Genomic DNA, 143,302 nt, shown 5'->3' on the forward strand with positions numbered 1-143,302 from the left:
AATGAGACTTTTCTTACACTGAATGTGCCCAGAAAATGCATGGGATCTTCTTGAAATGAGGAGTCCGAGAAGGGAGACCCAGCAGAGTGGGGGTGAAGGGAAGAGGTGGGAGAAAACGATGCCCCTGCTTGCTGGCACCCTACTGCCTCTGGCTCCTTCCATAAAGTGCAGGCAACTTCAAGTGAAGTCAAAATGCGAATGCAGTGTCACCCGACCCCCCACCTGCCAGAGGTCCACATCCCATGACCTTCCTTTATAGAACATTCAGGACCACAGTGTTCTTTCCTCAACACCTGCAGGGCCTGGGCGAGAACACAAACAGAGGTCCACGCGTCATATCCAAATATTTAAACAGAGAAGTCAAGCTGACAAGGTGTTAAATAAAACCGCATTCTATCCTCCTATCTCGACAAGCATAGAGACCTGGGAAGCCAGATCCCAGATCCCAGATGGATCCTCAGATTCCTTGGGGTTCCGGTGGGGCGGAGCCAGTCTGCTAGCTGGTGGCCATCCCAGCCCCTCCTCGTCCCACCCCTGGCTTGTCAGGCACACGCAGGGTCTTGCGTGTGAACACCCAGTTCACGTGGCTAAGCTCTGTCCCTCCCCCACCAGCAGCCACCCCTGGCTGTCGCTCAGCGTAGGCAGAGGGAGGCCGGCAGCAACCCGTCCTCAGAAAGGACCACCTGGGAACGTCCATGCAGATGCTGGGAACAGGCTTGAAGCTGACTGGGCAGGGAATGGAGGGGTCACAGGTACCCCGCCCATGCACTGTGCATAGGGGCACAGGCTCCTGGAGAGCACAGCCCCTTGTCTCCCTAGCTTCCATGGCCCACGGGGAGCCCTTTGGAGCATGGAGCATCAGCGCTGATGATTCTTCCCATCTTTCCAGGGGTAATTCTCAGGATTGGATTGTGCTTCCTTTTCCCCAACATGCGGTGCAGTCAGCACAGCCTCGGCTGGCCTCCCTACCCCACACGGGATGGAGAGAGGACGTCCTTGTCACTTCCTCCTCCAGCCTTCCCACAGGAACTCGCCATTGATTAACCACCATCATCGGATTATCCAAAACAACAGCTCAGATAATCACTGGGATTCATAATGAGCGAATCTCCTCCTCCTTCCCCCCTCCCCTCTTCCCCCCTTCCCTCTCTCCTCCTCCTTCCTTTTCCATTTGAAGAATAGAAGAAAAGCAAAGGGGAAAAGGCAAGGAGACATAAATAAGCACCACTATTTTAAATGTTATTGATGGGCCACAGAAGAAAGAAGACCGACACTGACCGAGAAGGTGCTAAGTGGTAAGCATCCCGTGTTCCCGATGCCCCCTCTAACTCCAAGCAGATGTTACCACCTCCTCCTTTCTATGAACAGAGAACCAGGCTGAGCAAGGATGCTGAGTGACACAGGGACGCCACTGGACAGGGGCCCTGGGTCAGCCTGCCAGCGTCCCCAGGCAGAGGGCTGGGTCTGAATGCAGACTGGAGAGAGGCTCTGAGTCCTCTCCAACCACCCGAAATCTGCCTGGAGGAGGAAATAAAGTAGCCCCCGTATCGACAGGCACCCACATTGGCACATTTTGCTGTGTCCTTTCTTGCTATGCGACCCCCTCTGCCCCTGCCTGCAGCTCCCTCTCCCATAAAGGTCCACCTATGTGGGATGTCCCAGCCATTAGGAAATGACAATGCACTTTTGCCTTTGAGAGTGTGGCTCCTACAGGAATGATGTTGAAATGGCAAAATAAGAAAACCATTTTTTGCCCTGGCCTGTTTGGCTCAGCAGTTACAGCGTCGGCCCGTGGACCAGAGAGTCCCGGGTTCGGTTCCCGCTAAGGGCACGTACCTCAGTTGCAGTTTGTCCCCAGCCCTTGTTGGGTCGTGCGGGAGGCAGCCACTTGATGTGTCCCTTTCACATCGAGTTTCTCTCTTTCTCTCCCTCCCAATCTATCTGAAGAAAAAATGAAAAAAAAAAAAATGTCCTAGGGTGAGGATAAAAAATAAAAAAAAGGTGACCTAGGCTGACCAAGCTGTGAGCTTGGTCAGTTTGAATGTTTCATAGGCTCAGGGAGGGTGAAACTGAATGAAGGTTTACCAGGGCTGTTGAGGGTGGGGGTGTCACTCCCAGGAGGAGCTTGATCTAGACTTCTGCTCCTTGCCTCGTTCTAGGCCTCAGCTTCTAAGGGGACAGTGCAGGGCAGTGGCCAGGAGTCAGCAGATCCAGGTTCTAGCCCCCACTCTGCTCGCTCCACAGACTTGTCCTCACTGTTTCGTCACTTTGAGCTCTGGGCCCTCATCTGCAAATCCTGCATGGCTATGTGACACGTTTTGAGGTCTCCCTCCATGACTGGGAGTCTTCTTCTGTTTGGAGAATTTGCATCATGAATCCTTCCTTTTCAAGGTAGAAGAAGCCAGAAGCTTACTTCCCCAGTCAACCTGCAATCAAGCCGAAGCATGGGGCTCGGCTTTTCCAATCAGATGCACCAGCTAGAACAATGCAAATCCAGACGTGTGGAATCTGTTTTCTGGGCAGAGGGTGGGCCCCTGAGCAGAGTCCCAGTGTCGCGGGCCTCGTGTGAGTGGGGTGAGCTGTGGGGTCTGTGCCTGGCAGCGGCAGTAGCAACAGTACCTCTCTGCAGGAGCTATCTGGTGCTGCAGTGTGGGGCTCCCCCTGAGCCCCTGCCTTCCAGGCCATGGACTCTGCAAAATTAGACAAGGGCACCCCTTGTAGACACACTACTGCCACCTGCTGGGAGGTTGCTATGATATACACATCTAATGTGTATTGTAACAATACAAATCTGTGCAGAGTGCGAATGACCCCTTCAGAAGTGATGTGCAGGAGGCAACCTGCAAACTGATCTTGAGGCCATGGGAGCCTGACTCTTTGGCCCCTGTGAAAATTCTGTGAGAGACTTAATTTTTAAAAAAATTGTTTTATTTTTTATCCTCACCCGAGGACATTTTTGCATTTATCTTCAGATAGAGCAGGAGGGAGAGAGGGAGGAGGAGAGAGAGAGAGACATCGACTGGCCGCCACCCACATGACCCCAACTGGGGCCGGGGACGAATTGCAACCGAGGTACGTGTCCTTAGCGGGAACCGAACCCGGGACTCTCTGGTCCACGGGCCGACGCTCTAACCACTGAGCAACTGGCCAGGGTGAGAGACTTAGTTTTTTAAAATAAATGCCTTTTCTACCTAAGTTGCCTAGAGTGGGTTCTGTGTTTGACTAAGAACTCCGAATGATAAAATAGGGATGTGCATTTATGATACGTGCCTCCCAGGGCTAAAACCCAGCTGACCAACGGATGTGCAAGTCCTCGGAGAAGGCGAAAGCACTTACGTTACCCAGAGGGTTTGTGCTTAATTTATTAATTTTTAGAGGAACACTGGAAAAAGGGCCTGATTCACTCTATCTTCCTTCCTTATTCCAGAAAAACTATTTGTTTATTCCTTTGCTTCTGTTGTCAGGGCCAGAGTTCATGGTTAAATAGAGGAACCACAGGGATGAAAATGAGAGTGTGTTATACATATTCCAGCAGGGAGACGTGGGGAAAGTGACTTTGCTGGGTCTTGTCCATGCACTGTGCGCCTCCTGTTGTTCCAGGGCTGATGCTATCAGGCTGTGTATCATTTGTCTTATGACTGCATGCGTGTGCATGTGTGCATGCGTGTGTGCATGCATGTGTGTATGTGTGTGTGCATGAGTGTGCGCGTGCATGTGTGCGCATGCATGTGTGCGTGTGTGTGCACGTGTGTATGTGTATGCACGTGCATGTGTGTATGTGTGTGTGCATGTCTGGCTGCAGGTAAAGCGATCAGTTTTCAGGTTTTCCAGAGTTGTCCAGATTTGAGATGTCTCGTCCTTATTTGTGAAGTCATTTCTGGGCCCATATTTGTTCGGTTTAGGCCATGTGGGTGCTACGGCTCAAGGTCACAGCAGCCCCTGCCCAGGATGTGGCACAGAGGGAAAACAAGTGGGGCCTCCCCAGGGAATCCTCTCCCCACCAATCGCTGGAAATGCATGTTTGACTGAGTCCTCAGCACTTTGCTTCCTGCACCAGGGAAGCAGGGTGGGGAGAGGTGTGGGGGCTGGGAGGCCCAGGCTGGCTGTGACCACCCCCTGGTCTGATTTCAGGGCTGGCTGTCCAAATCAGCCACCCCTGTTTGCTGCTGGAGGCCTGATGTCGCCCGGCTCCTGGCCTTTCTTTCCAGCCTGAACGAGGAACAGGGGCTGCCAAGGCCGGGAGAGGGAGCCCGTGAGTCACGTTCCCCCTCTGTGGCTCCTGTCAGGGTTTGGACAGAGGGGAGGGCAAAGAGAGGAGGGGGCACCACATCCTGAAGGGCAGTTGTAGGAAGGGGCACCGGGAGAAGACGAGATAAGGGCACTGGGGGGCTGGGAGGTGGGACCACTGGATATTAACATGCTTGACTTCAGAATTCGTCCCTGGTCCCTGGAGGCCTCTGCATGCAGGCTGCTCCCCCTCCTGCAGGGCCTCCTCCTGGGCTGCGCCCACAAAGGACAGGCTCTTCAGAGGAGAGGACTTGTGGCAGATGAGGCCTCCCTGCCCCACCCTCTCTCTTTCCCTCAGAAGCCCTACCGCCCGGGCTTTCAGAAGGGAAAGTGCACACCAGGGGACACCCAGTGGTGCTGTTCAGTGAGCTCAGAGGACCCTCTGGGACGAAGAGCTAGCACGGTCCCAGGAGAGAAGGAAGGAGTGGGGAAGGGGTTTGTCAGGATGTGGCGGGGACCTCTGTGGCCCTGCAGGCGGACACCTTCTGGAGGCCCCGCACCCCCTCTGAAAGGGCAGGCCCTGCGGTCGGACGTGGGCTGAGGATGAGAGACAGTCTTCTTGCCTGTTTGTCCCCTGCCGGTCTCCTGTCACATATTTGGGGCCTCAGAACAAGAGCCAGGGACTTTTCTACAGAGTCCTGTTTCTCCGGCCCCAGGTTACTGGAGGTTACCAGGTGGCTGGGGCGTGCAGCTGGGGGCCACCCAGGTGAGTTTTGTGAACTTGTTCCAACTCATCTTTTCCACCTGTCAGCCACTCTCCCTGGCACAGCCCATGGTCACAGATAACATACATATTCTCCTTTCTCCAAATCAGATGGAAGGGACCAGGGAAGGGACCACCCAGAAAGCGCCCCTTCCATGCAGGATCTCGTTCTTGAGAGGCGATGTTGAACCCTGCGCCTCTGCTTGCTCGTTCCCTCGAGAAGGACCTCCTTCCTCCTGAGGACAACTCCAGATGTTAGGAAATTATCTCCCTGCGTTTGGGCACTCAGCTGCCTCCTGGAATCTCTCTCCTTTTGGTTTGAATTGACCAAATTTTGATACAATCCTTTCTCCACCTTCAGACGTTCCAAGGCCGGCACGAATGCACCCGTCTCCTCCAGGTCAGGATGCGCAGGTTGCTTTGGCCTGTCTCAATGGCCTCCCTCCCTCCTCCACTGAAGGGTCCTCTGCTGTCAGCACTCAACTCCCTTAGCACCCTGGGGCCTGAGGGAGCAGGCCATGCTCAGCACGGCTGCATGAACACCCACCTGGCCAGGGCTGGAGGAAATTTTACTCACATGGAGAACACCCCGAGATCAGGGCCCCTTGTGCCCAGTTCCCTATTCTTTCTCTATGTTCACCTCTGGCCCTCAGTGGACAACCACCCCTGGAATGAGGACCCAATGATCCTAGAATGCCCACGCTGAGTGGAATACTCATGAGCATCTGGCCTTGTATTTTTGCACTGGGCTATGCTTATGCCCAAGCCCTCAGCCATGAGCTGGGGCCTCTCAGGATAGCTAAGAAAACACTCTAACTTCACTAAAAGATTTTGGAGAAAAGGCAAGTCATGTAACTGTCAAGTATTTTAAGACAATAGTTTTATATGGAGACAATGCACATATTTTATGTAATAGCATGTAGAAGCATGAAATTCACAGCCAAAACAGGAGACTCCCGAAGAATTTTACACTGTGGGAAGGTTGTTTAGGGCTATTTCTTTAGAGTTCAGTCTCCAGCCCCTCAATGGGCTGCCCTCTCTGCTGAGGGGTGTTTGGGTAGAGAACTTGGAGACACTCTGAGGTACTCAACCTCCTTTGATTTTACAGGAGAGAAGTGAAGACCGGAGTAGAGACGTAATTAACCTAAGGACACTGGAGGAGGCTGGATTTGAAACCCAGGTTTGTTCTTTCCTTATACTGAGAAATGTGCATTAGGTTTGTAAGCGTGCTGACCGTGGCAAGAAAGGGGAGCGGAACAGAGAAGGGGCTCTGGGGTAACCCTCGGCTATCCAGAAAATGCAATTCAAAGAATAATTTTATTCAGAGTCTGTGTTCTGGGTTCTGAGTCGACCCCATTCAAGGACAGAGTAGATATCCTTACCTCCTTCTGGATCCAGTGTTCCCTGTTTGGGAAAAGACTCAGGTGAGAAGAGAAGTCCAATCCAGTACCAGGGGATAAGGGGCAGGAGGCCAAGGTTACGGTAGCAGGGCCACCTGCACGCCACACCAAGAACTAGTAGGACTGGCTGTGTTACAATGCACTTTGACTTTCCCTTGCTCACACACCACAGGCTGCACCTGTGCATGCGTGTGTGCATGCATGCACTTGTACACACACACACACACACACACACACACACACCCCTTGCACTCAGGCTCACAGATGTCCAAAGCTTATGATCAAACAGTGGCTCACAAAGAGGAAATGCAGGAGACCATTAGAGAATTGAGTTCTGGCCTCCCTACCATGCAACCACCCACTGACAAGTGAAATGGGAACTGGAAGGGGGAAGTCAACCTTAACTAGGGACTTGAGCAAATTATTAAATAAGGGTCCAGTGTTTGTGTTGTTTTGTAAAGGTGTCTTTGACATTACAAGTTCATGACACCCAACCATCAAAACCTTGAGCCACGAATGTCTACAGACTGGCTTGTTGCTGTCACCTCTCACAGAAGGGCAACTTTCAATATAATTTAATCAAGTCAATTAATACCGTTTAATAAATAGGCCAGAAAATTAGCTGAGAGTTTTTCTCGGCGGGATGCGGCGTGCGACCAAAGTTATAGAAGATTGTCCCTTGAATCACTAAGGCAAACTTTGTTGAGTGTCATTTTACATAAAGCAATCACATAAAAAAAAAAAAAGAGTTATAAATAGAAAAATTCCAAAGTTCCCCCATAGACAGGGAAATTGAAACATCCAAAAAAAAAAAAAAAAGAAACAAAACACAACCCCCTACCCCACAACCCACTTACTTCAAGTTCTTATCGAACATACAGTACTCAGCATCTTTGGATATTTTTACAATGTACAACTCCAAACTGCAGCCAAGAGAAAACAAAGAGAACTAACCAGTCATCTGAAAAATTGAGTTTATAAGAAGTCATTACCTTTACAAAATAAAAACAAAAGCCCCAATACCACTGGATTTCCATTTGTTCATTTTTCCTTGTTTTCTTTTAAAGTTTGGGTCAGCCCCAATCCTTTGGCTGAAGGGGGGACATGGGCATATTGGCAAGTGTCTGGAATGGAGACAGGAATCTAAGAGGTGGCTGGCTGCCGAAGGTGACATCTGAAGATAAGAGGGTGTGCGAAGCAGTTCCCTCTGGGTGTCATGGCATCTGATAGTGTGTGGCGTCAGGGGTCTCTTCTGGGAGCTGAGGGAGTGACAGAGTCTGTGGTCTTCTCTGGCCTTTTTGTTTTTTGTGTTTGCTCAGAAAGAAGCCAAGGCGAGAGGAAGAGCGAAGTCTCTGAGGCCCACAGCTCTGGGACCCGGGACACCAGCCTGAGCAATCCGTGCAGATGAGCTCTCCTCCTTTCCTGGCTACCGAGAAACGAGCAAACTCAGCAAGAAAAGGGAGGGGAGGCAGGAAAGAGGAACGAGGATCAGGAAGGCACTGGGCCAGCAGAGCTGTCTTCCTTCTCAGGACCTGCTACAAACTCGAGAGCCAGGGAGAGTGTGTGGATGGCCCCAACTCATAGAGCCCTTCAAACCCATGCCGGAGCCAAGGCTCAGCCTCCCCGCCCTGAGGGCAGCCACACACCCCAGCTCCATTCCCCGAGGGAGGGCTCGAGGGTGTTCAAATGCAGCAAAGACAAACCCACAACTTGCAAAGCAAACAGATAAACCTGGGGAACCAGGAGCTTTGTCTATTTCCAGGGATCAAACTAGAGGCAGGCAGTTGACAGGTGTTAAGACATGGTCTCCATCCCTTCTTTGTTGGCCTCAGGAGTCCCAAGAGACTCCCTACAGCTTTGGAGGGTGTGTGGAGGGGGGATAGACACCCGCATGCCTCATGGCTGGCCCAGAGAACAGCTCCCCAAAGCTGCCTGTGGGCTGTGGACAATCCCCACCCCAGCTCTCTGTCACCGGTGTCTGTGTGGCCACAAGTCTCACCTGTGGTAATACAGAGGTGGGTGTGATAAGACTAAATCTCGTAACATGGCCACTTTCATCAGCGACCTCAGGAGTGCACAGCTGCTACCTCACAAGGGTTGTTTTTAGAGGTTCAGGCATGTACATGTGGGTGGGTGGGGGAGGGACAGCTAAATGACCAGCCCTCCTTCATAGTAGGGTGGAGCTGGGGTACAGAAAGCTGACCTGTTCAAGGTCACAGGGCAGTTAGGGAAAAATGGGCCTGGACTCCAGGAGGCCCTTCTGCCAATACGGCATTTCCCATAGGATCCCAGGACCTCGGGAGACTGGAAAAATGACCCATCAGAACGGCGTCAGCAGGGACTTTGCCATAGGGCAGTAGGAGGGTGGTGCCCCAGGCCCCTGCCCTCCTCCCTGCTCCATCCGGTCTGCCTCTGGCCTGGCCACCTGCCCACAGTGCGCAGCTCCCAAGTGCTCCAGGGCACCCGTGAGGCCTCCTCCCGGGCGTGGGACCCTGCGAGTTCCTGTGCGACAGAGGGACAGGGAGAGGTGGCCCAGCCGCCAGGAGACGCCCGTGTCAGACACAGCAATGGGGGCAGCTGCCTCAGGAGGCCTGGAAAAGACCATTGCTGCGGGTATATATTTTTTTCATTTTTTTCTTTGTGGTTTGGAAATCAGTTCAGATCCACTGGATGGGGCCGGGCAGCCGGACCGGGGCGGACGAGGACCAGCCTAGTTGTTGGCTTCGGACATGGAGGCCACGTGACTGAGGCCGGCGAGCCCGGGGAGGCCCGCCAGGCCCGCGGCCCACGGGTCGGGCAGCGGGAAGTAGGGCCTCGCGGCGGCCACGTTCTCGGCCAGCGCGAAGGCCAGGAGGCCCCCCGCGTTCCTCTCGGCCTCCAGCTGCGCGCGCCCGAACAGCTTCATCTGCGTCTCCTCGAACTGCCGCTCGAGCTCCTGCAGGCTCAGCGCGCCCTTGGGGGCCGCCAGGAAGTGCTTGGTGGGGCTGGGGCCCGGGAGGCACACGGCGGCCCCGCCCAGGTGGCTGCCCACCTCCCCGAGCGCCGGGGGCACCACGAAGGCCGCCTTGTCAGGGGCCGGGCCCCCGGGCCCGAAGAGCAGGCTGGCGGCCCTCCAGGCAGCGGGCTTGCGGCCTCGTCGCGGCCGCGCCATGCGGCAGCTCTGGCGCTTGATGTGGCGGTGCAGGTGATCCGAGCGCGTGAAGCTCTTGTAGCAGAACTCGCACTGGTAGGGTCGCACGCCGGTGTGGATGCGCATGTGATTCTTGAGGTCGTAGTTGTGCACGAACTTGGCGTTGCAATGGATGCACAGGTAGGGCCGCTCCCCTGTGTGCTTCCGCATGTGGATCTTCAGCTTGTCCTGCCTGCAAGGCAGGGCCGGGAGTCAGTCCCCGCGGGGCAACAGTGGGAGCCATTCCCAACCCTCTGCCTCCCCCTTCCAGCACCTGCCATAACACCATGGTCTCAAACCCCAGGAATGACGCCCATGCTGGGATTTACCTTCAACCCCTGCTCCACCCCAAACAGATGTGGTTAGCACCTGGCTTATAGGGCTGGAGAAAGACCTTCTCCCCAGGCCAGAAACACTTCTACTTGTAAGCTCTGAGTAATGAAGCTCCCACCCTATCAGGGGCCCATCTCACAGAATGAAAATCAGACCTACTGGCAACACACATCCCCTAAGTCTGTCCTCAGTCCTCTGGTGGGCAGTGACCTTTGATACTGGGTTGCACTTCCCCCCAGTGTGTCGTGTGCCCAGAGCCCCTCAGCCCTTCCCAGCCCAGCTGGTGAGCTCTGTCTGTCCTCAGGGCTAATCTGGGAGGCTATAGAAGCCGGCACACCTTGCTCAAGTCTCCTGCACTGTGGTTTCATATCCCAAGCCCTGGACTCTGCTCTTTGTCTGCAGACAATTCCAGGGTTTACAAAGGAGCCAGGTGCAACAAGAATGCGGCCTAATCTATGGCAAAGCTTCTCAAGGTTTAAGCGGCATTATTCAGAGGTAAGGTATGGTGCAGGGGTGGGGCTCACACGGGGGGTTTGGGAGCCCCTGCTCCAGCTGCAGACCCACCACCAACATGCTGGGTGACCTTAAGCAAATTACTTAGCCTCTCTGCACAGAGCTGAACCTAGGGCCAGACATCAATTCCTATTGTCCAGAGCAGATGGAGAGAATCTGGGTTTATGTTGTTCTAGATTCAACACACATCCTGGTGGTCTTGAGAGGAAAACTGACACCCCAGGGTTGCTTCAAGACTGAGCCTGCATGAACCAGCTAAAGGAGCGGTTCAGCCTGGCTGAGGGAATCAGCTGGGCTGCAAGGACTTCTCTCAGGATCATTCTGAAGCCTTCCCTGGCCAGGCCCACAGGCCAAGCAGCTGTGTGTCCAGTCTCCCACCTCCTCCCTGCAGGTGTGGCTTGGGTGGAACGTCTGCCTGTAATTTTTGGCTTGGCTTTGAGGTCGGAGCAGATGTGGAGCTCAGGCGGCCGCCTAAAATGGCCAGATTTAAATAAACCACCCTCAACATAACCCCAGGACATCAGGAACAGAGGGCCTGGTCTCCTGGTGTCCCCTGGCCACTAGAGGTCTCACTGGCTCTCATTTTCCTACTGGTTCCCTAGGGGTGGAGCAGGATGTTCTTGTGTACTCTGGCAGGGACCAGGGGAGGAGGACCAGAGAGGACAGATCTGCCCCTTCCACCTGTGCTCACAAGAATGCTGGAGACGACCTGGGAAATGGAAGTGGGGGTGGGAAGTGGGATGGGCAGAAAGGAGGAAGTGAGCTGGCTGGTGTCCTCTCTTCCACATTCCCTGTCCCTCCCACAAACCGGTAGCTGCACCCAGGCTGCATAGTACCCTGCTGTGATATTCCATGCCCGCACCCTCCACCCCCAGCATGCTGCCCTTGTGGCACCTGTAACCCTCATCTGATCCAGGTGACTGGATGTTAGAGAAGGAAGAAGCCTCAGAGAGCCTCTGGGCCAGTGGGTCTCAAACTCGAGCATGCATCAGAACCATTACCAGGGCTCGATGCAGCAGTGCTGGGCCCCACTCCCAGAAAGTCTGATTCAGGTCTGGGGTGGAGAGGACAGGGAATTTGCATTTCTAACAAGTTGACAGATGCTGCTGGAAGCTAGTCCATGGACCACTTTGAGAAGCAGGGGCCTAGGCTAACCCTGCACTCTGCATGCAGGTGGGCACACTGAGGCCCAGGGAGGGACACTCACCGAGGTCACCCAGAGGTTAATGGCAGAGCTGGGACTAGAACTCAGGCCTGCTGGCTCCCAGCCCAGGCTTCTTTCCTCACCACATTCACCCAGGCTCTGATGGAAACACTGAGGGTGGGTGGTCAGCTAGGCTCACTCACTGGCTGTGTGACTCCTGCCCTCACCAGGTGGAGGGCTCAGCCTGGAGTCATCAGTGGGGCTTTAAATATATCACCTTATTTAAGCCTCACCACCACGTTATAAGGTAGATTTTTTTTTGTTTGTTTTTTTAAAAATCACTATTACACATAATTTGTGGTATTGACCCTGAGGGTCACTCTCAAATAATGGACAATGCAAATGGTAAATCCTCTAATATCAAGGGCCTACTATACTTAAGTACAGCTTCTCCCAAGATTTTCATTCGGGCATAAAAAAAAAATCACATTTCAATGGCAATTGACTCAAATGTGTAAGAAGTACCAAGAAGGTGATTATATCTTCCTTTTATTGAGCACCTACTATGGGGCAGGTGAATATACCATTTCAGTGACACTGAAAGGCTCTTATTCAGAGGCAAGTTATGGTGTAGGGGTGGGTCCCCATTTGGGGTCTTGGAGCCCCTGCTGTAGCAGCAGACCCACCAATAATTTGCTGGGTCACCCTTTGACAAGTTACTTAACCCCTTTGTATAGAGCTGAACCTCGGCAGACATCAATGCCTACTGTTCGGGGCTGATGAGAGAATCTATATTTGTGTGTGTTAGATTTAACACATCTGGAATAATTTCCTCCCTTAGAGGAAGAGTTGGGGCTCAGACAAGTCAAGCAGTTTTCCCAAAGGTATCCAGAGGTGATGGGCAAAGGGCTGGGAGGCTATTGGGGGTGTGGTTTGTTTGCAAGCTGTTCTGAGGTTGAAAAAGGGTGGATTTTCAAACCTGGGACTCTTGGCCCAAGGCCCATAAGGGCTGCCCCAGAAACTGAAGACCGGAAAAGTCGGAGCAGGGCACTTGGTGCCAGCTCTCTGCCGCTGGGCCCGGAAGATTGGGGCATGCTGTGGAAGGAGCTTGGCCTGGGCAGGGGCTGGCTGTCCCTAGCGGAGGCTCGTCATGGCAGCAGGGCAGAGGGTGAGTACAGTGGGCAAAGATCACGATAACTTTAGTCCTGGAAAAACTTCGAGATCATCTAGTTTACTGAGAGCATCCGAGCATGTTCTGATCCATAGTTTGAGTCAGGGGGCCCAGTAACCTGCGTTATGAGTGGTACACTTCCCAGGACCTTAAAAATACCAATCTAATCCAGTTCCCTCACTCTCAAGATGAGGAGACCAAGGGCCAGAGAGGGAAGGGCTTTCTAAGGCCACACAGCCTCCTCATTCCTGTCATGACTTTTTCATGTGGCTGCGACGCACATGAGCACAGGCAAGGCTGGACCTGGGCCTGTCTCCTGACCTCTAACCTGGGGGGGCTGGCTGTACCACTGAACCTCTGGTGTTCTGTGTTTGCATCCGAGTAATGGGCTTATAATCAAATTTTTTTTGTGCTAGTTGGCTTCCTGTTTGTATTATGGTTCTTCTATGCCCGCTTCTTCACGAATCGGAGCTCTCGTAGAGATAGCATGAGTATAGTTGGAAAGTGTTCTAGCCTGAACCTCAGGATCTGAGCTCTTGATCACTTCCTGCCAGGACTGGAGGTCTGTGGTCCTGCTTAAACTCTCCCGAGGCTTCCTCTGTCCAGTGGCCCATGTGCTAACTTACCTGTTAGCATGGCTATCCAGGCTCTTGACAAGTTCATCCTCTCTAGTGACAAGATGACTAAGTTCTGGAGACCCCTGGTGACTACAGTTAGCAAGACTGTAGTGTATACTTCCAAGTTGCTAAGAGAGTAGATCTTAACTGTTCTCACGAAACCCACACTAAAAAGGTAACTATTCAAGGTGATGAATGGTAACTAACCTTATTATGGTAATCATTTCGCAATGTACACACATGTCAAATCATCACATTGAATTAAACATATACAATGATATATGTCAATTATAGCTGGAAGAAAAGATCACCCCACCTACCTGGTCAGCCCCACCCATCCCCATAGGTAGCACTGCACCCACACACCACATGGATGGGCAGCCCCCCAGCAGGCCACGTGCTGGTCAGCTTTGCATTGTTGAACACCTGCTGGCATGAGTTGGACCTCTAGTTCCCTCCTATCAGGAAATGAAGGCAAAGAGGGTGCAGTCATGTGTCCATAGCTTTCCTGATCTTGGGCAACATGTGAATGAGGTCAGAAAACTGGGTGCAAGCTTAGGGAGCACCTGCTCCAACCCCCTCATGTTACACATGGGGAAACTGAGGCCCAGAGAAGGGAGGAGACTTGGCCAAAGTCACACAGTTAGTTAGAGGCAGAACCAGGCCCTGGACCTGGGTTCCCGTCACCCCTCCAGTGCCCTTTCTGAGGTACCACAGTCCACTGAGAGACACTGAGCTCTGTCGTCCCTCAGTCAGCAGCTGTGTGTGCCCGGTGCTGCTTTCTCACCAGCACGCGGCGCGATGGCGCTGGGACCTGCTTCGATAAGAACCTGTCAGCCGCCTTTGTCCTCTGCTCGGTGTACAACACCGACTGTGGAGTGGATGCTCCTGGAGCGTTTGTTACTGACCGATGACCTGCTGGGGCAGGGCCAGTTTTCAGGGTCCGCAACTCCAAATCCAACATGGTCCTCTCTTACCCTGATCCCTGTGTCTGGCATCTCATTCCTGTACCCTGCACCAGGGATCAGCCAGGTCACATGCTCCCAAACCTTGATCTGCATTCCCCTTTCCGGCCGGGAGAACTCACCCTCGAGAAGGATGTGCCCACACTCATGAGCATCCCCAAGTGAAAGGCAGGGGCTGAGGTCTCGCCTCGGCTCCTGGGCCTCTACTCAGGCGCCCGCTCAGGCTAATGCTTTCCCAGCACCATCCTCCCGGACTTCTTGGTAACCTGATGGCTTGAGAACAACTCTCTTCCTGCTGCCACTGCTAATGACATTACATTATCTTAATAAGGTCCCCAGAGCTGCCAGGAGTGGGAGGACTAAAAGGAAAATACAGAACAGAAAAGAAGCCCGGCTCCTGGCCTTGCTCCGAGAGCAGCCGGCTGCTGGCCGCAGAAGCGATTCCGGCTCACACTAGAGGCCGGTGTTGAGGACCCGAGTTGCAGCCTTTAGGGGATGTTGGCCGGGGATCCAGTGGAAACTGGTGAGATCATGGCTCACCAGAGGGTGACTGCTCAGGGTGCAAAGGTTGTGCGTCTTTTCCCAGGGACAGGATGGGACTACTGTTGCTCAGGGACTAGTCCCTTCACAAATCCTGCAGTTCATGCCTTCATTACCTGCCTGCCCAGCTGGAGCTGGGGCAGCTCGGACAACCAGGCTGCGGGAGGGGCTGCGGGAGGGAAGGATGCCCCGCCCCCATTGTGGCTGCAAAGTCATTAGGAACGATGTCCTCATGGTGTGTGGACATTCTGGGCACTGGCATCTGAGGCCATAATTTGGAGCCTGTGCCAAAGGGCCACCTTGCAGGGGGAGGGTAGCCCCCCAACGTCCCCCAAAAGGGATGGGAGGTGGGTCAGCATTGGGGAGAAAGGGAAGGAGGCCTGGCAGCCAGCAGAAGCTCAGCTGAGATTCAGAAAGGGAAACTGTCCAAGTGGAGGATTGAGGGCAGCAGGCCCGGGGGCCCTCGACCTCTGGGTGCCCAGTCCCAGGGAGTGGCTTGGCCCTGCAAGGGAGTCTGGGAATTCTGAGTCAAAGAGGCCGCAGCTGTTGCTTTAAACGGCTGCTGAAGAGCCTCCTGCTGGGGAGTGAGGAAAGGTGTCAGGATGGGCCCGGGAAGTCAGCCACAGAGGTCTCCGCAAGGCTGCGAGGGGAGATGGCTCCAGCCAGCTACAGGAAACCCCAGCCTGGACCCGCACTGGCACTCTCCAAGGACCAAAAGGAGTCCGTGCAGGGCATCTCCAGGGAGGTGGCAGGAGGGAAGCCAGGAACCAGTGATTCTGAAGAATGTCCAGGGAGGGGGTGGAGAGGTGTTGGACAGGGACAGCCACAGTCCCGGTGAGAAACACAGTCTCTTATTCCAGGAGCAGGAAATCTCCTCCAGCCTCCCAGGAAGGGGAGGGGCGGGCAGGAGCTTTTCTGATCTTTCTCAGGACTGTCAGAGCCCAGTGGGAACAGTGAGGGGGAGAGTGAGGGGAGGTGCTTCTGGGGGCTGGAATGCAGCTGCTGCGGCTGGAGCCGGCCTGGGGGCTGATGCCGTCTGTCTGCTGAGGAGGGCAAACTCCAGGGAGGGCAGGGCAGGCGGCTGGATGGCCGGAGCCCCGCGGGCTGACCTGACCCCAGGGTGGTGAGATCGCAGGCAGAGGCCACCCAAAGTGATCATCAGGAATGTGCGGGAGGGAGGGGCCTGGAATGCAGCCCTCCTGTGCGACCCGGCATTGCTGCCCAAACTGGAGGCCTGCTCAGAATGTTCTCGTGCTAGGAGGGCGAGCATTCTGTCTGCAGTGACTGGCAAGTTTAAGACTGTCCCCAGGGAAGGGCCATGGACAGGCCCAGTCCTCACAGAACACTGTGAGAAAGGCCTGGAGGGCAGGAACAGGGTGGGAATGAAGATGGAGGGCTGGGCAGGGTCACTGTGCAGTACCCTGAGACTGTATCCCCTTGAAGCCATGGACCTGAGTCTCTCCAGCAGGGAGAGGTGTCTCAGTGGCAGCCTTCTGTGTAGGGGACAGGCATGAACATCAGGCAGGTGGACCCTGGATGGCAGGAGAGGAAGCTCTGGGTCACTCGGGAGCTGCCTTCGTCAGACCAGGCCCATGGAGTGTCAACTCTGAAGTCATTCCCTGGGGCTGGGCTGGGGAGCCAAGGGCTAGAAATCAGTGAACTGTACTTGAGGTTGGATTGTGCTCTGGTTGATCTCCCTCCTGTTACCCTGGGCTTTTGTCAGTCTTATTCGGGCGGGGCTAAGTGACTTCAGGAGGAGGTGGGGCGGGAGAGGGAGCATCAGAGTGGCAGGGCCATGCGTGCAAGACACCTGAGGGCAGGTAGGTCTCCAGCACTTTAGGTCCAGCTGCTCTGCACCTGAGATTCTCCCTCTGCTGTTAGCTCAGCGTCTGGGAGAGATTAGGCTTGGTGGTTCCCTCAAAGAAGCAGCTGTGTGGGGACCCCAAGGCCACTTGGAAACAATCAGCATTGTCCTTCAAGGCCTTCACTAAGTAAGCCTACCTTAGCAATGCCACTGTCACCTAAACGTGTCTCTGATGCCCTTCTCTGCAAACCTCTCGCCACCCAAAAGAGCAGGTCTCGTGACTTTATAGACCTTGTTTCCCCTGGAAAAACATGGCCCTGATTCAATAATTGACATGATTTCAAAACTTTTCACTTTATCTTCAAAGTCCAAAGCTTTGGGCTCATTGAAGAAAATCAAGAGACAAGCCCCTAGCACTTCCCACAGGTACCTTTCCAAGAAGGTGTGGGTGACGGCAGCACCGCTGGCGTAAGTGTGGGTCTCTTGAGGCGACTTCTGTGACAGGCAGTGGGGGCAAGGACCTCATCTAGTAGGTCCTGTGACCTCATCATGGTCACAGGGCACACATCCGCCAGGCTCTGTCTACATCCGACACACTGAAATGACCGACGGATGCAGGGCCACCCACCAGAACTTCCCCACTGTGGACTGGCTGGGAAGATCAGCCTCCCACCGGTGACCACAGACAGCACCAACACACCGTATTTTCTCCAAATCAGGCCCATCAGTACCTATCCATGGACAGTCTGACCTGCACATCCCACCCATTAGGTTTGGCTACAAAACTTGAGCGTTCTCTGTCGTCTCCTGGTCACAGGTTTTGCTGTCATACAAGGAGGTCCCCGCTCTGTCATTTCCAGCTGCACTTAGGAGAGGCCAGCGAGGCTCCGGGAGACAGACCGCTCCTCTGTGCACAGGCCGCATCGCCCCCGCCTCCCTGGGCATGGCTGGCGTGAGAGGACACGGAACATGCTGAGGACAGCCCCCGGCATGTTGAACATGCTCTGATTAGATAAAGGGGCTGCACTCCTTCGGGGAGCTCTCCGGGCTTCTGTGGATCTACAGTGGGGAAGGGGAGGCGGAGGCCACCAAGCAGCGCACTGCGCCCCTCACTGCTGCCTTAACCAGAACAGCTCCGCTCTAGTCGGTTTTATATCTTCGCCTTCCACCTAATGCTGTGTTTAAGGGGGAAAAAATTTTTTTTAAGAAAATATTTTAGCTCTTAAAAAGAGCTTGAAAATGACTGCACCCAGTAATGCCCAGCACACCTTCTAGCAATGAACTTGACGTGCATCTAGGATCTAGTGGGACCTCCCCCGAACGGAGTCCCTCTCTCCGCCCCAGCCCCCCTGCCCCGCCCTCGCCCTCTCTGCTCTCAGGGCTGCAGCCTCCGCCCCTCCCCCAGCTGGGGCCGCCCACCTGGGGGCTGCGGTGCGCACCTGGTGAAGCGGACCTCGCAGATGTTGCACATGTATGGCTTCTCCCCGGTGTGGGTCCGCATGTGCCGCGGCAGCTTCCCGGCCCCCATGATGACTTTGTGGCAGATGGGGCACTGCTGAGAGGCCTTGGGCTTCAGCTTGCGCTCCTCCACCAGCGGCCAGGGAGGGAAGAGACCCCCCAGGTGGGTGGCACTCAGGAAGTTGAGATAGGCACCATAGTCATTTTCCGCCTTGATGGAGCCCAGCGGCCCCCCAGGAAGGTCTGGGAACATGTCCTTGAAGAAGTCATTCGGGAAGGGCGGTGGCGGGGGTGGGGGAAGCTCCTCCTTATCCTCTTCCTTGATCTTCCGATTCTTGATGACCAGGTCCAGTGGCCCACTGTCCATGGGCTGCTCCGGCAGCTGGGCAAAGGCACCAAAGTCCCCTGGCCAGAGGTGTGGGAAGAAGTCCGGGGTGAATGGAGATAAGGAGGGTCTCCTGTCGGGGATGTTGGCTTTGGGGTACAGGTTCTCCCTCAGCAGAGATTCAATGGAGAAGTCCCGGATCACGCCCAGATGGCCAGGGCTGCTGGCCTGGAAGGAGTCCGGGAAGTCCCTGGGGGTGTCTGAATAGGCCTTCTCTGTGAGATGGTCCGTCTTGGAAGGGCTTTGGTGGCAGTTGATGTCCTGGGGGTCAGGCAAGTTCTCTTGATCTGCAAAATCCTCTGTATCATCCTCCTCCTCCTCATCCTCTTCCTCCTCCTCCTCCTCCTCATCCTCCTCATCGTCGTCATCCTCGTCGTCGTCGTCGTCCTCCTTGTCGTCCTCCGCCCCCCCCTCCCCGCCAGGCTCCATGATCTCCAGGCACACGTTCACGATGCACGGGATCTCCAGCAGCCTGGCCGCGTGGAGGATGTGCTTGACGTTGGAAGCAGTGATGGTGAGCGTGGAGGTGTAGGCGAACTCCAGGATGGCGGCCAGGGCCTCGGGCTGGACAAAGTCGATCTCGTAGACGTAGGGCTGGCTGGCTAGGGTGCCGGCTGTGAAGAGCTTCTTAAAGTACTTGCTGCAGGCTGCCAGGACAGAGCGGTGGGTGCGGTACTCCTGCTCCTGCACCACCAGGAGCACGTCGCAGAGCAGGCCGTCATGTCGCTGCTCGTTCAGGCTGCACAGGACCTCGCTGCTGTGGTTGGGGAAGGGAATGCCGATGAGCTCGTCAATGCCATTGGCCATGGTCTCAGCCAGAGCCCTGCAGATGGACACAGAGAGGGAGACCAGGGTTAGGGGACACGGTGCCAGGAGGGGACCCAGCTCTGGAATGCTGGACCAGGGAGGCGAGGCCGGTGGGCACGCTGGCCCAAACCACCCACGCCTTTGCTTAAGATTTCCCCTCCACCAGAAATCCAGCCCTCCTGCTTCTCAGCTTTTCTAAATTTTACTTGTAAGGCAGAGCCCAGCCCTCAAGCTGGGGCTTTTCACTGTACCATGGGGTCTTTTCCTGGACCCTCAGGCCTTGGAGTTGAGCTCTCCTAGGGCAGTCGGTGTATGCTGTTTAGCAAAGGCTGTATGTTTCTCATGGGCATGATTTCACTGAATTCAACTTTGTTAATGTGCAATGGTGAGACAGCAGGAAGGCCAGCCACGTGACCCTCAGCTGCCACAGTGAGCCACGTCCACTGCTTCCTCACACAGCGTCTGAGGGTCAAGGGCCAGAGGGGGAATGTTCTCTCACGACTTGGTGCTGCTGCTGCTGAGAAAAGGCTCTGGTTTATTTCACAGCTCCTCTGACTCCTGTCGCAGACTAACATCTGGCCACTACTGGCTGCTGTTACGGGCTGAGTTGTGTCCCCCACCAAATTCATAGTTTGAAGTCTTAACCCCTAGTGACTGGATTTGGAAGTAGGACCTTCAAAGAGGTGATTAAGGTTCACACGAGGTCATATAAGTGGGCCCTGATCCATTTTGACCGGTGTCCTTGTAAAAGGAGGTTAGGACACAGGCAAGGCCATGTAAAGACACAGGGAGAAGACAGCCGTCTACAGGCCAAGGAGAGAGGCTCAGAAGAAACCACCCTGCCAACACCTTGATCTTGGGCTTCCAGCCTCCAGAACTATGAGCACATAAATCTCTGTGGTTTAAGCCACCCAGTCTGAGGTGCTCTGTTATGGCGCCCAAGCAGACTGGCATAGCTCCTAGGAATCTTGAGACCAATTTTGTGGCCCTTTTTTAGCACGAGAATGGGGGCCTTCAGGTAAATATTTTGCCTCCTGACCTTTCTTCTGTTTTCATCTTAGTTGTTGAAGTTTTCTTTCATTTGCAATTCTTGATCTTTTGTTCTTTTAAACACTGACATCCTATATATGCATATCTATGGACCATTTCACCTATAAATACACAATTTAAATCAATATTAAATTCAAGAGCGCATCATTAGTTAACTCATCGTGTCTGTATTCTGATCCTTCAGGGACACACCCCTGGGGGAGAACCTCCCTGAGGCACCGTAGCCTTGTACAGAGTAAACACCAAGTGTGACCAGGGATGGCCACCAGGAAGGTGACATGCTGGACCCAGGACAACAGGCAGCCCCGCTCTTCAGGGAGCAGAACTCCCAGCCAATTCAGCAGACTCAACCTGCACAGACAGCCATGCCCGTGTTCATGCCGGTGCACAGCGGGCCGGCTACTCAGGGCAGAGCCTGAGCGTGGCCCACAGCCTGGTCCTTACCCTGGTGCAGTTACAGCAGGGAGGAAAAGAAAAGAAAACCAAACCCTGAAAGCCCCACACCCCAGGGGGAGCTTGGAAATCCCCACACATTTATCTTCTGGATGTGCCTGCCCTGGGAACACTGATGCAGTGGGCGTGGGCAGTGAAGAGCGCCAGGCCCACAGAATGTGCCCCGAGTGAGGCTGGGAGGTACCAGGGACCTGGTGCGGCACACAGGGTGCTGGGTGCTCCTTCTCCTCCATCCCAGAGGGCCTGAGCCTGCCCTGAGCCATCCCACCTGGCAGGGGCTCAGAAGGTTCCCCAGCATGAAGGCCTCATTGCTTTCCTGCCTCTTGGTCTTTAAAGGGCCAGAGACCCCACAGGCCATGCATTCATTCCCTATATAGTTACTGAGGTTCTCCCTGTGCCAGGAACTGGGGATGCACAGAGTAGGCCAAGAAGGGCCTGGTTCTAACAGCATTCACAGGGACAGAACAACGGTGAGAAAGATATCGCAAGGTTCACGGAAGAGGATGAGCCATCACTACACACCTGTCAGAATGGCTAGAATAACAAATAGTGCTGATGCCAAATGCTGGCGAGGGTGTGGAGAAACTGGTCGCTCACAGTGCCGGTGGGAGTGTGAATGGTACAGCCACTCTGTAAAACAACTTACCGGTCTCTTAAAAAACTAAATACGTTTTAAGGAAATGACACCTTTTTCTAATTCTCACGAAGAATCATATGGGTAGCAGGGTCCTAACCCTCAGAGAGACCCTCCCATCTGCAAAGACTTTGTGGATGAAATGCCCCTTGAACTGTAAAGTGAAAAGCCCCAATCAGTAAAACCTCAGGAAAGCAGAGCCAAGTTTTCTTGCTTGCTAAGGGCTTATTCCTTTCAAGATAAAAATTTTCTTAAATGTTATTTTAGGGGAAAATCCCCACAATTCTTTAAGCTTTTCCCCGCCTTCTTAAACAGAGGAGCTGAACCCACTGGACCATGTATCGGTGGTCTGTGTCCCATCCAAGCTCACTGAGGGGTGGACACTGCTGTCCCTTCACCTAAATGTCCCATCTTAGTGCTTTTGCAGCCATGTCTGCTTGAGACCGGGGCCAGAAGCCCGGAGCTGGGAGGCTTTGGGAGGCGGCTCCAGCTGTCTGGGCTCCTGTGGCCTCATCTTGTCATTGGGTGGTCATGGGAAATCTAATGACCAGTGTCATGACCATGAGAAGTTAGAAGCCCCAAGTAGATTTGGATGAGGAAAGGGCAACAGGCCAGGGTGGCCCTGGACCCAAGGCTGGTCTGCCCAGCAGCGACTTCTCGCAGTGCCTGGTTTGGAGGGTTGGTGCCCTTCCTGGAGGAGAGGGTGTCACTGTGTAGCTGGGGCTGTTTTTCCAGGCACGAGGCAAGGGCTGACGCTGCTTCATTGTCTCTTTGGGAAGAAGTGTCCCTGCCCTGCACTCTGGGAGCTTCCCTGATGACCCTAAGATTCTCATGCCCTGGACGACCCGGACAGCAGTGTTCCAAAGGGGTGGCCATGCCCCACCCCCACCTTCCCTCTTTCCCACCCAGGCCCTCCTACTTCTCCCTCCCATCGCCCAAGCCTGGGCAGTCTGTCTCCAGGAATAACACACTCAGGAAAGAGAACACACACACACACACACACACACACACACAACAAGATAAGACAAAACAAAACAAAGACTCTCAACAGCCAGGAGAGGCTTGGCGCAAAATAAGATCCTTTGGTACAAAGGGAGTAGGAAAAGATATACAGCTAGGTCAGACTAAAGGAGGAGGAGGGAAAGGGGAAGGGATGCTTGGAAATGGAGGAAGGAGATTCAAGAGGAAGAATGCTGGGCAGGTGGAATCTTCTCAGGCGTGGCTCCCATTCCAGAGGCCAGGAGGCCACCCCAGCCGCCCAGGGCCTCTGCCCACAGTGCAGGGTCCAGCGCCCAGCATGTCCATGTAGCCCTGCCTGAAAAAGGCAGCACATCTCATCTCTGGCCTCGGTTTATTCAACTGTAAAATGAGAACATTGCTTGGCTCACGTAACTTAGCTGCATTCCCCTCTCTCCCTACCAAGAGAAGGGATCTTGCCCTCAGTTTACCACCTAAAGACAGACAGGGGTGCTTCTGAGAGCAGAACAGAGAAGTGGGGGGTTGGAGGGAGGGGAAAGGGTGAGAGGACCTCCCACCACAGAAATGCATCATAGAAATCTGGCTCCAGACACCTTTCAGTACTAATTTCTTGAGGGTGACTTGACTTTTGTTCTTATTTGTGTCCTGTTCTAATAACCAAATGAAGCCAGCCAGCCAGCGTTTATAACAAAGGTTGTCTCTTACTTTAGAGATTTGATCAGAGCCAGGGCTGAGGGATGTGCACCAGGGAGCTGAGACCCACACATGCCAGGGGTTGGCAGGGGCTGCTCAGTGCTGAGAGTAAATGAGAGATAGAACGGAAAGGCGCCGGACCCTGTGGGCTGGGGGATCGGGAGCCTTTCAGGAGGAGGGGGCCTGTGTGGACTCTGAAAGATAGAGTGGATTTTGCTGGGTAGAGGGGGAGAAGGCTTTGAATTTCCAGAGTCCCCTCTAAAAATGCGTTTCCCCTAGATCCCGAGTGGATCGCACAAGAAGCTGTTCTCAGCCAGCAAGTGCTGAGGCTGGCTGACGGTCACAGGACAACCCAAGGCCCACACTCAGTGGTGGAAGGTAAGAGCCCTGCTCTCAGATCGCCTGTGTCCACATCCTGCCACCCACGCTGACGGCCTCTGGGACTTGGTATTCCCATCCCTGAGCTCAGTTTCTTCATCTGCACAATGGGAATGATAATAGTGGCTACCTCACAGAGGTGCTGTATGGATCAAATGCCCTAAGGCACACAGAATGCCTCCTGGTACAACGTGGGTGCTCAACCAATGTTAGCAATTATGAAGTCCAGGAAGCACATAGCCCCTAATAGGTGTTTTGGCAGAGGGAGGTGGGATCATACTGGGAACCAATTTGCCTTGTTTGGCACAGCTCCACACTAACAAGCACTCCTCCAGCCAAAGACACTGAGAACAGCCCTTACACGCTCCCAGGGCCGCACCTGGCCTGGGTGGCGTCCTGTCCTCCAAGGTTCGTTCACATCTCTACTCTCACGTACTCCCATGAGGCAGGTGAGGCTGCCATCAACTTTACGCTCATTTTACAGATGAGGAAAATGAGGCACAGACAGGAGCCTGTGCTCAAGGTCACATGGCAAGTCAGTGTCAGAGCCAGAACTAGAAGTAGGGTGTTCTGATGCCAAGCCTGTGCGCTCAGCCAGGTGCAGGCTTGCCTGGCTGAAAGAGGCCCCGTGTTCTAGGATGGGTTTTACCAGGAACGTGAAGTGCAGGGGTACAGGTACAGTATACGCCCCGGCTGCCCTCAGTCTGCCCAGCTGGGAAATGGGAATCAGCTGCATGGATCTCACGTGCTCTGGGCAGGGTCTGTTCCCCATATGCCTGGGTCATTTCCAGGATGCCATCAGGCATGAGTATGGTCGCGCCTGGATGAGTGAGAGCTGTTCAAATACAGAGTAGAGAGAGCCTTGAAGTCACAAAAGGTGGTGGGGTGGCCCCAATCCTCCGCCTTGGGGACACCTGACATGGGAACAGAGCCCTGTCATTCCTAAGGCGCTGTATTCATTCATTTCTTTCTTCTTATGATCCCCATTTGGTGGGGATGAGAGCGGCAAAGTGAGTGCTTGATTTACTTCATTTCTCAGTGCCGTCTCCTTCCGTCCTCTAGGGCTGCCTTGGTGTGACTCTTGAGGCAGTTCTACTGCTCTGATCCGCAAGTCCAGCGCCTTCCTAAATCCTCCTCAGCTCAGCAAATCTGGGGCTCAGGATGATGCCGCCATCTGCCTAATCCCCGGGCAGGCTGGCCCCAGCTGGCCCCAGCTGGCCGACTCCCACGGCCCGGGAGTGGTCCCTCCATCTCCAGCCTCCAGCTCCTCCAGTGCCCGAGCCTGCAGCTCCAAAGCCACCTGGCAGAAGTGGCTGCGGTGACCGCAAGGGGCGTGCACAGGGGCAGAGGAGGGGTGTGGGTTCGTTTCCAGACGAGGGAATGAGGCGGGGCAGCAGATACCTGATCCTTTGAGCAGGTTCGTAGTTCCTGTGGTCTGTGTAGGCACTGGAACCTGGGAGGGGGTGGTGGGCAGGAGAGACGGCAGGGAGGCCTGGTCCAAGCAGCTGGATCTCTGCTGGGCCCGCCCCACCCTGCCCTTGGCAGCTCCCCTCAGCAGGGCAGCCACACCCCTTGGCCGCAGAACGCCCTGGAGACTCAGCTGCCCCAGAGGTGGGGGCCAGAAATGTGGGCTCAGAGGCTGGGCAGGGCCACTTCAACTTCTAGCCTGTGCCCCGAGTCTGCCATGCACCCCAGGCAAAGCGCCCACAGCTGGGTGAAGCTGGCCCCACCTGCTCTGCCACCCTGCAGGGCCGGCCTGGAGCCCACAGCTCCCAGCTTCTCTCTCCCTCAGTTCTTACCGGGGTGAAACACTTGGGACGGACTGGAGGGGGACCTAGAAGGAGGTCTGAGATGTGCGAGGAAGAATGGGGGGCAGCTCCACACTGGGGGATGGGGGTGGGGGTATGCATGTCTGAGCTGGGTAGTCACCCCTCGGAGGACCTCCTCTTCACAGCGGCTGCCCACCAGGAACCCACGTGGGTGTGCCCAGGCCCTGGCGCCCTTACTTGTCAAAGCTCTTTCGCCTGGGTCATGGCCGGGGAGGCCAGTATTACACCCATTTTATAGATAGGGAAATACAAGGCTCGTGAGGTTAAGGGCACAAAGCAATGTGGTTAAATGACTCCTGGACAATGCACATGTCCCCCGAAGCCACTGAGTTTTCTCCCACACTGAGCGGTCACCTTGCAGAAAAGAGAAAGAGTGTGTCTCTAAGGGGCCGCAGGGCCTCGGAAGGCAAGGAGGGTCCTCCCCAGTGAGCTGGAGGGGCCCAGGAGACAGAGCAGCCAGGGGGAGGGGCCCACCACTGATGGCTGGAGCACCCGTGGGCTGGCCCGTGGGAGTCTGGACCAGACAAATAAAGTAGTGCCCCTTCAAACTACTGTTCTGTAAGTACTTAGTCATCCTTTATTTATTAGGGAGCCAGGCGGGGGTCAGGGGGAGACTTGTTTCCTCTCAAGAAAAATTGCACACCCCTTTATGTTCAAAATAAAGGATTTACCGCTCCTGTTTATTACAGGCGATTTCCTAAGCCAGAAAACTCCCTGGGAGGCTTATTAAACCTTATTAAACCACTGAAAATTTAGATAATAAAATAAATCATTCGTCCCCCATAAACAGCACCGGGCCCAGGTTCCTGAGTCTCGGAGTCCCACTGCTCCTGGCTGCCTTTTCGGGAGGTGTCCCGGCGGGTCGGGCCCTCCCCGCGGTCACAGGCTCACTGTGTGTGTGGGGGGCACGTGGGAGCCCCCGGGGGGCGCTCTTCCTCTCACACTTCTGCCCAGAGGCCCCAGCTCCTGTGGAGGGAGGACGACGGCATAGATTTTGCTAGTTATTAAGGGACTGTGTGTGGACACCTGGGTTAGGTGACATTTTGACCTCTATATTTTAATGTTTCTTCTAGAAAGTACCAACGCAGCTGCACAGCTCACCAGTCTCTGAGTGCGTTCTGTGTGCAGGCCACCCTGACCCGTGTGCCAAGGTCTCCCAGCACCGCAGCAGGGCCACCAAGCTGGGGGACGTCAGAGTGGGAGAAGGGAAAGCAGGTGCCGGCGAAAGGGCCACTGGAGGATAAAGTCTGTTTTGGGAAAAGACAGAAGGGCGGGAAGTGCCCCTTGTGCAGTGCACACAGGGAGCTGATGCCCTGCGGGGGAAGTATGACGAGAGCCTGCATGTACAGTTAGCCTCTGCTCTGCGGCCGAGTCACAGGGGACCCTGGCCAGCCCAGGTCCCCCTGAGCTCCAGTTTCTTCTTAAAGGGAGATTGGAAGGCTCTGAAGGTTCCCTGCTGCCCATACACTCGATGGTTCAGTAGTCCTCCAACTAACCCACTTAAATATTTTGGTTCCAGGGTGGATCCGTGGATTCCAAGGTCATGAACAGTGTACGCTGAGACTCTAAAGGTCGGGTGTTCTGCAGTCAGGGTGGGAGCAGCACTGGCCACACTGGGCAGTGACGAGACGCGGCAGGTTGGTACAAAGTGACAGGTTTCTCACTGGGCCCCTGAGGGGGGAGAGGAAGTGGATCTGGGTTTGTGTCCCAGGCTCTCAGACAGTGGCCAAGGATGTTTACTGGGACAGTGTCTGGAAGCTGCTTGTCCAGAATGTGTACAAATTCATTACCCACAACCCCCCAGGACCTGTGTGTGGGGTGAGGGGGAACAGACAGGGACATAGCTTAACGGAGATACCATACACAGGACACAGAGGGTTAATTCTGAGCTTCTGCCTACTGATGCTGATAGACCCAAACAAGTAAGAGATGCCATGAGTGCTTGCTCCGTGCTACCCACTGTCCTAAATAGTCTACACGATGCTCTCTTCAATCCCCCCAAACCCCATGAGGTAGCGAGTGCTGCCATCATTACTCAATGTTTCAAGTGAGGAAACAGGTAGAGCTGGGACTTGAACCCCAGCAGCCAGGCTCCAGGTTTCCTAAGCAGTTCCGATGCTGCCTCTCGGCTCTGGGAGAATTGGCCCATTTTGCTCAGGACTGGGGGAACGGGATGAAAGGGATGGATCCCTGGCCTTCAGAACTCACAGAATGGCGGGGGCAGAGACCAGTGAAGTCCAGACCTAAGGTCAGTGCTAAGTGTGAGTCCAGAGGTGTGGACAGGGTCGCTTGGGGGCAGAGACTCTGCTGGTGTCAGGGACAGAACTCCACTGAGGAGTGATGAGCTCTGAGGCCCCCAGGCAGCCAGGCGTGTGGGTCAAGGGCAGGAGAACATTCTGGCAAAGGGACCGTGTGTGGAAAGTAAGGCACAGAAGCTTGAGCTTAGCATGGCAGGAACAGGAAGTAGGGGAGGTGCTGGGCTCCAAGGCAGAGGCTCAGTGAGTTCAGAGAGGCAAGTGCGTCCATCCATGGGAAGGAAGTCAGAGAAGGTTCTGGATGGGAGAGGAATCGACAGCTGTCAGCGTCCCTGAGAAGGCAGGGAAGGGCGGCCGGAAACTAGCTCGAAGACTGCACCTGTGGACCCACGAAGCTGCTCCTCATCTCTCCCAGCCGAGCCCCTGCCCTCGTCCCTGCCCCAGACCCCTGGGTGTGATCTGTACCCAGGGGCTCCAGTGAGGAGGGGTCTTGAGAGGAAGGGGCAGAGTCAAACTCAAGGCCTCATCCAGGTGGAAGATGTCCTAGCTGTGCCTGGAAAAACACTTCTCCTTGCCGCTGTCCACTTCAACTTGGAAACAGGCCCAGATCGGCAGCCCAGTGGGCCAGCCTCAAGGATCCGTGTTTTCCAAAGGAAGCGAAACCTCAGATTTGCCTTCGAACTCGCCCTTTTCTTCTCAGCAGACACCGTCCACCGCGAGAACCGCCGGGCACTCAGCTGGGAAGAATGAACTGGAAGCTTGCAATTTTCAGGCTTAATTGCACAGTCACATATAATATTATAATATAACTTTTATTGCGCCGAGAAAGTCAAGCATTTCCTCTTCCTATTTATACTCAAGCCCAGTCCCTCCTCTGCTATAATTTCCCGCCTTGCCTGCTGCAGGAGTTGAGGGTTGTCCAGTTCCAGGGCAACTGGAATGCGAGGGAAACTCAGTGGACACATGGTGTCGATCACTCACCACGTGCTTGGCGTGGGCTTCACGCTGGGTGGGGTTTTACGGAAGACCCCAGACCCGCTTTCGAGAGGCTCTGGTTTCACTGAGCAGGGACGACCAACCCACGGCACCTGTAGTAAGTCCTTACCTCAAGTCATGGATGTGTAACAAAACCAATTTTGCCACAGGCTAATTGATATAAACAAGAGTTAAGCTCCTACAGCAGCATCTCATCACCGTTGTAGCAAAACAACATTGAGCGAATTGATGTGATTTGAGGACCTGCTGTGTTAGAGAGAACTAGGAACCAAGAAGGAATCCCTGTGGGCTGGGTCCTATGATCAGGGATGTGAGAGCCAGTGAGTAATAGGTGGGTATCTGGGCAGGACCCCAGTGTCCGGCCCCCACAATGGAGACTGCTGATGGTGTGCAGCAAGGAAGGGCCCCCTTTAGAGCCCAGCCTCCCCTGTACGTTCAGTTTCCCAAGCACGCATCTCAAAGGCAGGGACGGTCCTTCCCTCTGCCACCTTTGCCCCCAGCCACAGGAGCCCAGCAACAAGGGCTGGACTCTCTCACAGCCTCTGGGGAGGGTGCCTCACCTGTCAGCACCTTACAGAGTAACTACCCACCCTCCTTCCCATCCGACCGCTATGACTCATCATCCAAGAGTTTTGTCTGTAGACTATCATAGCTTACTGTGAAAATATTCTCAAGACACACCCAGTCCCCAGCCCCCAGCCCAAAGGAGCCTGGAGGATCCACTGCTGAGCTGGAATGGGCTCAGTGATTTCCTCAAACCTAGGAAAGCTGGTTCCCCTTTGAAGTCTTAAGATAAAACATGTTGAATAAAAAATACAAGGTTAGAAAGTTAGAAAAGAGTTGGCAAAACCCATCATTATTTGCAGAGGATGTGATTGGAGACTTTCCTATGCAAACAGACAAGTTCAAAAATAGGTTAGAGGATCCCATTCACTTGGCAATGAAAGTAGATACAACACCTAGGAATAAGCTCCTAAGAAATGTGTAAGATTCATACAAAGAAAGTTTGAAACTATGACTGAAGCACTTTTAAAAAGCCTTAAATGGAAAGCATACCTTACTCTTGGATAGGGAGCCACAATATTGTAAATATGCCAATTTTCCCCAAATAGTTCAATAAATGCAATATGATCCCAATAAAAATACCAACCAGAAGTTCTATTGAAATTAGATAAGCTGACTCTAAAGTTCACATAGAAAAAAATCAGCATTTAAGACTAGCCAAGAGATTTTTGAAACAGATGAGTAATGGGAATAGGGGGACTAGACTTACTAAATATAAAAACGATTACAAAGCCATAAAAATAAAATATTTGGTACTGGATCATGAACAGAAAGACAGATCAATAGAAAGTCACAGACAGTCTGTAAATAGACTCACATAAATTAATATGTAGAAGAATTTAGCATATAAAAAGGTAGAACTTCAATTTTATTTTAAGATAGGTTTTTTTTTTGTTTTTTTTTTAATGAGTGAGATTAGGACAACTGGCCAATCATGTAGGAACCTAAACAAATCAGAATCCAGATCCCTTCCTCACTCCTTACACAGAAATAAATGACAAGTGCAGCAAAGATTTAAAAGTTAAAGAAATAAGAATCATGAAAAGGAAATATTGAAGACTGATTTTATCATCTCAAAGGGGAAATGCTTTTTAAAGTAAGATAGATAATCCAGAAGCTACAAAAGATGGATAAATTTGACTAAATAATGACAAACACTCACGCAATTCCCTAATAAAATCAAGACACAAATAACTGGGGAAAATATTTGTACAACATATAATGAAGGGTTAATTTCCTTTAATTAGAGAGTTTATATTAAATCAGGAAAAGACCTATAGCTTGCCAGAAAAATTGGCAAAAACAGACAAACAAAGCCCCCCAAACAAACAAACAAAAACAGGAACGGGAGATGACAAAAAAATAAACACAAATAGCTTTTTAAGAAGTGAAAAATGCTCACCATTACTCAACATGAAAACATAAAAATTAAATATATAGATTTTAATTTTCTTCCATCAGATGGGCAAAATAAAAAATATGTGATGATTCAGAAATTTCTCTTCTAGATATCTATTATTACAGTTTTAGTATCACATGTGCCTAACTTATGTTGAAAGATCATCCCCGCATCATTGATTCGACAGTCAAAGTTTGGAAGTAAACAGTGTGTTCCCCAGTGGGAGGCTGTCTAGCTACATCATGGAGCATTACGCAGCCATTAAAAAGAATGGAGCAACCTGATGGATAGAGAACTATCTCTAAGACTAAACTGCAAAGCATGCCACATCGTGCATGGTTTGTTACCACTTTTGGAAAGAAAAAAAGACGACTACATGCATATATTTGTTTGTAGATGCATGGGCTATCTTTGGAAAGACACTCTAAAAACTGGTTATTGGTTCTTTCTGAGATGAGGATGGAGAATTGCCACTGAGGGGTAGACAGTAGATTTATTTTCCTATATGCTCTCTTTAGTGATACTGGAATTTGAAAGCCATCACCATTCCAAATATTGAATAATGTTGATTCTCTCCCTTCTTTCATAAACTCCCAAATCTTGTTTGGGACTTTTGGTAATGTCTGATCACTACCAATTTGTTCTGGGCCCTTTCAGCTACCCTACCTCAGTTTTTATGTCTGTAAAATGGAGTTAATGACTCAGAGCTGTCTCTACCACAAGTGGTCGTGAGAATCAGATGAGAATGGGATGAGAACAGGCTTTGGCAATATTCCTGTGGCTAGCAAGGCAGACCACGCAGGAGAGCCGTATTCTTCAAGAGTGGAAGACATGCCCTGGCCGGTTTGGCTCAGCAGTTAGAGCATCGGCCTGCGATCCAGAGAGACCCGGGTTCGGTTCCCGCTAAGGGCACGTACCTCGGTTGCAGTTTGTCCCTAGCCCTGGTTGGGTTGTGCGGGTGGCAACCACTCGATGTGTCCCTTTCATGTCAATGTTTCTCTCTCTCTCTCTCTCTTCCTCTCTCCCCCTCCCACTCTATCTTAACAAAAAATGGAAAAATGTCCTCGGGTGAGGAATAAAAAAAAAGAGTGGAAGACATAGAAACACCTGTTTCACATATGTTAACTCATTTGTTCCGCCCACTTTACAGATGTGGCTACTGAGCTCTAAAGGATAGCAGTGACCCATTCAAGGTGCCCAGAAAGGAAGAGGATAAGTCTTTCCACCTGGACCCTGGCATCTCTTTGCTACAGAACTTGTGATGCCTCCCTTCAGGGAATCCCACTGTCCCCATCTGCCCATCGTGGCCCTCCGCAGTCTGGTCTTGACTTTGTTATCCAGTGCTCTCTGACCGGATTCTCCCCTTAAAGCTGGTCTGTGCCCTGCCCTCCAAACGCACCGTGCTATTTCAGCCTCTGCTCCTGTTCACCTCACCTGCCGCTCCTCCAGGCTCACCTCTCTCGTCATTCCAGTCTCTTCCAGACCCTGTTTGAGTCTCACTTCTTCCCCGACATCCTCCCCCTCTAACCTAAGGTGACTTTTGAGTGTGCGGCAGCCAGCCTTCAGGATGGCCCCCAGTGGTCCTCATGTCCAGGTGTTCACTCCTTGTGCAGTTTCCTCCCGTCTTGTGTCAGGCTGGTCTGTGTGGCCCCAGGACACAGGGAAGCGATGGTGTGAGCTTCCAAAGCCGGGCTATAAGAGGTACTGCCACTTTGCCATGCTTTCTCTCGGAACTCTCGCTCCGGGGAAACCAGGCACCTTGTTGAGAGACACTTCACCGGCCATCAGGAGGCCCACACGAGGAGGAACTGAGCACTCCCACTAACAACCAGCACCAGCTTGAGGCTATTGAGTGAGAGAGCTTAAAAGCAAGGCCCTTCAGTCCCAATCAAGCCTTCAGATGATTGCAACCTCATGGGAAACTCTGAGCTAAGCTGCTCCTGAATTCCTGACTATAAAAATCATGAACATAATAAATGTTTATTGTTTTAAGCTGCTCAAGTTTTGGAGCGTTTTTGTTACACAGCAACAACTAACTAGTGCGCATTCCTCTTATCCCCTTCAGGAGTCAGGACCGCACCCCTCGGCCCTTGCCCATTTATTGTCTCACCTAACTTTTCCACGTGTGTCATCTTGTCCCCCCCGCCCCCCAAAAAACAATAAACATGTATAGTTTCTAATTCCCCTGCGTCTCCCATCATACCTAGAGGGGGGCTGGGAACAGAGGGAGAGATTCACAGTGATTTTCCAGCTTACTGTTTTGCGACAAGAAGGCAGGTGTGTAGAAAGGCTTCCGTGTGCGATTGCACAATGCGTCCTGCTTGATTGGCACCCTCATTAAGTATCAAACAACTCACATGCAAACCCACCACCTCAGACCTGCAACTCCCCCTCCCCCAGGGCACTCACGTGGGGACTGTTCTGACTGTGACACAGGTCGGTCTCATCAGGCAGCCCCAGGAGGGAGGGAGGGAGGGATGGGGCGGGGGGGGGGGGGCAGGAGGCCTGGAAACGGCCCTTGCTTCCTACTTATTACACTGAATGCCACTCATGATTTATTTGCTCGCTCCACACCCTTTCCAAAAATATTGCTTTCAAAGCCAGAGTGTCGGCCCCCTCCTTCAGTATTTCTGACACTCAATTCTAAATAGATGGTATGCTTAAACCCAAAGAACAATTTAGGAATTTAAGAATCATTAAAAAAAAAAAGTGCTGTGAAGGGAGCTGCTCCTCCTGCTTTTGAAACAGTCCCTGCCCCTGTCTTGCAAGGAGCTCGCCTGCTCCGTCCTGTCCCCGGAGACACTTCTCCGAATCCGCCCAGGCTATTTTCCCTCCAGGCAGCTGGGTGGGAGGGCGTGATCCCCTCTCCACGCTCCCCTCCTCCCATCTCGTTCCCAGGCCTGCAGGCTGATTTTTCAAGACTAATCAGAAAAAGTGGAAGGGAGGAGGGCCCTTTGGTAACATGGTGTCTAAACAGAGGCAGCCCCACCATTTCTCTGGCTGGGTGGGTGGAGGTGACCAAAGATACAATTATAACGTAGCCCATCCTCTCCCACAAGACCCGTTTTAACCAGTGTGTAATGAAGCCCCAGTGCATCCACCCTCTGATTTGGGTCAGATGAGATGAATTTTTAGCTTTTCTGGAGAGTTTGTGCCAGTGGGGGAAGCAGAGGGGCGAAGGAACAAACAAATAGGCCACGGTTCCCTGGAAGAAAGGAACAGCGTGGAGCAGACTGAGCAGGGACTCGGGAGGCCCACCCTCGGCCTCCTTCCACCAGATCTTTGTTTCCACGTTAGCCAGCAGGTCCAGCACCCTGGCTGAGACCACGGGTCTCCCTCTCCTACTCCCTTGCTCCTGACATCAGCCCCTCTGCCCCATTCCCGCGGCTGCTTGCTGAGAAGCGCGTGTGTCCCCGCGGCCGGCGCCCAGAGCACACATGCAGGGCTCGGTCACGCGGCCCTGGTTACCTGCCTCCAACGACTGGAAGGTGTTACCGGCGTGCCCAACTCCCACCACCTTGGCTTTGCTCATTCTGTCCCCACACTGAAGCGTGGTTCCCTCCCAACTTCTTCGCCCTAACCCACCTTTACTGGGCTAACTCCTGCTCATCCTTTAAGTCTTAGCTTGGGCCCTGGCCGGTTTGGCTCAGCGGTTAGAGCGTCGGCCTGCAGTCCAGAGAGATTCGGGTTCGGTTCTCGCTAAGGGCACGTACCTCGGTGGCAGTTTGTCCCTGGCCCTGGTTGGGTCATGCGGGTAGCAATCACTCGATGTGTCCCTTTCACATCGATGTTTCTCTCTCTCTCTCTCCCTCCTACTCTATCTGAACAAAAAATGGAAAAATGTCCTCAGGTGAGGATTAAAAAAAAAAAAAAAAAAAAAGACTCAGCTTGGGCATCACCTCCTCCAGGAAACCTTCCTGAATTAGGTGCCTGTCCTCCATGTTTCCTTCCTTCCCTCTCTCCTGGCCCTTACCACATGGAGGTGTAACTGGGAAATGAGTGTTATTGTGATGGATGTGGGGAAGAGGAGGGAGAGGTAACTCCAGGATGTGAGGTACCAAGGGGTTTCAGGGTGGATGTAGACAGACCACAGTGAATGCTACCGGATGAGTGTTGGGTGTCAGGGATCCCCAAAACTCATGGGGTGAGAGGGGCTGCCAGGAATGCATGGAAATGCAGCCCGGTCCAAGCCCAGGTGTGTGACAGGTGGTGAATGAGCAGCTGTGAAGTGCTGGCACTGGGGTGGGACTGGACGGAGCAGAGACAGGAGCACGACCCTGCCCTGGAATTCACCATGCAGAGAGGGAGGCAGGGTCCCTGAGACATGGCTACAGGTGACTTACAAAGCTTCAGTTATAAACTGTAAAAGGGTCAACATGAATCCAGACACAAAGAAGGGTGTGAGGAAGGTTTCCTAAAACAGACAAGAGTAGGGTTACACAAACGTTGGATCGTTTTCTATCCCCCAGGAAAGTGTCATTCTTTCTCTTTCTCCTTCACCCCAACATTCACCATAGTCTGCCACCGAGGGGCCAGTCGCCCCATGTGCTCCCACCTTGGAGCTCTTGGCCTCCTCCTTGGTCAGAGGGGCCCTCACCTTCTCTGTCCTGGGTCCCCATCTCCCTCCAACAGCCCTGAACACTTCTTAAGCCCCTTAGACAGTTGGAGATAAGGGCAGAGGGTCTCCAGACCCATCAACACCTCCTACATCACTAGGAGGCCGAGCAAATACTTTTGCACACCTACATGTATGGCTAGTTTTCACATGCATGCAGATGGGCCGGTGATGGATTCAACGCGAGAGTATGTAACAACATAACGGAATCACAAAAGATGGGTCCCGTCAGGTAGACATCCATGAAATGTTTTCAGCCTTAAAAAGGATCCTCATCTCCCAAAGGATGGGGCCCAGAGGACGGGAATGGAAGTCCCTTGGTGGTAAGAATGGTTTGCTTCTCCACGATGAAGCATGGAGCTTCACACCAACAGGCATTTGGCATATGTTTGTTGAGTGACTCATTGAGCAAACATGGGCTTGGTTACCTTCAAACGATCAGTATCACCTTGACTTTCCCAAGGAGGAAATAACCTGGGAGCATTTTAATCAAGAAAGGCAAAGCCCTCGGCCAGTACTAACCCTGTGTATGCTGTGCCCTCCCAGTCACGCCAGGCCTGGCTATGTTTGTATGTAGCCAAGGAGAGCAAAATGTGAAACCAGAAAAGTTATGTGAGTTAAATCTCCCAACGGAAAAATGGGAGACTCTTATTTCTCTGAGCAAACAACTTATGAATTGAGAGAAAAAGAATTTCCTCTGAAAACCTTCAGCCCAACACTTCTTCACGACTGTGATCATCTCAAAATATAACAAATGCAGCTGCAAGGAGACTCCATTCCGTGGCTGAGGATCCGCAGTTGAGGGGTGAGGGGAGCCCCTGGTGGGCGGCCTGGGAAGGAAGGGGACAGTAGCTCCCTCCGCCTCTCCCAGGGGAACGGGGTGAGCTGGAAGCGTCATCACACGGCATGTCCACCGTCTGGTGCACAAAATCACTACTGCATAAAACATCACATCCTGTCACAGTCATAGAACCCGGAACCCTGAGGTGTTAGACCACACCTGCAGCAGTTTTGATTTCATGTGCCGTTTCTTAAGCACCTACTATGAGCCAGGTATTGAGTGGGCTCTTCTGCATCTGGTTCCTCACTTAATCCTTGCAATCACCCAGTGAGCCGGTTCCTTCGACCCGTTTCCTCTGAGATGGAGCCAGGAGTGGTCCGGTCCATGGCCCGGGATGGGCAGTAAGTCAGTGGTGTGCTCCATTTGAAAGCACCCAAAGGCCAGAAACTGGGATTATGGCACAAAGAGGTGGGAATGCTGTCTGCCAACACCTGTCAGGACCAAACAGAACCTTTTCATAGTGGAGGGTGTGGAGGCCCGGACAGGGAAAGGACCTGTCCACCCAGTCGTGCGGCAAACACAGAGTGCACTCAGCCACGGCATGGCGCTCGCTCCAGCGCGGGGCCGCAGTGACGGCGGACGCTCCAGGTCTGCCTCCACTGCTCAGCTCTCCACTGTGGCCCAGGCAACGCGAGTGGGGAGAAGTCTGTGGCTGCCAGCCAGCACCCCAGAAAGGATAATAACACACCATTCTCAGCCCCAAAGCTCCCCTCCCTCCTTCCACCACCCAAAGCCAAAGAGGCAGGACCACTGCATCTTGGTTCCCCAGGACCTTCCTGGTTTAGGCATTGAAAGCCCCATATTCGGGGAAGCCCCATGGCCCCGGGGCAGAGTGGGATAGCTGGTCATCCTACACAGTCTCCACCGTCCTGTCTAAACCCCCTGCTTCTGCTGCCACTCAAGATCACGTGACCCGGCTTCACAAGACACAGCAGGGATTTGGACCCCGGCCCACACCTTTGGGGCATGCCCTGCCCCAGTCAGTTCTGGAGAAAGAATTTCTGTTGTCACCATAGATTGCTCAACCCCAGCACCTCTCTGCTTTAGCTGTGAGGGGGCAGCCCTCTGCCTCCAGGCTCCCAGACGGATTTGGGGCAAGGAGGGGCAGAAGTGGGGGAGAAAGATGTGGATGGGAAGAAGGGAGGGCAGGGAAGGTGAAGAAACAGACAGAAACAAACAGAGAGAAGGGATCGAGGCAGGCAGGGAGAAGACAGGTGTGGAGAAGGAGAGAAAGGAGGAGAGATGGCAACATGGTCATATAAACAAGGGAACGACCAATCGCCACACCAGCTGTGGTCCCGGAGTCAATGAATACCCACTGGGCAGAGACGTATTAGAGTTATATGAGGCGATGGAACTGCCTGGTTTCATGCGCTCATTTCGTAAATTTTGGGAACACCGCAGCCTGTGGGATGGGAAGGCGAAACCTTCCGCAGTAGAAGTCACGTCGCACTACTTTTTACACCCAAACCAGAACTTTCATGGTATCCTGTGTGTGGCAGCTTCTTAAATGCTCATTACTAGGAACGGTGATAATAGTGATAGCTATCTCTGGCAATTCAGTCCTCTTAAGCAGGTCTTTCTGAGTCACTGTCAACACACGGTTGGATCATTATCTTGGAAATTTGAGCAATGTGACCATTACGGATGAGAAGGTGGCCCCAATCCATTGGGAAATGGCAGGGTTGATGCCACATGTGGGCAGCTGCTCGATGCGGTAATGGAGGGCACCTCACCAAGCCCTACCCACCCCAATAGACATCTCTTCCACCAGCCCTATACGATGCCTCCCAGCTTGCTGTTCCCACCCTGTGAATTCCCACCAGGAGAGATTACAACAAGGAACTCTGCCGGTGGGAACCCCCCAAAGCCACTTTTCTCCTGCACCCGAGTTGTCAAGGATTTCTGGATTAGCCTGAGAGTAGCAGATGTGACAGCATCAGGTCAGCTGTTTGCGTCCTTGGAAGACCCAGGCAGGCAGCCCGCCCTGCGGACCGCGGCCGCCTGTCCACACCACGAGCCATGTGAGGTGTGGGAAGGGGCGGACAGTGCTGGGCACGGGAGGGAAGGGAGCGGGCGCGGGGAGGCCTCTCAGGAGGAGGGAACGAAAGGGAGAAGAGCTCGGGAGGAAGAGTAGGACACAGCCTCGCGCTGCGCGGCAAAGCCACAGCGGGCCTCTCGTGATCTGGCGCCTTGCGGCGAAGCATTCTCCCCTCTCCATCCAAGGAAGGGCTCCGTAGTCAAAGCTCTCTTTCCACTGCCAAATCTGATGTTTCTTTTCAGGTTGGGAGAGGCCCCCACTGTGAAAACAGAATCTACCTCAGGCTGGGGAAGCAGGCTCCCTCCACTCCAACCCTGGCAGCCAGCTCACGAGCACACGGCTCAGGCCCAGCCAGCTGGGCACTGCTGCCAGGGCTGTGTATCTTAAGTGAGTGACAGCTGGTGGCAGTTCCTGTCTCTTGTTTGCAACTATGAACTTCGAGTGACACGGATATGTTTGGGATACCTGAATACCAGAGCCTGTCAGAGTTCACATTGGCTAACACACACACACCCCTCCCTCCCTCCCTCCCTCCAACTGCATTTCCTAACCTTGTTTAATCTTTTTGCTTTGCCTAACACCTTTCAATATCCTGCAGAACCGGTGAGCCCAGGACCCCTGCAGGGAACAATGGTCAGAGCATGAGGGCGCTTAGGAGGTTGCTGGAGGAAGGCTCTGAGCCCAGGACAGAGCCTCTGGGACGGGAGCCTAGGGGCCTGACCTCCTGCCCTGGTTCGGACTCACACCAGCCTCCCCGAGGTCACAGGTAGCTGTGGCCCGGCCTGGGTGGCTGGACTCTCAGCTGGGTCTCTGCCACCACACCACACAGCTTCCTGTCCAGAGCTCTTGGAGAAGCAGCCGTACCCGAGGCTGCCTCTTTTCTGTCACCAGATGAAGAGGGCAGCGTGGGGCAGCCCATCTTCCAAGCCACTGCCCAGGGCCAGGACCTGCCATCTCTTTCCTCCATCCCCTCCCTCTCCCTGCACCCTGTGCCTGGAACCAGCCCCGCCAGGCACCCACGGAAGCTCCTGCGTAAGGCAACCCTGCCTGTGGGGGTCTCCCGTCTCCAACGGGCGGTGTCTTCTCTCCGTCTGCCAGGCAGGTGTCATCGCCCAGCCAGCGAACGTTTAGCTTCCTTGCTATACATTTTCTGAGGCCCCCCAGTCATCGCAGGGCATCTCGGGGGCCTGGCCCAGTGCCCACCTTGGCTCTGCCAGCCATGATTTTCGGCCCTGTCTCTGGAGTTCTCTGTCTGCCCACAGCCTGCTTCATCCAGACTCTGGATCACAATCTCCGGCCAACGTCACATGCTTATTTCGGAGAGTCCGCACATCCCGTCAACGTGGCTGCTGCCAAGCCCTTCGAGGGCAGAGGTGAGGGTGACATGCTACTAACAAGATCCACAATTGTGACTGGGCTTCGACTTAAAGCATAATCCACATTTAATGCTAAACAAGAGTGCAGAGACCGTCTCTGTGGATGGTGGCATTAAGTGTGCAAACCCAAGCATAAAGGAAGCAGCCACAAAATTATAGACACCAATGGGGCCTGGGCATAAATGCAGGGAGTCAGCAACTACTGGGAGGCCTTCCAACTCTCCCCTCTACTTAGAGGCAGAGTCCATTTACAGCTTCCCCGTCCCCTGTCCCCAAGACCACGAAGAGCGAGTCTGCAGGCTGGAGAGAGGGCAGGCTGTTCACATGATCACAGAAAGGAACTTCTCTTTGAACTTACACTGTGCTGCCATTTGGAGTAGAGGAAGGAGCCGCCACTGGACATTTGGAGTCTTGGGTTTAAGGTCCAGCTCGCTTCCCTACCAAATGCATGACTTGGAAACAGTGGTTAGATTCCTTGAGTCAGAGCCTCCCTCTGTAAACGAAGGAGTTGGACTTTTCCTGAAGGATCTCTTTACGGTTTTATGACATACAAGTCTATGACAAGTACATCAGCAGTGGAGGAACTTGGTATGGGGCCCTGGAGGAACTGTTGTACTTCGCGGGGGTTCAGTCCTCTTATTTGTAAAATAAGGGGGATGATGGTCAATTTTGTGTGTCAACTTGGTAGGCCATGATCTCTAGATATTTGGTCAAGCATTAATCTAAAGGGAGCTGTAAAGGTGTTTTTTAGATGAGATTAACATTTACACCTGTAGACTTTGAGTAAAACAGATTATTCTACCTAATGTAGGTGGGCCTTATCCAATCAGTTGAAGGTCCTAAGAGAGAAAAGATTGAGATCTCCAGAGGAACAGAGAATTCTGCCTCCTGACTACCTTTGCATTCAAACTGCAACATCAGCTTTTCCCGGGGCCTCCAGCCTGCCGGCCTACCTGCGGACGTTGCACTTGCCAGCTCTCGCAATCATCAGAGCCAATTTCTTAAAATAAATCACGCACACGCACACGCACACGCACACCCTACTGGTTCTGCTTCTCTGGAGAACCCCGACTAATGCAAAGTATTTAGATGAAGCAGAGTCCTGGGTATTAACCCAGGATGCATATCAGAATCACTGAAGGAGCTGTTAAAACCACCAGTGTCTAGACCCCAACCCCAGACCTACTGAACCAGACTTTCCAGGATGGGGCCAGACCATCAGTATTTTAATTTCCCCCGGGCCTCCCCATGTGCAGCCAAGGCTGAGAACCACTGCTGAGTCACTTTGGAACTTATTAAAAATGCATATTCCCCAGGCTCCACTCAGGACCTACAAATCAGAACTTCTGGGGGTGGCTCCTGTCATCTTTAGATTTAACCACCTCCCAGCACATGGCTCAGATGCTCTCTAATGTTTGGGAGCTCTGGGCATAGAGTGACTCTCGGGGCTCTCTTCCCTCTGACAATCTTCCATTCTGTGGCCCAAGTTTCTGGGCTGGAACACACAGCCCCTCTCAGGTAAAGGCTAAGAGAAGCTAGCAGGGTACCATGATTTGAAAAGGGGACACAGTCTGCATCTTCCCCTTCTCCACCAAGGGCACATGTCATCCCCCAGAGAGGTCGCCTACACCCCTGGAGGGCACACGCAGCATTTCACTCTCCTTTGCATCCCCAGCTCCAATGCAGGCATGGCACAGAGAGGTGATCACACATTTGTGTTGCTTCATTGAATGAATGAACACATTGTCTTGCCACCACTGGCTCACCCCTGTCCAGGTATTCCCGTGGGGGGCATGCTTTTCCCCTTTACCAATTTTTCCCTGCTACCATCTGAAAAGGCCGGTCCCTTCCTTGTCGTCTCAGCTCCTAGCCATTTTCCAGAGTCCAGCTCACACCCCTTCCCTTTGAAAGATCTTCCCTGTCTCTTCTCTTCCACCACTGCAGCCGCTGAGACTCACGGGCAGGCCCGAGAGCTGTCACACAGCACTCTGCTGGAGATCTCCAACACCTCTCTCCTGCGTTGTCCCCAGACCCTGAGCAATAGAGGGCAGGCCACCCTCCAGGGTCTACCCAGGGCTGGCACACAGCAGGCAGCTGTGAAAACTCCTGAAACATGCTGAAGAAATCTCCGCTTTGTGGTCAACAGAGGCCCAAGACAGCGAGTGGGCCACACTAACCTCTCCTACCCTGCACCCGCCGTTTTTAGGAAACCATTGTACCAGGAACAAGGCTTTGATCTGTACATGCATTATCTTAGACCCCGTTCCTTCAAATTCCAGGGTTATGCTCTTATCCACTAGACTGTAAGACCTCCCCATTGCCTTGTGAGTGAAGCAGAGAGAAGGGTGTTTATTGTTCCTGAGAAAGGCAAGAATGAAGGGCAGGATTTGAGCCATTGTGGGAGATCAGAAAGAAGACCTGATAAAGGCTAGGGAGTCTGTGGTTGGGAAATACTTTGGAGGAGTCAGGTCTAGTCCCTGGAGTGGGAGAAGAGGGAAGTCACATGTCAGGCACTCTGCTAGGCTCTTGATGCATTCTCTGGATGATGGTCCAGAAATCACTACCCCCTTTCATTGGTGAAAGAGAGGTTCATGGAGATGAATGAACTTACCCAAGGGGTCAGTGGGGTTCCTGTGTGGAAGAGCCAGGACCCAAACCCAGGTGTGTGTGACTTCAAGGGGGCACCCAGTAAATGTCAAGTAGGCAGAGAGGGACTCATTCCTTCACCCACACAACAAACAATGTTAAATAGGTATGATGTGCCAGGTACCGCCAGGCACAGAGAAGTTAGCAAAAGTCTACGATGAGTTTTCAGTCTAGTGAGTGAAGAATGAAATACTTTTAGGCCTACCTGTCTGGTTCCAGAATTATCCCCTCCAGAACCTTGCACATGAACCCCCTGGCTGCAGACTGTTACCTGGTGTCCAGCTGTGCAAACCACGAAGACACTCTGACTAGATGGTGTCATCTAAGAAAAGGATTGGTGCTATCTTGCTGGTCAAGGAAGAAGAGGAGGAGGAAGGCTGTCCCCCTATCCCAGCAGGTGCCAGTCAAGAGCCCCGGCTGAGCTGGGAAGGACCCACCCCATCTCAGCATGGGGGCCACACCTTCTGCCACACCATGTTCTCCTGGAGAAGGGAAACCCTGATCCTGAAACAGCACGAAGAGATCAGAGAGCCACTGAGTCCTACTTCGAATTCACATACCCCATTTCTCCCTTAAAAGTCTGCACCTGACTAGAAGCCCAGAGCAGCCAAGGGGCACAGGCACCTGTGCACTTGGGGAGGACGGGATACAAACATGCCAACATGGTAGCTTCTAAACAAGAAGAGTCTAGAGACCCTGGCACCCCCACAGCCCCATCCTCCTCCTTCCTGATGTTTCTGTGCTGATCTTTGCTTTATCTTCCTCTGAGCCTGGGTTCTCCCCTTTCCCAGCCTATCTCAGAGCTCATCCCAGCGCACCCCAAATTCCCATCACATTATACACTGAGACTTCTGGTTCAGAAAATGTGCACGTACCACTTCGTGTTGTAACTACTTTCCCCCAGCAGGGTCTAAGGTCCTTTCGGCGGGGACCATGTCATATTCCTTTTATGCCTGCAGCACAGTGGCTGGTGCATAATAGGTTCTCAACACATGCATGATAAATGAATGAAAATTTCACAAGAGCTATAGGTATTCCAAATGCAATGAAACACACTTTACACAAAAGTGCTGTATGTATATTTAGCAGATCCTGAGAGCACAGCAGTTAGCCAGGGGTCCGCATTCTGAACATAAATGATGACTTGAGATTCTCTGAAAAACTGCTCATTATGTATAATTTTGAGTCAAGAAGCATGGATGACTCAAAAATAACAAAAACCCCCACAAACCACCCACTCAAAAGTGGGCAAAGGACTTGAATGGATGTTTCTCCAGATCAAATGACCAACATGAAAAGATGCTAAGTATTTTGTTCAGCATCATTGATTAGTAGGAAAATATAAATCAAATCCATAATGCAATACAGATACTACCTTATACACATTAAGATGGCTACTATCATGGACCCCGCCCCCCCAAACACAGAAAATAATGAGTGTTGGTGAAGATGAGGAGAAATTGGAACTCCTGTGCATTGCTGATTAGAATGGAATATGCTGTGGCCACTATGGGAAATAGTCTAGTGGTTCTTTAAGAAGTAAACAGAAGTGTCATCTGATTCAGCAATCCCACTTCTGGGTATATATCCAAAAGAACTGAAAGCAAGAACTCAACAGATATCTGTACACACATGTTCATTGCATCATTGTTCACAACAGCCAAAAGGTGGACACCATCCAAAATCCACCAACAGAGGAGTCAATGGATACAATGGTATATCAATGCAGTGGAATATTATTCAACCTTGAAAAGGAATGAAGTTCTGTTACATGCTACATCATGAATGCACCTTCCAAACATTCTGTTAAGTGAAATAAGCTAGTGACAAAAGGACCAATATTGTATAATTCCACTTATATGAGGTACCTAGAGAGGCAGATTCAGAGACCGAAGGAGTACTGAGGAGTCTTGCTGAATGGGTATGGAATCCAGCTGGGAACGATGACACAGCTCTGGAGATGAATAGTAATGATGGTTGCACAACAACTCAATATATTTCTGCCACTGAATTACACACCTGAATGGTGAAATTCATGTTATGTATATTTTACAGTGAACGAGTGAATGAAGCATGGATGCCCCTGTGAGGCAGGCTGGGGCATGAGGAAGACATCAGCTCTCTGGAACCAGAGGACCATAATCTCTAGTCCCATCTGGATAAGATCAGGTGACACATTACTTCTCTGAATTTCTAGTCCCTCATCTGTAAAATGGGGTAAGAATATGCAAAACAGAAAAAAATACCCACATCACACACAGTTCCAAGGGCTGAGTGAGATGGCAGACAGGAAGCTGCAGCCCAGGGCCAGGAGCAGTGAGCTCTCCCCTGACCTCCCGCTTCCTTCCTCCTCCCTACCCAGGGCCTGGGCAGCTGGGGCAGCCGACCAGGTTCGCCTTTGGCACCCAACTCCAGCTCACCTTTCCCAGCGATCTGCAGCCTTACCGTGTCCCATTTCCCAAGGGCAGCCACCAGCCTCCCAGGACTCAGTGGCAGATGCAGAGGCCAGCAGGCAAAGCTGGACCAGCACCTCCCCAGGGTGCTTGCGACAAGCAAACAATCCCAGACCGAAATGGGAAGGGTTGCAGTGTACTCTCTGTGGGAAGTTTGTGGCGGATGTATTTTTAGGATGGGAGCAGGAGGGAGGTATTTTTAGGATGGGGTACTCTTGCCACGACTCCTCAAATCCCACTTCACCGGTAACCACCTCCTCTGTGGGGCAGGGAGGAGAGGGGGCACCCATGAGCTTCATTTGATGGGTGAGGCAGCTGGCACCCTCTGCAGAGAGGGAAACCACCCTATGCTTTGTCCCGGGGCTGGCAGCCCAGGTGCTTGACCCTTCCCAGTGCCCTTCCTGCCTCCCTTCTGAGCCACCTCCCTTTTGGGAGTGGAGGCTGGAGCGCCCTCCCCCCGCCGGCCACATCTCCAGGCTCCCTTCAGGATGACCTGAAAGGGAAGTTTATAAGAGGAAAAGGAATGAAAAGGATCCTATTTAACAGCACATACTGGGCGAGGGAGCTTCCTGACAGGAAGCGCGGTGGAAACTGGGCCCCACTTGGCCATGGAAAGCTGGTTTGGCTCGGAACGAGCCAGAGTGGACAGGAGACCTCGGCAGCCGTATGTCTCAATTAAACCGGACTTGTTCAAGTCCACTTTCTTTCTCGTCCCCTCTAAGCAAGCAGACACTATAATAATCTGCACACCACAGGGGGAGAAAGGTACTATTTTTTTTTTTTAATCCAGGAAAAAAAAAAAAAACCCACCCTAATTTAGGTGGCAGAGACATAAAGGTCTACGGGTTCCGAGGCAAATCAACAGCAGATGTAGGCAGCGGAGCTGAGCCAGGCTGAGCAGGGCGGCTGCCATCGGCCACCAGCCTGAGTCACCAGGGGAGAGGGAGGGCAGCAGAGGGAGGGGTGGCTGTCTTTACTCTGGAGCTGGGGAGTGGGTGCAGAAACAATGGAACAGAGGAGTCCCGGGGCTGGGACAGGCACAGTGCTGCAGGCAGGTATGAACAGGCTCCCAATAAGCTGCTCTTGCGGGCCAAAGAATTCAAACAGGCCCAGAATCTGAACAGAGACACGGCCTCTCCTCTCCTCCTCCCCAACAAGACCTGGCAATGCCCTTTCACAGGGCTAAGTCTGGCTGGGGCCGACCAGCCGGTCCCGCCTCTGATCCCTCACCCACGCCAGTGAGGAGCCAGGCCATCGGGCTGCTGGCGTGGGCGGTTCAGCCCCTGCCTGGGCTCCTTCTGTGCTCAGCACCCCAGTCCTGGGCTGCGTCCATTCCCTCTCCTCAGTTCTCCCTTTTCTCTCTTCACCCCAGGATAAACTCCTGGGCCTGCCTCTCAGGCCCCCCACGGGGCTGACTGTAGGGCCTGTGACACTGCCCCCTGGAACATGAACTCTCAGGAACAGGGACCTCCCCTGTCTTGGTGGCTGTCTAGCCCTCCAGCGGCAGGCCTGGCACGAAGTATGGGCTCAGCAAGTGTCTATCACATGAATGGATGCGTGCCACTGAGCACCAAGGGACTCCCCCCGCCCAAGAGAGTGTAGTGGCTTAGAACATTCCTACCTCCCTGTGTGGAAAACCACACACGGAACCTGGCTTAGTTGCATATGTCTTTCATAAAGAGAAGGGTTTTTGTGATATCCTCAGATCAATTAAAGATAGAGCTCGGTGTGGGACAGAGTGACCCAGTTTTCCCAACCCCCACACTCCTTCCTGTGACAATGAAGAGAAGGGTAAGAGCCTCTTCTCTAAGATGCTCTGTACGGCCCAACACAGGAAGCAGAAGCAGAGCTCAGGGAAGACAGGGGACACAGCTTGGTCAAGTTCACCTGGCTCATCAAAGGAACTGGAACCTAGGTCTCCTGCTGTCCAAAGTCCTCCTCATTCAGTGATGATGTTGTGATGGGTCACAGATTGATTAACATACTGGCACTTTTTTTTTTTCTTCAGAGTCTCAAATTTTCCTTGACCCTTTGACCCCCTCAAGTTAATTCAATCACATCTTTGCCAGCATCAAAACAGGTCATCTATCAAAGTGCACAGAGCGGAGGGCGGTGGCATGAGGTACAAGGGAAGAAAAGCGGTGTTTTACCGTGGCCCAGGACACAGGCCCGTCGGCTGTGCATTCCCTTCGGCTCTGCTCTCCACCCCGCAGCACGCGGGTATCAGCACCAGACGTGTGTCCGTGGGCCTCATCAGCATGCGTGCGGCCACAGATCACACTGCTAATCAGCTACTCAGCAGCCCTTCAGTTTCTACCTCATCCTTCTCTCCCGCCCACATGTTCTATGGGAGACAAGGAGCCCAAGGGGAGCCCTTCGCTTTTTGCATTCTCGTCTGGGGTGGGGTGATGATGTGGGGCAGCTTCTAGGCCTGAGACAACCACAGGAAGCAAGATGGAAGCGGCCACGCCAGCCCAGAGAGAAGCACGTGCCTGAACCTCCAGGGACCTTGTTGGTGCCTGGAATTCCAGGAAGCCCCAGAGCGGCCCTTCTTCCCCTACCTGGGCTTGGCTGAGGTCATGGGCTCAATGATGACTGCACAGTCTGAGCTGATTTCTCTCACCTCCGCCTCCCTACTCCCAGGACGGGATCTGAAGGCTTCACCTGCAGCTTCGGGGACAGCAAGAACCTCGGGCCTGCTTCCAGTGGGGGAGGGGCAGATAAATCCCTTCTGCTCTTTCTCAGAGTGGTTTTTGCTCCCTGCATCTGACTGGGAGAGTGTTCAGATTAGTACTCAGCTGGCTGATCCCCCGACTCCTGCAGAAATCAGAAACGTGGGGTGAAGACGCTCCTGCCGCCCCAGGGACCCCGGCTGTCCTCTGCAGACTAAACACATAACCCATCTACTAGCACCTAGACAGTGCAGTGCCTGGCACCAGAACTAGGTGCTCAGGGAATATTTGCTCCCTCGTCCTCCCCCCTTAACTCCTTCCTCCCCAGGGCAGGTTCAGGCACATGGAACAACTACCAGCCGAGCCCCTTCTGGGCAATAGATGGCCTTGGGCTGGGTGCTGGGACCAGGAAGAGCACCTATTCTCAAGGAGGGTGGGACTTCTAGCCAAATTCCATTTTCCCGGGAACTATCCTCTCCAAAGATACCGTAGAGCTTCTCCGCTTATTTAGGGTCAATTCCTTGAAATGCATGAACAACAAAAGCTGAAATTATGGTCCTTCTTGATGCAAATATTCAAAAAGGGGAGGAGAAACCTCATCTGCAAGGAAAGTGAGACCTCAGGGGACAGCTTTCAACACAAACCACATTTCCGGTGAGGCTTCCTACGCCCCTCTCCCCGATACGTCCACTGGTCCCACAAACACAGCATAGCAGCGTCAAGGCTGCACTTCTGACTGGGGTTCTGGTCCCCACCCCTGGAACTGTCATGACCAGTGAGCCAGTCCGAAACAGCCTGTGAAGGGTTTGGTGGCAGCTGTAAAGACTGGGATTTTGCTCATTCTAAGAAACTCTCCAATACCACCACCAAGGCTCTGCTCTCAGCTCCTATCCTCGGACCTCAGCATACTGCCTCCAGGTAACAGGGGCCCAGCATCAGGTTCAGGTCAGCAAAACACTGTCCCTGAGCTGTCCAGCACGAAGCCTCCAGCCGTGTGTGGCCATGGAGCACTTGAATTCAGCTCGTCAAGTGAAGGGGAGCTGTGAGTGTAAAGTACACACCCGATTTTGAAGACAGTACAAAAACAATGTTTAACAGAGCATGAATCATTTTATGTGAATTACATAATGAAACGATAATATTTTGGATATACTGAGTTAAAATACATCACTAAGATTAATGTCACCTATTTCTCTCTCTCCCTTTTATAAAAAAGTATTTTCAATGATTTGGGGGAGAGAGGAAGGGAGAGGGAGGGAAACATCTATTGGCTGCCTCCTGCACGCCCCCTACTGGGGGTTGAGCCTTCAACCTGGGCAGTGTCCCGACCTGGGATCGAAGGGTGACTTCTAGGTGAATGAGAAGACACTCAACCAACAGAGCCACAGGGACCAGGGCTCTTTATTTTTCTAATGTGACCACGAGGAAAATTTTGAAGTGAATATGTGGCTTGCGTGGTATTTCTACGGGACAGCACTGGTCCATACTCCAGCGGTGCCTAGAGAAGAAACCCAGCCCTCACCCTTCGGGCATCACGATGGTTCGGGACCCTGGGGCCTTCCAGGTGAGTTGCAATTAAAAGAGTCTCCACAAAGCATTTGTTTTCCAGACGATAACGCACCATCCTTGCACCACATGCTTGGAGGAGATTCCAGCACACCGAGCCCTGTAACAGGGCAAGAGCGTGAGAACATCTGGGGCAGGGGGCAGGATCTGAGCCATCACTTTTCTCCAGGTGAGGCTACAGGTGAAGCTCGTCCACAGTGGTCTCCAAGTGCCGTCACACTGTAAGTCATGCTGGAGTTTTCTCAACACACCTACGTTCATAGCAATCATGTTCCTTATCTGCAGGGACCCAAGATGGAATGAAACTGTCACTCCGGCCTTCAGCAGAGAACCAGCAGGCTCGGAGAAATGGCTGAGAAAGATGTGCAGACGGTCTCAGCTCCTTACCTTCTCCCCAGAGGTTTGCTGGGGTCGAGGGATCAGTTAGGGGAATTGTTTTCTGTGACTAGATGTTTGGAAAGGAAGACAAGGTAAAAGTAAATTGTATACTCTGGGTCCTTTCTTTCTTTCTTTTTTCCTTTATGGATTTTAGAGAGAGAGGAAGTGAGAGGGAGTGAGAGATAGAATCATCAATGAGACTGGCTGCCTCCTGCATGCCCCCCACTGGAGACCGGGCCCACAACCTGGGCATGTGCCCTGACCGGGAATAGAACAGGCACCTCTTGGTGCATGGGTCGATGCTCAACCACTGAGCCACACCGGCCGGACTACTCTGGGTCCTCTCTATGTGCTGGGCATGGGTCTTATATAATCTCACAGTCCTCACCACGACCCTGTTGAGTGAGCGTGGGACCATTTTATAGATGAGAAAACTGAGGCTCAGGGGGACTAAGTGACTCTCCCAGGGCCTAGTGCAGGTTGCTACTGGCTATTCTCCACAAAGACTCTGAGGCATGAAACTGCTGAGGGTGGGGGGGGGGGGGCAGGGATGAGGCCTGGCCTAGAAATCAGGCCACATGTCCTGGAGTCAAATTTCAGGAGCTGGGTGATCTTGGTCAAGTGACTTTCCCTCCCTGGACCTCAATTTTCTTAAAATTAAAATGTAAGTACTGGTGTATAAAACAGTGTTTCTTTCATTTTTTTCAACTATAATCCACTATACCTTTTTACTTCATGACCAGAATGTAAAACCAAAGAAAAGTGGGAACTAAACATCATTTTATTTATTTTTAATTTTTGTTTTTTAAATCTTCACCTGAGGATATTTTTACGTTTATCATCAGATAGAGTGGGAAGAAGTGAGGGAGAGAGAGAGGGAGAGAGAGAGAAACATCGATGTGAGAGAGACACATCAACTGGTTGCCTCCCGCATGACCCAACCAGGGCCGGGGACAAACTGCAAACAAGGTACATGTCCTTGACCAGAATCAAACCCATGACTCATTGGCCCGCAGGCTGACGCTCTAACCGCTGAGGCAAACCAGCCAGGACTGAACATCATTTTAACTACACATGATGCATGTCGATATTTTCTATTTATATAGTGGATTTGAAACCCACTAGATTGATCAAATGACCCTAATAAGTTGCCATCTACAGTTTGAAAAATACTGCTCTAAAACGACAGATTTCCAGAGTCTCTCCAGAGCTAACATCCTGAGGGGCTGTGACGGAGGCCAAACTAAAAATTTGTAAGCACCCTGGTCTCAGATCAGCTTTCTGCCTTTCTCAGCATTCCTCATCTGCCTTCTGTCCCTCCTGCCCCCTGCCCGGCAAGCCCCCCACCCCCAGCACAGACAGGGAGGGCGCACTGGAATTGGCACTGCCCCAAACCCATCAGCGGATCCCCGTCTCCCTAGGCCATTGCAGGGACACGGAAATCTCTCTATTACAAAGAAATGCATCTCTGTAATAGAATTTGTTGTACCAGGGCTTTACCACCCAATCTGTCAGCAGCCCTGGAAAGAATGAAACTGAGGAAGTTCTGAGTAAATGGTGCCGGTATAAGGAAACCCCTTTGCCCCTCCTGGTTATCAGGTAATAAAGAGGCTTATTTAGCAGGCCCTGTAAGGACTTCTATCTCCTCCTATCTTGTCCCTGGAGAAGGAACTTCATCTTACCCGGTGAAAGGTGAATCGTGCTGGCGGAAGCAGGCCTTTAAACGCGGCTGAGAGGTCTGTCTGGGTTACTGCAGGGACAACCTCGCCCGTCCCTGCCCAGTGCCCAAGGAAGGTCACCACACCTGAGCACTCTGAAGCTGCTGTGGGCATGGGGCCTCCTCTGCACCCAGGTTCCTTGTCCATTACCCCCCGGGTGGATGTCCCACTGGGCTGAACTACAGCATCGTGAGGGAAGAAGTGGGCACGTGCCCCAGCTCCAGAGCAGCTGAGGGTGGCAGAGAAGGGTGCTGGGGCCGGGCCCAAGCCCAGCGGCGGCTCAGCTCTCAGCGGCAGAGAAAGGGGCCGGCGGCCTGGAGCAGAGGTCATGTAGCAAACAGGGAATGAGGTCCTGCCAAATGCGTGCTGTCTCCTCCCCGTGCTGGAGCTGTGGTGACCCTCCACCTACTGTCCTTACTGTCTTGTGCTTCACCCCACACTTTTCCTGTCTTTCACTTGTTGCATTGGGAGTGGTTCCGTCTTTGGCTTTGAGTTAACTCCCAGGAGTGGTGGCAGGTGGCTCTCAGGGTCCTGGCCAGCCTCCCCTCACTGCTGACTCCAGTGGGCCCAGAACAACAGCACTTCAGTGGAGTATTGCTCATACCCTGGGCCACAAGGGCTGGGAGCCATGGACGGAGGGATCGCTCAGGCCCCCTCCACATGACCCCAGCCCCAGGTCTCACAGAGGCAGCCCCAGCACGGTTAAGACAGGCTTCCCCGAACGCTCTCAGCTCCCACATGCTTGGGCTGCTCAGCTGCGTCAGGACCGGAAAAGCATGTAGTTGGCAGCACCCGGCAGGGCACAGGCAGAAATGGTGGCTGCTGGCGTGGGGTGTCATATATGGGAGCCAGGAAGAACCTCTGTCACCCTAACCCCTCTCCTACTAGCCCCCCAAGCCTCCCTGGTGGGCTGATGCCTATTACTCCTCAGTCACACCTTCCTTCCTTTGGGGCAGCCCAGCCTGGACTTTAGCCCATATTAAAATGTCCATCCCTGGGAGTGGTGTCTTTAAAATCTTATCAGTCATTCACATCTTAGAATGAATGAGTTCATTCAAATCAACTCAGCTGAACTCAAGGGCCTACCTTGTGTCTGTCTGGGCCTCTGCCGGGTCTCAGGGGTGCTGCCCTCTCACCCCCACCCCCTGCTCCCGGGAGCTGCCCAGTGGTTGCTGTCTGGTGCTTGCCAACACAGGAGCAGTGATGACAGAACCCAAAGGAGGCATTTTTCCAGATTTTTCTTATTTCTTAATGAATTGCTTTTGCCTTCTTTCCCTAATGTACTTCACTCTTTCCTTTCTGTTCTTTAAAGTTGCCATTTACTTTCTTAAAAAGCCTAAAAGCAGATTTACATAAACATGTAGATAAATTAATATGTGTGATCAGCACCAGCATTAACATCCTCCTCAACAAGGTTTTACTTTGAACATCCGCCTACAATCAACTGAAACTCCGACCATGCAGAGGCCATGGTCTAACAAGGAGAAAAGACACATGCCCAGAAAAATAAGCAAGTGCTCCATAGCCTCCGGTTACCTTGGGCTCCATCAAGTAAATGAGAGAGTATTTTTTTTCATCTTCAGGTAGTGTATTTTTTAAAATTAATTTATTTTTGTTACAGATGTTTCTCCTCTTCCCCCCATTGACACCTCCTCCCCTCCCACCACCCTCCCTTCACAGTATTCTTGTCTATGTCCATTGGTTATGCATATATGCATATAAGTTCTTTGGTTTATCTTTTCTCGCCCTCATCCCCTTCTCTGAGGTTTGTCAGTCTGATCCCTACATCTATGTCTCTGGGTTTATTTTGTTCATTTGCTGATTTTGTTCATTATATTCCACAAATAAGTGAGCTCATGTGATATTTGTCTTTCTCTGACTGGCTTATTTTGCTTAGCATAATACTCTCCAGGTCCCTCCATGTTGTTTCAAAGGGTAAGAGATCTTTCTTTCTTACAGCTGCATAGTACTCCATTGTGTATATGTACCACAGATTTTTTTATCCATTCATCTACTGATGGTCACTTGGGCTATTTCCAGATCTTAGCAATTGTAAATAGTGCTGCTATGAACATAGGGGTACATATATTCTTTCTGATTGGTGTTTTAGGCTTCTTCGGATACATTCCTAGAAGTGGGATCATTGGGTCAAATGGCAGTTCAATTTTTATTTTATTATTATTATTATTTTAATAAATTTTTTCCCTTTATTGATTTTAGAGAGAGAGGAAGGGAGAGGGAGAGAGAGATAGAGACATCAATGAGAGAGAACATGATTGGCTGGCTCCTGCATGCTCCCCACTGGGGATCTGGCCCACAAACTGGGCATGTGCCCTGACCGGGAATCGAACTGGTGACCTCTTGGTGCATGGGTCAACGCTCAACCACTGAGCCACACTGGCTGGACAACAGTTCAATTTTTAATTTTTTGAGGAAACACCATAGTGTTTTCCACCGTGGTTGCAGCAGTCTGCATTCCCACCAGCAGTGTACTAGAGTCCCCTTTTCTCCACACCCTCGCCAGCACTTGTTGTTTGATGATTTGTTGATGGCAGCCATTCTGACAGGTGTGAGGTGATATCTCATAGTCATTTTAATTTGCATCTTTCTGATGATTAGTGATACTGAACATTTTTTCATATGTCTCTTGGCCATCTGTATGTCCTGTTTGAAGAGGTGTCTATTTAGGTCCTCTGCCATTTTTTCAATTGGATTCTTTGTCTTCCTTTGTTGAGTTGTATGAGCACTCTATATATCTAGGAAATTAACCCCTTATCTGATATATCACTGGCAATTATGCTCTTCCATACAGTGGCTTCCCTTTCCATTTTGATGGTTGTTTCTTTTGCTGTGCAGCAGCTTTTTAGTTTGATGTGAATGAGATAGTCTTAAATTGGCCCTACAGGAGCTCAAAGGACAGGCACGCTGCTCCGAGGTTGGGCTGTCAGAGAAAGTGGGCCTTGAAGGATGAACAGCACTTAGAGATAAATAAGTTTTAGGCAAAGAAGGACGTGGGCAGATGATCTGACAACAACAACAACAACAACAAATAAAACAAAATGAAACAAAGCCAAAACTCCAAAACCTGTCTTAACAAAGGAGCAAAGCAATGAATACAGAAGAGGTATTTGGTGTCGCAGATGGTTCCATCTTGGTTGGTGTGATGGACTGATAGAAACTGTGGGTGTGAACTTGACAATGGACAGGAGGTCAAATTGTGGAGTTTCTTCAGTGCCAGACTGAGGAATCTGACTTTAATTTGATCGGCAATGGGGAACCCCTGAAGAGTAATGGTTTGAAAACACAATTCACCTTGTGGTCCTGGGAATAAAACCTCCACGAGCCCGGTTTTACTAATCACAGAGGGAAGAAAAATGCTCGAAAAGACTAAAGTCCTAAATTCATTCTTCCAATGAATTAGAATCATCTGGGTTACTGGTATTCAAGTTTTGTCCTAAAGCTAAGTAGTTGTTTTCTACCCTTCGGAGCTTTCGAAAAAATACGTCCACCCAGCTACTCCAGCCTGATGAACTGGACTCTCTGGGGTAGAGCCATGCCTGGGTATAATTTGAAAGCTCCCCAGGTCCATCTAGTGAGCAGGCAGGGCTGAGACCCACCACCCATAACTCTGGAAGGTAAGCGTTCCCCTCTTCCCAAGACGGTCAAGATAGTGCAATGATCGAGAACTGGATGCAGGCAGCGGAGCCCGGCCACAGCCCACGAGTGAGGTGGGCAGCCCCAAACCCTTCCTGACCTTCGCCAAGGCTGGCACTCAGGAGAGTTCACGTGGGTGGGACCAGGCACGGAAAGTGACAGGAAAACACCCATGTCCAGAGACAGCATGCGCTTTTTCCTATGAGCCCCCGGATTTTCTCAGGTCATAAAAGGGGAGGCCGGGCGGCGACATGCACTAGGCTGGTCACATGTGCCGTCTGTGTGCTGACGTATGAAGTGCAGGAACCCAGGACACGGGCAAGGAAATGTGCTCACAGCCCAAACTCCACTGGCTGGCTGGGTAGCGACCAGGAACAGTTTTCTCTTTGCTGTTTGGCTATCCAGCCTAATCCGGGGGTTTGGATTTCTATTAAAGGGAGTTATTGCCATGAGACCAAAAAGTCATTTGCAATGACACCTATAGAGTTCCAGGTGCCATTCTGCACTTTCCTGAACAATCGTCATCCGAGGTGAGCAATGGTGAACCGGTCTTATAGACAAGCAAGGTTAAAGAACGGTCCAAGTTCTCTGGTTACTGCTGTAGCCTGAAGGCCCCAGATGCGCTGAGCATGCTCAGTGAGGAGCATCGAAAGAGAAAGAAGAGCAGAGCAGAGGCTGGAAGATGAGCCCTGGGGTCAATGCAGGGAGTGAGGAGAGGCTGGGACCAGGAATGCTCAGCCTGACTGAGGCCTGTCTTTCAAGCCTTTGCTCTGTGGTCCCCTCCCTAAGCTGTCGCTTCCAGAAAGGTTGCTAACCAGGCCACTTGGTTGCATGCAGAATGAGTGCTTCCTGCTCCCTGACCCAGGTCAGAGAGGCACACCCTCACCTCGGTCCCTGACTCAGGCCCACCCACCTTCCACCGCGTGTGGCTGGATGGCTCCAGCCCACCTCCTTCTTCCTCCACGAGCTCCTGCAGCTCTGCCCTGGGTGCCCATTCTCTCTTCAGGCAGCTTCTCTCTGCCCCTTGCTCTCCGTTTGAAATACATCGCAAGCCCCGTGTGTGGCATAAACTGTCTGGTAGCCACATGAAAAAAGTTCTAAAAGAGTTAAAGTAATTTTAACAATATATTTTAACCCACTATGTCCCAAATAAGATTGTTTCAAGATGTCTCAATCTTGAGGTATGTTCTTTTTTTTTTTGTACTAAGTCTTTGAAATCTGGAATTTGCATTTTGGTCCATCCCCATTTGCTGTGGCCGCATTTCACCTGCTCGATAGCTGCAGGCCGCTCATGGCTCCTGTCCTGGCAGCTCTAGACTATCTGCACCGCGAGGGCAGGAAGCATGTGTTAGAGCTCATGGACACACACTGGGTGGGAGAGCTGGAGGAAATCGGAGGACCACCTGGTCCAACTCCGTTCTGCAGGCGTGGAAACAGCCTCAGCCCGTGGGGGAAGTGACTCGCCCTGGGTCAGAGTGACTGGAAGGTCCAGCCAGGCCACATCTCATCTTCCAAACACTCAGTGATCAATCTTTCTGTGTCTCGGTCTGTGTGGTCTTCTCCATGCCTGCCCCTCGCTCGCTGTGGATCCTCGAGAAAGGTGCCAACTGATCAGTGCCCAACAATACCTTAGGGCCGCTCAGTGGTCTTTGTTTACCCACTTGGAAGAGTCCAGTGCTCAGAGTGTTCACTCTCAGGCCAGTGCCTCCCTTTTCCCCAATTCCTCCGGGCTTGGGTCAAGCCATGAAGAGATAAGGACTCAGGAAGAAGGAACTTGGGCAAACCTGCAGGATGTGGATGCCGATCATACAGTTCTTAGCAGCAGAAGCCATTCTGGGAGTCATTCATGCACTGATATTACAATAATGAGGGGACCATCCACCCAATCAGCCTGAATGTTTACTTCTCCGCAGTGGGTCCATCCCTCCAAGCACAGAGCCCAGGCTGAAATCACAGGAGTGTTGCCTCCACTCACTAGACTCACTGCGCTCATCAACACTGGCCATCCCCCTGCAAACCTACTGGACCATGTGCTCCACTCTGAACACCCCTCTCTCTTCTGCACCCGTCGGCTGAGCAGCTGTGTGTGCCCAAGCCTGTTTACGCCAGTTGTGTTACTATTTCACCACTTACTTAAATAGCATGTAAACTGGGGAAACAGAGCTGCAGAAAGCAAGCAAGCTGAAGTTTTCATGCAAACTAACGTGACAGACTTAAAAGGGAGTCACTTAAAAATGCTGTTGAATTAGGTGTGGGTGAGATAAAAAAATATTGGAAAGCAAACCAGAAACCTATGAGGATTTTGCTCTCTGATATGCTTTGCACATTGTCTTTAAGTTCTTGACCATAATAAATCTAGAAACCTCAGAAGATGCTTTATTTATATGAGTAGTTCAGGCATGAACAGTGGGGAACCTTAACCATTAGACCCATATGCAAATAAAAGGCCCTGATTGACCTCAAGAGACTGGTGAAGAAATTTACGTTCATATGTTCCTAGTTGAAATAAGAGATTCAAGTATTCATATACCTTTGGTTTCCGATGGCTGCTTTACCTGGCTCTTTGGGCTGACCAAATAACTATGCGTTCTGATCAAGCAGACAGAAGCTGCCTGCAGAAGGCCATGAAATACAGCTGGTTCCACCGAACACATGGAGGGCATCCTGCACCATAATACAGGGATCTTGTACTGGCCAGGGGCCAGCCGGACCAGGCCATTCAACAGGGAATTTAATGTGAGGGGACGCATGACTAATAATAGCAGGAAGCTGCTAGAATATCCAGAAAGAGAAGGTGTTACCAGAGCGCTGACTCAGCTTTCCCACAGGTGCCCAAGCCCTGGTGGGCATCTGGAAGAGCTGGAGCCAGAGAGGACACAGGCACAACGGCTGTGCCACGAGATTTAGAGCGGAGTCGGGGAGAGAAAAAGGTTCCTGGCAAGAAGCCAGGGAGAAGGGAGACCCGTCCTCCTGCCCGAGCTGGTGTCTCTCATTGGCCAAACCTGGCCAGAAACTCACTGGCTAGGGATCCTGGGCAATGCGGCTGGTGGGCCAGCACCAGGACGCAGGGCAGGGCAGGGCCGAAATGCATATGAGGGCAAGCAGGCCCGAGGGCCTGGCCCAGATCTGAAATTCAGTCTCCGTGAATGACTCAGAGAGTGGAATTTAAGACGCTTTTAGGGCTCATGGACAAGTGACTATTTGAGGTCAGAGCAGAAAAAGGGTTGTCCTCCTGGTGCCCTGTGATGATGCTACATGAGGGACTGGCTATTCTGAGGCTGGCCTGAAGGGCAGCTGCAAGGGAAAAACAGGGGCAGAGATGTAAACAGAGGCGTTCACAGGCGGGGAGGTGACAGAGCCAGGGCAGCCAGAAGGCTTCACGAGGAGGCGATGCCCACTGCATCCCAGCCTTCTCATATTTAAGGCTTTTAAAGTTTTTTTTTAAAAGGGCATTTAAAGGTTTTTTAAAAAGGCTTGCGAAGTTTAATAGGCTTTTTGTTGATTATGACCAAAATCCAAAGGATGGCTAATTTGAATGGCCACTGTACTCTGTTTTGGCTATTGTCAAACTGCTATCCCGAAGTCAGATGCTCTGGACCCGAGGGGCACTGTGGTTGTGGCTGCCTGGATACTGATGCTGTCATCTGGCCGGGCCCTCGCATTTCCCCCTCACCCTTTTAGTACCTATGCAGCCATTTTGGTAACTACCAAGACTAGGCAGCTGACTTGGGGGCAGTGGCATGTCATAGTTGTAGCATTTGACTAGCGTTTAAGAGACTCTGCTGCTGGCAACCACCAGCTATGTGTCTTAGGGCGAATCACTCCACCTCCTGGGTCTCAGGGTCCTTGGCTGTAAAGTGATGGAGTTGATCTGACATTACATGTTTCAGGGTCACCCTTCTGACATTCGTTTTCATCACATAGGCATTTAAATGGAGGTGAAGAAGAAAGGGATATTAGGAAGAAGGAAGATTGAGACCAGACAGACCTTGGATAAAGTTTTTAAAAAATCCCTGAGATGAGATTTCCCCCCCTTATCACATGCTTTTCCCCCTAAAAGCAGAATTCTGAGAAATAAATCCTAGTTAATTGAGAGTTCTGGTTACTTGGGGTGCAGTTAATCAAGGTTTTACTGCATTTTCAATTGCAGTGAATTACACAGTGGTTTGCATATGCAGTTACTTCTTAAGTGACTTCTGTTCCCTGACCTCATATCTGTTTTATTAAAATTGAACACTTAGAAGCGAAGACGAGAGCACGGCGCAGAATGGTTCCACCTGGCACAGCTCTGGGGAAATAGCATCAAGGTGATGGAAAGCAGCATCCCACCATGCCCATACATTAGCTGCCCCGCCTGAGAGGCAGTAATTGCATTTACAACCGCACTTCACAGCGTTTTTCAACTTGGCGAGGTATTTCTAGGTTATTCTTCTCACTCTGAGGCAGGTAAATGTGGTGCAAAAAATCTCCTCCAATCCCCTCCTAGTAGTGACCATAATTTAACTTTGTTTGGCTAGGCAATATAACGGATTACGGCAATACTCCCAGAATGCTGTGCATCAGAACTCAAGCATTCTTGGGTCTGGAGAAAAATGAGTCCTTGAACTCGCCTGGCCATTCTCCGGCAGTTCCGTGGCAGCAGTGTGGTTGCCATTTTATGTAGAGGCGAGCAGACGTCTGCAGGAGCAAAGCCACTCACAGACCTGCACTCTCATTCAAGCCAGAGGTCTGAAGGGAAGAGGGCAACGTGGGCTGGGACAGGAGCTGATTACTGTGTGAAGAAATGATCGAATGGCCCTGGCCGGTTTGGCTCAGTGGTTAGAGCGTCAGCCTGCTGTCCAGAGAGACCCGGGTTCAGTTCCCACTAAGGGCACATACCTCGGTTGCAGTTTGTCCCTGGCCCTGGTTGGGTCGTGCGGGTGGCAGCCACTCAATGTGTCCCTTTCACATTGAGGTTTCTCTCTCTCTCTCTCTCTCTCTTCCTCTCTCTCCCTCCCACTCTATCTTAACAAAAAATGGAAAAATGTCCTCGGGTGAGGATTAAAAAAAAAGAAATGAACGAATGGCTCAGTCTCGCCAAGGTGTCCTGCAGCCCACAGCTGAGGGACAGATGTCCGACATCTACCTTTGCTTTCCCCTGAGCAGCCAGATGAAGAAAAGCTCACGGCCTGCAAGCTGACAAACAACTGGAAACCTCTTATGCAGAACCCGGCAACACACTGAAAGCCATATTTCAATCAAGGTGATCACCGAATCTCTTCCAAAGCCACACTTCCTACAGAAACTTCTGTCACTGTCCTGTAGCACCTGCAGCTCTGCCTCTGTTGGGGGCTCGGGCCCCTGGTCCCACTCCTACTCCTCTGATAGAAGATCCTTTTAATTCAGGCCTGTAAATAGTTCCAGTCTTTTAGTAGGAAAGACAAAAAGAAGAAGGTGCCAACTGTGAACATTTGATTGGAAAGAAAGAAAGAGAAAGAAAGAAAGAAAGAAAGAAAGAAAGAAAGAAAGAAAGAAAGAAAGAAAGAAAGAAACCATTTTGGTTTTTTAAAGGAATGTGTGAGGGCAAGAGAGAGAGGGAGGAAATGGAATCACAGGCCTGCTCCCTTAAAGGCAGATCACATGCTGAGCTGTGACTTTTTATGGAAGCTCTGAAATGCTAAGTTCTCAGACTGTAATACACTTTCTGGGCAGGGTACTTAGACAAAAGAAAATAGGGCCGCTGATGACCTCAGGGGGCCACAGATTGCTTCATGGGCTCTGGCATGACTTCATACTTATTTGTTCTTTTCCTTTAAAATAATGATCAGGAGGTGATAATGTCTGACAGGGAGATGGCAGAGAAGGAGGGCGGAGGGCTGGCTGGATATCAAGTTGGTTGGAGGGCAGAGGGCACTGCCTCAATCCTCAGGGCAGGGGTGAGTGGGGGAGGGACGGTTGACAAGATGTTTTCATCTGAGGTCAAAAGTTTGAATCTCCACATGATCACAAAGCTTATGAATAAACATTGTCCCATCTTTTGTGGAGTTTGAGAGGAATGGGTGAGGAAAGACCAAGGAGATAGGGTGAACCAATTCAACTTAATGATCCCGCCCCTCCAAGATCTGCTTTTTGGAAATTATCAGAGTCCCATGTGGGGTCTTGTCATTTTTCCTTACTGAATTGCAAGTCCCTCAAAGGAAGTCGAAGTTTTACTTATTTCTGTATTCCTGCCACCATCCTCACCATTATTGCTACTACCATTACCACTATGGCTTCTACTACTACTATCAAGATATGGTCAGAATAAATAGATAGAAGCCTCCTTCTGGAGTGTCTGTCCAGCCCTTGGTGACCATTTTTTCCTAAAAACTGGCCCTTCTCTCACCTCACAGGGTTCCCCTTGACATTAAGGAACCCAACTCACTGACTATAGTTGATGGGATCAAAGGTAAATAACTGACTTAAGCTAGACTAGCCAAGACTTTCTCTACATGTTGCTAGACCTGATGGTCATATAAATATAGATCATATATGACCATCTTCTATCATGTGCAAGGAAAATCAAAAAGAGCTCAATTGTAGAGAGGAAAGGATCAATCAGTTGTATACAGAGAAGCCAAGATGAGATAGCATATGGCTCCATGAAGGTAGATAAATATTGAAGAAATACTTGGTTTGCAATGGATGTCCTTATTTCAGTCTTTCATGAGGTCTGGTAGTAGTGTTTTCTCTGCTTTTAAGACCCATGACATATCCCCGAATCCTTAAAATAAATGGTATTTTCAGCGTAAGTTAGTTTGACTTGGTTTTCTTTACTTGCAATAGAAAATGTCTTGACCAATACAGGGTTACCGCTCTGTCCTTCAGCAGGCATCACTAATCAATCACAGTAGTCTTCCTGATAAGCCTTGGAATCCTTCATCTGACAATCATCACCAATTGAGCCAAGGTCATAAATAAGATAAAAATCTACTGGTCGAAACAAACCCCACAAAGTATTGGCTAGCCCAAAGTCTATGATGGGCCAAGTACCAAAATGAACACATAAGAACATGAGAGGAAGTGATTCTGACAGGGACTTCTGAGCATGAACTTGAACACTGGGTGTGATTTTACCAGGATGCACTTCAGGTGTGGGAGATGACAAAGGCAGTCTTTATGGATCAGCTACTGCACGGTGGATGGATTCAATACACACCTTAGTGTCTTCCCAGTCACATATTACCAAGCTGTCTCTGGGTCTCAGCATGCTGTTTTTGTCACTGTTGTTTAGGACGCTCTAGAAAGATGTGCTTAGAAAAGGGATACCAACCAAAGCCAAAAGTTGGCCTCGGCCAGAGCCAGGATGCTATTCTCCAACTGCTTCCCACTGTGGGCCTTGGAGAAGGCCGGCTTTGTCTCCAGTACACCCTCTCTAGTGAATCTTGTGCTTTGGCTTCCCACCCAGAGTCTATCCCACCATTTTAGCCACAGCTTTTGAAGACCTTTTGTGGATTCTGGTTCCTATTCTCTGTGGTCCATGTGTTGGGAAAAGATTTCGTATCTGGTTCCAGGGTGAACCTTATGACCAGGCATAAGCCAATCAATGAGTTCCATGCTCTGTATACAGGGATTGGTTCAGGACGGCACAGCCAATCGGACTCAATCAGAGCTAATCCTAAATCTTTGTCTTTAACAATCTGCAAGAGGTCTTCTCTTTTTTCCTATTGGACTTGAACTGGAAAGGCAGTGAGACTGTCCCTATTGCAACCATCTTGCCACCTTGCAAACCTGAGGATAAAGCCAATCCATGTGGCAAGAAGCCAGGAGACAAAGATATCGGCACCTGAGTTTGCTGAGCCTGGGTGCAGAGGCGTGGGAATCTGTAGCCAAAACAAATTCTGGCTCACTTTGAGGAGTTGGGTTTTCTCTCTTTGTATAAAAGTTCTATTACAGTCTGCATTGGTTACCTCATCAATAAAATGGGATTAACAACTGCTATCCTTCACATAACATTGCTGCCAAGAATAACCGAATGCCTAGAAATGCTTTATTAATTACCAAGCAGACCCCAGCAGTAAATGATAACACCACTCTGATAAGTGGTTTTAGGAAGGTTTTGAATATTCTCCAAATAAAAATAGATGTGAAGTATGTTGTCTCATCTTTCACATAATTTATCCTAGCCTGGCACAGAATCAATACTTAATAAATAAGGGTCAAGCGTTGAAAGAACACAGCTCAGTGCCTTGCCACTGACCTTATGGGCTCCCCCAATTCTCTGTGCGGGGTGAAGCCAGCCCAACGAGGGCTCATCCTGTAGACAGTATTTAAGTGGACTTCTACTCTCACTCTGGCTTTAGATTAAACTCTGTGATCCCCCCCACCCCCCAGCCATGCCCCATACACACCTTTCAAAATCACCAGGCCTACTTGTTCTACCAGGGGATTGGCAGATCCAGCTGAGGAACTGGGCAAGTTTGAGGATTAAGTGCAATTCCAGAAAATGAACTGGCAGGGTGCAGCCCCCACCAAGCCCTCCTGCTGGCTGGGGAGGGGGAGGGGATCAGGTAACCCTAGCTGGGTCTGAGTGGGCCCCTCTATGAGAAGCCTGGTTATCACCCTGGCCAGGTGGCTCAGTTGGTTGGGGTGTTGTCCCATGCACCAAAATGTTGCTGGTTAGATTCTGGTCGGGGCACATACCTAGGTTTCGAGTTCAATCCCCAGTCGAGAGCTGTAAAGGAGGCAACCACTCCATGTTTCTCTCTTTCTCTTCCTTCCTTTCTCTCTAAAATCAATAAACATAACCGTGGGTGAGGATAAAAAAATAAAGGAGAAGAAGCTTGGTTATCAGCCTCCAATCTCAGGCAGCTGGCAGCCTGTCCCCTCCCACCAGGACAGGTACAATGGCTCTGTTAATGGCCTCAGTTGTCCAAATATCATTCATCACTTAAGACAAGCCTAATAAAAGGCTAAAGGTGCCCCTCCCATACTTGCCTCTGAGCACAGTTTTGGGTGTCTCCTTTAAACAGCTGTGCTGTAGCCTTCTCAGGTTCCCCCTTTGAAGCCTGAGCCCGAGTCACTGGTGGGATGGGGCACTCACGCCCCCATTTCTTTGGCAACAGCAAGCGATTGGTTGTGCTTCCCTTTGCTCCCATCAGCAACCCCTCATCCTTCCTAGACATTTGGTTTGGGGGAGTTGGACGCATTCTCCCAGGCATTTCTCATCAGACGCTCCCTCTTACTTTTCCTCTGTCGTCAGCACATTAGGATGGCAAATAATTTTCTTGGAGGTAGCGTGAGTCTCCAGTTCAGCCGGCGTGCTTGACAATTAACTAAATAAACTGCTTGGGGTCACTTGGAGTAACAATTCACAGACTTCCCTGTGACAGGCAGAAGTTAAGCCCCTCCGAGTGTGGGACCTCCCCATGGGGCAAGGAGGAGGCTGGTTCTGCAGGAGGGAAATGCTAGGCATCTTATTATTCACCCTCTCCCTTTCCTTTCTCTTTCTGACCTTAAGAGTACTCTTAACCTTCCTCCTCCAGCTTGCTAATGGGGAAATAAATCTTGGGAGAGTATCTTAAATTCTTTTTTATCACAGACTGTATCACCGAGATAATAAGACCAGCCTTCAGAGTAACCATTAAGCCACAGAAGGTGTGGTCATCATTTATGATTTTTTAGCCTTAATTGCTAGACAGACACTTTAAGTGGGAAGTCTGTCTAATGAGCCCAGTCATTAAAACATCAAAAACTGTTATCTGGGGTTTCTATTTTAGTTAGACATTACATTATTTTAATAAGGGGGCTGCATTTCTTGTCACAGGGTTTGGTAATGGAGACTGAAGCAACCCCCTGGGGACTGGTGGGCCGGGGGAGGGGGGAGGCAGGCCTGCCTTTAGAAAACAAGGTTGCAAATCAAGCCTGAGACCTGGGAGGGGATGCAGATGAGCAAATCCGGGAACCTGGGCCAGAGAAGGGCCCTGCTGTGGGACAGTGGGGGACTGGAAGGGCCATCCTAGTCTGGGACGGGGGAGGCAGGTCTTGGGGTGTCTGGCCTTACTGTGCATCATTTAGGAGCTTTTCACTCTGTTGCCACCCCTTTGTGTCCAGGTCCTTGGTCGCCTCCTTGCTGCCTGGGAGGAGGCAGCCTGCAGGCCCAGCCCAGTTCCTGGCTTCCCCCAGCCTCTGCGCATCATCAGAGCCCTGGTTCTCCGTCCTCGGCCGCCTCCAAGGGCATGCTCAGAGCTGCCTCAGGAGCACGGATCCCACACTGGCCACTCTCACACCGAATGCTCAAGATATTGACAATCACGGTGGGCTACCTTCTATCGCTCCGTCCAGTAGGCATTTAATGGGAGTCACAATGGCGGGCCACATGTGTAATTTTAATTTTTCCAGTAGCAACATTTAAAAAGTAAAAATAAACAGGTAGTTTTAATTTTAACAACATATTTTCTATTTAAACCATTATATCCCAAATGTTATCATTTCAATGTGTAATTGGTATTTTTAAATGGTTAATGAGCTCTTTTACATTCTTTTTTCATATTCCATCTTGCATTTACACACATCTCAATTTGGACCGGCCAGAGTTCAAGTGCTGCACAGCCACATGGAGGCAGAGGCTGCTGTTTTGGACGAAACAGGTATAAGCTTTGGTTTTCCGAGTTGCTAACTTACGGAGCACGTATTCTATGCCAGGCGCTATTCTAAGCAATTTACATATATTAATTCATTTACCACACAACCTTGTCAAGTAGGTACTACTATTATGCCCGTTTTACAGGTGAGGAAACTGAGGCAGAGAGAGGTTAAGTGTCTTGTTCTTACTCACAGAGCTTGTAGCTATGGGCTCAGCATATATTTGATGCTTAATTCATCTGAGCCCTAGACAACCCAGCAAAGGTGCTAACCACTCCAAGTCATCTGGGAACAGCTGGTTCCCTGTCTCTGGGACTAATGTCCTGGCCACGAAAGCCCCAGGTGACCAACTGCCTGTCAGGGCCTGAGTTTAATACGAGAAGATCCTCTTCAAATAAGGAGCTGGCCAACAGGTAGTCTTTACTTTGGGGAAAAAAAAAAAATTGAGATTAGCTATAAAAAGATAGCCTTTCAAAAAAGGTCCAACAGATGCTCAGTAAATGCTTGAAAGAATGAACTAACCTAGTCTGCTTGGAGAAAGTAGACAGGGCTTGCTACAATGGGTAATCCATGGTAACAATTTTACCCCTGTACAACTGAGAATGGTTATCAAAACCAGGAAAATGGGCTAGGATGACCCAAGCAAACAGGTTTGCATGCAGAAGAGCAATGTCTCTGGTGGAGGACGAAGGCAGGAAGGGAGAGAACACGGTAGCTCGTGCTACATTGCATTCATATCTCACACTGTCCATCATCCTCACTGGATATGCCCCAAAACACACAAAAATGGGGCATATGGAGAAGGAATGCCAGCCTTTCAAAAAGGTGATCATAATTCAGAGCAACACTGTTAGGTTTTAAATTTAATGTTGTTTTATAATTGATTTTTTAGAGAGAGAAAGAAACATCTATGTGAGAGAGAAACATTGATCGGCTGCCTCCTGCACATCCCCTACTGGGGATCGAGCCTGCTACCCCGGGCATGTACCCTGACCGGGATTCGAACTGGGACCTCTCGGTCCATGGACAGTGCTCAATCCACTGAGCCACCGGCCAGGGATATCTGGTTTTAAATCTTATTAGAATCAATTCAACTGATTAAATTTATAAAGGAGGCAAGCAGGAAAAGCAACTATAAGACAAGAAAGTCCTGGTTGTAGATATAGACGGTAAAAGAAAGTGCCGAGGGTCATAGTGGCTCACAGACCCGCCTAAGACTTCCAAAGGTCCGAAAAGCATGTTCCCAGAAAGAGAGATGAGAAGTCAGATCTGGCCCCCCCAGGAAACAACAAAGACATCACAGGCCACCAAGGCCTCTGGTGAGATGACAGGATCAGGGGTTACTGAACTGAGAGACGAGAAGGCTGAGTGAGGAACAAGGCAGTAGTGGCCTGCTGGGACACAGAGCCTTCTGACCGAGAGCAGCACGCACAGGGCCGCATGGGGGAGAGTCACACAGCCCGGCTGGAGTCCAGCTCAAGCAACCCTTTACTTCGTGGTTTTGGGCAATTTCTTTACCTTTCAGAGCCTGGCCTCCTTTTCTGTAAAACAGGCTGCCTGGGCAAGTTGCAGAAATTGGTAAAAAATATTTGTAAGTAGAGATACCGTATGACCAAGCAATTCCACTCCTAGGTATTTACACAAGAGAAATGAAAACATTTGTCCACCTAAAAACCTGTACATGCATATTCATAGCAGCCTTTTATTCATAAAAGCCCCCAAATGGAAGCAACCCAAATGCTCATCAACTGATGACTGAATAACAAAACACAGCAGATACATACAGTGGAATATTATTTGCCAAGAAAAAGGAACAAAGTACTGACACCTGCTACGACATGGATGGACCCTGGAAAGAGCATGCTAAGTGACGGATGCCAAGTGAGCAAAGCCAGTCACAAAGGACCCTGCATTGTAGGATTCCATTCTTGTGGGAAAATCCAGACAGAAAGTAGATCAGTGGTTGCCAGGGGCTGTAGGGAAAAGGGGGGTGACTGCTGAGAGAGGCGGGGTTTCTTTCTAAGCTGATGAAATATTCTAAAAGGTAACGGTGGTGGTAGTGATGATTGCACAACTGTGAATAGACTAAAAACGTGGAATTGGTACACTTTTAATGGGTGAATTGCATGGTATGTGAATTACAATTCAAGAAAATACATATATATATATATATATATATATATATAATCCAGCCAGTGGCTGCCATATAAAAAGCACACAGAAGGTACCTGCTAACTGTTAGCTGTAACAGAAGATCCTTTCTCCTTATTTGCTATGAGGATGCGAGAGAAGCAAGCCACCTGGGGACCAAATGCCCTCCTAAGTCAGTCTTCCAACAGGCAGCAAGCGTCGGGTTTCCCTGGGTGGCCCATTCCCAAGTGGGATGTGAAGGGGCACAAAGAACAAGGAGTCGGCCCAGCAGGGTGTGGGTGCATTGTGCAATGCCAGGGCACACCTGCAGTGCCTCCCAGACCTTGGGCAGGCCAGCCCTGCAGCGACAGGCCGCTGGGTGTGGGGCTTACACAAGAGGAGCCCACGCCCAGCCGGCAGGGGAATTTGGCCTTGACCTCTGCTAGAGCCGCACTCCCAGAGTGCTTGCCTTGGCGGTAACACGGTGATAATGTCTGCAGCTCTGCAGGAGATGTGTGTCAACAGGGCGAAACCAGGTCCAGAGTGTTTGCAAAGGCTGTGTGTCCCTGTCCCCTTCATTTCTGTCCTCTCCTCAAAAGACACGCCCTCCTTCCTGGGCCACAGCTGTGCAGATCTGGGAAGTATGGGATGGGATTCAGGGTACGGGCAACCTGGGCTCCCATGCCCACTGCAGATGGTACACGGCAAAGTGACCGCAGGCCCACGGGAAGGTGAGCTGTGTTCATTTTCGTCACCCTGCACGCGCTGCCTGATCTACTTCAGCTGGACTGAAGCTGACTCTGGAACTTTCTCTACAAAGCCAGGAGCTTGGCGAAGGGTCTTGATGCTTCTCAACAGAGTCACTGTTGCATCTCAGGTGCAACAATTTGGGAGGATACTTGGCGTCCGTGGTCCTTGACCTCTTAATACCACTTTCCAAATGGCCCCTGAGGAGACACTGCTCCAGGGCGTGGGCGCAAGGAGGTCTTATTTCTAGTGACTTCCAACCAGCCTTCCAGAAAAAAATACCCCCACCATGCCGATGTTAAGGATGGCTGTGTTGAACACAAAGTTCCTGAAATGTAACCACTGACCATGGTGCTCAAGCTGGTACAGGCTGGCCCCAGCAAACCACTGCCTGGCATCGGTGTCTTAGCTCCAAATGCTAATTAAAAGGGGGCACTGAATTATGAACTCAGTTGGAATGTTCTTGCCATGGTCATATTTTAGGACCTAATACTGTTTCTACTAATAAAAATTCTGATAGCATCCTGAGACCTGAACCAGGCTACGGAAAAATGAAAAGGATTTCACTGACCGGCAATGCTGCCGAGTTAATGCCAGGAGAGCATAGACGGGAAGCTGCCTGCTCCTCACCCGGACTTGGTGGCCTTCCCGCCACGCTCTGGAAAGGGCTGAAGGATCAGGCTCCTCCCTCCCAGCCTTTCCCAATCTGCAGCTGGAATCTTCTCTCAGCGGCTCACCTTCAAAAAGCACCTGGCTGCTCCTTCTTCCCCAGGGGGTGCAGACTTCCTGTGTGCCTCCTCCCTGGGGACCTGGCATTTCCAAACGCGGCAGCAAATGGAAGAAGGCCATGCTTAAACCAGCGAGTCCCTGCCCTGGGCAGAGCTGGCAAGGCAGCCCTGCAAGACCAGCACCGGAGATGGCAGCTGTCATGAGAAACGAGGGGTGTGGTGCGAACCCTGTTACAACGAGGGAGGGTTAGGGAAGGGGAGGAGAAGGTGGTGAAAGGAGAAATTAAAACCCTTAGTGAAAAATGCATTGAGAACAGTCCCCTAGGGGGAGGGTCCTAGGCTGGGGCAGGATGGAGGGCAGGGGGTACCTGGGGCAGAATGGGTTTGTTCACTCTCCGGATCGTGGTGTCGCTTTCCCGGCAAACCTGTCACACTGCGTAGCTGGGTATACTTGAAACACACGCAGCTGATTGTGTGTCAGTTATGCCTCAATAAAGCTGTGAAACGTCCCCCAGGCAAACTAGGAAACTGGACTTGGGCATTTGGCCGGGCCCAGGGACCCAGCAGCTAGGAGCAAACTGGTCCTGGCCTTAGAAAGAACCAGGGAAGGGGGATCTGGTTGGGGTCGAGGGGGGATGAGGTGGGAGGATGGGTTCTCTCTTGCTGCCCAACTCCAAGCTGCCTGGATCACTGGGGAGGGGGAAGGGAGGAGGAGAGGAGATGGTTATATAAGCAGGCTCAGCAAGTGTCAGACTGCCCAGAATTGTGGAGTGAGGAGGAAGGTGATATAATTGGAATCAGAGCTTCAGCTGAACCAGGAAACAAGTGGAGATTTAAATACCAGGATGCAAAGTTTACCAAAGGGATGGGAGAGAGGGAGGGAGGAGAGGTAGAGAATGTGGGGAGGGAGCTTTGCAGAGAAGAAGGGTGGAGAAAGGGTCAGGGCTGGGAGGAGGGGAGGGGAAGGCTGGGGAGGGGGGAAGGGGTGGGAAGGGCTGAGCGGGAGAAGCAGGAAGAGGAGGAGGAAGAGGGAGGAGGACCGAGAAGAGCAGGGGAGGCGCTGACACAGCAGGGCCAGAGCAGCTCCCACATGGGCTCCCTGAGAAGACCCCTGGAGGTCACCAACAGCGCTCAGCTTCCAGGATGGGAAGGGGAGCCTGGAGGTGTTTCTGGAAGTAAGCACAGCTTGGGCGGAGGCCTGAGTCTGGGCTGGCAGGAACCCTGGTCCTTGGCAGGGCCTGCAGTGCTTGGGGTCAAGTGGCAAGTCCCCTAAGGCGCTGAAAGGAATCCTGCCTGGACAGCTGTCCCTGACGCCCTGGGGGGTGCTTTGCAAATACAGACTAGTCTGGGGTTGGCCCCCTAGCTCCAGCTGAGCTGGGCTCAAGTGCCAATGAAGTGAAGGGCCATTTCCCTGGAACCCGCTACCCAGAGCAGCTGTAGAAATGGCTGGTAAAGCTGGTTTCTGTAGCCCCCATCCTCCTCTGCTCTCAAAAAGAGCCCAGAGGTCCCTGGGGTTTGAGCTTCTACCTAGACAGATGTCACCTCTTCCCTCCCCTCAGGAAGACAAAACCTTCCCCCCTAATATTTGTCAGAGCACATGAAATTCCACCATTAGAAAGTCATTCCTTTGAATACATCTGAGGCTAGAAGCAAGTGAAGTAAGTTACTTGCTCATGGTCACAGGTGTCTGACTCCAGAGCCCATGCCCTTCGCACCTCAGGGGAGCAGCGAGGTGCCTTTTGGGGTGAAACACCCAGAAACAGTAGCAGCAGGCTGATGTGGAGGGATTGCAAGCCTCCAGGGCCTGGAACTTTCTCATGCAGGGGAAACCTAGAGCAGGAAAGTGGGAAATAAGAAAGAGACCAGAAGAACCTTGCAGCAGAGAGATTTAAGCACAAGGAGGCTAGCCTGGCAAAGCAGGAACGTTAGGTCAAAGGCAGCAAGACACGCATGGGAGGAGATGCACAGACCTCAAGCCTCATTGGTTCTAATGATTCCCTTGTACAGTTGAGGAAACTGAGGCTCAGCCAGGGGAGGGCTTGCTCACAGTGGGTCTGGGCCAGATCACAGGTTCCCTGACTTGCTGCCCAGTGCTGTCTTCTCTGTTTCAGGGCTGAGCACTGAGAAGTGCCACCAAGTTGAAGGAACTTGGGGCAAGAACAGGAACGTGAGCGGGGAGGTCAGCAGCACCAAAACGAGGAAGCATCCCTCAAGAGATGCCAGGATGAATCTCAGGCTGACACACTGGGACACTGAGGCACTGGGTTTTGCTCATGATACTTATTGTGCCCTCAGGGTGTGATCCAAATGGCAGAGCAGCCTGGTCGGATGAGTTCGGTGGGCAGGCCCTTCCTGGGCTGGGCCGGCCTTCCACCCTCTGTCCTGCTTCGAGTCCCGCTCCACTTCCTCTGTTCTCAGGGAGGGTGAACTTGCTCCTTACCACGGGGTCAGGGAACTGCTAGAGTTAAGTGTCCCTGAAACTCTGTGTAGAAAAGTGGGGAAAGGGGAGCCCTGGGTGGGGGGAGGGCAGTGAGCCGTAGCTGGACAAAGCTCTGGCAGGAGACACTCTGGAGTTAGGAGATTTCCTGCAGGAGAAAAGCTTGGAGGGAAAGACCACACAGTTCCCAGGGTCAGGTGAGGGGAGGGGTAGTGATCCCCAGCAATAGCCTTGGGGTACTGCTGGGAACCCAAGCTAGAGATGGCAGTCACAGGCCAAATGGACATCCAGGGCAGAAAGCAAGGGGCCAAGGACATGCCCTGGGCAGAGGGGCCCCAGCCAGTCACCCCGTCCCACCCTTGGTTCCCACTTCTGAACACCTGGAGCTGGTGCCCTTCCTGTGGAGCCCCTTCCCTTTCTAGACCTGGGAAGATCTACAGGTGACTTCCACCATTAAACATTATGCTTATGAACAGCTTATAACTTGAAAATGCTCATGAAGATGAGTGAAAAAGCAGGATACAAAATTACAAATCTTATAATGATCACTGTGTTGCAACACACAGAGAGAGAGAGAGAGAGAGAGAGAGAGAGAGAGAGAGGGCGCAGGCGTAGAAAAGGGAGCAGGAGGGGTACAGCCAGATGAGGCCTGGGATGAAGGATGCACTAAGTGGAGGAGCAGGACAAAGACTGTAGCTGTATATTTTCTAGATGCTCTGTGCTGAGCAGGCGTTACTGTTATAATGGATGCAAATACATGTTATTTATGGAAAAGAGAAAAAATACTAAATAATAATAAAAAAAAACAGAGGTGCCTTCTTATGCAGACAGCAACTTACCCACAAGCACACCCTCTCCACACTTCTCTGCCTTAACCCAGATTTAGGGAACCTGGTTGTCTCCCATTTCCCAGATATGGTGCTGAAGGGGCACAGACCATTCAGCCCAAAGGGAACTGCAGGCTGGAGGGCTGGCCCCCGTTCATGGACTAGGAGACTGGGGGACAGAGAGGGAAAGTGACTTACCTACAGGCCCATGGGACATGGTTAGTGAGAGAGACCATGGATCCTTAATATCAACTCAGTGAGCATTTCTATCCTATGTACTGCTTTATTGAATTTATCATCATCATCATCCATGGGCACATTATTATTGCCTCACAAGCACAAGAACATCCATTTTCGTGTGTTTCTCTTACATGCGGTCCTGGGGGTCCCTCACAGTCCCATGCTGCACTGATCAGCGGGTGGACGCCTTGTGACCTCTTCGACCACGTCTGTGTTGCTGTCCACACCCGGCTGTCCCGTCCGCTCACCTGGTCCGAAGAGCAGAACTCTAAAAGCTGACACCTCCATGCAGCCTGCGGTGTGTTTTTAAGAGGCACGCTCTTTAGGGAGCTAATTACCTAATTAGTGCAGCCAGAGGAAGGCTTCGGTTATGAGGCTGATAACAATGCAAAACCCACGAAACAATTGTGCTAGGCGGCTCCTTGCTGTCAGGCTTGTTGTCTGCATCAAATTATTAATTACGATTTTTAATCACTCCTTTTCCCGTCAAAACCCCTGAGATTTAATTCTCTGCGTTTGGCCTTCCTAGAACGCACGGCTCTGGATGTCTTTCTCCTCCAGGGTGACTGAGAGAATGGCTCTATCGGGCGAGCTGCCCTCCTCCTGCTGGATCTGAAGGCGCCTGGGGTCGACCTGCGCCAGCAGGCCTGTCCTGTGGAGGGCGTGCTTGGACAGGAGGACCCAGGGAGGGGTCCAGGATGGGGGCAGGGGGAACAGCACAGCACAGCTGTTAGCAATCTCATGGGGCTGTCAGGTAGAAGAGAAATAGTCTTATTCTATTGCTCCGTGGACAGAACTAGGATCAATGAGTACGCTGTGTGGGGGTTTGATTTGGGGTCCATCGAATAACTTTCTGACAATCAGAGCTGTGCTGAGGATGGTGTGCACTGTCTGGGGGCAAATCAGGCTCCAGTTGCTGAATCCCCAACCTCTGAGGTGCAAGAAGACCCCTCCCTCTTTTGTGTCACTTTCCCCCCTAAACTGATTGGAGGTGTCTGGGTCTGTCTGTTACCGCCCCCGCCGGCAACCAAGACTGTGTCTAACTCATACCTGTGTCCCAGCCCCCCGCACAGCCCCTAGGACAGGTGTTCAATGAACATGTGTGGATTTGAGTCAAAATGGAAAACAAGCCTAGATTCAACAAATCCTAAAAGCTCAACACGGATACAAAACGAAGTATTTGGATTGGGGGAAATGTCAGTGGGGACTTCTCATGCTTTGATTTTTTTCCTAAGGAGTAGAATAAATTCATGTAATACTTGTGAAATTAACAATTAATTTAAAAATTAAAAACTCAGGCGCAGGAGCAAGGAGGACGGGGTCAATGGGGGAAAAAAGGAGGGACATCTGTAATACTTCCAACAACAAAGATAAATTAAAGAAAAACTCAATATGAAACGTCAAAAAGAGTCCTTAGAAGGCACTATTTTTTTCCTTTTCTAAATATTTGGTAACCTATCTCCTTCTTCTCTGTTCATGTTATGACAGTAGGTCTGAACTGCCCCAGAGAGCATTAGATCCCTCATGGGCAGGGGGTCTAGTCTCTAAATCTTCCATGCCTCCCACGGCACTAAGCATACCCCTGGGCAACTGAGAAAAAGTCGTGACCTGAGGAGGGACTTTACTGTTACCTTTCTGAGGGTTCCACTGATGCAACTGGTCTGGGAATGGGTTAGCACTACGAACCTAGCCAGCCGCTTCCCTGCTCCAACGACCCAACAGCCGTAGGAAATGAAGGTATATTTTCAAAAAAAACAGGCTACCCCAGAACAAACCAGTCCTTGCATTGCCTGAAATGTGGCTACTTCTAAAGCAGAGGCAGGGCTGAACAGAACCCACAGCCAAGGTCAGCAGATGAAAGGTAATGGAAGAGATGAATGAATGATAAGCTAATGGACAAGCGAAGACCCTCCCAGTCTCGGGTGGCTCAAGGGAGGGTCCCGGAACCTCTCTGTTTCTCAGTTTCTGCTATATTGAGAGGCAGCCTGGTATGGAGGTTAAGGTATTAGAGGGAGATTTATGGGTTCAAATCCTAGCCCAGCCACTCGCCTGCTGTGTGACCATGTGCAAGTTACTTGACCTCTCTGGCCTCATTTTCTCATCTATAAAACAGAAATAATAAATAGCTCCTCACTGGATGGTTGTGAAGGTTCAACAAGTTACCACAAGTAAATCACTTAAAACAGTGCCCAGGCCATCATATGCTCTGAGTCGGAGGCCGTACAACAAAATAACCCACTCATTTCACCGTAGGAAACACTGATCAGTGGACAGAGCCTTTATGATGTCTAATGAGCTCTCCAAATGGAACAAATCTTTAGTGAAACATAACTAACTGCCCTCCAGAAAGGCATTACTGATTTGTATTTCTTCCAGAAGACTTGGGTGGAAATATCTCCTTCACTGCAACTCTGCTTGCCAGCCTAATGTTTTTAAACAAAGTTTTTGTGAAATTGATGAGCTTTTTAAAAAGGTGGTATCTTTGGAGCTATTACTTGAGTCTTTCACTAGTAATGATGCTCAACATTGTCTCCTGTGCGAACTGGCCATTTGCCATAGATAATCTCACATTTGTGAACTGCCAGGTCCTTCGACCCTTTTGTAAAGTCACTGGGAGATATGCCTTTCCCTTCAGCTTCAGGGAAGCTCTTTTTATAGGGTTACTATATGAACTTTTTTGCCATATGTGCTAGAAATACATACATATGTGTTTAAACATTTTTAATAGTAAAAAGTTCGAGAAATATGAATCATTAATATGAATAATAAAATATTTAGTCTTTGCCTAGTCATTCCTTTTCTAGCATTTTATCCTAAAAAAAAAAAAAAAATCAAATTTTTTGAGCCAGGATGTTCATTGTAGTGCTACAGATATTAGGGTAAATTGGAAACTACCCAAATATCTAGCTATTATGATGCATTAATGTGAGTGAATAGTACGAAGCCATTAAAATGAGATTTTTCTGTGAATGATTAGGAAGTGCTCACAGCTAAATGCTAAGTGATAAAGGCAGCACAATGCCCAGCGTAGTCCCAATTTAGAGAAAGTAAAAACATATATATATACACACATGTGCTTTTTAAAAAGTGGCAAGAAAATACACCAAAATATTAATAGTATTAATTGGAGTTATTTATTAGTGGAATTACTGATATCTTAATCTTCTTTGTACTTTTATGACTTTTCCAAATTTTTAATAATAAATGTATTATTTTATAACTAACAAGAAAAAAGAGATTTACTTTTATCAAGCTAGTCTCTCAAAATCCAGCGCCCATCAGATGCCTCCCTTAGAGACTGGTCAAAACACAGATGGCAGGGTCCCCTCGAGTTCCTGATTCAGTAGGTCCAGGGGGAGCCTGAGGCTGCACTTCTGAGAAGCTCCCAGATGCTGCTGCTGCTGCTAGTTTAGGGAACACACTTTGAGAACCACACTCTCTACCAAAGGGTATTCTTCTCCTGTTGCTTTGTTCCATTTAGGTTAAGGAGATGAAGAGCATTGGTACCTGGTCTCCTTAATCTTTGCAGACTGGTGACTTGTTTCCACCAGGTGAGAGAGTAGCCAGGGCATCCCACTAGCCCGACACGCAAACGTCTTCATTCCCACCGCTGGCCCCACCCTCAAAGAAACATGTCCCGGGCAGTCCTTCCCTGACCTCACTGGGCACCTCCCTTTCACTCTCACTGTCCCTCCACATGAACTTTGGAGAACGGCCTCATTTCTGATGAGTATTTAGCTCCTATATTTTGAATGAACTTTTCCTGTGACGGGTGGGTCATCCCAGCCGGACCATAAACTCCTGGTGGGCCCAGGAACCTTGCCCAGACCCATCACAGGTACCCAGTAAATGTGTGTTGGTTTGATTGGGGCCCCCCTGTGCTCCAGGGACTGTGGGAGGACACGGTGGAGAGGATTAGCTGGGCCCTACCCTCAGGAAGCTTACATTCTAGTGGGGAGACACACAATATCGTAAAAACAGAAATAATGATGTCATTAATGGGGATGAGCACTCTGAAGAAAATAAAACAGAGGAATAGACTGTGACTGGGGGAAGGGACTCCTTTAACTGGGGGCTCAGCGAGGGCCTTCTGGGTCTGCAGTGTGATGATTCTAAGTGAGGTCAAAGGGACAGCAGAGCAGATGTCCCTGTTCCTTAGGCCAGTGTAACATGCACATGGCCAGGGATCCTGATTCAGTAGATCTGGGATGGGGCCTGAGATGCGGCATCTCCACAAGCTCCCAGGTGGAGTCTGAGCTGAGCAGGGACCACCCTCTGACTGAGGCCTCAGGGCACAGTAAGGAGTTAAGAATTCAACCTAATTACAATAGGGAACCGCTGAAAGTTTAAGGCTGGAGAGTGACAGATCCTATTTATGTTTAAGAAAGATGATTCTGGGGGAAAGAATGCGTAGGAGGCTCACACACTGAAGCAGAGGCAGGAACTGGGCGGGAGTCCAGGGCGCTGGACCACCACAGGCAGCAGTACAGGGGCGCCTAAGTGGTCAGGTCCAGAATACGTGTTGGGACCAAGGCTGGAGGACAAGCTGAGGGACTGGGCACAGGAGGGGCAGGGGAGGAGGTAGAGTGGGAAGCAAAGAAGATTTAAGCTGCCATCCAGCAGATAGTTCTGCATAACCCCAAACAAAGGGCAGGGCGGTGCTGAGCCCCACCCTCCTGTCCACCACCGGGAGCCACCTGAGGATATGGGGCTGCTCTGGCCGCATGCGCTGTGGGAGGCTAGGAAAGCACACCCTGCGTCCTCACACTGAGGCCTCCTGCGCACCAGCTCAGAAAGAAAGGAGGATGGCTGTCGCAGGCAGATGGGCTTTGGGTCGTCCAGGAGGTCCAGAGAGCAAGTGGGCACCTCAGGGGTCTGCCAGGGTTCTTGGGCTGGCCCTGCCCTCCCAGAGATGTCCCCTGGTCCTGGGGCTCTTCTCCCACAAGGCAGCTGCTCCCCAGCCGGCTCCTACATGCCCCGCAGAGCCACGCCCAGGCGTTCTGGTCCTCTCTGTCTCCACTCCAGGGAAGAGAGAGCTCTCCGTGGGACACAGACCCGGGAGATGGACGGGACAGAAAGTGAAATGATCTGGTGGCTCCCAGGCACCCACGTGTTTGTATCTTCAGTCAGCCCGTACCCCTGCACTGTCACCAGAGCCTTCCCCTTCTCAGCACCTGCCAGCAGCTCTTGCTGTGTACCCGGAACCTTCTATGCCCTTCTACTATTGCTCTGTCCCACCTTTTTTCCTTTATAGCATTGGCTTACTGCTCACTTAATATATATATTTTTTACCACAATATTAAAGGGCAATTTGAAAACTGCACACTCGAATCTCCTGCTCCTCATATTCACACTTCAATATACTTGTTTCCGTTTCTGAGTTCCCTTTGAGCTTCATTCTGTGCGATCCCATGTATGCAGTGGGATTCTGGGCTTAGCCACGTGTGGCACTGATGGGCAGTGATCCGCGCGGAAGCTTGGGCTGAATGCAAGAGCACGGCTTGCCGGGTTGGGGACAGACAGGAAAGACTGTGAGACCGATGGTGTGAGTCCCCACATGGAGAGTTAGGGTCTGTGAAATTAGGGCTTACAGAGAGGCTGAGGACTGTGGGGACCTGGTACCGAAAGGGGTGCAGAGAGATGGAGAGGGCTGTGTCGGGCACACGGTGGTTCTGGTGTCCTGCGGGATCCTGGTGACCCCGGGGAGGTGGTGTTCTCGCCATGCAGCGGCAGAGGCTGGAGAATGAAGCCTGAGCTGACCTGTGCCATGGGCCCGGTGAAACACTGAGACCTTACAGCAGTCAGTGACTTGCAGCAGTAACGGGACCGGGGGTAGGTGCCGGGGTCCTACAACCTGGAGAGCTGAGCTTGGAGCGGGGAGGTCTGGCTTGGAAACTGGGATCTACGTGACTGACAGCGATGCCCGCGAGCCCAGTGGAGGCACAGTGTGTGGGCGGCGTACTTTTGTTCTGCTGCTTCTTTTGATGGTGTTTCATAAACCCACTTCCATGTTGCTCTGAGTGTCTGCATGTGTCCTTTCCGTGGTCTGCAGTATGACAATGGATACTACCATTGTCCTATTTTTGGCTACACTGATTGTTACTAATGTTTTTCTCTCTTGTGAAGATGTAGTGGTTGTCTTCTCTTTATTTTATAGGCGCACAGCTGCTGGAGTAGGGTATGTGGGGGGCACATGTGGTTACAGCCAATTTTACCGAAAGGGCCCAGAACAGCCATGGCGAGTGGGGGCTGGGAGCATGGGGATTAGGCTGACTTCTATGTTACAACAAACTCTGGTGAAGAATCTGAAACGGGCAGCAAAGTACAAGGGTGGATTTGGGCAGCAGCACCCCACGCAAGAGCCGAGACTTAGCCACTTCAGGCTGTGGGGGACAGACGTCCAGTGAACATGAGCGAGATTTCCCTGGGTGATAGTGGGGAGGGGGCTCCGGGATGGGGAGTTCTCACAGGCCAGGATTCCCATTCAGCTGTGCATACAGTCCACCCCACGAGGAAGGAAAACTGCCCACAGCTTGTGCCTCTGTGGCACTGTGCCAGTTTCACTGAAGGTGTTCAGCGAATGAATGAATGAATGAACAAACCAACGAATGAACGAACAGATGAGATGGGAGCAGCTTATGTAACTCACACAGTCTTACTGCCACTCCCAAGAAAGTTACAATATCCCCTTCTGGGCCCTGACTCCCTGCAGAAGGAAGGGGTGTGGAACCACAGCTGGGGAGCCTGTCTCTGGGGCTCTGTCCAGAGGGCCTGACGCCCTGAGCGGTAACATCTCCCTCCTGGCAGCTGGGCCTGGGTGATTGGTCCCCAGACACAGAGACCTCCAGTAAGACGGCTGCCTATGTCTGTACCTTCACATAGATCATCGCCTATTATGTGCCCACTCCATTCTAGGGACTGAAGGGGACAGAGAGGACAGTACAGGATATACTTCCTGTCTACAGGGCGTTTACAAACTAATGAGAAAGATGAGCCATATACGGGCCGCAGAGGGCACAACATTATAACATCACCATGTCCCAAAGAAACAGATACCAATTACAGGGGCCCAGTTTGCCTGGAGAGTTGGGGAGATAGTACCCAGCCTGTGATCCCCAGGTTGTGGGGTTAATGTGACAACTGAAATGCTGCCTCACAGACAGCTTTGCCTTAATTGGCATTTTTCCTGGCCGGCTGAGCCCTGCAGGAAAGAAACCATCTCACTGTCCCCAGGCTACATCACCTCCTGTCCATCAGGGACCCTAGAGCTGAGCATCATACATAAAATACGAGAGAAACAATTCTTCCTATTCATAAACAAGACTGTAATATAAATGTTTGTGTTTTACAAATTAATAAAACCTTACATAATTCCTGGGCGGACTGCATTTCAAGGACACACCTTGAGCATTTATTTCTACACGGTTCTTCTGGTGCTTAGAGTCTGAACTACAGAATTAACCCTGAATAGCACTGTTGGGATTGTACTCTGTATTCTGGTCCCGGTTTCTCCAAGTCTGAGGGCTCCAGGCAGTGACTAGGTGGCAGTTTAGTGTGAGGATGTTAGTTAGGAGTGCCCTGGGGATTCAACTGCTGCCGGAGGTGCAGGGAGGGAGCAGGAAGGGCAGAGGAGAAGCTGATGAGGCAGCCCAGCCAGTGTCAGCCAACCCCACGGGGACCTCTGGAGCTGACATGGCCCCTTCAGGTTTGCCCCATGCCTTACAGAGCCCCTGATGCCCCAGCAGTCTTTGAATGTGGGCATCCCTGGATGGGCATGCCTGGGCCAGGTAACTCTGCAGCCGAGGCAATCCTTAAAGGGCTGACTGCTGACCACACGCCCAGCAGCCAGGCCACCCGTCCTTCTTGAAGGGGCACCAATAGGAATATCAGTGGCCAATATAGGGACAACCAGGAGGAAATCTAGAGCCAGTGGGGCATTCTAAGAACGCATGGTGCAGAGAACCCTTTCCCCAGAGCTCTGGGCAAGTGATCCCAGAAGGGCTGTGCCAAGAGCAGAGCAGCTGGGTATGCCAGTGTCGGGCCACCGCGAGAGCGCCGAGCGGCAGTGTGCACGCCGGGAAGCTTTGCGAACTCGGCCAGGGCCACTGTTTGGGGACACATTATTTTTATCACATTTGATCTCCTCAAAGGATAGCATCTAAAAGTTTACATACTGATGTTTTCTATTTTCTTTATTACTTCTCATGTTGATTTTCCCCTCTTCCCCCCATTATTACCTGCTCTGATTTGACACCTGGTAATAATTACTGTGACTATGGTAATTGTTCAGTATCGCTGATACACAGACTCAATCTAAGAGCAGGCCGGGATTTTATCATACATAGATCTAAGGAGTTTCTTATTAAACACACCTGAATAACTGTAACTTTAATCTATCCCCTGGTATCCTAGGTCTTTTTTTTTTTTTTATCCTCACCCGAGGACATTTTTTCCCATTTTTTGCACAGATACAGTGGGAGGGAGAAAGAGGAAGAGAGAGAGAGAGAGAGAAACATCTACGTGAAAGGGACACATCGAGTGGCTGCCACCCGCACAACCAACCAGGGCCGGGGACAAACTGCAACCGAAGTACGTGCCCTTAGCGGGAACCGAACCCGGGTCTCTCCGGACCGCAGGTCGATGCTCTAACCGCTGAGCCAAACCGGCCAGGGCGGTATCCTAGGTCTTAAGGACAGCCCTGGTGCGCTGCCTCACTCTGTCCCCATCAAAGCAGGCTCAGAGCCCTGGCCGGTTTGGCTCAGCGGTTAGAGCGTCGGCCTGCAGTCTGGAGAGACCCGGGTTCGGTTCCCGCTAAGGGCACGTACCTCGGTTGCAGTTCGTCCCCGGCCCTGGTTGGTCGTGCGGGTGGCAGCCACTCGATGTGTCCCTTTCACATCGATGTTTCTCTCTCTCTCTGTTCCTCTCTGTCCCTCCCACTCTACCTGAACAAAAAATGGAAAAATGTCCTCGGGTGAGGATAAAAAAAAAAAATATATATATATATATATATATATATATAAAAATAAGAGCAGGCTCAGAGCCCAGCCCTGCCCCGTGTGACCACAGTGGCGCTTGAGTCCAGTCATCTGAAACCAAGTGTGGATGTATGCCTCCGCTGCCTTCCACAGGACACTGCTCAGCTATTTCCGAGAGTCGGACAGTTCAATCCCCAGGGGCGATCCCCCATCCAGCTTCACGTTCCCTGGAACCCTGCCTGGAATGGGCCATTGTGACGCATCACAGCTTGTCCTGTCCAAATGGCGAAGGCCCACACTTACAGGCTGGCACAGAGGGTTCCCTAATTCAGTCCTCACAACAATCCTGTGAAGTGCCACCCCCATTTAACAAACAGTGAAACTGTAGCACAGAGAGGTTAAGTGCCTAGCCCAAGGCCACAGAGCCTGGGACTTGAACCCCGCCCTGCTTGCACAGAGGCTGTGTCACGTTGCTGGTCTTCAGCCCCAGCTCAGAACACCTCGGTGAGCACACCCCCGAGCCCTCTGCCCCTCATCCCCTGCCCTGACTCCGAAAGACAGCCCTGTCTTTCCAGACCACTTCGCTGAGTGTAACACTTGAGGCTATAGAATCTTGCTTCATTTTCAAATTCTGGTCTTAACTGGGTAAATAAATGACACCCCTTTGGAAGGAAGGGGCCAGAGGGCCGGGGCCAGGACGGGCATGGCACATAGGAGGGGCTGCCTTTGTACTTGCTGACCATGGACCTGCAGGGCCCCACTGGCTGAAGGGAAGGCCCTGTGGGCCAACGTTTCTCATCCCAGGGCCCTACCCATCCTCTCCTGGCTCCCTCAAATAAGGCTCGCTTGGCCTGGCCTTTCATCTCAGCATGGGCTCGAGCTGGCTGATAGCCCCTCTCCGCTGCCTGGGTCTGCTAAGAGTTCACCGCGTTACTGTGTTATCGAAAAGGCTTCCAAGCGCTGGAGGCCAGGTTCACTCAGAGGGTGCACCATGGGAGAAGGGAGGAGGGGGGAGAGAAGGGCCAGGGAGGTGCCCCTTTGCAGGGAGCCCTGACAAGGGAAGGAGGGCTAGAGGAGGAGGCCGAGGAGCTGAGGACCCCACATGGGTGTGCGTGACGGCCAGCCAGGGCCCGCTGCCCAGCCGAGGGGCCCACCGCCCCGAGGCCATGTACTCTGGAGCACACCTTCAGCTCCATTCCTGCATGTACTCCATTCATTTCCAATCCTGAACATCAACCTCTGGTCTGTTATTCAGTCCAGCATGTCCTTTCGAAGCCCCTGGTTCTCCTACAACACACCCCAACTGATAGTCCTCCCCCAGGCACCCCCATTCTGCTCACTCACCCTCCTCTCAATTCACTCCCCCACAACCCTGCCAGTCTGTGCCGAGGCCTCACAAGCAGGTGCCAACGCTTGAGGAGCAAGCGTCCAGGAAGCCTCATTCCCACACGGCTGTGTTCTCCAGCCCGAGGCCCCGCCAGCACACACGCGTGCCCACTGCCTCCTCTTTGAAAGACAGGCACCCGCGAAGGGTTACCACGGCAGCCCGTGTCTCACACAACTCACTGCAAAGTATAAAGAATTGGCTCTCGCCCTGGCCGGTTTGGCTCAGCGGTTAGAGCTTCGACCTGAGGTCCAGAGAGACCGGGGTTCAGTTCCTGCTAAGGGCATGTACCTCGGTTGCAGTTTGTCCCTGGCCCTGGTTGGGCCCTGTGGGAGGCAGCCACTCGATGTGTCCCTTTCACATTGATGTTTCTCTCTCTCTCTTTCCCTCTCTCTCCTTCCTACTCTATCTGAACAAAAAATGGAAAAATGTCCTCGGGTGAGGATAAAAAAAAAAATTGGCTCTCTCCCAATAACTAGGTCAGAAAGAGAGAATGAAACAAGAGTTTCTAAGAGATGCTAAGAGCTTGGGGTGGGGTGATGTGGGAACACGGTGGGCAGGCGGGTGTGTGTGTGGGGGGGGTGGATTCGAGCAGTAAAAGAACAGCAAGAAAATACCAGGGGAAAATGTTTACTATAAATATCTGTTTCACTGCCCTCTGCCAAAAAAAAAAAAAAAAAGTTCAAGGCAGTAATGAAAAACTAGAGGTTGAAGACACAGTCAGTGGCTCCTAACTTCCCAGTGTCCCTGTCACCTGATGAGAACCCCAAAGCTTAGGCAGTGAATATTCCTGGCGTGGAGCTTCCACAAAGGGGACACACACACACACACACGCACACACTCCAAAGGGAAATACAGCAATGCCCAGCAATCTACCCCAAGTCTTTTCCCCTCTAAGCTGCCAACCGAGGAGGCCTCGCCATTCATTCAGCGGGAGGCAGCCGATCATGCCCGCTTCCTTTTATTGTGACTTCCATCCTTCTAGAGTTTCTCCTCCTCGGCAGGTCCAGGCCACAGAGACATTAATCCCTTTTCAAATGCATCTTCAAGGTTCTTCCTTCATTAAAAAAAAAAATCTCTCCAAACACCCCAAAGCAGCAGTTCTAATGCCATTGTGTGTGCGTTCACCAGGGAGGGCGGGACAGCTCCCGGGTCTCACCTGGCTTCCCCTGTTGGAAGGACGAAATGCGACCCTTCCGTCCCTCCTCCGCCCCACGCCCGCCCCTCCGCGACAGCTTCAATAAACAGTGATTATTTCAGCCCTTAGAGCACAGCTGTCCTGTGACTTGTCCAGTCAGGGTTATGGGGCGGGAGCCAAGGGCTGCAGCCTGGAGCTCGGATCTCTGAATAAACTGCCCGCCCCAAGCCGAGCAGGTGGCAGTTGAGGAGAGCACAGCTCTGAGACCAGGGATGACAGAAGCATTTTTTGAGCAGTAGGGGAGGGTGGGGGAACAGAGTTTGCAGACAGGGTTGGAGGTGGGGTGGCTCTCCCTACCTGCCTTGAATTCAGGCCTCTCCCAAACAGTCCTTCATTCAAATCAAGGAGCCCTGAAATCGCACCTCTGGGCATTAGCCTCGGGCTGGCTGCTTCTCTGGTTAAAATGTTTAGGCACATGATTCGAGGACAGAAGTGGAATGTTTATTAGTTTGTCATTTATAGGAGGTATTTGGAAAATGCTGGTTCAATGGGTAAACGAAAAAATAAATAAAAGAAAGACACTCTGGGCTACTATTAGAAGTGGTAGAAGAAAGACAGGAAAGCTGGGAGCCTCGAGGGAAGTGGGTAGGGGTGCCACGGGGGATGGGAGAAGAACGGGGTGCCAAGTCAAATTCTACCACCTCACAGCTGTGCACCGGGCCAGCCAGGGCAGCAGAGGCCCTGCCCTCAAAGAGCGTACCTCCATTATTAAGTGGCTGCCATGGGCATGACTCCTGCTAAATCCTCCTCCAAGAAGTTGGGACAATTGTCCTTGGGGAATGTGACACTCAGAACTGTCATAGATGAACTTCCGACACCATCTCCTCAAGGGTGCTCTGATTTTCCCCCTGCAGCAAGATCCACCTTATACAAATACAATTTTGTAAGACAACAGACCCTCACAGACCTGTTCTGTTTGAATCAGCTTGGTGAATCCCTTTGGAGAATATCAGTCTAATCCAACTCCTCATTTTGAGTAAGGGAACTGAGGCCCAGAGAGGTCAACCTGTGTTCTCACACTTCATCACAACCACCTCTGGTGCCTGGTCTCCTCCTCCCCTGAGATTCTACTTCAAGGCTTCTTGGGTGGGGCCTGGGCACCTGTTATCCTCTTAAAGGGTTTCATAGGTGATGGCGACCTGCACTCAGCTTTAGGAATTGCTGGATGAAGTACCAGTTTGAAGGTAAAGAGTAAATGAGTAGCAGAGCCTGATGTCAGCTGATCTGGGGGTCATACAGGTCACATTTTATGACAATGACTTCCAAGAAGCTGTTGGAATTGATTTCTGGGACTGAGGTTTGATTATATTGAACACGATGCCACAGACTGGCTACTGACCACTCCAGCATGTTCTGCTGAAAGGGTAGTTCTTTGTAATCTTTCATAGTCTTTCAAGCTGGGTGAGTCTCCCTCTGTATCACTTGGTTCAAATGTACCTTTGTGAGGAGTGTTACCCCAGTCAGTCCCCCAGATGTAACAATGGGATAAAATGATTTATCGTGGGGCTAAAATACCAGTGAACACGGAACACCCAGCTGCACCAAGCAATTCTGGATAAATCAATCGATCTGGCCACCAGCTCAAGGCCCTGACAAGAAAGGGACGAGGTGACCTTGCACTAACCAGTTGATCCCTGGCTAAGATGTCAGGGCTCCAACAGCTTTCTTTGTGGTCCCCAAGGGGTGATTCAAGGGAATAAAAAGGTTAGAATCGTATTCAGATCTCCACTCAAAGTCCCAAACATTGAACAGCATGTCGAAGAATGTCACATTCATTTCCCTTCAGGTCAATTCCGTCCCCTCCCAGGACCTGGCTTATGATCAGCAGTCTGCACAGGACGGGGTGGAGGGCACAGCCCCTGCCAGCCTCTGGAGCATTTGCGCATCCCTCAGGAGCACAGAGTCAGAGCAGCAATGCGTGTGTCATACTGTGGGACCCGGCTCTGCCCTCTGGAATCTCAGGGGGGAAGCTGGTGAGAGCGTGGGGACTTGCAGAGGGGACACCAGGCCCTCACCAAGGACATGGCCAGCCAATGTGACTCAGCTCATTCCAGAATAGTTCTTGGTGTTGCTTCCTTGAGCATATAAACCCTTTGAAACAGGACGGCTATAATAAAGAGGCGAACAGTATCAGCCTGTGTTGGTGAAGATGATGAGGAACTGGAACCCTCGCACACTGCTGATGGGAATGCAAACTGGTGCAGCCACTGTGAAAACAGTCGGCGGTTTCCCAAGTGACAGAACACAGAGTCACCCTGTGACCCAGCAATTCCACCTTGAGGACTATATCCAAGAGAAAAGCTCACCTAAGTCCACACAAACACTTGCACACGAATGGTCGCAGCGGTATTTTTTACAAAAGCCAAACATGGAAACAACCCAAACATCTATCAACTGATGAACAAAATGTGGCACAGCCATACAGGAATATTATTCAGATATAAAAAGCAATGAAGCACTGATATAGGCTACAAAGTAGATGAACTTTGAAAACACGGGACGTGAAAGAAGTTAGTTATAAAGGGACACATATTATTATGATTTTATTGATATGAACTGTCCAGGACAGGCAAATCTGTACAGAAACAGACAGTACATTATTGATGACCTAGGACTGGGGATTTGGGGTGAAATGAGGAATAACTGCTAATGGGTATAGGGTTCTTTCTGGAGTGATAAAAATATTCTAAAATTGGTTGTCGTAATGATCGCACAATTTTGTACATATACTAAAAACCACTGAGTTGTACACTTTAAATGGGTGAATTGTATGTTATGTAAATTACATCTCAATAAAGCTGTTACATAAAAAACAACTTAGAGCCTGGCCTGTGTGGCTCAGTGGACTGAAGGTCACCCAGGTTGCAGGCTCGATCTCCAGTAGGGGGCGTGCAGGAGGCAGCCGATAGATGTTTCTCTAACACTGATGTTTCTATCTCTCTCCCTTCTTATCTCACTAAAATAAATAAAAACATTTAAAAAATAAATAAAAAACAACTTAGAAAAGTTCCTGTTAGGTTCTGCTTAACAGAGGCATCCTCTGTGAGACCTCCCCAGGGCTTCGGAAGGTAGGTGTCAACAGGAACTAGTCATGTCACCTCTCCAGTAACTCCACAAAGACCAATGGGCCAACCTGCTATCTCCAGAGACAACTTAACAGAACTGTCAGCCAGAATCCACAGCCAAACCAGCAAGAGCCCAGGTGTATGTGTGCACCTATGTGTGTGTAGGCAAGGCAGACTTTTCCAGAAGGTCAAGGTCATGTCTGTGCTATCATTTGGAAGGGGTGCATGTACATTTGTTTCTGGTTTGTATCTAATTTGAAAAAGCCGACACAGATCAGGTGTTCTACTATCAGGCATCCTTCCAGTCCAGAGTCTTGGTGTTGCCCCAGTCAATTTGTTCAGGGGGTGGACTCACTGCTTGAGTAGTGCGGAACCACCCACCCTCGGTTCCTGCCCGAGGCGGGGCAGGCTTCGGTCATGCCAGCTGTCCTATTCTGCATCCCATGAGGCCCCCTAGCCAGGTCACCACTGGGGAAGATCTCCTACCTGAGGGGAAAGCTTCCTTCTCACTAGCGGGCCTCCTGCACGGTGGAGGGGTGCAGGGGGGACAGAGAGAGGAGGAGGCCCACTCTGGCTGGTCCCCTTCCAAGCAAGGCCCAGATGGAGGGGCCTCCCAGATGGAATAAAAGGAAGTATGAGAGAAGAGAACACACATTCCTCTTTTTCTCAACAAAGACTCAAGAGGTACAGAGGGAAAGTTTAATTATGCTGCAATGTTGCTCCACTGGAGATGAACCCTCCCTTCAAAGAATTACCCATCTCACTCCATCATGGTACCTCGGGTCTATCAGTATTCAAATTTATTAAGCAATGACATAAAGAATGCATTGTATAAAGGGCCTGTTTCATCACCCCATTCCCCAAGCTTTTTCTTTTCTTTTTTCTTTGCTAAGTCATGAGAAGTCCAATAAGTTAAAAATCAAAACAAAAACTAACAAGTGTGTACACACACACACACACACACACACTCACTCAAAGATGGAAAAAAATCCTTCGTGGAAGTTACTATGAAGCGGGCGGCTCCAGAAAGGAAAAACACAATCTCTGACTAATATAAGGAGACTCCAAATTGCTCTTGGCAATCTCTCTCAACCCCAGATTCTCCTCCCTCGATTCATCTCCGCAGTTCCCGGCCACAGGAAAATAAACTGAACAGCTCTCTCCCTGGCCCAACCTGGAGGGCTGCACAACTGGGCAAGGCCTGGGCACACAAATGCCGCCACGCAGAGATACACCTGTGCCACTGCTGTGAACACGACACGGGACAGCCGGGCGGCCGCTCACCGCTACCAAGCTGATAATCTCGATATCGGGAGAAAAGTGCCCTTTCTCTGGCACCACGACATCAACATGAAATACAATATGTTCTTGTGGCTTTTTTTTTTTTTAAGGAAGAAGAAGGAAAACTGCTCTCCCCAAAGGAGTTGGTGTCAATTCTGAAGGAAAGCCCTAGAGCATCACTCAGATGGGTTTAGCTTCAAGGCAAGATTTATCAGTGCACCTTCCTCACCAAAGTGATAGTTAATTTAGGTGTAGTTATCTTACACCTATTACACCACTCAAGTTGGAAGGAGAGTTAACAGGCCAAATGTCCCAGAATATTTATGGCTGTTCTGTCTTAGAGATCCCTCGGACACCACTTTATTAGGACAGGTATGTCAGATCAGCTGAAACGGAGATGGATAGGAGCCCTATAAGTAGACACATAAGCGAATGTAGCATAGTCCTTTCAGGGGACCCCAAAAATGTGCTGGCAGGCCGCTGTGAGCTGCTCTGAGGACCGTGGACCGCCAAGAGACCTGGGTTCCAGAACTGGCTTTGCTACCAAGTCATGTGGACATGGACAAGCTTCTCCTATGCTAGGATAAGGAGCTCAGAGCTTCAGCTCCAGGCCTGTAAGTGTGGCAAGTCATCATGGCCACTGAGGAACGTGGCTGATGCATTAGGAGGGTGATCCTCGGGGGGAGTCTCAGCCCGGCTGGCACTGCTCCAGACAGGAGACTGTCCTTTGGGAGGCTGCACAGGGGCTCTTGTCATTTCTAGCTGGGATGCGCCCAAACTAAAGGCCCATCTTGGAACCCACAATCATAAGCCGATAATCCGAACAGCAGGGGCTCAATCAGCATCATGGACACCATGTGTACTTCACAGTGTCCCCTGGAACCAGGGATGAGTCCTCCTGACTATAACATGGGGACAGCTCATCATTCCTACTGCCTGTCCCTCCTCTTCACCTAGCCCTCCTGCTGTTTTTCCTTCCCCATGGAAATGCTTTTGTAACACCTTTCCACATACTATCTCATCTCATTCACTCAATCAATACCCTCTGAGGGATGTACAATTACTATTAGTATTCCCATTCACAGGGGCCAGGGATCAATCAGGTATACCCATGTATGCCCAGCATTTAGCATAGTGCCTGGAACCACCCACTAGACAATGCAATCATTGTCAAATAAATGACTGATTGATTGATTGAATGGAAAGAAACCGAGATTCAAAAAAGTTAATATTCTGTGTAATACTATTTTACATACTATTTTGTGTTGTGCTATAATTAATTATACCAGAGTGATTCTTGTCTCCCCAACTAAAGTGTAAGATTCTATAAGACGTGTGGTATAATGGGTAGCTTTGATTTCCCACTCTGTCACTTACTAGCTTGAGTTTCCTCATCTGCAAAGTGGGTCTAATGATTCCTACCTTACAGGCTATGTGGGTTAGAAGGGATAATGTATGCCAAGTCCAGTGTCTGGCACGGGGCAGGTGGCCCCTGAATGTCCCACCCCTTTTCTCCTGCCTTTCTTCTCTCTGGTTTATTTCTCAGCACTGACATAGCAGGTGAAGCCTTGAGTTCTGTGACTCAAGCTGGTGGCCTCAGGGCCTGTGTGACACTGGTGTCCCATGGTTCTGTGTAAGGAGCACTGAATTTACCTGGCCCCTTGGACCTCAGTCCCTCATCTATAAACTGAGGATGATGAGACATTGGTCCTTGCATGGTCCTTAGAGTGGTGGTTTGGGGAGCTTAGGAAACAGTACCAAACACCATACCCTGAGAAATGGAGCAGAGGCTGGCTGACTGCTCAGCAGGATTTGGGGGAGAGGTTTCTTTACCTTTCAGCCCAGGTTGGGCCTTACGGGGAGAGGGTGGCTCCCAGGTTACTTTCCTTTCCTGGAGATCTAGCCAAAGGAGGTTCCTGAACCTTTTAAATCCCCCAGGACTTAACTGAGTGGAGGAGTGGAGCTGAAACTTGAACCTGGCAGGGCCTTTGCCGCCCCAACCCCCTACCCCAACCTTCTTTCGAATCTGGAAAAAACTGCCCGATTGTTTCAACCACCTCTTTTGCATTTTCAAACTTTTACATTTAGAGGGATTGGAAGGGGTATGCCACTGGTCAGTCCGCCAGTGAATCTCGGGAACGGGGCTGCCTCCTGTGTGCAGAGCCCAGTACCGGGGGTTAAAAGAAAGAGGGCAGCAGTCCCCTGACCACCGGGCCTACAGCGCACAACCCGGACCACCGAAGCCAGAGACTGGGACACCGGAACCACCGGGACCCCCCACAGCCCTCACTAAGCACGAAGACCACTGCCGGGCACTAGATGCCCTGCGCTGGGGTGCCAGGGGTTTCGGGCTCTTTGAGTCCTTCCCAGGCCAGCCGCTGCGCCCAGCTGCAGGGAGTCAGCGGCTCCGGATCCCGACGCGGGTATGGAGGTGCGCGGAGCCCGTCCCTGCCCCCTCCCCCAACTTCTACCCTCTGGCTGCCCCGGGAGCCGGGATACCCTTGGTTGACTGGATTGCCGGAAGGGAGTTGTTACCTCCCACCCACAACCTGGTTCGAGCGAAGGGACGTGTCCCCCACTCGCCCAGTTCAGCCGGCGATTCAAGCCCGGGTCCGCCACGGACTCCCTCTGGCTCGCGGAGACGTCTGCCAACCCTCGTTCATTCCTGCCCCTGCCCAGACCTCGACTTGTGCCAGGAGTAGCTATGACTTCGCCCCCAACTCCAAGTTTTGCGCTGACACTGGGGAGGGCCAGGCTGGGGGGGGGGGGTCGGTAAACTCACAATATGTATCCACCATTACCTTCCGGAGTGCCCTCGCACTCCCCTGCCCCCCAAAGCCTGCCCAAGAGGGCCACGGGCAACGGGCGAGCAAAGAGAGTTGCTTCGTGCCGAGTTCCAGAGTCTTTCTCGCATTTCGCTGGGAGGTGCGCGGCTCACGCCTCTCCATCAGCTCTGGGGCTCCAGCCCCGGGTCCCCAGCACGCTCGGCTCCAGCTCTGGCGCGGGTTTGAACATTTTGCAGACGCCGCCCAGCGAGCGCCTGCGGCTGCCGCCACCCGGGCCACAGGGTCCCCGCAGCGGGGAGCGGGAATGCCCGCAGGCCGGCGGGAGGGGCGCCGCAGCCGGAGCTCGCGAGTTCTCCAGGACTCCCGCACGGGTTCCTCCCCACCCCCTCCCCACAGCCTGGCCACCTGGTTCCCCGCAGCCCGGATCACACCCGCTCCCAGCCGAGGCCGCCCGAGACCCACCTGGCCGCCCCGGGGACGCCGCGGTCGTGCCCGTGTCCTGAGCGCCGCCAGGGTCCCGGGCTGGGAATCCACGCGGCAGCGCAGCTCAGGGAGCCTGCTGCAGCCGGCGGGAGGTTGTCATTGATTCGCGCTGGGCGAGTTTAGCCATTCCAGGAGTGGTTTGAGAAAGCACTCCCACCCCTCCCTCCAACCAGAAGTATTTGGCAGGCAGCCCCTTTCGTCCACCTGTACTGTGGAGCTCGGGATAAGGACCGATTTCACAGGCGCGCTTTGTGCCTCACTTTATGACACCCAGATTAAGCTCCTTGGTAAGGGTAAAGACGACATGAAAGCAGAGGTGATGGAAGACCTCCCCCCGCCCCCGACCCCCCTACCACCACCACACACCCAAACCGCCCCTTTTCTTCTGGGTTCTCCGTTTATTTTCTTCTCCACTATTTCACAAAATGATTTACCACTTATCTCAAATCAGGGGCGGCTTTTTATTTTTATTGTTTTATTCAATTCTGCGTGTCTGTTATTTTTAGAGGCAATTTTATTTCCATTTGCCTGAAACCTGAGCCCAATAAAATTACTAGAATTATGTTTCTCCTTAAAGAGTCGTGAGTGTAACGTAACCAAATCAAACACTGCACAGAAAGCATCAGGTGGCAAATAAAAAAGAGAAGGCTGGAGGGAAGACCAGAAGGGCAGCCCCCTCCAGCAGGGTGCCCAGCTGGGCTCGGCCAGGTGGAGTGTGAGGCCTGAGGTGGGGGCCCCTCTGACACTCCTCTGCCAACAATCACAAACCGTACGGGCTCTCCTTTGCGTTGCCTTGGTTCTAAGACTGACTCAGAACCGCCAACCAGAGATCCAACAGTTCACATTTGAGGTGGGCCAACTGCCAATCACAGAGAGGCGTGGCCAGAGCACCCTCTCCCAAGCTGTTCCTTGAAACCCCCACACCCTTTTTGAAAACTGCCAGAGGGGACGCTCCAGCTGCTGTCAGTTCTCTTTCCCGGGAGCTGACCTTCACCTGGGAGAAATCACCATTAACTCCTTGGTACTTAGGCTGGCTGTTCTCAGAAGTGGGGGAGGAGCCAGGGGAAGTTCTTCCCTGTGACCAGCTGCCCTGTGTGCCACAGAGAATCAGCGCAAATCAAATGAGAGGCCTGGCCTTCTGTGGCCTCTGCCGTTCTTACAGGGACAGGCCGCAAGTCTGAAAGCACCCCAAATCCAACAGTAAATCCCAGAGGTCCATGGAGGACAAGGACTGGGCTCTGATTTGCAGAACCCCAGGACAATGGTTCAGACGAAAGTATCTCCTTCAACAGGTGCCCCCCTGCCTGAAATCCCAGTGTTAGTGATTCATTCCTTTGTGGGGCACGCCCTGCACAGAGCCTGTGCCAGGCAAGCAAAATTGTTTCGGTAAGGCAGGAAGGGTCTCTCTCTGCGATTCTAAAACTGTGCATTCCCATAGCGGGGGGGGGGGGGGTCTTCACAAGGGGCCAGACCCTCCTTGCTATGGTGGGAGGACCACAAATGGCTTCGTGAGGGGACAGAGAGGTTTGCAGTCAGGGAGGGTGGGAAGGGGTGGTAAATCAGGGAATTAGGCACTGAAAGTCAGAAGGGGAGGTGCTTAATCAGAACAGGTGGACAGTTTCCAAAATTGGATGACTCCATAGCTTTTTATCAAAACCCATGTACTCCCGGAACACCCAAGACAAAGAATGAAAAGTCAAATCCCTTTGTTCACAAAGTCACTAATTAAATATCCAATCAAGCATAACTCCACACTCCACTCCCAGACCAGGTAGATAAATGTGCCAACACATGACCTGGATGGAATTAGTATCAACCCAGAAAAGACTGTTGTACACCATAGGGTTTGCCCCAATGGCCTGGGTGGAGGTGGGTGGGGCGGGTACAGTGGGGTGCCGCCCTCGGAGCCTCCTGTCTTGTGGAAAGATAAAGCACAGCTGGCTGGTCAGTGTGGGGCAGGGTACACACTGCACTGTGTGAGGTCCATTAAGGGCAGGGCACTCATTCTGCAGAGCAGATAAGGAGCCCAGAACAGTCACGAAGACAGGGCTCATCTGGAGAGGGTTCCAGGAGATGGGCTAGGCAAGGAGGGCATGTCAGGTGGGGGAGGAAAGGCTGGGAGAGGGGGCAGCTGGCATGGTTTAGAGGGTTGTCCCAGTGGATAAAGTATCAAGCTGGGATCTACAGGGTGAAACCAGTTTATGGATACAGCTTCCAGCTGAAGGAGAGAGTGCAGGGTAAGGCCTGCTTAAGAGGGAGGGAGGGAGGATTGGAGCACCTCTTTCAAACCCAGTTGGAGCTGGATGTGGGCAGAGGGGCTGGTGGAGGAGGGAGGCTGCAGGGAGGGGTGGAGGAGAGTTGCAGTGCCCAGCCCAGCCTGCCCCCAGGTGGCCCCTCCTAGTGGGGCTCCAGCCCCTGGACCTGAAGGAGTTTCTGAGTAGGCCAGTGGGTGGTGCCAAGGCCAATGATAGTGTGGCCAAGAGCCTGGGGAGAGCTGGCCACTGTCCAGCCCACTGGCTGGGTCCCACAGTGGACAGTGAATGTCATTCCTCCCTCCTCCTTAATCACTGTGTGTGTGCCCTGTTGGCACACACCCTTCAGAATGGCTCTGGGCAAAAAGTGGGGAGCCCTGCCCCACCACCCCTCCAGCCTCACCTCCCTGTTCTCAGCCCAGTGCCAGCTGCCTCCTGGGAACAGGACCATAAAGGAGTCATAAAGAAGAGGCTCTCAAAGCCACCCACAGAAGGGGCTCTGCGCAGGCCAGGCTCTAGATCTGTTATTGTGCATTTCCTTTTGGGATGTGGTCCCTTCCTAGGCCCTCTTTGGCCTACTCCCTCTTACTCACCCTCCTCTGCTCCCCCTCCCTCCCGCCCTGCCCCGCCCCCTTCAGAGCACTGGGAAACAGGCTGGCTTACACGCACCTGGCTTTTCACATCTGCCTCCAAACCCACAACTCACTCTTGTTCCAGAGAGGATGAAAGCTCCCACTGCAGCCGCACAGCCTAGCTCAGAAGCCAAACAGAAGCACAGTGAGCAAATCTGCTGCGGTCTTCACCTGAACCTTGGTGGCCTCTGGACATCAGTGTGACACAGGCACACAGATGGCTTCTGTAGGAGCACATCCATATCCCAGAATGTCAAAGCGCCTGTATCAAGAGGTGGGTGCAGGGATGATCCGTGCAATCTACAAATGTAATAACCAATATCTACTGAGGATCGACCCCTCACTTCATCTTGCAGCCACCCCATGAGGTAGAGTTTCTTATTTCCCCTTTTTGCTGATGAGGAAACAGACACAAAGAGGTCTTGTCATTTGTTCAAGGTCACATGGCTTGATAAATCATAAAGTGGATATGACACTTGCATCTTTAGGACTCCGGTACCCAAAGGCTGTGCCCGGGGTTACAGCTCTGGCTCTTTGTTTAGTTTCTACAATTGGTTCTCTTTTTTTTTTTCTTTATTGATTTGAGAAAGGAAGAGAGAGATACAAACATCGATGAGAGAGAACAATTGGTCTCCTTCTGCATGCCCCCCACTGGGGATCGGGCCCACAACCTGGGCAAGTGCCCTGATCGGGAATCGAACCGGCGACCTCTTGGTGCATGGGTCCATGCTCAACCACTGAGCCACATTGGCCAGGTTACAACTGGTTCTCTAAGAAGCAGTTTACTTTGCTGATATATGCCTCAGTTTTTCCACCTGCTAAATAGGCAGAGTAATGACCTTTCCTGAACTGAGAGGCTATTATTAGCCAGGAGGAGGCTGGGAGGGAGGTTGGACTTGGGTAAAGTACTTCAGCAAGTCCTCCCTAGAGAATGTCCACAGGACTGGGCTTGAGTGTTACTCCCGCAGGAAACTCAGAGTCACCTTGCTGCCTCCTGTTCTTCCCACCCCACAACCCGCTGCAGCCAATCCATCCATTCTGTAAGATTATGTCCAAAATAGATCTCCCGTCCTCCCTCTTCCTGCCACCTCCTCCACCACTGCCCAAGGCTGAGCCACACCCCCTTCACCTCCCGGTCTGTAGGAACCTCCTAACTGGTCTCCCATTTCTGTCCTGCTCTTTCAGCCCAGAGCCACACAACTGCCTGAGTAATCGTCTTAAAAATGTGCATTTGGTTGTGTCACAGGGCACTTAAAATGTCCTGCCTAAACTGTCCTGCCTCTGTCTGCACACTCACCCCGCTTCCCACCCCCCACCTCGGCACTGGCAGACCTTCCCAAGTTCCGTTTCCTTCCTGTTGTGGGACTTTCCATGTGGGAATTCATTGATCTGACATGCTCCCCCTCCACCCCCAGTCAAGTCCCGCAGAAATGTTACTTCCTCAGAGAGCCCCCCCCCCATTATCTATTTCAGAGGCACATTCAACTTGCATACCTTTATTTAGCTATGTGCTTACACTGAATTATTTTTTACATCCTTCCCACTAGAATGGAGGCTGCTTGTGGGCAGGGACCGAGTATGTCTTTTTCACTGTGTGCACCTGGATACAGTAGGCCCCTGGCAAGTATATGTGGGATGAAGGCTTGCTGAGAGAACTCCAGATCTAGGAGACAGGAAGAATCGATCTAGTCCTGGTGCTAACATGGATGGGCTGTGTGTCCTTGGGGATGTCCCATACCCTCCCAGATCCTCAGCTCTAGCCTCTGTAGATAGGGACAATGGGTGAGATGACCCAGAGCCCTGCACATCTGAAGCTGGCCTTTATTCCCCAAGAATTTGCAGCTAAACCAACGAAGAGAATCCTGGCCCTGATGCACTTGAGGTGGCTTTAGAAGGTTTTGCTTCTGTGGTTGGCCCTGCTGACTTGTTAGAAAGCCCAGCTTGTGAGAACTGAGGCCTCTGGGCGGTCACCAGCCCCCCAGCACCTGCTGCTTCACCAGCACAGGGACTGAGGCTTGTCCACAGAAAGCAGCTCCTACCGTGGACAGAATCAGCACAGGACCAAGCTGGGGCTGATTTCATTTGGATATTTCCACCCCAACAGCCAGTTCCCTCAGCCTACCAGGTCTGGGGGCCTGACCTTCGATGAGGTCAACTTCTATTCGCCCAGTGTCTCAGTGGCATTCTACACCTCTTGTCCTGGTTGACCTGCATGACCACCCAAACTAGGAAGAAGAAGGGATTTTCTTCCCCACTGTGCAGATGAAGAAACTAAGACCCAGATTAAAAAGTGAGTGAGTGGCAGAATGGAGACCTTTGAAATTAAGGATAAAAAACTCTAGTGATCTTAATTCTTAAAAAAAAAAAAATATATATATATATGGATATATAATTATAAGAGAATATTAATATATATAAAATGTATTTTAAAAATATGTATATGGAATTCTTCCATCCCAGAGGCCGTTTGGGAGACAGAAGGAGAAGGTCGCTCACAGTCTCACCGCACTGGACGGCTAACAGTTGTAGCATCATAGCAGTTCAGGGCGGTTGGTCTCAGCCTGTCTCCTCCTCTCTCCCTCTCTCTCTGTCTCGCTGGAGTGAACAGTCTACACTGCACTGAACACAGTTTTCACCTGACATCCCACTGAGCACTTCTTAGGTGCTCAACAGATGTTTGATTAAATTGTGAGGAAAACAGGGAAAAGTCCGCTGGCTGGAGCAAGAGGAAGGGGCGCTTCAGGGACACAGTGGCCTCTTCCTTTGCGGCCCTCTAGCACAGGGACTTGATTGGAATCACCAAGCTCTATCACTTTGATCCACAGATCAGATCTCACTGAAATGTGTTAAAATACTGGTCTGAAATGAGAGCTCTCTGCTGCTCAGCATGGACCACAGAGGAGCTGCGAATAGAGTCTGAGCAAGGTGTCAACAGTCCTTCACATGGGGGCAAAGGTTATCCGGCTCTGTTAGTGGCCAGTGCTCCACACTTCCCTGCCATGGTGTTTTAGGGGAGTGGACCCAGGCATCCGGAACCCACTGGCACAATGCCAAGTGCTTTGACCAAACTGCTCCATTTCTTCAAGAGGTGATCAGAGAAGCCGAGTCCTGTGGCCAGCTGGCCTCTGTCTACCTGCCCTGTGGGAGCTGGAGGGTGAGGCCCAGAGGGGAGGCCCTGCTATTCAAACCACCTCCCCCTTCTCAGGTGCAGGGAGACCAGCCAGAGCTTGTCCTGACCTGGGAGGGAGGTGCTCGCTAAGCAGAGGGTGCACGGATTGTTCTCCGTGGGGGAAGTGAGGGGAAAGTACCCAGCCTGACCGGGGTGTGGGAAGGGCTGGCTGCACAATAGGCAGGGTGAGTGAGCAGGGTCCCAGCCCTCTGCGCACAGCCTGAGGGCCCTGTGGCTGCCAAGGCCTCGCCCTCCCGGATTACACTGGGTGGTGCAGTCAGGCACCCACGGTAGGAGGAGGGAGGATGCCAAGAGCTTCAGTTAGGCCTGGCTGGGCTCTGGGTGACTGGGCCTGTCACCACCAGAGTAGGCTGGAGCCTGGGGGAGAGAGACAGATCAGCCAGGACCTGGCCAATGGGGTGGGGCAATGGCTGGGAAGGGGGTGACACTACCACTCAGAGGAGGCAGTTCTAGCTTCCTTTCTTCCCTCCTTCCCTTCCCGTCATAGGTATGTACTGACTGCCCATCTGTGCCCCCCACCCCACGACTCTAGGCTTTACTATGAAGTGGTAAACACAAGGACATCTCTTGGCCCTCATGGAGCTGACCTTCCTGCCAGGGAAATACAACACCCAGACACCCATCCACCATGAAGTCAGAGGGACAGGTCCAAGTCCCATACAGAGTGAGGATATGGGGTTGAGGGTGGGGAGGTGACTTGCCCAAGGTCACAGTGCCATGGGATACTGTCTGCCTGCCTCCTTGCCCAGTGCCCCCAGAGCGCTCCTTCCTTAGCCAGTCACCTGGGCTTACCTGCAAAACAAGGGTAGGATTTAACTCTGTGCTTCTAGAGAAACATTTCTGTAAGGGGACATTTATACCCAGAAAACAAAACAAACAAAAAAACCCCAAAACCAACAATAACTAAGAACCTCAACCTAGACAAACAACTAACTCGCCTAATAGTAAACGACACTTCCAAGACAGGCCCCTGTGGGTCTAAGCAGACTGGGGGTGAGGTCCGGGCTATCCTCGCGGCAAACTCTGGCCTTGACCCAAGTTCCCTCTGGTAAATATTTAAATATTGTGAAAGCTGGCCTGTCCCTCCCGAGTCCCTGCAAATGTGTGAGGGCCCCATTACCCGATCAGGTTCTTGGGAACTTTTGGGCATAACAAATACTTCCCGAGTGCCCAGTTGTCCCTGCACTGGTGTTTGACATCTCCCCGGTGACAGTGACGGGACAGGTGGGGAGGGGCTGTGTGCGCGTGTGTAGGTGAACCCACATGGGTGTCCTGTGTGAGGAGGGCCGGCGAGTAGAAGGTGGCAAATGAGCTGGATTGCTGAGTGCTAGCTGGGGAAGGGCGTGGACCAGCGGTGTCTCTGTTGGATAAAGCAGCAAACAGGGCCCTGACACCCTCCAGAAAAGCGTCTGCTCGAACTGGCTCTCGTGTGTTCTAGCAGAGGTAGGCCTCACTGCTAGAGCGGTCAGCGCGCCATTGCCAGGGTACTGAGTATGGCTAGGCCAACCCACAGCCCTTCCCAGGGCCAGACGAACCAGCCAGACTGCAGAGTCAGCACAGTGACCGGCACCATATTGTGAGGGTGGCAGGGACCTTCTCACTGAAGCTGAAGTTTTCCATAAGTTCAAAGGCAGGCTTGCAGGGTGGATGGGGGAAAGGGCAGAATCGAACAGCCATAATGGAGGTTAAAACAAGGGACTTGGCCCAGCTGGTATGGCTCGGTGGATTGAGTGTCGTCCCATGGACTGAGAGGTCTCGGTTCAATTCCCGGTCAGGACACATGCCCTGGTTTCGGGCTCGGTCCCCAGTGCGGGGCATGCAGGAGGCAGCTGATCTATCTCTCTCTCCTTTCTTCTCTCTCTAAAAAAATTAATAAAAACGTATTTAAAAAAACATACAAAAAAAAAAAAAAAAACCCAAAAAACAAACCAAGGGACTTGGCTTCCTATAAGAACCACATCAAAGAAAAGACTCACTTGTTAACCCCCAAGGACAGGAAAATAATCATAATTATCATAGCCACAAGGATTGTGAAGAGCTTCTTACGCATAATTTCTTTTAATTCTCAGCAATCCCACGAGTCAGTACATTGTTATTCCCCTTGTACAGAAGGGCAGCCCACAGCCAGGACTTGAACTCGGGTCACACTGACCACCCCTAAAAGTCTGTTTTAATCCTGGGAAAGTGCCTCAGGTAGCTCAGAGTATTTCTGGACTTCAAATAAAGGAGGAGAAACCAGAGTGAGACAGAAGGTAAGATTTGTTCATCATCACAGCGGTAACACAGGTAGACCAGGCCCTCGGGGAGGCTACAGATGTGGTCTGGGGCATCGCAAAGCAGAGACTAAAGAGCCGTCTGTCCGGCACAGTTAGCAGTCTCACCCAGCACTGAGCTCAAGGACAAATGTAATTTGGAAGTCCTTGATGAAGACTTCACGTTTCACTGATGAAAAGGTGTAACAGCTGGACTGTGTGCTGTATGGGCGTATGGGGGGCCGTGGCTGAGGCGTGGTGATGGTTCTCAGAGTACAGATTTCTCATCCTCCGCTAGACTCTCCTGGAAAGATGGTTACAATGCAGGTTCCTGGGCTGCACCTCAGGCCCACTCAATCAGAATCGGAACCCCAAGTCTCCATTTTCAGACTTCCTGGGCGTGTGTGCTGATGTGGCAGACGCCGTGGTGACTGGTAATTGGTTGGTTTGGCCTTGCTGGTTAGTGGCCCCTGGATGGGAGTCTGTGCTGTGAAGAGACACTGCCACTGACCTTCAGGTGTGCGGTGAGGGGTGGGTGGGGAGCGGGAGTTTTTCCAGCTGCTGGATTGTACCTTAAGCATGTTATCTGCATCCACCATTCTTGTTGCTAATCCTCACTTGAGGATATTTTTTCATTGATTTTTAGATAGAATGGAAGGAAAGGAGGGAGAGAGAGAGAAACATCGATGTGACAGAGACACATCAACTGCTTGCTTCCCACATGACCCCAGCTAGGGCTGGAGATCGAATCTGCAACCCAGGTACGTGCCCTCGACTGGGAATTGAACCCGAGAGCCCTCAGTCTGTGGGCTGATGCTCCAACTGCTGAGCCAAACTGGCCAGGGAGGGTTCAACCATTTTTACTAGCTGCGTAGATGGCCACTGAGTGGACACACCATTACACACGTGACCACTCCCTACTCGTGGACACTCGGGCGTTTCTATTTTATAGATAATGTTGCGGTGAACACCCTTATGCATACTTCCCTTCTATTTTTGATTACTGCCTTTGATTAGCTTCTCAAAAGAGAGAGGTAAGGGGTGTGTGCATTTTCATGGCTCCTAACATATAGTGCTAAATTGCATTTTCCAAAAAGGCTGCACAGTTGGGCTGACACCTGCAATGCTCCAGAGTGTCAATTTTACTACAGCGCCACCAGCATGTCCACCCCTCATTTTCAAGATAAGGAGATCGAGGCTGGACTGTTGATGGACACGTGACTGGTCCAAGGTTATATACACTTAGTCAATGCCAGAGCTGGGACTCGAACCCAGGGATTTCTGATTCACCGGCCAAGGTGCTTTGCTGCTGCTGGCTTCCTCAATCTCCAGCCAGGCAGGAGGGAAGAATTAGGCCTGGTGCCTCATTCTGTCTCTGTCCCACTCTGCCCGCCAGGAGCTCACGTTTCAGTGCTGTTCACTGTTTTTGTGCCTCTAAACCCTGGGCCTCTCTTCCAGTTCCATGTTCTCTGTGAATCCTCTTCCGACTGCTCAGAAGAGGTTATTAGCACTGCGAGTTCGGTGTAGGTAAGTGCGTGGGGAAGCAGAGGGACAAACGCGAGGTGAAGCCAAGGGGAGGGACCAAGGCCAGCCGGAATGGCCAGAGCAGTGGGTGCCCCACGATGCAGTGGAAGGTGGCTGGGGCCTGGCATGCCAGAGAGGAGCCCATATATACGGACCCGGGGATGCAGGCCCAACCAGCCACCTGCTCCACTGGAACACGCGTCATTTCCACGGGGACACTGGGCTCTGGTTTCAGCAGGGGCTTTAACAGGGTGTCTTGATGGGCTTCAGAGGACCCTCAAACCCCCAGCTAAATCCTATGTAAAGTTGTATGAGTATGAGCATGGTCCTTTTTCTGAAGAGACAGCCCATGTGTTCATCGGTCGTTCAAAAAGTTCCTGATGCCCCGCCCCACAACCAGGAATTCAAAAAATAAAATTCACATGAAATGTAGACATCATCTAGAAATATAAAGTATTTATCATGTGAGTTATATATATATTTTACCCATGGTAAGAACAGAGGAAATAATTATATGTGGCCCTTCTAAGATAGATGGTAGGTAGGTAGGTAGGTAGGTAGGTAGATAGATAGTAGATAAATAGATGAAAGATGATAAATAATAGATAACTGATAGATGAAAGATGATAGATGATAGATAGATGGTAGATAGATGGTAGATAGATGATAGATAGATGGCAGATGATAGGCAGATGATAGATGACAGACAGATGATAGGTAGGTGATAGATGACAGATAGGTGATAGGTAGATGATAGACAGATCAAATCCACATTTAGCGAACAGATAAAGAATCATTACTTGTGACCCCTAAGTTTCTTCTTTCCCACTGTGTGACAAGGAGCTGTCAGAGCTGGGAGGAGATGGTAAACCTGGTGCCGAGGTGTTCAAGTCGCTGTCCTCCAAGTCCGATCAGAGGGAAAGATAAAACCTCAGTGGAGTGATGAAGGCAGGTAGTGGGATGAAGGGATCTGGTTTCCCTTTTCCAGAACCATCTCTTGTGTAAAATAGGACACACTTGAAAATAATCCCAGGGAGCCCTCCTCAAGCACGTGGGGTGCCAGGCACTGTGCTAAGCACTTCACAAGCACCTGCTTGTTTACTTCTCAGCAGCCCTGGTGCTCTGGGAAGTACTGTGCCCCCCAATTTACGAGAGCGGAAATGGGCCCAGGGCTGGAGTCGCTGAGGCCGGCGCCTTCAGGCGCACGTGGGCCAGCAGGCACCGGAAGCCGGGCTGGGTCCTGGAGCCCAGGTCCAGTGGTCAGTCATCAGCCTCATCTGATCTTCCACAAAAACGCTGGACCCTGAACGTCTTACCCCTACTGTTCTCTTTGCCCTTAAAGGGATAGCTTAGTAAATATAATTGATATTATCCAGATGTATTATCTACATTTGTTCAAGAAAATAGTAATAGCAGTAGTTGGTCCAGTAACACCTCCCATTTGTTGAGCATTTGAGTCAGATAAAATACAAAAGGCTTTATAGACATATGCAAATTTTATCCCTACAAGCTCCCAAGATATGAGTGTGTCCATATTATAGACAGGGGTACTGAGGCCCAAGAAGGTTTAGATGACCTTCCTGAGGCCAGCTAGGGAGGGGGGGGAGGGGACTGCACCCACACTCTGCTTCTCTGCCTTGTCGGATGCTGCAGGGCACAGAGGTGCGAGGGGCTGATTTCCTCCTTGGGGGCTGCCTAGTGTTTGGGGCATGGAAAAGGCCCAGGGAACTCACTGCCATGGTCAACAGGAAAGAAAGGAAGGAAGAAAAGGGAGGGAGGAAGGAGAGGAGGGAAGAAAGAAGGCGGGAGGGAGGGAGGCAGGGAGGAGGCATGGACGTAGCATGGACCATGTGTCAGGCAGCACAAGATGGTGATGAATGTTCCAAATCTAGAGCTTCAACTTCAGAAGCCACCAAAAAGGGGGCACTGGCCACTGGCCACAGCCCTGCGACTCAGTCCACCCGAGTCACTCACTCCAGGGTACAAGCAGAGGTATGACCCATGTCTTTAGGGGATATGACTAGAGTCACTGAGGCCCAAGCCACAAACGTTCTTGCGAGGATCAGGTAAAGGAGGAGCATGCGACGTTGATGAAAACTGGTGGCCCTTTAACTCCTCTTCTGTCTTGGTTTGTGACCTTGATTTTGGAAGCTCTGGAGCCTGGAACGCATGCAGTGCAAGGGGCAGCAGGGACAGTCAGCCCTTAAGATGGGGCTCGGGAGGTGGGGATGGACAGCGTGCGTGGCTCAGGGCCATGTCTGGGAAAACCTGAAGGGGAAGACGGTGCAAGTGTTCCCAAGCCCAGAGGCCAAGCTGGACACAGTCTGAGAGGCCTCTGGGGCACAGAATGCCGCCCGCATTTCAAGTAAGCAAGCAGAGCTCAGGTCCGGGCATGTCAGTGCCAGACAGGTGGCTTTGTCACTTGGGCTCCTAACAAGCAGGCACGACCAGGGGTCAGGAGGTCAGTCGAGGCAAGAGGAAACAGTCTGGGGTGGTCCCAGGCCCTGGTGGGGTGAGAGGAGCCCCTCAGGAATGAGCCAGTGAGCCTCAGGGACACCGAGCAAGGGAGACGCTCTCGGGACAGGGCAGTGCTTCGCTCTAGTCCTGGGTCCATTCTCTGGGGCAGGATGAGGGCTGAGCTTGACCATGAAGAGCGGGGCCTCCAGGACACTGTGGCTAGTGACCGTTCCGGAAGCCAGGGCAACCCCCAGCTGCCTTTCTGCCAAGGTGTCTCCAAAATCCACCCTGTTTGGTTCTTACAGGGTTCCCTCTCCTGACTCGACAGCCCTCTTGAATCTAGTTATTTCCTTTCATTTCAGAAAATAAAACTTCTGTGTTTCTTGATCTTGACAGTTATATACATGCATCGAAGAAAACACTGTGCTTATGATTCTGTGATGAAGGCAGCTCTTTTATCCTGTTTTCCTCACTGGCCATTTTATGGTGTTTTTCTGTAACGAACTCGCCCTGTCCCCAAACCTGCTCTTCTCCCCACCTCATTTCCAGTCCCCCCCACCCCCACCCCCCACCCCCGTGCCTCTGGCTGGCACCCGTGTAGTCAGATTAAGCAAGATACGCTCTGAGCCACATCGTCACTTCTAAATGCTTAAATCCTGGTCTCCTTATGCGACTTGCTTAAACAATCTAGAGAAGTTTGCTGGCAGAAGCCAGGGGAACCCTCACCGGACAGCGCCAGCCATCGGCCACACCACGCAACGTGGAGAGGGCCGATACAAAACTGCATGTTCCCTCGCGGGCCTCCACCCTACATTCTCATGTGTTCCACAGGGTCTCGTGCAGGTGTGAACTTAAAAAAACAAATACGTTAGAACTGTGCATAAAACAAGAGCAAATGGGCCCCTGAGTGGCACAGGCCCTGGGGATGAGTGTCAGAGTGTGTGTTCTGTGACTTCTCTCGGTGGTTCAAAGTTGTCTTATTTTCCTCTCCGGTTCTTGGCTATATATCCCAGAGAGAGAAAGTAGGCAAATAAATGAGGTTTCCCTGTACCTCTAATATTCTTTTACTATGTTATATGGGCTTTATTTCTTTGCAATTCTAAATGATTTCCTTTTCCATGCTGTGACATTTGTGTGTTGTGGTCATCTTAGTAGGGGAAGGGGAATGCTCCCAGGTTCCTCTGCCCAGGCTGAGAACCACTGGTTTACAGCAAACAGAGCTGTGCTACAAAACCGGATTTTCAGATCTCAGTGGAGCTGTGTGATTAACAGGTTGGAAACAGAAGGACACTCAGACCAGTATAGCTGCCGGGCTCCCAGAGCCCCTACAGACCTACCCCTTCACTGTACCCCTAATGAAATAGGGCATGTGAGGTTACAAAAGAAGCTATTGGCCAATCTGCAAATATCTCTTCCACAGGAGACCTTATGAAATGATTCACAACTTACTATATATGAATGTGTGCATTTATAACCCATCTTGTCCCAGAAGGATTTGAACTACCTTACGAATGTGCCTACAATGCAAGATAAACATACATAAAAAAATAAGCAAAAAAAAATGAGGTGCCCTGGCCAGTTTTCCCAGTGGTTAGAGCATTGGCCCACGGACCAGTCTCTAGTTCGATTCCCTGTCAAGGGCACATACTTGGTTGCAAGTTAGATCCTTGGACCTGGCGAGGTTGTGCAGGAAGCAACCAATGTGTCTCTCTCATATCGATGTTTCTCTCTCTCCCCCTCCCTCCCTCCTTCCCTCCCACTCTATCTAAAATATATATATATATATATATATATATATATATATATATATATATATATATCTCAATGGAAAAATATTCTTGGGTGAGGATTAAAAATGAAGACAAAAAAAGAAAAACGAGGCAAGGGAAAAGTAAGAGAGAAGATGGAGTCAGGCTTAAGGTCAGCACCCACATCGACACTGGCAAGAGCTATGTGCTTAATCCAGCATGGCTATAGATTTGGTATCAAGATGCCCAGCAGTCAAGAGTAGGGGGAAATACACTAACCCCACGGGGCTCTGCTTTTTTATTCTCTAGGACTTTCTACTTCCCTCTGTAGGCTTCAGTTTTCCAGTCTGTCAAATGGGCCAATCTTGCTTTGCAGGATCTTTGCGAGACTCATCAAGTTAAATTGTGTATGTAAAAGAAAGCACTCACAATGCACAGGGCACAAAAGGTTTATCATTTTATCGTCTCGCTGTCTTCTTGTAATAAATTAAACACTATTCATCTGCCATTGGCTGATGCGGCCACCAGGTTTATGTTAGTCAAGAGAATACTATATGATTTCTTCTTCCCTCCCTCCCTCCCTCTCTCTCTCTCTTTTTTGGTTAATCCTCACCTGAGGATACTTTTTCATTGATTTTTAGATAGAGTGGAAGGGAGGGAGGGAGGGAGAGAGAAACATTGATATGAGAGAGACATATTGATTGGTTGCCTCCCACACGAGCCCGACAGGGGATGGTGATTGAATCTGAAACCCAGGTACCTGCCCTTGACCGGGAATTGAACCCGAGACCCTTCAATCTGAGGGCTGATGCTCTAACCACTGAACAAACCGGCCAAGGCTCTATATGCACTCTTAATAACACCGAACATTGTCCGAACACTGGATGACAAGAAGCCTTGCAATATTTTCTGAGCCCAAATCATGCTCTTGTCCACCATCGTACCTTTTCCCTTTCCTTGCTTCAACAGGGAAAGTTAAGGTACTGAGGAGCAGCAGGGAGTACAGAATTCTATTGTAAAGTTTAAGTACCCCCTAGAAAGCTTCTGTTCTCTGCCGTGGGAATGACACTGGATATCGGAGAGGAGAGAGCAGGGGAGGGGGAGAGGGGACCCTGCAGGGTTCTCTCCAGCTGCAGCGTGACAGGCATTGCCGCTACCTGCCATTCAGAAGGTTTGGGGGTGGAACAGTGCATCTTTTGAACACAGGCGGGGAGTTTCAGGAAACTTACATAGTGGTCTGAAATGGACATGCTGTGATTGCAAAGGAGCCACCAACGCTGGGTGAGCAGAGCTGCGGGGGCCTCAGCTGGCTTCCTCTATGTGGCTTTTGCTGTATTCACCAAGCAGAGCTTTCCAATAAACAAGGGTATGAATAACACACGATAACACATATCAATCATAATAATAGAGTATCATTTAAATAACATCTAGACAATATGTTTGTTTTGGGGTGTAACATATGAAGGTCACTCTGGGCAAAGGGGGTTCAGCATTCTCCTTAGGAAATTGCTGGTCCCACAAAGCCATTGCTGTGTGTTGAGTAGCCAGTGGGATAAACTGACCTCAGCTGGGACATGGTGGGACAGGAACCAGCCCTCCTCTCTGTAGAGCCCTTCACATTTCTCAAAGTTACTATATGAGGGTTTAGTGTAGGGTTAATAGTATTCTCATTTTATGGATAAGAAAACTGACACTGGATTGGTTAAATCATTTGTCAAAATGGTAAAAGCCTGGCTGTCGCAGCAGAACTCCGGAGCCAGATTCTGCGCCCCGGCTCTGCCCTCACTCGCCGTGACCTTAGGCATGTTCTCCCTCTGCTTCGGTTTCCTCATCTGTCTGAGTTATTGGTAGGAAAATATCACCTGGGCCAAGATTTGTAAAGTGGTCAGAATAGCCCCAGACACATATAAAGTGCCACACAAACACGTTAAAAACACAAACTTCCAGCTCGAGGTCCTCCCCTGCAGCCCCCCAACCAAAACCAAATGGCAGCCTCCCCAGTACGTGTGCTCCATCCTATGGGAGACATTCTAATCCGGCTCAGCGTCAGTCCCGGGGGGGCTGGGGGGTGTGTGGAGAGAGGGGCTAGAGCCACGGGGAGATGTGGAGCAGGCACCTGGCAACTCTCCCCAGCTCCCTGGGGACAGTGCCTCTTCCTCTCCCTGCAAGGACTTTGCCAAGGAAGAACACACAGGCTGGATAGACCAGTGCCAAGCAGGAACGAGATGGTATCTGGGCCGGATGAGCTGGCAAATTCAATATGTCCAGGTTCCCACCAGGAGCAAATACCAGCTCCCAGCTCTGGCCCTCCTCCTCCTCCCCTCACCACCCCATTCTCCTCCTCGTTCTCTTTGCTTTGGTGGATCTGTTTTAGTTGCTGCCAAGGGCACCCATCAGAAATGATGGGTGGTTTGCCTTTGGGGAGGGCTGCAGACGTGTCAGGCAAACAAGCCCTGGCTGGCTTTCTCGTAATGCTGGCCCTAACAGGCTCCAGGATGACCATGGGACTGAACAGTGTTTCCCCAAAGCCAGGGGCCCATCACTTAGGAGCAGGGTGCCTAGTGCAAGGCAGGTACGCTAACTCCAGCCCCTGCTCTGCAGCAAAGGGGCTGCGTGTCCTTGGGCAAGTACTACTTCCTTCCAGGTCCTCACTGTTCTCATCAGTAAAATGAGGGTCTTGGGAGGCGGAGCGTGGTAATGAACTCGAAAGGCCCCTTTCAAGTCTCCCTTCGGTGAGTTTGGAGGAAGTGTTCCGGAGCCAGAGTTGCAGAATTCCGAATGGCTGTGTGGGCCTGCCTTGTCCTGGCTCCAGAGCCCTCTTCTGCAAGACTCTCGGTTTTCATTATTGACTTGGCAGTGGGGAGGGGTGTTTGTTCATTCAACAAACACATGGAGTCAGTGTCCCCATGTCCCTTGTCCTGCCCTGGTGGGAAGAGAAAAGGGTAGACTCCAAACGCAGAGGATGGCAAGGAGAGGCCCGGGGGAAGTGTCAGGAACAGCCTTCTCCACCTCACTCCTGGGTGTCAGGATGTTGTACGGAGGGAGCAGCAGACCAGAAACTCTATAGCCTTGGGCACATCCCTTCCCTCTCGTGGGCCAATATCCTCATCTGACAAATGCCCAGACTAGACTTGCTGACCTCTCCATCCCTCAATGCCTGCATTTTATTGGTTATTTGATGCTTATTATACACAAAGAACTGGGGAATGCAGAGAGATTCAAACTCACTTCTTCCTTCAAGGAGTTTAACACATGTCCTTACCACTGCTTAAATAATTAATTCACTTATTGAGCACCTACTATATGCCAGGCCCAACCATATCAGCAGCATCTGGAGGAGTGGGGACTGGGGCCTGTCTTTTTTTTTTTTTTTTTTCCCTGTCCTATCTCCCTTGTCCTAACACATAGAATAGCTAGCTGCACATGTGGTGTTTAAGGGCATAAACCCTAGAGCCAGACTGCCCCGGTGTGAATCCTGGCAGTCTTCTGATTAGCAGCCTCAGCTTTCTTATCTGTAAAATGGGAATAATAATTCCTACCTCATAGGATTCTCATGAAGATTAAAAAAAAATAATGCTTCTAGAACCCTTAGCACAGGGCCTGGCACACAGGAAATGCTGCAAAAATGTCTGCAAATAAAATGCTGACCAAGATGAAAATTTGTCATCACAAGAAAGTCTCCCGCATGCACTTTCCTTCCTACTGTGAATCATGTGTGTACTGTTAATTTACTCACTGGGCCTGTGCTCACAGACAGGGCAAAGGTGACCTTTACTACAGCTGAGCTCAGCTATCCGAAATTCCAAATCAGTAAGACCCAAGTTCATGAGCTTCTACAATAACCGAAAGTAATATTTTAATCATTCATTTCAGCCTATTTCCTCTCCTAAATACTTTATTCAAACTGATAATAGGAGCCTGACTGATGAATTTCTCCACTTTTTGCTCTTCTAGCCCCAGGTGCCATAGCAGTGCTCACAGAACCCTGGGCAGCCCGGAGCCGGCAACAGGGGCCTCCAGCCCCGAGGTTCTGGAGGTTCTGGTCTCCTCACACAATGTCTGGCAGGGCCCCAGGACGACAAGCACCCCTGCAGGAACAGACATGCCTCTGTCTTTTGCAACCTGCTCAGATATTGGCTGAGGGCAATGAATGGAAAAGAGTCCCAGCATTAATCACTTCGACCTGGAGTTGCCAATTTGGCTTAGACCTACCTCCAGACCCACAGTCTCCTTGGGCACAATGACTGGGCTTGAAGTGACCAAAGCTGATGCCAGGCTCCAACTGATGGTTACTGCTGGCCAGAGAAACATTTCACTAGTATACTCAGTGGGAAGGGACTAGATTTCCAAGTATGTGGGGGTGGGGGGTGGGAGGTGGGGAATCTCACTTTTCCCAAATGATGTATTTCTACAGTTTCCCCACTGAGGACTATTCATCTCACTAATATTTACTGAGCATTTACTCTGTGCCATGCAGGTGCTAACCCAGGTCCTAACACAGAGCTACCCTAAAATTAAAGCACACAGGAAAGGGAGCTGGGAGGTGGGTCAGAGTTCCAGCTCCACCACTAACAAGTTGTATGACCACAGGCATGTCACTTCCCTCTCTGGGTCTCAAAGGCCTCAGTCTATAAAACCCAAGACTGGACTGATGTGGCCCAGTTCTGTTAAAGATCCCTGTTATTTAATCTATTAGATAATAGCCCTAATGTATGGATCATGGCAATCTTGATCAAAGAGCTCCAAGCTTGTAAAAGATTCAAGCTCAGCAACCCCTGAAGTTCCCCATTGCCACAGGGAGGGTTTCTGGTTTGCTACCTGGCAATATAAGAGCTCTAGAGGATGAAGTAGAAGTTGAATTTGACACAGGGAGAGAAACACAGGGACAGGGTACTGGAGAGTCTAAGGGGGACTGTGGTGGCATTCTTGATGTGACCTGAGGGAACCCTGAAAAACCTCCCCTGCCCCAAATATCCCCCACCCCCCAATCTGGTGTCCTGCCTTTGGAATTCCACATTTGATAGCAACTACTTCGGAGGCTAGTGTAGGGGGCCAGGAATTATTTCATTGCAGGAATCTCTGTGCAAAATGCAGACACCCAGGAGAAGGGTGAGGTTCTTACCCTGCTGAGGTTGCCTGGGTCTTCCCTCCCTGCCAGCAGGGGCCTGACAGCCTGTGGGCATTGGGCCCCAAAGACTGGAGGCCAAGGGGGTACCACCAAAAGGCCCCTTAAGGGCGTTGTGGGGGAGGGAGGGCCTCTGGGGCTGATGCTTTAAGCTCCTTCATTAAACCCCAAAGGGCTGGGGGAAGGCAGGTGGGCGGTGCAGGGAAAGAGAAAGGGAGGGCACGCACAGGATCTGAATTCTCCGAGAGGGGCGGGAGTGGAGAGTAGAGGGCAGGAGCCCGGTGCCTCCCTTTGGCTAACCTACTCCTCGGAGGAGCCAACAGGGAGAGGGGAGGGAGGGAAGGGAAGTCAGGAGAGAGGGTGGGGCCGGAATGGGGAGGGGGACTGTAAAACCAACGGGGTGGATTCACACAAAAATTCCCGAGGGTGGTGAGGATAGAGGGTGCTGGGCAGCACCCCAGTTTGCTGGGCCCACGCCCCTTGAGTTGCCCGGCCGGTTCAGACTGGTTCGCCCACCTCTCCCTCCCCGCCAGCCCCCCTGGCCTGATTCCCGAGAAAGCAGAATCAGGAACGTGATGTAACCACCCGCTGCACCCCGGCCACAAGCGCAGCCCCCTCACCCTGCGCCCCCTCCCGGGTCCCCGCCCCCTCCCCGGGCGCCAGCCCCTGCCCCCTCCTAGGCGCCGCGCACCCTCCCCTTCCCCGGAGCCCTCGCCCTCCTCCGGGGCATCCCGGGTCCCCACCCCTCCGTCCTCCCCGCACCCCTCTCCGCGGCCCCAGCCGGTTTCTCCTCCGCATTCTCACACTGCCCCAGCCCGACCTCCTCACCGCCCGCTCCCCTGGAGGCCGGGCGCCTCCCCTGCTGCTGGTGACGCTGGGGAGGCCGGCGCCAGCCCCGGCGGGAGCCGCACTGACCGGGGAGCCGGAGCGGGGCTGCGGGGTGGGGCGAGGGGAGGGGGCGGGGGGCCCGAGGGGAGAGCACCGAGCAGCCCCCGCCCGCCCCCCGCCCCCAGGCCAGGCTTGGTGCCGGGCCCTGTGTGCGCAGGCTGCAGCTATCAGCTGGGTGGAGGGCAGAGCCAGCTGCGGCGTTCTTGAGGCTCAAATACCCACCCCCACACCCGGCGTCTTTTCCTGACTGAAGCACCTTCTACCTGAAACCTAGAGCCACGGAGAGCCAAAGGCAGGAACCCCAGTTCACCCTGAGGTCTCGGTACAACACGGAGGCCAGGGGCTGGGCCTCACTTGTGTAGTGGGTGACCTTAGGCAAGTCGCTTCTCTCTGCCTCAGTAGTTGCATTCGTAAAATGGAGGTGATAAAGTACCTACCTCATGGCATGTTGTGAATTTTGTTACCGAGCACATAGTTATGTCATTAATAATAATTATCACTAATTAATATTAATTATATGGCTTATTATTTGTATTAATTATATACAATATAGAATGGCTTATATAATTAAGTATATGTTATCTAAATAATACAGAATATATTAGCTAAATTAATATCTTCTCTAAATTATTTATATAATATATTAATTATAATTAATTAATATACATTAAATATATTATTTTCTCTGGGGGGCATTTGCTGTTTGGCAAGTATAGTGTAATCTGTCAGTAAAGATCTGTTAAGCACCTATTATGTAGGAGGGAGGCCACCTGGTGTTGTGCAAGAGTCAGGAGTGAGATGAGGGTTCGAGTCCCAGCTCTGTCACTTAGTAGCTGTGTGACCTTGAAAAAATTATCTCTCCTTTCTGAATCATAGTCCTCCCAACAGTGAAAAAGTGACAGTGACACCCATTTGCAGAGCCAGTGCAGGCATTGGATGAGACAATACGAGAAGAGCGGCCAGGGTTCTTCTCAGCACATACTAGGTGCCTCTCAGAGAATGGGAGGCATGGAGACAGTGAAGAGGACGGGATGGAGAGGACGCAGTCCCTTTCCACTGCAGGGGAGCTCTGGGGAGACAAGAACTATATGAAAAAACAATCACCGCCCTGGCAGATTTGGTTCAGCGGTTAGAGCGTCTGCTCTCAGTCCAAAGAGTCACAGGTTCGATTCCAGTCAAGGGCATGTGCCTTGGTCGTGGTTTGATCCCTGCCCCTGGTCGGGGTCCTGCTGGAAGCAACCAACTGATGTGTCTATCTCACATAGATGTTTCTCTCTCTCTCTTTCCCTCCCTACCACTCTATCTGAAAATCAATGGAAAAAGATCCTCTGGGGAGGATTTAAAAAACAAACAAACAAACAAAAACAATCACAAACTCAAAGGGATCAAAACTCAGTTTCAAATGCCAGGTTAGAAGAAGGATGTGGGAGGAGCCTGCCTTTAGCATCTATAAGAATGAATAAACTGCTAAGGTGATTCTCGGATATAGGTGGGGGGTGTTTCTAAATGGCACCCCCACCCGAATCCTCTCCCACCGGGATCAAGGGGGCAGCCATGGAGCCTGAGAGGGGGTGTAGGTGCTCAGAATGACTGAAGTCAACATCTGCTTTACTGGGGAGGCCCCGAAGTTGGTTTGGCCATCTCTCGCCCATCCTGACAGAAGAAAAGGAAGGAAAGGGACAGTTGGAAAATGAGGCCTGAGTAAAATCACCGCCCATTATAATGGCTGTGAGTGTGGCTGAGTATAGTCACTGCCTGTGGCTATGGCTGTGGCTCTGGAACTGGGTTCCCTCATCTGTAATATAACAAAGTTGGCAGGATGCTTTCCAGGTCCCCTGAGCTGCGCCCCTCCACCCTTCTTGAAAGCAGTACTCACTCTGATCTGTAGGAATGTGGGGAAGAAGCCACTCCTCCTTGGAGGTGCAGGGCTCTGTCCCATCAACCGGTCTGTGAACTTGTCCGGAGCCCTCTTTAATGAATAAAGTGGGGCTCCACCCTGGGGCAGGCTTCTCAAAGCAGAAGACCAGCTGTCCCACGACATATGACTCTTTGATCTGGAAGGAGCCTGACAAGCAGGCGTCCAGCCCTCTGACTTATAGATGAGGAACAATGAGGTCAAGGGACTTGTCCAAGTTCACGTCTCTTCAGGGCCACAGTGAAGGCTCAATCCACCACGGCACATTGCCTCCAATTAATTTCATTAACACCACCAACAACAAAAGACCCCAGTAAGCTGGCGACTAAAGCCAATCAGCACCTCTCTAAGTTCCTTTCATAAAAGCAAAATGAAAATACGTTCACGTCACTCCCAGGTAAGAAAGTGCTTCCCAGGCAGTGAGAGCCGTACCAACAGCCCACACAGCCTCCATGAACACTGCGGGGCGGCCAGCGGGCCAGCGGGCGGCAGCGGCTCCTGCCAGGCCAGGGGGATTTACTGTTGTGATCAGCCTGCGGGCTCCCTGAAGAGAGTCCAAGGACACTGAGCTTGAGGACTAATATGCATTTTTATTCTGCAATAATTTTCACACTGAGTTCAAGAGGCACCGGCTCCAAGTACATAAAACCAAATCAAATTAAATTAATTGATTTTATTGAAACCTGCTGCAGTTGTATTCAAGCCCACAGCCAGGGGCATGACCCTCGTGAAATACCAAAGGGGCTTTTGAAATAATTAAATTAATCACACCCTGGGTTACGCATGAGGGTGTGCTCCTCAGCTCACAGCCACAGGTAACACCGCCATTCTGGGGTAAGCTCTTTTGGCAAACACACACATGTACACACATACACACACGTGCATACACATATTCACCAACTAGAATTTTCCTCTCATGTCCTCTCTGCCTACCCATGCCCCAGGGAAGTGCTCTCCTCCTCCTTTCCTGACCCCTCCAACACTTACACGCATGCACTTTCTTGTCGCTATTGCTTCCTGAGAGAACAGCTTGTATCACTAAACAAAGGATAACAAGTCCCCTGAATGCAGAAACTGGGCCATGGCCTTCTCTGAATCACTCAGGAAGCTTAGCACAGTGCTCTGCACATGGAAGGAGCTCCAGATATTTATTAAGCACCTACTATATGCTAGCAACTGTTCAAATGACTTTACGGGTATTAACTCATTAAGTCCTCGTCATGACCCCCCACCCCTATCCCAATTTGGGGTTGTGGTTGTCCTTAATTTACAGATGAATAAACAGGCACTCAGCTGGTAAAGGGAGCAGAGCTATGTCTTCTCCGTAGATCTGAAACCAAGACAATCCATAAACCCTGCTGCTGATCAAGCGATGGCATCAACCTGTTTGAACATATTCCTACAAACAAGTACGGTCACAAAGTCCCATCATCCCTGGTGGACACTCGCCAATCCTTCCTTTCACAAAGGAGGACATTTTTCGATCAGCGAGGGGAAGGGTCTTGAGCAAGGTCACACTGTGGTGCAGAGGAGACAGCACTGTCTCCTTTTGGCTTCCAGCACTGAGCAGTGCCGCCCGGAGCAAAAAGTTACAATTGCTCCAGCTACTCATGGACTGGGGGCTAACACTCCAGATCAGGCTGCCCTTTAGAGAAGACCAGGAGTATCCAAAGATGGGCATGTTGCCCTGTGCAGTTGCCCACTTTCTGTGGCCTTGGGCACATTCAGGGAACAAACTAGGGCAGAGTTAGGGGACCTGGCCCTAACTGTAGCCTTGTCAGGACGTAAGTCCTTGCTGTAACCCTGCCAGGACACCTTGGGGTCAAAGTTGCCTCTCTATCTCTGGGGCACAGTGAGCCTTCCAAGTCCTGCCCCTCAGCCCTCTCCCCACTTATCCACCCCTGTCACTGTACCTCCAAACAGAGCCCTGGGCCCCAGCCAACATGAGTCCCCTCCCTAACTCTGTGAACTTGAGCTGCTTAATAATAATTACGAACGCCCTGACCATGAGCATGTAGGCTGCTCCGCAGTTTTTATTGCTCCATGCCGGGTCACGTGTGGCACCCCGTCTCATCCTCACAACACGCGTGTTTCGGGTGGGGAGACTCAGGGAAAGGGAAGTGAGGAGCTTGCTGAAGGACACAGAGCTAATACCTGATGGTGCCTGGACCCAAAGCCAGGTCTACGGCATACCTGTCTCACACCTGAATAATACATTTTCCCTATCTTTTTTGACTGGTTAACTCTTTATCTGAAAATAATTATTTAAAATGATGGTAAAATAGATAACCGCCTAAAAGTTGCTATTTTAACCACTGAGTACGCAGTTCAGTGGCATTAATTATATTCACAATGTTGTATAACCATCATCCCCATTTCAAACATTTTTTCATCAACCCAAACAAATACTCTGTAACCATTTAGCAATAATTTCCCAAATCCTCCTGCCCCCAGCACCTGCTCACCTCTAATCTACTTTGTGTCTCTATGAATTTGCCTATTCTAGCGATTTCAGATAAGCAGAATCGTACATTTGTCCTTTGTCTGCAAAACCAGTTCTCTTAAATGCTAAGCCAGACTCTTCAACTTTTCAGGCCCTCAATTCCTCACCTGTCAAAGGACACAGCATCCTTGACCAGCCTCCTTCACAGGGGTACTGTGGAGATGTTCATTTCAGCATGGGGGCCGAAGGATGTCATCAGAGAGGGCCAGTCCCTGGAGGTTCAACCTCCCGGGCAACTAAAGGCAGAAGGGCCTTGTTCAGCCCTGAGCGTTACCAAGGGGATAATGACACATCACATTAGGGGAAAAGAAAGCGAAGTCCCTAGCAGAGAAAGGTGGCAAGAAGGGACTTTGTCTCTGAGGCATGGGCACTGGGTTGTCACTGGGGGTCAAGGGCAGGCTTTGGGTGAACTATATGGAACAGTATTGCACCCCTGAGGAGAAACAGGTGGCCCCAAGGCTCAGCGGTTCTGTCCTCCTGATTCTGGGCCCACAGATTCTTCAGCTCTCTCCCTCCCCTCTGCCCTCTCCATCCCTCCCTGTGGTTCCAGCCAGGCCTCCTCCTTCCTACCCTGAGGCACTACTCATGCCTCCTTTTGTGTTTTGTCTGCAATGCCCCAGCTCGGGCCCCAGCTCCTCCAGGAAGCCTTCCCTCCCTGATGGTCCTTCTCCAGCCCCACTAGGTCCTTTTCAACCCACGTTGCATTTCAGGGAGGGGGCTCTGTCTTTCAGGTGCACACACAATGCAAAGGTTCTGCATTTGGGTCCTGGCGCTGCCATCTGCTAGCTGACCCAGCAGGACACCCTGGAGCCTCAGCTGCTTCGTCTGTAGACCAGCATGAGAACACCTACTGCACGGGAGGCCTGAGGAAGAGAAGGATTGCACACCCGTGACTCGCGCACACTGCGGTGGCAGAAGTTACACAAAGACACAGGATGCTACCCGGCAGATCTTTCTGATGCTCAGTTTTATTCGACTATTTGGAGAAAATGCATTCCGTCTATGTTAAAAAAAATTGAGATGATTATGGAGAAGAATGAAAAACTGGCAATGATTTTCAAAGACAAAGCAGGCAACGTCCAAGGTATTTCTTGCTTCCTGGGAGCCACGTCAGCAGTTGTGCTGGAGCCGCTCACTCCCCACTTTGCCTAGAAGGTAATTCTGAAGCGGGCTGGTGAGGACATGGGTAGGCCAAGTGCCTGGCACTCAATAACATAGTGGTGGTGTTTCCCTGGGTTGTCTCGGGGGCAGCGTTTAAAGCAGTGGCACTGCCATGGCCCTTTGCAGTTGACAAACCCTCTGTCGGTACCGAGAGGCAGAGCGTCAGAGCGGGAAGCAGGGAGGGGGGCGGGGAAGACTTTCTATCTCTGTGCTGCGCCATCCCAAGCAGGATGTGTGTCCTTGAAAACATCACTTAACCTCTCTGAACCCAGTTACTCCCCTACAAAACGCACTGTCCTGACGATGGCTTCCTGGCTGGGCTCTGGAAGGAGGACATTAGACCACGTCGGTGAGAACAGCCAGGATAAGGAAGCCCCCACATGCAGGGACAGCACTTTCTGAGCAGCGATTAGAGCCCCAAGTGTAAGGTGTTGTTAGCACAGCCCTGCAAGGCAGATAGGCAGGGGCCGTGCAGAACGCTCCAGAGGGGCACACAGCTGAGCCTGGTGCCCCTCCCTGACTCCCAGTGACGCTCTAGCCACTCCACCATGCTCCTTCTAATAGTCAGTGCTGCTCAAAGAGGAAGCGGGGCGGGGGGGGGGGGGGAGGGCTGGGGTTCTAGCTGGCATCAGATTGGGAGGGGCTGCTCAGGGCTCGGATTTTATATTTGCTCTTTTTGCTTATTGCACCTCACGTGTCCTTTCTCTTCTGCAGTCTTGTCCAGATCACAGTAGGGGCTCAGTAGATACTTGGTGATGGTTTTGCAAAAGTGGCCTTGGAAGCTGCTGTCTACATTGGAACAAACCCTTTGGGACTCAGCCAATGAGGCCACCTACGCTTACTGAGCAAGAAGTGGCTCAGTAGCATTGTTTTTACTGAATGGGAAAGAAGCGCTTGAGGCTGTGTCCCCACCCCCCAAGCCCAAGGCCAAGAGTTGGTCCTCTGTCTTCAGGGGGGACCCTCAGCTGAAAGCCCAGGGCTGAGGCCAGCCCCAATGCCTGTTCAGCCCTGCCTCGCTCTGGTCAGCTGAACCCCTTCCACCCTTCCACTGGAGCGTCTGTGCCTGCTTTCTGCACAGTGGCCATCCGGAGGTAGCTGTGTCCGGTCCCTCCTAGGCCAGAGGCAAAGTCCAGACCCTTCCTCCACCCTCACAGGCCTCCCGCCCACTCCTGAAACTCCACTTTGAAAACTTTCCATGGACGAGCAATCTCCAGGCCACAGCCGCACACCCTCCCTCGCTTCCCCTCCCAGTCGGGCTGCTCCTCCCACGGGCCCCAGCCTACCCATTTCCTCTGCCCTTTTCACCCTTGGCACCAGAAGAAGCTATTCTGAGCCTCGGGTCCAGCTCCTTCCCCCAGCCAGCTGCTCCCTTACTAGAGTCTCAATTTCTTGCCTCTTTTCTTTGGAATTGACCAATACTCAGACCTGCCAAAAAAAATGCACCTTGAAAGTATGTGGCACTGTGATGTGGGGACACCAAAGGCAGCAAGACCACATGCTCGAGTTACCTCTTTGGATGTTAATACAAGCCACTGCGCTGCTGGGTTGCGTGCGCCCGCATGTGCCAAGAGACTCTGGGTCCTTCCAAGAAGCTTTTCAAAGCAATCTTTCTCCCCCTTGCCAGAAACAATGAATTAGTAAGGATGAGCCCCAACAAGATTAATAGTCCTTTTCTGGTTACCCAAGCTCCTTGCTTTTTTATAACACACAGCAGCCACCGGATTTCAAGGTTTCTTTGAGAAGATGCTAGGGCAATTATTGCAGATCTTATAAAATTACACTGAATGGTATGTTTGAAAAGATAATTTTCTGTATTCGGCTCTGTGAAAAGTTTCCCACAAAAGCAGCAACAGTAGATAAAGGTGCCCGCCCACGTAACAGAGTTCTAGTGGATTTTCAGATTCCTTTTAGAATGTGGGGAAGAGAGGGAGGACAGGGCCATGGCAAGGGGGAAATATGTCCCCCGGCCTTGATTTGGCCTTCGTGACCAGGGAAACACACTCTGAGAATTCAGTGATTAGTGCTCATTTCACTGAGTTACCAGCTAGGCCTCCACCGGTGGGAGCAAAGGGCAGAGCCTGGCACAGAAGCTGGGGTGCTGTGTGAGGCATCAGGATGAAGGCTGGGTTGGTCAACAGCTGTCCTGGCCTCCTGGTCGGAGGCTCCCTGCTCAGAAAAATGTTTGCTCACTGCACAACCTCCTTGGATCTCTGCACCAAAGCTTTCAGATCCTGCAGTTCTGGCAAACTTTGCTTTTGATAAATACATGGTCAATTTTCAGACTTTCCTAAACATGACACAGACCCCACGAGTCATAAAAGAAAAATAGTGATGGATTTGATTAAAAGATAAAAATTGTTCTATGAAAATGTACCACATTAATCCACCTTAAAAGCCAACCGACAGGGGGGCGGCGCAGTATTTGCGATATATGTTAACAGACACAGGTTTAAATCTATCATATACAAAGAGCTCCTGGAAATCAATAGGGGAAAACATGAAATATAAAGGTCCACTAAAATTATTTAAGCTGCTCATACTCACTAATGATTTTTTAAAAATATAAAAAACAGCTGTTAGGTGCTTATGGAGAAATGAGGGTGGCCAATATTTCAGGGGAAGGGCACAAGATTAAAGAGACAGAAGACCTGAGATCTTGTCCTGTGAGACCTCTGTCAAATCATTTTCTCTGCCCGGGACAGTGTTCTCGTTAATATTCTAATGGAAGGTGCATAAAGAATGGTATTTATTGGTCTTGTGTCTTTGGCATCAAGCATAAAAGTAGCATCGTATAGCTGCCCCTTCTCTGAGCAGCTCTAGAATGTTTATCACACCCTTCCATGCTGCAAGATTAGAAACAGCAGTTGTATTGGGCCCACCTCCCAGCTGTGGAATCTGGAGCATGGAGGGAAGTGGCTGAGCTAAGACTACGCCTCCTGCCGTGGCAGCCTGTGGTGAGTGTTATACGTGGTCCAGGGCTCTGACCCTGTCTGGGTCACCCATTCCGCGGGCTGGATTGGATTGCTACATGGGGGATGAGTAGCGGAGACAAGCAAGGTTCAGACAATAGAAAGGCAAGATGTAAGGAAAGAGCACAGACTTGATAGGCAGGCGCTTTGGGGTCGAATCTCAGCTCTACCACCTCTCTGCTGTCAGCTGCTGAGCACACTATCCCATCTCTTTGAGTCCAGGTTCCTCTTCTGTAAAACAGGCACCTGCTCCCCCCTCCCGGCCTCCTTTCCTTGCCATTATCTATACCACTGGACAGATTCCAGGGAGCGCCGTGCCCCACTGTTACGTACCTGCTTCTTCCAGCGCCCCAAACCAGACCACATGACTCCATGGGCTGGAGTGGAGTCTCTGGCAGGGCAGGGGCCCCCGAGGTCTGACAGTGCTGGACTAACGCCCAGGCCCTGTCATGGTCACTCCTGAACTTCCGGTACCTGACACACTGCCTTGCACATGGAAGGCACAGAATAATAGCTGCAGAATGAAGGAATGGAATCTTGGGGTAAGAAAGCCAAGAGTCGGAAAGGTGACGTGGTATCCTCAGGGCTACACAACTCATTCATTACCTGGACAGGCTGTGAAGTCTCTTCTTTTTCATCGTGGGCAAAATGGAGAGGAGAAAATGGAGCCAATTACATTGGCTCCTGAAGTTTTAGGTTTGCCAGGAAAGTCCCATTTTACACCTGTTTTCCCTTATAATTATAATAACGTCCTGCCTGTGCTTGTGGACTCCTGGCTGAGAGCGCTCCCAGGCCCGGCTCCTTAGGCAGGACAAGCAGATGTCCTGGCTGCTTCCCCAGGCTTGCTGACCACAGGAGGGAACCGGGCCTGCTCTGGCCGCCTCAGCCGTCCTGGGGAGCAGTGGATGTGGCACACCAGGAGCACATGAGATCGGGAATCCAGCCCTCTGTGAATTCCCCACCCCCTCCCCCCTCACATCCCCCACCTGGGCCAGGCGCTCCACTCTGTGAGGAATTTCCCACAAATCACCCGCCACCCAATTCTGGGAGCTGATCTCAGCAACTGTATCGTCGGGAAGGACCTGGAAAACCCTGTGATTGGAATGAGGTTAATGCCTTGAGGGCAGGGATGTGCATCTGTCACCCAGGCCCCGCCTCAGCATGACCTGGACAGAGTGCACTCCCTACATTGGTTTGCAGAACCGCACTGGAGTCTTAGCTTGTGGCCCTCTGGCTGCCTTGCTTCTGAGCCAGACACATCACAGACACACAGTATCTGTGAATGAATGGGCATGTGCCTACTGGGTATCAGGCACTGCGCTGGACATGCTGCCTACTTTCTGATGCCAGGGCCCTGGAAGGCAGACACAATCATCCCACTTAATGGATGAGGAAATAGAGGTCAGACAAGTTAAGTGTCTTCCCTGAGGTCACTTGACAAGAGTTCAAACTTGATCCTTCCTGTCTGTAAAGACTGTGGTCTTTCTGTTTGCATTTCAGCAACTCAGTCATCACCGATGCTCTGTGCTCAGCACTGGGGGGGATTCAAAGCTGAGTGAGAAATAGCCCCAGCTCCCGGGTAGTTCAAATGGAAAGGCAGAGAAGGCCTTGTTCACAACTACCCCTTAAATATCACCATGCAGGTCATCGGGTGGCCACTTACACAAGCCCGCAGAGCAGCCTTGGGAGAGGAAGGGCTGGCGGGTCTCTGGGGACTCTGCTCCAGGGTCATTTGGTTCTTCCAGCGAGAGCATTAGGACTGCAGGGAGAGAGAGGGAGGCCTGTTGCCTGAGAGGTGGGAGTGAGGAGCAGACATGCGCATGCTCCCTCCTTAAACGGGGTGCCAGCCAGCCTCCCGGCCTCAATCAGGGAGCGGGGTGGAGGTGGGGCAGACAAGTGAGAGCTGAAGGACAAGCTCTGGCCACATGACTGCAGACTTAATATTCTTTCCACAGACTTGATTGATTTGACACACAGGGCCACAGGGAATGGCCTTCACTGGGCCCACTGCTAAAAGCAGGAGGGACATGAAAGATCTGGGTCCTTTGGTGGCCCCTCCCTCAGGGATGTGGCTTGGGCAGTGGGGCTTGCTGCTCTCTCCCCATCCTGTCTCCTGACTCCTAGGTGGTTGCTTCTTCTCCTTCCCAGTCAGCCCGTTCGGGGAGGAAGCACCTGGCCGGGCTGTGGGAAAGGCCCCGCAGAGGCTGGCGGAGCGGAGGCAGAGAGCTGGGTGGGAGCAGCGTCCATTGCTCTCTTGAGAAGACTCACAGAGCACAAACACTGACTCGCTTAGAATCATGAGCGCGCTGGGAACCCCTTCCTGGGCCTCAGTTTCCATTGCTGTGAAATGGACACCCCAGCCCCAACTTTCTGACAGTCCTCCGCAATACCGTCTTCCTCTTCCCACAGCAAGTGAACAATTGGCTGACTTCAAGCTTCGTTTATCACAATTTTCTCCTTCTACATCGTGATTTGAACAGCCCCACTGGGTCAAGGGCATTAGACCTGACACCTGGTTAAGAAAATCAGCAAATCCCCTCAAAATACAGGAAACTAATGTTTATTGAGCTTCCACTCCATACCAGGCCGCATGCCAGCTGGAAATGTTTATATTGACTATCATACTTAATCTGGACATCAGCTCTGGGAAGAGGCCGTTCCCCATTTTCCCAAATTGGACAGAATTTCTCAAAGCCCTGCAGTGGTTTCCCACCACCTCTCGGATGAAATCCAGATTCCTCCCCACCCCATCCTCCCACCCCGACTGAGCCAGTCTCCTGATGGACAGGGTGCGCCCCTCCCACCACGCTCAGTGCCAGACCCAGACTTCCCCCTCATCCCATCCATTTAACTTCCTCCTTTTCTCAAGCCCAGGCTCTACTCCTGCTTCCCCCCAAAATAGGGACGATGGGGAGGCAAGCGAGGCACCCCGGGAACACATTTTAAGAAAGCCTTCACTCCCAGGTGCCAGCCCAGCATGTGTACAACCCTAAGAGTGAGGCCTCTTTAAATTTGCCCTTTGCCCCACCCTGGCTCCAGACCTATCCCAGTATCCCTCTGCCCAGCCCAAAGGACCTGTCTGTCCTCTGAGGTTCCCACAGCCTCCCGATGGCTCCTGTCACTAGATTGTGTCACAGGGTTGAATTTAATTCCTTGCACAACTGTCTATCTCTGCAGGGCAGAAACGACATGTCCTCTGTCCCCATCCTAGAAACAGCAGGGCTCAGGGCTTTCAAACCTCTGAGCTTGGAACTTGCCTTCCCTCTACCATCTCCTGCCCTCTGCCCTAGAATGCCAATTCATCTTCTGGAATCTATTTAAAAATGATGGTTTATCTTTTCAGTGACATATTACCATTAAAAATTACATTTCTACGTGGCTGAGTTCTTATCACCTGGTTGTAAGAAAAAGCTTTCTAACTATGACTGAAAATTCAGAGGACGATAAAATAAAAGGCAAATGAATTTGACAACAAAAAAAAAATGTTATGGCAAACACTTAAAGTAATGAAAGGTAAATGATAAACTAGGAGAAAATATCTGCCACATGTATCATAGAAAAAGGGTTAATATTGCTATAGTATATAAAACAACTCTTAAGAATTGAGGGACAAAGAACCAAAAACCCAATGAAAAGTGGGTAACAGAAAATGGGCCAAAGGACGGACAATTCACATGAGAAACATAAAAATTATCCTAAAATATATGAAAAATGTTCAACTTCACTCCTAATAAAAGAAATGCAAACTAACACTCTACTAAGATACCATTTCATACCCATGAGATTGGCAAAAATTTCAAAACTTGAGAGTACCTTCATTTGGCAAGGTTGTGAAGAAACAGGTTGGAATGCAAACTGGCACAACCCCCTCAAGGGGTATCTGGCAATACCTACCAAACCGCACACTCATTTACTCTTCAAACCAGTAATCTCATGGCCAGAAATTACCCTGAAGATACACGTCCAAGTATATGAAACACAGGCACAAGCATTGCAGCATTATTTGTAATCGTAAACTCAGGAAACCTCAGTCATGGGTGGGAACATCTGACCCGAGGGCTGTATAGGGCCCTCGAAATCAATACCAGCTAACACACACCCCTTACTAAATTAGCCTGACCAAATATAGCAGGTTAACTTTTAAGTTGATAATTTTGTATGGCCCGTGAATGATGTTATAAATATTGAATGGCCCTTGGCAGAAAAAGGTTCTCCACCCCTGAATGGTCATACATAGGAGAGTGGTAGGATAAACGATAGTATGCACACACATGGAATACTACGCAGCGATAAAAAAGAAAGAGGAAGACCCTATGAACCGGTATGGAGTGTTTACTAGGAGACATGGAATGCATAAAGAAAAGCACCAAAAGAGTATGTATATTTCCTAGTTCTGTCACCTGAATGGGCTAAGAAACAAAAACTCCCAGCAGCAATGAGCACACTCAGAGCCCAGAGCTTGGTCTCTAATACCACTCCCACTAAAAGGAAGCAGGACCCCTCACAGAAATGACTGACTGCCAGGCTAGTGCGAGGCAGGTACAGGATGAGCCTACAACCTCTTGTTATGCCAGAAAGTAAGAAAGTGCTTCAAGTCAGGGATGGTAGCCTATCAAAATATAGGAGTCAGCTTGCAGGGGCTCCCACGGATCAAATCTGGGGCAATTGAATCACCAATTGACTACAGTAAGAAATAATAAACTCTTGGAAAAACAGGAATTCATCAGTCCATATAGGTATTAGACACATAAATACATTTTACCGCTTATAACAATAAATGCATACTGCTTGCAATATAAGTGTATTCTGCTGCTACCACAGAATGCCAAGGACTGACTGGTAAATGCAGAGGCAGGACTGGAGCTGGAAAAGCATTGTTTTCGCGAGCATCCTGTTAATGATTGGACCAGGCCAGAGTCACCAATGGATGTTAACTGCAGAGAGAAATCTACAAAGAACAGAGTATTTGTGCAATTTGAAAGTGTCTCCCCATAGACCACTTACTAGTTACAAGGGAAGAAAAAGACAATTATTGTCTAGTGGAGAAACCAGACAATACCTTAACTGGGAGAGCAAAATTAACATCACCAATGAGGACCAAGGCAGGGAGTGTCTCCAGATGGGATTGCATGAGGACTCAAGATTGCCTACACATCTGGCCAGGGACACATAACCCGGATCTAATGACAAGCAAACCTCAGACAAAACCAAAAGAAGGAACATTTTATTAAAAATTAGAAGGGGACATTGTACTCTTCACAAATGTCAGAGTCATAAAAGACAAAGAAAGGCTGTGAAAATGTTCCAGATTAAAGGAGACCAGAGACATAACAACTAAACGCAACAGCTGACCCCAGACAGGGTCTGTTAGTGGAGGCGGATGCGCTGTAAAAACATGACGAGGTTAACTGACAAAATCGCAGTAGAAATGGCAGACTGGTACATGAGATCAAAGTGTGTGGTGATGTTACACTTACTCATCAACCATACTGTGATTATGTCAGAGAATATGCCTATCCTTAGGAGACTCGTACTGAAGTATTTAGGGGTAACTTACCCTCAAATGGTTCAGACACAGTGTATGTGTGCGTGAATAATTAAAAGAGAGCACAGATGATAAGGGAAACGGGGTGAAAATTTAAGTACAGATGAGCCTAGGATATAAGGGTTTTCTTTGTATTGTTTTTATTTTTGCAGTTTTTCTGCAATTTTAAATGATTTCTAAATAAAACAATTTTAAATGTATATGCCAACAGGCGAATGCATGATGGTCCCTTCTCTGCAGGGGCAGGCTCTCATCGGGCAGGAGACCCTTGGAGGGGCCAACTCAGGGGGCAGTTCCGCAATCAAGCCATCTGGTCTTCACTGTGGCCTTGAGCAAGTGACATTCATCTCTGACACCCACCCCAGACGCCGTGGGACAATTAAGACAGATTATGCTTGCAAGTGCTTAGCTCAGGCCAGGCCACAGGACAGGGCTGGATCAACCCGAGGGGGGTCACTCAATAGCTTTGGTTTTAAACAGCATAAACCCCTGAGGGGTGGAGGGGTGCAGAGCTGAGAGTTGCCTGCAGTCCCAAGAGCCACGGGTGTGCTCCAGCAGGACCAGGATGGGGAGCCCAGGACAAGCAGACGGTCCCAGGGCTGGCCCCAGGCAGATGCACTCACTTTCCCTCACCTCCGAAGTCCTTCCCCTTGAGCTCGCACCTCCTTCGAGGCCCACTCCTAGACCCCCTTGGCACCTTGCTAGGGCTACTCCGGTCCCGCCTTCAGCTCCATCTGGGGAGGGATCAGATGGGGCATTTCAGTGTGGACTCACTGTGGCCCCCATTTCGTCTCTCCCGGGGAGCCCTGTGACAGTCCTGTTCTGGTACAAAGAACTGCGATTCCTGGAAAAAGGCTGGGGAGGGGGGTGTTTCTTTGGGCTGGGGACTTCCTTGGAAGCCCTAAAATGGGTCCTTATACCAGGTCTGCCAGATGAGAATACTGGGCCTCCCCCTTCACCCCTGCTGTCATCTGTGGAAGAGGCATGTGGCACTGTCTTCATTTGTCCTTCCAGCCCACTCTCCACCTGACCCCTCCAGACCACAGCGGTGGGCCCCCTGCCCTCTGCCTTCTCTCCTGGCAGCTCAGCAGTGAGGCCCCAGAAGAGAAACAGGAGGGAGGGAGAGAGGGGGGCAGGTGTCGGCCCGGGCTTTCTGCCTTCAGGGATGCCTCAGGTCACAGACCAGGTGGGGTGGCCCACTCCACAGCACCTCACTGTCTCTGCCTTCAGCACCCATCTCCTTGTCCCTTCAGCCCCAGAGTGTAACGCTCAGTGTCGGGGGAGACGTCCCTGGGTCCTGTGGCTGCCCCTCACCCTGCACTGGCCTTCGATTGAACTCGATTCAAATCGCCCACTTTGAGTGTGCTGTGCTTCCTGCCAGGGCCTGCCTGGGGAGGACACCAGTGGAGGGAGACAGTGCCCTGCGCCAGTGCGGCCCGTGTCACCAGGCTCAGTGTGTCACCAGGCTCAGCGAGGGGACCCACCTCGAAGCCATTCACACTGCAGAACAAAGCAAGGGCGGCCACTCCAACCTCCTTCTGGGGCTCACCGCTTCCTGTTCCAACTTCATTTCATCTTTTCCTATTTTTCAAGTTAGTTTTTTTTTTTTTTTTATGTTACTGTGAACGGAGAAGCATTACAAGAAGGGCACTTAAAGAGAGAAAAGTTGGTACAGGAATGCCTCTTTTTTTTTGGTGTAAGCCTTTTGTTATCAACTCTTTGGGAGCCGATTCAACTAGAGGAACATGTGGCAGAACACATGCTTCAATATTAGTTCCGAGAGACACTTGGGGCTCTTTATTATTCATTTTAGTAAAATCAAAATAGTCTGGCAGCTTCTCTGATGCATTGTCCTACTTGAAAGTGACGAGGAAGGCCATGCAGCGGCAGAGAAACCCTGACCTGCTGTGTCGGAACCGCTTGCAGGCCCAAAGTGGGGGCCCTCGTGTCCGGGCCCAGCAGGCCAGGCTGCCTCTTCCTTGGCCCCACCCTGAACTAGAACCCCCCCACACCCCAAGGAGCCCAGGGTGGCCTCGGCTGGGTGGGAAGGCCTGTCTTGGCCCCAGGAGTGTGGTTTTTCCATCTGCAGAGCCAGAATGGATTCAGAAGGGGGTCAAGGGGAGGATGACTCAGGGACCCTGAGGCTTAGAAACTCAGAGTGCTTTGCATGTCTTCTCGGGTCCCCACCACTGCCTTCACCCCTGGAAGGAATACCACAGTCTGGCTTTCGGCACTCTCCAGTCACCCAGAGGTGTCCTTGTGGTGTTTCTAACAGGGCCCCAAGGGGGGCGGGGAGGTTCTTAGCTCAGTGCAGGCTCCTTGTCCTTGAGGACCACGGATGGGGCCAGAGACCCAGCTGGGAAGAGTCAGCTAAGCAGGTCTGCGTCTGGTGGCCCCAGTTGCAGAGTCAACGAATGCCTGTCCTTCAGGAGGTCTTCCGACTAGTTGGGACACAGGCCCAGTGTGGGGACTGCACAAGGTGAGGGAAGGCAGAGATTCCTGTGGGCCAAGTGGACCAAAGAGGGCTTCCTGGAGGAGCAGGAGTTTGACAGATGGTTAAGCAGTGGAAAGGAGAGCTGAGAAGGATGGGCAAGGGGGACTGCGAGTGAAAAGCTCAGAGGGGGGGTGGTCGGGGGTGGGAGTGATCAGAGATAAGTCTGGAAGCAAAGGTATTTCTTCTTCCTTTTCCCCCATTGCTTCCTGGAGTAATCCTAAATTCACTATTAATCTCCCAACACCTATCTTGTTGATAAATGCTGATTTCCCTGCACACCTGTTCATATTTCTGATGGAAATGTATTATAAAAATCACTCCTTTCGGCTGGTGATTACCATGGTAATCAGGCACACTCACTGACAGACCAGGACTCTTCGAGAAAACAAGATTTGAAGCGATGGGCTTTCATTTCACTTACGTCGTGCCTGGGGACAGAGCGGAGTGCAGCGGGCCTGGGGCGGGGTGTGAGGGGATGGTTTCCTTCTCTGGGGAAGTATCCACAGACAGACAGACCCAAGGGCCCAGGAGAATTTTGCAGGAAGGTGAGGGTGGGCCAGGTAGGGGCCAAGTAAATGGGGGCAAGCCCTGCATACCTTGCTGCTCTCCCGTGTGCACCTGGCTGGGGGGGGGGGGGGCTTTGCAGGATGCCATGGGAAGACAGGACCTGAGCCTGCAGGTGTCCGAGGTCAGGAACCTTGGCTAGAATGTTGTTCTATGCTCCACCTCTACCGCAGGAACCACCGCTGTGCCTCCCAAAACATCAGACAGATGTCATTCTTATCGTTTCTGCCTCTCACGGGATTATAGTGGGAGGTCTGCTGAATGCCCGATGTGTTTGAACTAGATTCTTTCGTCCTCATGCAGGCTATTTTGTTTTCAGGAGCTCCAACCGGACTGCTCGGCTTCAAATCCCAGCTCCACCACTTACTGGCTGTGTGACCTTAGACAAGTTACTTAACCCCTCTGTTCTTTCTCATGTATGAAAGGCAGATAATACAGGCTTGTGGTGTGTAGCGCTGTTGTGAGGAGTAAGTGACTAACGGATGTAAAATGGTTAGAACATGCCTGTTACAGAGTAAGCACGCGAACCTTCCTGGAATAAGGCAGAGCCCCCTCACAATGGCTAGGGCACCGGGAGGAGCGAGGGTCCAGCCAGCATCCTAGACTTTGTACAAATACAGCCTCACCTCCTCCATGTTACCCTCTCTGAACAATGAGGAGACCGAGCCCCAAAGCCCAAAGCTGCATGGTAGAAGTGGTGGGTCTGGGCTGCAATCCAGACCCCCTGCCTCTCTGCCCACCGCCTGTTCTGTTTCCTTCTAAAGATGTTGGTTTGCTGGCCTCTGGCTGTCCTGTTTTCCACCAAACACTAGCACCTGGTCTGCCTTCCCCAGCCCAGGCACCCCCTTACTCGGACTGCATCCTGGGAAGCTCAGGCCCAGGGGGCACAAGGTTCCAGAACAATCCCATCCTGAAAGTATTTGAACATCCACAGCTTTCAGTCACTCCTGCAACTGCCCATATGTGAGATGCCCTCTAATTAAAAACAATCATCATCGTAACAATGGCTGTACTGATTGCTCACACTGTTCTAGGCTCTACACGAGCTTCCCCTTTCAATAGAATATTTGTCACGAATGGAATCGTTTTACGTTGCGCCAGATGTCCGTAATCCAAGTCAGGCCCAGCGCTGTGGGCTCTGCTGCACCGAGCCCGCCCCGCCACAGGCAGCTGACAGGCCATTACTCTGTGTCCTGCAGGCTCTGGGCGGTGATAAGGAAACTCCACCAATTTAATGCTTTATCTGGTTGCAGGTTGAGGAAAGATATTATTTCAATCAAGATAATGATTCTATTTCTTGGACGGAAATGAGATTTCTTTTCGTTGCCTTGTGGGGGTGCCACCAACATCTGTCTTGGGGCTTAAACAGGTCGTGGCCAAGTTAGAGGATTTCCTTGCAACCTGAGGGAGAGCATCAACATGAAGGGGAACTGGAAGCAGGGAGCTGGCTTTGAAGAGAAGAAACATACACATGAGGCCTATCTGGTGCCACAGTAAGTTCTACGTGGACATTCACAGGCATTAGGCGAAACCTGTGAAACCACGCGGGGTGAACCCTAGAGTCTGCATTTCAAGGGAGGTAAATGGCCCATAAAGGCAATAACCTCTACGAGCTGCAGAGACGAGGCTCGCAGCTGTGACAGGACCTCAGAAGTCTCCGAAACCTGCCTGTCCCGTGGGGTAGATTTCCCGCGTGACTCTGCCGACATGCCCAGCCGCTCTTTCCACACCCCCTGCTACAGGGCGCTCCAACACAGGGGCCCATTCCATCACGCCCCACTCCTGTGATGAGAAACCGTCTCCCGGTTACAGCCCAGCCACTGGATGAAGGAAACCGCAGTGAAGGTTCGCTGGTCTGACACCGCAGCCGATCTAACCAACCTTTGGGGACCACGCGCATTTCGGTAAGTCATCGAACAACACGCAAACGACATTACATGATAAATGCAGTGAGACTGCAGTCATTTGGGTTAAAAGTAAATTTGGTGAAGTTTTACATTATTTTAAATGTTTGGAAATTTCAAGGGCTGTAGCACAGCATCTCAAACTCTGTATATGTGATTTGTGGTGATGAGGAAATAATACTTTGTAATTCTTATATTGTTTACATAGGAATTCTAGGGAGTTTGGAAACATTTGGAAAGCTTTCATGGATTTTGAGCATTCCCCTGAGAGCTGACTCAGACAATCGCTCTCTCCAAAGAAAAGCCGTGTTTCGGCTCCATCCCTCTGCGACAGCCCCAGCTGTTGACTCTTGAGGACCTACAATGCATCCCTGTCACCGAACCCTTGCCATCTTAACCACGCCATTGTCGGGGTGCATAGACTGTCATTGGAAAGTAACACAAAAACCCCAGTAATATTGGGAAGAAGACTTTTCACATATACCTTCTGGTACTTTTCAATTAAGAGCCAGGGGACGTATCATTCATTAAGAATAAAATTACAGTTAAAAGGCACACAGTGAAAACAGACTTCAACACCACTGATTTCTATGTTAATACCTATACTCTTTAAAATGCAAACTTACTAGAATGAAAATTACTGCCGGGTCAGGTGAGAACTGCATTTGGCTGTCTGACAACAGGATGCTCACAGACGGGTGCCCAAGGCAACAGGTGCCTGCTCAGCTCCTCCTGACCTGCTGGGGCACCCACTGCCCAGCTGCTTTCAGCTGTCATGTTCTCAGACCCCTTCCCATGGTCAAGGCAACGCCTTGGAGGCTGTATCAGCAGCACCGTTCTGGGTGCCGATGACTAACGAGGGGATACGGGAGGCCTGCCCTTGCCTCCGATACAGACATCATGCAGTACAATTCACACAGATCAAGCGAAGGAGAAACTTGCCTTGGCACATCCTCGCTCAGCCATTCCTTCCCTATCCTGCTTTGCTCTCTCCCTGACAAGCGTTCTGCCTAGACACACCCAGTGCACCCAAATCCTCGTCTCAGGCCTGCTTCTAGGGAACCCAATCTAACTCAGTCACCAATGGCTCCAAATGGAGCCCTCCTGTGTCCTTTCAGAAGCCCACCTGAGCCTTCCTCAAGGACAGAACCATAATCACCTTCCCGCCCAAAGACCACCAGGCTGACACTATGTATCCATGAAAGCCAACACAGCAAAACACTGACACTATGTATCCATGAAAGCCAACACAGCAAAACACTGACACTATGTATCCATGAAAGCCAACACAGCAAAACACTGACCACCCAGAACATAGAGGTCCCACAATCAGAACACAAATGTTCTTCTTCCCCAGAATAAAGAACAGGAGGCAGGGATGGGCCCAAAAGGCCTGTCCCATAATCAGATATCTAGCTACCATCAGCAGAAAGTCGGTGTGAATGTCAACTCTACCACTTATTAGCTGAGTGAACTTGAACAAACAGTATAACTACTCCGAGCCTCAGTTTCCTTATCTGCAAAATGGCAATCCATGACAGAGCAATACTGTCGAGCGTGCTGCAAACTGGTAACTCAACGTACATACTGGTGGTTGTTCTTGAGATTTAGAACCAGCTAGCTTCCTCTAGTTGCTTGAACAAGTAATTGACCTTTGTGAAACAAATAAATCCCAGCTGCCCCTCATTCTGGGCATAGTACCACAGAGCTCCCTGTGGGGACAAGCAGGTGGACATTGGGAACACTGTCCTGGTGACTGTCCATCTGGAGCTCAGGGTGTGTCTCCATCATTGATCTCCAGGATGTCTGGTGGCCCTAGGCTACAGCTGTCTAGAGAAGGCTGTGTGTGTGTGTGTGTGTGTGTGTGTGTGAGAGAGAGAGAGAGAGAGAGAGAAATATAGGGGAGACCCCAATGCGAATTTCCTACAGTCTATCCAGTGTATAGATTGATATCAGATACAACCTTGAATTTGGTGAAACTGAAAAATCCATTACAGCCATTTTCACACCATGAGTCACAGACAAACTGGCAGAAACTCAATTTTATTTCCACAGATGAGGAACACTTTATTCCATCCTGATTCTGTGCACATGGACCATTTATGAGGCCATTTCAAGCCGTTAACCACCTGGCCCTGCCCAACCTCACCAGCTCCCCATCAAACCTTGTCTACGACACCCTCCACTCTGGCCACTGGGTGTTTCCATCCTGGTGTCTCTGCCCTGCTCCTCCCTCCCCCCTCAGCCCCGTTCAAGTCTCTCTTTCCCCAGGAAGTCTCCCCTAACTGCCCTGTGCCACCAGCATTTCTGCCTGTGCCGTGAGAGCCGGGGCGGACGTCTGCCCGTTCCGACAGGTGTCTGATGGTCTCGTGGGCAGGTGTGTTCCCTCCTCACACTGGCCTCAAAGCTGCTCCACCACAGAGCCGAGGCCTGATGCTTCTCTTGTGTCCTCGAGGCTCCAGATCGTGCCAGATATTCTCAGATTAGGAAATAAATCGGACAGCTCTTAGTCTAACACACTGTTAAAGGGCCTATATAAGAATCTACTTTTCTAAATGGAGTCAACCTAGCAGCAAACTTAGAATTGGGCAAACTGTTTGTGGCTTCAGGATGAAAAAATGCACATCTTCCGTATCCCTGGAGGAGTCCCGCTCTCCCACGCCAATCAACCACAAGGGACCATGCCTTTCATGGGCCAGTGGGGGCCCTCTCCACTCAGAGGGCAGAGCCGGGGTTCAAACCATGCGCCTTTCACTCGAAGCCTTACAGTCCTGGGTCCAGCCCCACCCAGCCAGAGGCACCTTCTAGATTCTAGAATCTAGAAGAACCAAAAGCCAATTCCATCAAGGTCATGCTCCCTTCCCCAAACAGGGAAACCCGCCCACTCCCCAGGAACATTGTCAAACCACAGACTTAAAAAAGCAAAATTCATACTCACAAGCAACGACGCCTTTGTCTTAAATTTCAGGCAAACAGTTTCTCTGCAAACCTGCTCATTTCCTGCAAAGAGAAGAAACGGACGGAGAAGCATATTGGCATCTGCTCTGAGCATCCTTCGGCAGTTTCCTGGCTGACCTCGGGCTTCTGCACCTTCTCTGCATTCTCACTCCTAGCAGCACTCTCCCCTCCCAGAACACTGTGTGCTAGTTGGGTGGGCGCCCCTGGCTCCCCGCAGGATCCCACCCCTCCCGGCCCATGGGCTCCGTCCACGCCGCCTCCCTCCCCCTCCCCGGCGCCATGCCAGTCTCAGATTGACCACTGCCTCCAATTCCCTGAAGGCGCTGGGCTTCTTCCCACTCTGGAGTGAGGCCTCCTCTTCTGTAGCATGGGGTTGCCTAGCAACCCTGCTGCCAGCTCGGAAGGCCCTCCTAAATTGGACCTCACAGCACAGGGCATCTCCTTGTACAGCTGCCTGAATCTTAACAATCAGGTTCTGAATAATAACACAATGGTAATTGCATGCATGGGCCCCAAACTACATTTAAATAATGTTCAAGAGCTGACACAAACCAACAGAGGCCAGAGGACGCATTGCAGAGGTTGACCGTAAGGCCAGGCAGGACATTCAGTGCGGGAGGGAGTTGACACCAAAGACTTGAGTTAATGACAATGCCAACCTGAACTGTGAGTCCTCCTGCCTTTCTGCCTGAGTGTGTCACCACTTTAATGTGTTTTAAGTGAGTCTGGGATCTGTAGAGGCCATTAATGCCCAGAGGTAGTGACGCTTTGAGAGAGGACGTCCTGTAGTTGTTCCTTTGCGGGGAGTAGGCCAGGGGGAGGATGCAGGACAAGGAGGGAGAACAGTGCGTGAGTGATGTGCCCTGGCTTTTACAAGCACAGCCAAATGCATTTTAGAAAGTGGGAGAAAGAACTTACGGAGCGAGAGAACAAAAGGCTACCTTAGTGAGGGACAAATTCAACATGACTGATGTGTTTCAGGATAAGAAGCGAAGGCACAGAGGCCTTGACCCTGGCTAGCACCCAGACTGAAGCAGCGCCGCACGCCTGAGTCCAGCCTTCAGTGTGTCCCTGGTGGAGGGGGTGAAGCGCTCTGCTCCAGGCAGAAGGGCCCACGCGTGTGGGAAAGGCCAGCGGGGAACCTGCTCCTCGTGGAGTGACAGTGGCGAAGGCCAGCCCATCAGCCCTGACCATCTGAAAGCCTAAAGCACATTTTAAAAAGCTCGAAATGCTCCTGCAAGGGACTTAAGCAGATATGTGCACACCCACGTTCACAGCAGCAAGATTCACAGTAAGCAAGAGATGGACGTAACCCAAGTGCCCGTCGACGGATGATTGGATAAATAAAATGTGGTATACACCTACAACGGAATGTTATTCAGCCTTAAAAAGGAAGATGATTCACCCTGGATGGTTTGGTTCAGCTGTTAGAGCATCGGCCCAAGGACCAAAGGATTGCAGGTTTGATTCCCGGTCAAGAGCATGTACCTGGGTTGCAGGTTCGATCCCTGACCCTGATCAGGGTCGTGTGGGAGGCAACCAATCGATGTGTCTTTCTTACATCAATGTTTCTCTCCTTCTCTCTCTCTCCCTCTCTTTCTCTCTCTCTCTCTCTCCTTCCCCCTATCCCTTCTACTCTATCAAAAAATATCCTCAGGTAAGAATTAACCAAAAAGGAAGAAAATTTTGACACATGCTATAACATGGATGAACCTTCAGAACATTATACAAAGTGAAATAAGCCAGTCACAGAAGGACAGATCCTGTATGATTCCACTTATATGAGGTCCCTAAGCAGTCAAATTCATAGAGACAGAAAGTAGAATAGAGGTTACCAGGGGCTGGGGGAGTGGGGGATGGGGAGTTAGGGCTTAATGGGTACAGAGTTTCAGTCTGGGAAGACGACAGAGCTGGATGGTACAATGACTGTACAACAATGTGAATATACTTTAATGCCATGAAACTGTACACTTAAAAATAGCTAACATGGTAGGTACATTTTATATTATGTACATTTCACCACAATTTTTAAAAATGCCCCTGTAATAAAGCCTGCACAGCATTTCTCTACAAGACCTTTATCCATACTCATCAAATTGTATTCTCAAATTGGCCTGTGCCATTCACAAGTTCAACAGGGAGACTGCCACCAGGACTCAAGGACAAACTGGAGAGTGTGACCCTGGGCCAGGAGATCTGGGGTGTGTAGGCATGGTGTTGGTGCAGCGTAGTCGCAGACAGAGGGTTCTGCGGACTGAGGAACAGGATGCTCTTGTGCCCTCCTCCACTATCACCCTCCAGAATGTGGCCTCCTGATACCCAAACAGTCCCATCCACCACCTCCTCTGCCTGCCTCCTTCCCCGGGCACCTGGGCTGCAGCGGCACCCCCATTCTTACCCTTTGCTCGCTCTGCGCCCCCTTTCTCGTGCTCTCCACCTGACCTAGCCCTACTCTTTCTCATGGACCTCCATCACGTTCCCTCTTCCACCAACCCTTCTCTATACCTTCCACTCTGCTTTCTCTGAATGCCGGAGCCCTCAATGAAACACGAGCTTAAGTCTCATCTCATATTCATGTCTGGAAGCGTTGCCTCTCCCAAAAAATCCCTAGCAGGACCCCTGGCCAAGAACTGTCACTTATTTTTTTGTCTGCCACAGTCCCTGGCTCAAGGCTGAGCACACAGCAGGCTGCCCACGGCTCTCGGAGGTGCTGCTTCTCTCTCAGGGAATGTACGACAGCCCGCCTGCCCCGGCACACAGCAGACTGCTGGCCGCAGAGCCCTGCAGCTAAGTATCCCGGACGGGCGCGCAGTTCCCTGCAGTCGTTTAGAGGTGCAACTCACAATGTGCAATAAACAATCAAGCATTTACAGATTTTATTAATTTGGAAAGGTCATTAGAGCTAACAGCTTCTCTGAGTAAGAGTGAATGAATAGCACAGATTTTTTTTTTTTTTCCAGTGTCCTGATTCTTTTCTTGGAATGTGCTTTAAGCCTTGAAAAATAGTGTTACAAGTAAAAAGTAAAAAAAAAAAGGAAGGGGGGAATGCAAGCTTTTGAGACAGGAAGCTCTGGATATGCCTCTTCCCCTCGCTGAGCCTTAGTGTTCTCTGCAAAAGGAGAGCGTGGACGCCAGGGTCCCTTCCAACTTAAACAAATATAAAATTATAAATCGAGGTGAGAATGTCAAGTTTGAAACTTTCCAAGCTAACAGTTATTCCCCACCTCCCACCCCAGAGGTGTGGCCCCACTTCACCTCTGGAGAGGTAAGGTATGAGGTCTTAACCCCTGCAGCCAGGAAAAGACCCTTAACCAGTTCAGGTGTTCCCAGACCCTGACGAGAGGGCTCTCAAACCCAACCCTCTGGCTGCCTTGCTCCCATTTGATCATTAAGGAATGCTCCAAACTAGTAACTTGTTTTCTTGAATCTCTAGGAAGGCTGGAAATGGGCATCATCTGGACTCTGTCTCTCCAGCCCCTCATTCAGTGACCAGTCCACACTGTCTGTCAAGGGTCAGACCTCTGCAAGCAGATAGATGCCCATGATTTCCCCCTCCCAGGAGAGAAGGAAGCAACTTCCAAGGAATGGAGGACTCCAGACCAGCTTGCTATCCTGGGGAGAAACAGCCCTTGACCTGACTGTGCAGTCCAACATTCCTCCCCTCCCCTCCCCTCGGCCCCCCTCCTCTCTGCCCTGAGTGTGGACAGGCCCCGGGAATCTGTCTGCAAATGCGTGCCCATGAACACCCATGACCCCACCTCCGGATTGCTCCTAGCAATAAGAAGTCTAGGTATGAATCAAAACTGTATGACTAACAACTTAATGCTAATATTAACATTAGCATTAGTATTAGTTAATATTAACTAGTGTTTGTGCGATGCTTTATGATTTAAAAAAGTACAGCTGCTCCTGGACTTAGGATAGGTACAGTAAGTTGAAAATATCGTAAATCGAAAATGCATTTAATGGTCCACTGTGTGGAGTATCAGTCCGTTACCCTCGGGATCGTGGGGCTGTCTGGGAGCTGGGCCACTGCCCGGCATTACAAGGAGTATCATCTTGCAAATTGCTAGCCCTGGAAATGATCAACATTCAAAATTTGCAGTACAGTTTCTACAGGACGCATATCGTTTTCACACCATTGTCAAGTTGAAAATCCTAAGTCAAACCATCGAAAGTCAGGTACCATCTGTATTTTCCCACGTACTTGTCAGGCAGGTAGGATAGATGCCTCTCATTTGCTGAGCACTTGCTGTATCCCGGGTCTCTGCTACCTGCTGGGAACACAGATGTGAGTGGTGTGGTCCCGGCCTACAAATTCCCTCCGGGGAGCGTTACATCAGGAAGACAGAGGCACAGAGAAGCTGAGTGGCTTCCTCAGAGCCATCCAGCGAGGGAGCGCTAGCCATGCTCACACTCAGCCCTTGGACTCAGAGGCCTTTCCCAACTGTTCCTGCACGGCCGGTACATCTAGTATGAAGTGTAGCCTGCACAATGTCACTGAGAAGGAACCAGCCAGAGGATGGCATGGTCTGGGAATAAGCGTGGAGTTCCTGCCTGTGAGTGTCAGGCCATGTGTGGCCCTGGCCACCCCAGAGGGGCAGGGGACAGGCCAGAGCCCGCGGTAGACATGACATTGGCCCCTCCTGGCCTTTCAATAAAGACCTTCCTCTCATCAGCAGCCTTTGTAGAGAGGCTGCCTTGAGAACCGATGCGAATTCGTGAAACACTTTTATTAACATCTGCCTGACCTTTCTCTTCCAGGAGCCGCCACAGCACTTACAGTCAGCACGGGACACAACACCGGCACTGTTCTTCTCAACTGTACGTCTCCGAGTCTCTTGGCTCTTTGAAAAATAAAATGTCCGTGCTTAGATAAGCCTATAGACCCCTCACTCTACTGCCAGGGCACCGGAGCCCAGACAGGGCAAGTGACTTGCCCAAAGTCACGCCACAGACAAGACCAGCAGTGGAACCCGGGTCCCCAGACTCCCAGCCTGGGGCCTGCACACGTGCACCCTACAATGAGTGAGGGTAGATTCAGGCTGTGTCCCGCTGGCTTTGAGCCCTCTCAGCAGCCCCTCAGCAAGCATGTGTAACTGGGAAGGGGCTCTTTGATGCCCCCCCAAATGACCCTGAAGTGACTGTCTCTACCCCTGGTCTCTAGTGGTAAGGCTGTGGTGAGCCCCACCGAGAGGGGCAGAGGCCATGAGAGGTGCCCTCAGGGGACAGTGAGGTACAGTTTCTGCTGCAGGCCCCTCAGTTCCCAGGAAGCCATACTGCCTTGTGGTTTAGAACCAGACTGGCCCTGCCGTTAGCCAGCTGTGTGTCCTTGGGCAAGTAACTTAACCTCTCTCTGCTACAAATCTTCACTAGCAAAAGGGGCAGAAGAATGGCACCTACCTCCTACCTCACAGGGTAGAAGCAAGGGTTAAATGAGAAAATGAAGGGAAACACTTGGCGCAGGGCCTGGCATCTGTGTGCGTTTCCAGGTAACGCCATCGAGTCCCGCTTTTCCCTGGGCGCTCAGCTCCATGAGGGGCACTGCCCGTGGTGATCACTGCAAAGTCCCCCTGCCCAGCATGTGGCTGGCACATGAAAGAGAGTTGACTTGCCCTGGCCGGTTTGGCTCAGCAGTAGAGCGTCAGCCTGTGAACCAATGAGTCCCGGGTTCGATTCCAGCCAAGGGCACATACCTTGGTTGCAGTTTGTCCCCAGCCCTGGTCAGGGTCGTGCAGGAGGCAACCAGTTGATGTGTCCCTCTCACGTTGATATTTCTCTCTCCCTCTCTCTCTACCTGAAGATAAAGAGAAAAATATCCTCGGGTGACGATTAAAAAAAAAAGAGAGAGAGTTGATTTTACTTCTGTGGAAAGAACTGCCAGGGTTAGTGGCTGCCCACACGTTACAAGAAGAGGCCTGGTGCAGTGAGCTGTCACTGAGGGCGGCCCAGGGTCTGCGGCCACAGGGAGGCCGCGGCGGCGCTTCCCACGGTCCTACAGAGGCTGTGTTGGCTGGCTCGCAGTTCGCTTTCCCTCTGATATTAAAATCAACACCCAGGGAATGCACAGTGGCCCAGCCGCTTTGGAAAGCACTTTGGCAGTTTCTTACAAAGCTAAACATACTCTTATCATAGGATCTGGCAACCACACTCACAGGTGTTGGATTTTTACCCAAAGGAGTTGAGAATTTACGTCGGCACGAAAACCTGCACGTGGATGTTTGTGGCAGCATTTGTCATAATTGCCCAAACTGGGAAGCAACCAAGATGTCCTTGAGTAGGTGAATGGATAAGTAAACTGTGGTACATCCAGACAATGGAATATTATTCAGTGCTAAAAGGAAACGAGCTGTCGGTCATGAAAAGCTATGGAAGGAACTTAGATGCCTATTACAAGCGAGAGGAGCCAATCTGAAAAGGCTACGTACCGTAGTATTACAACTGCACGACAATCTGGAAAAGTGGTTCCCAGGAGGGAGAGGGGATGGATGAGTAGGTTGGCGCCGAGGAAGTTTAGGGCCATGAAACGACTCTTTATGGGACTGTAATGGCGGGTACACGTCATTATACATTTGTCAAACCCACAGACTGTACAGCACCGAGTGAACCCTACTGTAAACTACGGACTTCGGTGATTGTGATTTGTCGATATTAGTTCTTCAACTGTAACAAACAGACTACACGAATGCAAGGTATTAATAAGCAGGGGAGACATGGGGGAGACAGGAAGAAATGGGGGTATATAGGAACTCTTTGCACTCAATGCTCATTTTTTTTCTACAAATCTGAAACTGCTCTGAAAAATAAAGTCTATTAATTAAACAAAACCAATCACCCCAAAACACAACACTCAGGCAAACCAGTACACAGACTATCACTGAGCCTCCCTGGGTGTCTCGGCCCCATGCTGGGGACTTGGAGAAGGGGTGGGAGACCAGCCTGATCCTCCCAACTTGAAGTACAACCAGGTCAGCCCAAAATGTTAGGGGAAGCCAAGGGAGGAGGCCAACAGGCCCCCCAGCTGGTGACAGAAAAATGGCCATGAACCCCAGCAACTAGGAGAGCTCTGGCTACTGGGCAATGACTCAGCATTAATTTGTCCTCTGCAAGCACATGCCTGGGGCCAGGCTCACCCTTCCAGCCTGGAGGGGGGCACTGGGGGGGGGTTTAAAAAGAGGCTCAGCCCCCTTCCTGCAAGCCAGACTATACCCAGCCTTTTCCCGTTCCTCCACCCCCAATCCAGATACAGTAGGTGCTCAATAAACACTCACTGATCCAAACAGTGACCATGTGCACGCCTCCTGCTCTCCCCATTACAGGAAAGAACCATTGCAGGCCTCCCCGGACCCTCAGCAGAACCCAGGTGGAAATGACACAGCTGGGAGAGACCTTGCATTTGGTCACGGGGCCCCTGTCCACAGCCTGAGTGCGGATCTCCCAGGGGGCACATTGGCACACCCCGGCCTGCTTGGCCCTAAGCCCCCACCTAGTAGGATGGACGTACCCCTGCTCTGGCTGGGAAGGGCTGAGAGGCCAGCGTGCCCTAGCCCAGCAGGGTGCCAGGCCAGTTTGGTTGGGCCTGATTCAGAGAAACAGACAGACAGAGACAGAAAGACAGAGAGAAGGGAAGTGTGTGTTTGTGTGTGTCACTGGGGAACATGTCTTCTGAGGCAACTCTTCTTCAGTCCTTGCTTTGGGGGTAATGGCCCCTTAGAAGCCCCAATTTTTGTGACCTTGGCCTAGAATCTTAAAAAAGCTCTGAGAAGGAGGGAGGGCGGAGCCAGGGGCCAAAGCCAACAGTTGGGGCCTGGGCCTGGGCCTGGGCCGGGGGAGGGGAGATGAGCCTGTCCAAGGAACAAAAGCCTAATCTCTGGGTCAGGCTGCCCAGCCTAGGCCAGCTGCTCAGTCACGCACTCTTTATTTTTTCTGGCCTCAGTGAAGTGTTCCCGGGGCTGGCAAATCTGAGGGAGGGCTGACAGCTGGGAGTGGCCTGGTGCAGCTGAGCCAGAACATGGTGCTCAGACCCCTGGCCCCCAGTGGGCCCTGCCCTGGCTGCCAGGGCAGGAAGGGTGAGGATGCCCGCTGAGGGCTCCTTCTGGCTGGTGGAGCTGGGACGGTTCACTGTCAGTCGGAATACGGGTGGGCGCATGGGAATGACAAAAGGAACGTCCAGTAATGTAACACTGACTGTGTTCCCTCTTGGAGAAAGGAAGACGTTTATTTCCATAATGCAAGGGAAGGGACAGCACGAGGACGTCTTCATGTCGGCTGGGCTCATGGGGAGGTATCTCAGCAGCAACAGAACTCCTCCCCTCCAGGGTGACGGGAGGTGGGTGTCTCATGGGTTTAACCAGATGGTTCTCTGTGCCCCATTTCATGGCTGATGGTGTTTGAGGAGGCCCATGCTATGGAACTACCTCGGTGGTACCCCCAGCGCTGCCAGCCTCGTTCTGCTGCCGAGCGGGGCTAGGATTTCAAGGCCCCGTGGGCAAGTGCTGGGGGAGTACAGTGCAGGGCAGTGGGAGCAAGTCCTGTCAGTCCCTGCGGGGACCAGTGTCAGGCAGGAATGGTGACATTTGGAGCTTCACACAGCAAAATAGGGAGGCAGACTAGGTCTGTGATCTGTGACCACAGGAGCCTTCTCCTGCCTCTGTGGTTCTTGCTCCTTGTCCTATTTCCTGGTGCTATGAGTCCTATTCCTCATACTCTCCCTCTATCTAAACCTGCTTTCCAGAATGTTCTATCTCCACCTGGTGTCCAATGGACAGGAATACGTAATACCAGCCCTTCTTTCAGAGAAAAGGCATTTCCAGCCGCCTCTCAGGTAGAAGGAAAAGCTGATCCCCTGGGAAAGAGATGAATTTACTTTTGATTTTTGAACTTTCCTGTTTACTCTGCATCACAACAATGACTAATCCAACAGTGACATCCAGTGACAAGTAACGCGCAGGGGGTGTGAATGATGTGATGGATGTCGAGACAGGAGACAGGCAACCCTCACAGTAGAAGGGGAGCCCCTGGAAGAGGGCTGCCCCCAAAGATGTCCCCTCCAGCTACTGCCCCTTATCTTCCTGGCATGGGACCACACCCTCCCGACATGGAGCCTTGGTAAGGAAGCCATACATTTTATTGTTCCCACCGGGACACTTTTGAGAGTGAAAGGGGACACTCTTAACAGTTACCTGGGACAGCAGGCATGAAGTAGCCATTCCAAGTCAAGCAGTGTCACTCAACCTTTGGGGCTTGGAAAAACCAGGGCTCTGTTTTGGAACTTCCATGGCATGACTTGGGAAAGAGATGCCTGTCCCAACCTTCCAGCTTCCCCTCCCAGGAGGAGGCATCAGACTGTCCTGAGGGAGGTAACCAAGCCCCAGTGGGGGCTCTACACCCATCTGTGTGACATAAAACTCTCCCGCCCATCCCCCAGATCCCCCACCTTAGACACTGCTTCCTGCAAGAAGTCTGTCCAGATACCCCCTTACTCTCAGCATATTGTGTGTCACGTGTCTGAATTCCTCACACATGTGGCCAGGTCCCAGCCAGCCCATCATCACTGGAGGACAGGTACCGACGTGTGTTGTTCGTCTCCGGACCCTCCTGCCGCTGCCCCGCCCCCTTCAGTGCCTTGCTTACAGGAAGTCTCTGATTTAAAGTTGCTGGACAGAATCCAGTTGAATGGACTCTTGCAATTTGCCCTTTAGTACTAGAGACCCAGGTCTATAGAAGGTGTCCTTAGCCTTTGGGGGTTCACTGGCTTTCCCACATTGGTTTATCAGTCACCTTCAGGGCGAATACCCCGGCATGTCTATGTCCATTGCAGGGGCAGTGGTGGAACTTACACAATCATGCAGCA

General features: G+C 51.3%; 1 protein-coding gene across 2 annotated transcripts; it reads right to left on the reverse strand.

Annotated features, from left to right (window-relative positions):
* Positions 1 to 7,287: 7,287 nt before the first annotated feature.
* Positions 7,288 to 91,695, reverse strand: ZBTB7C (zinc finger and BTB domain containing 7C). 2 transcript variants are annotated; one of them, XM_036246033.1, is made up of 3 exons: positions 91,348 to 91,695; positions 18,086 to 19,312; positions 7,288 to 9,752 (listed from the first exon to the last, which is right to left on the reverse strand). In XM_036246033.1, the coding sequence occupies exons 2-3, from the start codon at positions 19,294 to 19,296 to the stop codon at positions 9,101 to 9,103; spliced, it is 1,863 nt and encodes a 620-aa protein (XP_036101926.1). In that variant the 5' UTR covers positions 19,297 to 19,312; positions 91,348 to 91,695; the 3' UTR covers positions 7,288 to 9,100. The 2 variants fall into 2 exon arrangements, with proteins under 2 accessions (XP_036101926.1, XP_036101925.1); XM_036246032.1 differs by lacking the exon at positions 91,348 to 91,695 and adding an exon at positions 20,336 to 20,386.
* Between the last annotated feature and the right edge of the window lie 51,607 nt (positions 91,696 to 143,302).

The sequence above is a fragment of the Molossus molossus genome, unplaced genomic scaffold (assembly GCF_014108415.1).
Source record: "Molossus molossus isolate mMolMol1 unplaced genomic scaffold, mMolMol1.p scaffold_m16_p_6, whole genome shotgun sequence".
Classification (NCBI taxonomy): domain Eukaryota; kingdom Metazoa; phylum Chordata; class Mammalia; order Chiroptera; family Molossidae; genus Molossus; species Molossus molossus.

What these genes read in the sequence shown, in the direction of transcription:
- ZBTB7C (XM_036246032.1), bottom strand. An exon ending in TGCGAGGTCCGCTTCACCAG is followed by an intron (nt 9,753 to 18,085) that starts GTGCGCACCGCA and finishes CCTGCCTTGCAG; the next exon opens with GCAGGACAAGCTGAAGATCC.